This window comes from Rhinolophus ferrumequinum, chromosome X (assembly GCF_004115265.2).
Source record: "Rhinolophus ferrumequinum isolate MPI-CBG mRhiFer1 chromosome X, mRhiFer1_v1.p, whole genome shotgun sequence".
Taxonomy (NCBI): Eukaryota; Metazoa; Chordata; class Mammalia; order Chiroptera; family Rhinolophidae; genus Rhinolophus; species Rhinolophus ferrumequinum.
This window is the reverse complement of record NC_046284.1, coordinates 108,296,720-108,440,898: the sequence shown is the minus strand read 5'-3', so window position 1 is coordinate 108,440,898 and position 144,179 is coordinate 108,296,720. Positions and strand designations below refer to the sequence as shown.

The 144,179-nt window shown below is 41.8% G+C and overlaps 1 protein-coding gene and 1 pseudogene across 1 annotated transcript; both read left to right on the top strand.

Annotated features, from left to right (window-relative positions):
- Positions 1-55,496: 55,496 nt before the first annotated feature.
- On the top strand, positions 55,497-109,851 carry PTCHD1 (patched domain containing 1). The gene is made up of 3 exons (XM_033116627.1): positions 55,497-55,906; positions 92,909-93,569; positions 104,972-109,851. Exons 1-3 carry the CDS (start codon positions 55,556-55,558, stop codon positions 106,624-106,626), a joined length of 2,667 nt encoding a protein of 888 aa, XP_032972518.1. The 5' UTR covers positions 55,497-55,555; the 3' UTR covers positions 106,627-109,851.
- A 25,534-nt stretch (positions 109,852-135,385) lies between these two features.
- On the top strand, positions 135,386-136,877 carry LOC117028465 (ubiquitin-associated protein 1-like; annotated as a pseudogene).
- The last annotated feature ends 7,302 nt before the right edge of the window (positions 136,878-144,179 follow it).

The window sequence follows — 144,179 nt, the reverse complement described above, 5'->3', positions numbered from 1 at the left end:
TAATTTTAAAATTTTCTTCTCTGATCATCAGGAACTTCTATAATGAATATGATTTCCATAAGTAATAATAAAAATTAAAATTATTTAATTATTATTATGTTGGATAAAGAACCCAATGTTAAAAAATTGATATCATTCCACATACTTGTATATAGTATATGTATATGAGTATCTAAGAAAAAAACATGTAAAGTTATAATCAGAAGTAAAGATTTTAGAATAAGTGGTCATAACTGAAAATACTGTCCATCCTATGGCTCAAAGATTTGTAAAACCTACCTAAATGCTACTAAAAAGATGACCATCCATATTTGAGAGTATAATAGAATGTAAAGTTTCACAAAAACTCATAGACACAGACAATAGTTTAGTGGTTACCAGAGGGTAAGGGGGGTGGGGGGTGGGAGATGAGGGTAAGGGGGATCAAATATATGGTGATGGAAGGAGGACTGACTCTGGGTGGTGAATACACAATGGGATTTATAGATGATGTAATACAGAATTGTACACCTGAAATCTGCGTGATTTTACTAACAATTGTCATCCCAATAAATTAAAAAAAAACGAATTGCTACAGAAACAGGTAACGCAAAAAAAAAAAGAAAGAAATGTTTAATATTTCTAAAAAAAAAGTGTAAAGTTTCACATGTAAGCTCTCATATGCTGGAATCCCGTTTCAAAGCACTGAAATGGCTTCCTTAAGCATAGGAACTACCGTAGAAAATCAGACTAACAAAGACTAACAAAGCTGAGTTCAAAAATGAAAGAGAATGAAATAACAATGGTTATATAAACTCAGGTCCATCCATATAATAGAGTATTCCTCAGCAATACAAACTATTGACACATGCTCATACCCTAGACAGATCTAAAGGGCATTATGCTTCATGAAAACAAAATCACTCTCTAAAGGTTACATACCGTATACTTTCATTTACATAATATTCTCAATATGGTAAAAGTACAGCAATAAAGAGCAGATTAGCAGCTGCTAGGGCTAGGGTATATGAATGTAAAGGGTTAGCACAAGGTTGCTTGGTGGTGATGGGACAGTTCTGCACCTTCACTGTGATAGTGGTTACAGGAACCTACACGTGGAATAAAACTGAATTACATGCACACACGCACACACGCGCGCACACACACACACACACATACCCCCCTAACCCCCCCCCACACACACACAAATGAATGCATATAAAATGGGGAAAATTGAAGATCTGTAGTTTTGTTAACAGTACCAACGTCAGTTTCCTGGTTGGATATACTCCAGCTGTGACATCCCTGGGGGAACCTGGACGAAGGGCACACTGGTCTCTATGTACTATTTTTGCAACTTTCTGAGAATCTATTATTATTTCAAGGTAAAATTTTTATAAAACGTGTCGAAATAGGTATATGAATACCATGGAACATTTTCTCTTTCTACTTTAGCAAATGGGAAATTCCTCATAAAATATTTAATATTAAACTAATACAGTATAGGAATGACCACCACACTAAATTTAGGACTTATCACGTAAGAAAATGCTCCTTTAAGAATTGGTATATGAGAACAAAGATGAAAATATAGGAACCTGACACAAAATGCACACACTGGAGAAATGGCCAAACACAAATAAAACTAAGTTAACTGTATATTTTTTAAATGTTATATATACTCGTATATATATATTAAATTAATTGAATTTTAATTAATTTTATTGGGGTTTTAATTAAATTTATTGAGGTGTATAGTGCACCAATCATTCCTATTTTTCAAGCTGTCCATGCACAAAATCCTTATAGTTGTGGTTTTCTTTCTGCTACAGAAACAAAGTATACTGTATATATCACTCTTCCTAGGAGAGGGTGGGTAACAATAAATATACATTTTTTAAGAGGAGACTTGAGGATGTAAAGAGAACAAAAAATTCAAGTGAATGGCAGAGCAGGAGTGGAGGGCTATGTAGCGAAGCTGAGGACAGACAAGGGAAGCTGAGGGGAGGGAGACCTGGGCCTTCTGGTAGCATCTAGGAGGGAAGGAGCAGAGAGACACGCTTAGGGGCCTGCCCAAGAGCAGATGCCCAGGGCTGTGTCTGTGGGATCACAATGGAACCCTGAAAGAGTCAGACAAGCAGCAAGCATTTAGGTGAAGCATTTGCATATAAGCTGGCAATTTAGCAAAGTGGAAATACAGATGTCTTGTTGAAAATGAAATTCCACCTCAGAAGCAGTCCCCTACCCCAACTCTACACATAGTCTACAGGTGGTTCTCACCTTAGGCCTTCAGTCACCTCCTGGAAAGGGGAAAAGGAGCGGGTGTGGGCCGTGGTAGAAAGGTACATCTACCGTAAGAGATTGCTGAGCACCTCTGGGGAAGTGTTGGGGATCCAGTACGGGTGTTCTCTGGCCCACCATTTTGAAGCAGACTTTCACATGCCCTTGGTTGACAATAAGTTCTGTTCCTAAACTTTAATTCCCATTTTCTACACATTATACGTTTATAAGAAGTATTGGCAATAACCATTGTAGTGCAGGGGATCCTGCCGACTTCGCCATGTGTCATGCGGGGCGACCTGCAGGGTCTCAGCTCCCCACATAAGAACACAGGACATGGTGAGGCCAAAAAGGAACACCCACGGAGCCATAGGTAGGGCAGTCACACCACTATACTCTCACTGGCGGCTGGGTTGGAGACACAGGAAGCAGGAGCAACACAATTTTCAACCCTCACTGCGCCGCTTGCAGACTCAGCCACCATCTTCTTGCTACCCCCCATTTTTCTTCTAGCGTAGCCATGGCAGTTATATTAGTGCCCGATGGCTCACTGGTTACAGCTGACGGCCAACTAGCCACAGCCGATGGCCGTTTGATCACAGTCGATGGCCATTTACTACCTGAGCCAGCACCTTTCTATGTGAGGCCGAGAGCCTGGAAACTGCTTTTTGGGGCTCTGTCCCCACAACCATGAAGCTAGTTTAATTTCATTTTAGTCCTTTAGGAGGCCCCAATTCTTTTCAGAATAATCTTGACAGAACCCATTGGTCTTTAGCCTCAACATAATCCAGAAAGGAAACAAAAGGTACCCAAGGAGGAATGAGACATCTAAAAGGTATGATGAAAAAATAATAGCAGGAACATCTATTTAACACTTACTAGGTTCCGGTTCTAGTGCTTTTTGTTAGTTAATGTTAACTTAGTTAATTGTAGTGCAGGGGATCCTGCCGACTACGCCAAGTGTCACGCGGGGTGTCAGGAGGGGTCTCTGGTCCTGCTCCCCACACAAAAACGCAGGATATGGCTAGGCCAAAAAGGAACACCCATGGAGCCATAGGTAGGGGAGTCATATCTCTATACTCTCGCTGGCGGCTGGGTTGGAGAAACAGGAACCAGGAGCAACACAATTCTCAACCCTCACTGTGCCGCTTGCAGACTCAGCCACCATCTTCTTGCTAGCTCCCCCCTTTTTTCTGCTAGCGTAACCACAGCAGTTATATTCGTGGCCAATGGCTCACTGGTTACAGCTGACGGCCAACTAGCCACAGCTGCTGGCCATTTGATCGCAGTCATGGCCATTTACTACCTGAGCCAGCACCTTTCTATGTGAGGCCGAGAGCCTGGAAACTGCTTTTTGGGGCTCTGTCCCCACACTCCACCCCTACAGGGTCTCGCCTCACAATCTACGCGACAAGCGTCTTCCGAGAGGGGCCCTGTGCGAGGAGCCTGGAGGTGAATGCTATTTCCTGGACACAGCCAAGCTCTCTGGTCACAGCCAGGGTTTCTCAGGGCACCACCAGTACTTCTGGGCACAGCAAGACTTCCTGGACTTCTTAGGGTACCACTAGTCTCCCCGGACACAGCCAGGGTTTCTCAGGGCACCACCAGTACTTTTGGGCACAGCCAGACTTCCTGGACTTCTTAGGGTACCACTATTCTACCCGGGCACACGAGGGCCTCTCAGGGCACTGCCACTCTCTCTGGGCTCAGCCAGACTTCCTGGACACAGCCAGGGCTCTCAGGGCACTGCCACTCTCTCTGGGCCTCTCATGGCACTGTGCTGGAACAACAGCGGCTCACAGTCAAGGTGCTTACATATTCTCAATGGTGGCCGATCAAGACACAAAAGCAAATATCCGCCAGTTCCACTACATTGTGGTATGTTCCCAAACAGTCTAGCTGTCCATTAAATTAGGGATGGAAGGCAATTCCCCATAGTCCATAGTCATTCGCCAGGGCTGTCCTGGGGGTGAGGGACGACCTTGACCTCACCTTCAGCTCCCAAGGAGGACTCAGCAAGCGTTTCCTCCTGGGACTACAAGTCCTGCATCCGGGCTGTCTCAGCAAGCACTTCCCAGCCCACAGGGCCGCAACAACCTTTGCTTTCTCCGGCCTCTGCTGGTTGGGGAACCGTCCACGTCTTCCCACCCCTCCACGGGGTCCAGCTCTCAGGCAGCTGCTCCTCCTAGTCTTCCTGCAACTGAGTGTTCATAGGCACAAACTGCTCCACTGCCCTTCGGAGAGCTTTGGCCGACACTATACCCTGCTCGCTGCGCCATGTGTAGTGCAGGGGATCCTGCCGACTACGCCAAGTGTCACGCGGGGTGTCAGGCGGGGTCTCTGGTCCTGCTCCCCACACAAAAACGCAGGATATGGCTAGGCCAAAAAGGAACACCCATGGAGCCATAGGTAGGGGAGTCATATCTCTATACTCTCGCTGGCGGCTGGGTTGGAGAAACAGGAACCAGGAGCAACACAATTCTCAACCCTCACTGTGCCGCTTGCAGACTCAGCCACCATCTCCTTGCTAGCTCCCCCTTTTTCTGCTAGCCTAGCCACAGCAGTTATATTCATGGCCAATGGCTCACTGGTTACAGCTGACGGCCAACTAGCCACAGCTGCTGGCCATTTGATCGCAGTCGATGGCCATTTACTACCTGAGCCAGCACCTTTCTATGTGAGGCCGAGAGCCTGGAAACTGCTTTTTGGGGCTCTGTCCCCACATTAATCATCATCACCCGGTGAAGTAGGTATTATTACTATTACCATCCTCATTTTACAGTTGAGGAAACTGAAGCACAGGAAAAACTAAGCAACTTCCCCTGAGTCATGCAATCGTGAATGGAAAGCTTTGATTTAAACCCTGTCTCAAGTCAATGGAAATGGAAAAGCAAGAAAGAAATAGGAAATGGGGATTCTCCTCCAAAGGGATGTTGTCTTCAATCAAGTATTTGTCTCTCTGTTGATGCTGGTATTTCCTACTTAATCCCACATCTTGCATTCATAAGTGCACTTTTCAACAAAATGTTTGTGGCTCAGAAAGCAACTTCAAAGAAAATAAGTGCAATAAACCAAACACATAGGTCAGGGGCAAGGTAACCAACGTGAAAAGATATATAAAATTGTATTTTCCCACTTTGAGTAATTCAGCTTCAAACAACCCAAAGTCTCTTGAAATTAGATATCCTGTAGCAGGTCCTATTCCACATTCCAGAAAGAAAACATAAAATAACTGCCACACATGTCGGATTACAGCCAATGAAATGAAACAATGTAGTGTTTGGTCCATAGCAGTGATTCTCAGGCTTGTGTCAGAATTGCCTGGAGAGCTGATGAAGAGGCCGTTTCGTTCAAGTGAGGCAGGGCCTTGGCCTTGTTATTTTACCTGGTTCCTGGGTGATTCTTATATCCACCACAGTTTGGGAACCACTGGTCTGCAGGGCTCTGCGTCCTGGTAACTGATAGAAAAGAGTCAGGGACAGCAGAACTGCTCTTCCAGCAGACATAAGCTTCATGCATCACAGCTACACACATCCCACCACTTCAGTGTGTGTGTTTATCAGGACTCTCATCAGCCCCACGTAATTGCAGTTTACTTGTCTACACTTCCCAATGTAAGTTCTGCCTTGCCCGGGGTTGTGTCTCCAGAATAAAACCCAAAGTCTACACATAATAATTACAAAATAAATATACGTTGAATGAATGAATGAATGGAAATCTACCAGCATTGAAATTATAGAACAGGAGTGTTTAGGATAGTATTGATTTGTCTGTAAATCTAACTCCAAAGAGCATATAGTTCAAGTATTGAAATAGTTTTGTAACATATGCAACCGTTCCAGGCATTACTTCCTTTGAGTACCAGGGAACTGGTTGGATGACTCGTTAGCGATGCTGAATTCCGAGCCTGCGTTATCTCTTTCAGGGGGGAACCTGGGCACACATTAACCTCCTCGGGTCTCCTTCACTTCTGCATGTACAGATTATGCTATTACTCACCCACCACATAAGGGCTATTTGAACTAAACAATTAGTGATCTGGCCAATTTAAAAACTACCAAATGTTTTTCAAATGTTTATTATACGGTCCTGGGTCTAATAACACTGCTACAGGAATTTCTTTCATTTACTTATATGTTATTCAAATGTAAAAAAATGATACTTTAGTCATGAAACAAATGAATTGCTACCAATTGAACAAGAGTAATTTTTTCGCAACTTGAAATAATCCAGTCTAAATAACCAAATACAAGGAATACATACAAAAATGGTACCACGCTCATTCTGAATATGGTTTCTACTTAACAACAGAGCAGCTCCCAGCTCTCGTACCACACTGGCATTATTATCCAGCCATGGTGAGGCTGTGCAGGGGGTGGTTTAAGAGCATGGGACTAGAAACAAAAAGATCTGTGCTTGCTTCCAGCTTGGAAAGTCACTGAACTAAATGAAGCTTCAGTTTCTTCATCTCTAACATGGAGGAAATAACCCTTAATGGGTTATCATAAGAGATCATGTCTGAGAACTGTTCGGCTTAATGCCTTGCACAAAATAAGTGTTCAATAAATGTTACACTGTTGTTACCCTTGCTCTTTCCACATCAGTTGGTGACTAGGGTTTGGATAGAATAACCAGGCTCTCCCTCCACCTGTTAGCTCCTTCCCATCACATCACAGCCCCCCATCGGTTCTATCCTAATGGCCCAAACTGTGAGGGAAAGCTTTCTGTAAGAGATAACCCTTGAACTAGATCTTAAAAGATGAGGAAGATAGACTAAAGGGCCACAGCTCTCACACTCACCACCGTCTAGTCAACTGTGGCCAAGGAGGACATGGCCACCTCGGTGACTTTCCTTTGAGTGGGGTTAGTGTCCCTCAAGGTATATCTTTGTTGTAACACTTCTCCTGTCCAGAATACCCTGCTGAGGCCCCTGACATTCTTACCAGTCTTTAAACTTAGTTAGCTTTCCCTCGGCAAATCTGTGTGCCTGTGTGTAATGAACTAACAGAAAATTCTAGTAGCCAATCCCTTTATGCTTTACATAGACTCAACAACCTTTTTTGAATCTGTAGCAGCAGGAAACATTTCCATTTTCAATATGGGCCTGCCATTTGTCCAAAGGTGAGCTCCTAGAGCACCACCTTTTCTCCATTGCTCTTTCCTACGGCACGGGTATATTCTCAACAGGGTCTCTCGCAGCGCATGAGCAATAATGACTGCTATTTGCTGGGTGCCGATTGTGAACCAGGCAGTTTATACCCCATTTTACAGATGAAGAAATCAAAGGCTCTGAGAGGTTAGGTAACTTGCCCAAGGTCATACAGTCCATAAAGCTGAGCTACAGTTTGATCTAAGTTTCACACGGTAGCAAGGTCCTTTTCTCTCCCCAGTGCTTACGGTAGGGTAGTGAAAGGAAGTTTTGCTTTGAGGCATGTTTAAAGCCATTTTTCAGCCCGCCGTGTTGTGCTCTCGTCATTTTGTTTCACCATAGCTACATAAGCAGAAATTGCTTCAGAGCCTGCTGTCCCTGGGCTGGGCTTACATCCAGCTCCAAGCTACACTGGGGGGAGCGGTGCTTCTATTAAATTAATGTGCTCCAACACCAGTGCATCACTCCAGTCACCTGAGAATAGGAAAAGCCTTATCAAGAACTTGCTATTCATTTTAAGCCACTTTAATCCCCTTTGGTTTGATGCAAATTCGTTTCATTAATAATTAACAGCACTTGGCAATGCTTTCCCTCAGTCTCAGTTCTTGGTCGGCATTCCACTTTGCTGAACCTGAGAGAAATCAGGGTCAAACCAAGGGAGAAAAGAAAATGAGAGCCAGGATCTAGCATTAACCTACCCACCTCGACCCCCTACGGAAAAGGCAAACTAACTATTGAAGCAACAGATATTGGCATTATCTGTGACGCGGTTTTTGCATGATCCTTGTAGTTCATCTTCTTAATATTACATCTTTAATGAGCTCATCCATGCTTTGATAGTGTGGCTTTAAACCTTCCTTTTGGGTAGATATTATAGATCAGTGGTTCTCAGTTTTTGCCAGGATACAATCACCTCTAGAGTGTAAAAAATACACATAAAATCTAGTAAAGCCGAACATCCACATACCTTATGACCCAGCAATTCCACTCTGAGGCATTATGTCCAACAGAAATACACACACATATGTGCACTAAAAGATGTGTTAGGATGCTCATAGCAGCACACAGTAGCCTCATACTGGAAGCCACTCAAATGCCCACCAACAATAGAATGGGAAATACATTTTCACACAATGGAATAATATACAGCCTGTGAATGAATGATATACAATTACACATAACAATATGGAGGAATCTCACATATATAATATTGAGGATAAAAGCCAGACACAAAGAAGTATATACTGTATGATTTTACCTAAATAAAGAACAAAAACAGGAAACAGGCAACACTAATCTATGGTGTTAGACATCAGGATAGCGACTCATGGTGGGGGATTAGTGATTGAAAAGGGCTTCTGGGCTGCTGGTGATGTTGTTTCTTGATCTGAGTGTGGATTACTTGAAGGTCTTCACTCGTGAAAATTCAATCTGTACAGTTATGATGATGTGTATGTGCCTTTCTGTGTATATATTATCCTCCTGTACAACGTTTAAAACGTAAGAACATAAACATATTGCCTCCAACCCAGTAGCCTCCACACCACTCCTAATCCACACATACACACCTACTCACTTGCCCTGGGCAGCCTAATTCAGCAGCCTTGGGGCCCTCCCACACTGATTTTTAAAGTTTCTCAAAACAATTTGACACTGTCCGTGTCATCTCAATATCCTTAGTTTTCTCTGGCCTTCCAGCATTTGCAGTAAACTGGTGGGAAAACAATATTATTCCATTACCATCTGCATGATATGAAAATGTAGGAACTGAAAAAAAATCAAATCAATTTACTGGACAGAGGTATAAACTGAGAACATTGAAAGCTCCTCATTCTCAAAAAAAAAAAAAAGAAAGAAGTCACCCCCAATAAATTTAAAAAAGAAAAAGAAAGAAAGAAAAGAAAAGTAAAGAAAGGAAAGGAAAGAAAAGAAAAGAAACGGAAAAAAAAGAAAACAAAGAAGCCATGGAGGAACTTGACCGTCTTTGCTATACAGGCCTCATGAACATGGCATAGCCTGTCCTTTTTCCTAATAACAGTCACAAAGCAGTAACAGCTAACACCTAAGCAAGGCATCACTGTAAATGATTTACATAAACTTACTCATTTATATCTCATAACTTTGAGGTAGGAATCATTATCTTCGTTTTACAAATGAGGAAATTGAGGCAAGAGAGGTTAAATAACTTGCCCATAGCCATGCAGCTAGTAAACCCCAAAATCATGATTTGAATCCTAACAGTTTAGCTTGAAGGTCTGTGCTCTTCACCACTTTATTATATTCCTGTATATTCCATGTTGTTTAGTATCTTGTTTCCATTTTAAATGGACTGTGTTTAATATATTTATAGTAAGTGACAAGCTATAGCCAATTGAATATTAGCATCTCTGCTGAAAATTACATATGAGATGACTGAAGTCGATCATACAGATTTTACATCAGCTCTTTTTTTATAGCTTTGAGATATTTACACATAACATGTAGTTTATGGTGTACAACATCATGATTTGTTACACATATATTTTGCAAAATGTTTACCGCAGTAAGGTTACTTAGAACTTCCATTCCCTCATATAATTATCATTTTATTGTGGTGACAATATTTAAGATCTATTCTCTTAACAACTTTCAAATATATAAATAATACAGTATTGTTCATTGTAATCACCATATACTGTACATTGGATCCCCAGGACTTCTTCGTCTCATAACTGGGAGTTTATACCCTTTGACCAATACCTCCCCATTTCCCCCACTCCCAAGGCCCAGTAACTACCACACTACTCTCTGTTTTTATAAATTCAGCTTTTTTAGATTTTACATATAAACGCGAACATATAATATTTGTCTTTCTCTATCTGACTTATTTCACTTAGCACAATGAGCTCAAGGTCCATCCATGTTGCCCTAAAAGGCAGGATTTCCTTCTTTTTATGGCTGAATAATATTCCATTGTAAACATATACCACATTTTCTTTATCCATTCATCTGTTGATGGACATTTAGGTTGTCTGCATGTCTCGACTATTGTGAATAAGGCTGCAATGAACAGAGGTGTCCAGATAAATCTTCAAGACAATGATTTCACTTCCTTCGGATATATAGCCAGAAATAGGATTGCTAGATCATAGGGTAATTCCATTTTTAATTTTTGAGGAATCTTCATACTGTTTTCCATAGTGGCTGCACCAATTTACATCCCCCCCTAGAGTACACAAGGGTTTATTTTTATCCATACCCTCACCAACACTTGTTTTCTCTTGTTTTGTTTTGTTTTGTTTTTTATAATAGTGATTCTAACAGGTATGAAGTGATATATCATTGTGGTTTTGAATGGCATTTCCCTAATGATTAGTGATGCTGAGTATTTTTCATGTACCTGTTGGCCATTTGTATGTCTTCTTTAGGAAAATGTCTATTCAAATCCTTTGCCCATTTTTTAATCAGATTGTTTGGGTTTTTGCTATTGAGTTGTATGAGTTCCTTTTATAACTTGGATATTAATAGATGGTTTATGAATATTTTCTCCCATTCTTCAACTCTAGGATCCCTGTTTGGTTATGTTTGATGGTTTCTATTTCTTCGTTAAACTTTTCACTTTGTTCAGGCATTGTTTTCCTAATTTAATTTGGTTGTCTGTGTTTTCTTGTAGCTCACTGAATTTCTTTAAGAGGATAATTCTGAATTCTTTGTCAGACTGTTCACAGATCTCCACTTCTTTAGGATCAGTCATTGGCATTTTGTTAGTTTCCTTTGGTGGTGTCCTGTTGTCTTTATTATTCATGATTCTTGTGACCTTGCAATGGTGTCTGTACATGTGAGGAACTGAACAACTCTTCCAGTTTTTACAGACTGGCATGGTAGGCAAAGCCCTTTACCAGTCAACCTGTCCAGAGATTCTGGGTGGGCCATCTGGTGTGTTGGTGGGTGGGCTTGCTGCTGGAATCCTTGGGCAGGCAGGTCTAGTACCTGGGTCAGCAGGTGGGCAAGCCTGGTGCATTGTACACAAGGACCAGCCCAGTGACCGGGTCTGTGGGGTGGGCCTGGTGGTAGGCCTGCCGAGGAGCATGGGTTCACAGGTGCCCACCTGGATCCTGGGTTCAAGAGAACTGATGGGGAACCTGAATCCACAGGAATTGCCTAAGGCTACAGGGGCTGGCTGGAGCTGGGATATGCTAGGAGCCTGATGGTATGGGAACTGCCAGGAGCCACAGCAACTGGCTGGCACCAGGGTGAACTGCAAGCCTGAGTATTCAGGAATCTACCAGGAGCCTGGTGCCACAGGAACCCTCAGAAGCCTAAGTCTGCAAGAGCCCATCGGGAGCCTGTGGCCACTGGAGTCTATAGGCACTGCAGTTCATCGGAGTCTGCCAGAAGCTTGGTGCTAAGGACACCACTTGGGTCCATGAGAGCTACCTGGGGCCGCAGTAGTGGCCAGGAGCTGCTGAAACAAGCATGCACCAGGTTGAAATGGGGGCCTGGTATCCCGGGAATCTGCTGGAAGCCTACATCAATTTCTTAAATGTTAAGAGAAATAAGCAGGTCAACCATGAAAAGAATTCCCTGACCCCAAGGACATTCATGTAAGTGTAGTTATTCATTTATTAGCAAACACAAAGTGAATGCCTCCTCTGTGACAGGCATTATGCTGGTGCAGCCAACCCAATGGCGAGTACAGCCAAGGTTCACATCCAGGCCTCCAGCAATCTCCCCATCCCATCCAACAGGCAGACACTGGGAAACAGCACAGGAGTTAGTGTAAGTAATCACAGTGCCACAGAAGAATATAAGATAGGGAAGCATCCTAGTTAGGGAGGTGAGGGAAGGCGTCCCTAAAGAAGTGACCATGATGTGAAATCCGAAGGATGAGTGGGAGGTAAAAGGGAAGGTGGGTGGGGCTGTAGAAAGAGTTTAATGTGTGTATGTAAATAACTGTAATGCAAGTCAGAATAAACACCTACTATAATAGATACACAAAAAGGCACAATAGAAGCTCAGGATCGTTTTCCTTTTTCATTATTATAAATCATCGGAAATTATCATATGTCAAGCATGAACCCAGAAACCCTTGTATTAGATTTGTAGTTGGTCTCAAAAGCCTGGAACACAATAAGACAAAAACCCTGCAGGACAGGAATTTGAAATAGTACTTTCAATTCAGCATATGTTGAAGGAGTAAAGACATCAAAGTAAAAGAGGAAATAACGGTGTTTACCTTTTCTAGAGAAAACTAGCAACAAAGAAGGGAAAAGAAAAGACCCTAAGATGCTAAAATCATCAGTCCCAGAAGGTATTCCTGCAACACTGTAGGCTAGAAGCTCCCCCACTCCCCCACCCACCACGGCTGTGGTTAGCTCTATCATAAAAGTAAGGGCATCCATTAGACCAAAAGACTTCATGCAATATATGAAGAATATGTTTAAGTGCACGTTCTGAGACTGCCCAAAAGGCTCAGAATAAATCCAGGTGCAAAGAATGAATAGTTTTTGCAAATCTAAACCAGCTCCATACCACCTCCTGATATGACCACCTTCTATACTGTTCTCCACTTGCCACAATCAACCAATGTGGCCTTTTGAAAATGTAATTGTGTCATGGGCTGTACCGCCTCCCCCAAGAACCCTTCAATGGTACCGACTGCTTGTAAAGTGAAAATATAGTTCTTTAAAGTAGGCTGCAGGTGCTGCCTGGTCTAGCTTCTGCCAACCTCTCCAACCCTATCTTGCACCCCACTCATTTTCTCTCTGTGTGTTTCCCAACAGTAGCCTTCTTTCAGTCCCTCATGCTTACCATGCACCACGATACCTCAGGTCCTTTGTATATGCTGCTCCTTCTAAATAGAATGCTCTCGTCATCCCACCCTTTACTTAGTTGATCCCTAATCATCCTCTGGTTCTTGACCCCTATTTGAGATAAGCCATCCCTGGTCTCTCGGATTGCATCAACTCTCCGTGTTATAAGCTCAGGTATCCCTCTTCTGTGGCACCTGCTAGAGGTGCAATTGTACTTATAGTGTCTTGATTATATGATTAATGTCTGTCAGCTCCTTCAACATGAGGGCTGGAATCTTGTCTGGTTTTGCTGACTTTGTACACACAGTCCCAAGCACAGTTCTTGACTCACAGTGGGGGCTTCACAAATATCCATGGTATGAATAAAGGGGTTTTAAGAAGCTCCTCAATTCCTATGCATCTTTGGTTAGCATACCACTATGCTACCAGGTCACTCTCATAAAAACCATGTCTAAAGAAATACCATTTTAAAATAACAGCATATTTTATCCCTGCAAGAATCTTAAAGGAAGGCAAACAAAAGTTGAGGAGAGTTTGCTACTCTTGTCAAATAGCATATTCTAAATATCTTGGTTACTCAGAAGTACAGTCCAAAAATCTTAGAATGGGAATGAGAAGGAAATAAATATTTAGCTGTTTTAACCTAATGTTAATGAAACAATACTCTATGTTTAACTGGATCTAGTAGCTCTTTCATTTAATCTTAACATGTTTGAGGACTGTTTTTCCCTGACAGGAGAAAACACTAAGTTCTTGCTACAAAGGACAAAGAGTTGTTGTTTATTTCTTTGTCTTGTTCCTTTGTTCTTTTCAGTTTTATATCCCACATATGAGTGAAGTCATATGGTTCTCGACTTTTTCTGTCTGACTTATTTCACTGAGTATAATAAGTTCAAAAAGTCATACACACAGACAACAGTTTAGTGGTTACCAGAGGGTGGGGGGGAGGGCGGATGGTAAAGTAAAGGGTAAATGGGGTCAAATATATGGTGAGGGAATATATTTGACTCTGGGTGGTGAACACACAATGTGATATACAAATGATGTATTACAGAATTGTACCCTTTAAACCTATGTAATTTTCCTATCCCGTATCACCCCAATAGATTTAACTTAAAAAAAAGGACAAAGAAAGCAAAAGAAGACAACTGTGGGATTCCAGAAGGCCCTTCACTGCTAGTAATTTACATTTTAGACTAGTGTTTGTTTTCCTCTTTTATCAAATTAAACATAATTATATGCACTCCCTACCCGTCCCATTGGGAGTTTGGAGGAATTAATGAGATGCTGTTTGTGGAGTGCCTGGAGCCCCTTGGAAACGCTATTATTAGAACTGGTAAGTAAAACATTACTTCTGGTACCTTGGGGGTGACTTCCAGATGATCGAGGCTGACACCAGAAAAAAAATAGTAAACTGAAACAGGAAGAACGAAATTGCTATTCGGTGAATTTTCAGTAATGAAAATCATCCTTTCTTTCTGAACTTCTAACCGTACTCTCTAATCCAGCAGCCATTAGCCACATATGGCCATTTCCTTTAAACTGGGGAACCAAATTTTAAATGAAATTTAATTTTAATTTATTAAAATTTAAATCTCTTCGTGTGGCCAAGTGGCTTCCTCATTGAATAGCGCAGATATAGAACATTTCCATGATCAAAGAAAATTCTGCTGGACAGGGCTGTGAATCTAGGAGGGTCTTTTCCTTTCAACTCTTTGCATGTGAATCCTATTATTTGACACTTTTAAACCCTCGCCCAGAGTAGGGATTTGGAACTTGGTCATCTAAAAGAGAAATTACTCATAGAGCTAAAGAGAAATTGTTCTTAATAGGCAAATGGTTTCCTTTCAAACTCATTCATTTTGCCTTTTATAAAGCGCTGCCTTGGCTTGGTTAGCATTAAGAATATGTGCAGTGTACAATGGGTTAAATGTTTCTCATTTTTCCCTGTCTTATAGTTCTCAGTGTCCTATCTATATATACGCACTGAAGTATGGACAGAAAGTAGAGTAAACTATCTGACTGACCATGAAAACGGAGTTCCGTAGCTAAAAACTGCTATATTTGGTTGCTCATGAGATAAAACACAGGCCATTAATAAATACATCCTCATAGGCGACAAATCCCCTTTTGTATGAAATGCTGCTAAATCTCATTTTTCTCTTCATACTATTTTAATCTTGTTGGATTGGGGGTGGGGTAGGGAACAGAAATGAGCCCAATGCATTCTAACTTTGTGTGGGTGTCTCCCTGGCTTGGTTACCAAAGAAACCATTATGTTCCATACTATTCAAATAATGGCTCTACTAGTGCTCTAAATACTTTCTTCTTTTCTAACCTGACTACACTGCAGATTTAGAGCCACCATCTGTTGGCCAGCAAAAAAGGAGAGTTTCTGGAAATGCCATGGCCCTTTCCAGGGCCTCCGTCTCAAGATTCCAACCCAAGAAGTCTGCTTCCGAGGCCAATGTTGCCCAAGCAAACCCAGGATGCTGTGTCTATGCACCACTGCACTTCCGAACTGCAGAAGTGAAAGGTATTTGCAGACAGCCCATGCTAAGCCGCCTGCTGCCCGTGCTATGTCCTCTCTGGCTGCAGTTGCGAGGGCATTGCTTCTCCAGCCCTGTAGCATAGGGGATCTGGCTGCAATGACTGTTTGGCTGTCACCCTGGGCATTGAAGTCAGCCACGTCTCCCTCCGGTGGATGCCCACCACTGATCTCTAGAGCAATGAATACAACATATGAGACACCTGTTTCCATGGCTGCCAGGTTGTGCTGTGTCCTCCAGAGCCTTCCACTCCAAAGAAAACCCAGGAGCCCAGGATACTAATACCCCTACGAGAGATTTTCAGTTTTCACCCCCTACTGACATCTGTCCTTCCCCACCCACTTTTTTCCAGCTTTACTGAGATATAATTGACATATAACAAATGTAAGTTAAAGGTGTACAACATGATAATTTGATACATATATATATTGCAAAATGATTGCAATAAGGTTAGTTAACACCTCCATCACCTCACATAATTATCTTTTTCACAGTGAGAACATTTAAGATCTATTCTCTTGGCAACTTTCAAGTTCCTAATACAGTAATGTTAACTACAGTCACCATGCTGTACATTAGAGGACTTATTCATTTTATAACTGGACGTTTGCACCCTGTGACCAGCTCTTTGTGTGTACAGAGGCACAACGCACTTGCCAATTCCCTAAGAACCTGAGGCAGCCAGGAACTGAGGAAGGAGGTCTTCCTGTGAACCCCCATGTCTCTGTAACCAAGGCTTTTGAGCTACTCTCCCAAGCAGTGCAGCCACTCTTTTGGAGATTTCACATAGATGTCAAAGGGCTACCAAATTTCTCTCTTTTGTGCATCTAAGTATAAATCTGCTGAAACCTGGCAATCTGTTCAACCACAAGAATGTTACTGATTGCAACTTAAGAACAAGCAATTATTCTTAAAGCTAGTAGTTGCTTCCACTAAGACACACACACACACACACACACACACACACACACACACACACACCCTTTGGAAAACAATACTGTAATCCAGGGGTCTCCAAACTACTTGTCTCAAGCATCCTACCCATAAAAAAACTTTTTGCACACCCCAACATATATGTACCTTTATTTATTAAACACATATATGCTATATTACACTAACATCACATTATAAAGCATGCTCCCAAAATTGAAGTCTTAAAAACATTAAAAATGAAAATGCAATATTTTTCATTGTGTTTAATTTTGTTTCATTTATTAAAGGTACAAAAGTCACTCTTGCTCTCACTAGAAAAATATGACACTTTTTAGAGCAATTTGATCAAAGATGCTCTTTTTTTAATTTAATTTAGTTCATATGTCTTATGCTAAGTTCAGTTTATGTTCATACTTGGTTTTTAAAGCTATGACAGCGACAGAGAGACAGAGAGAGAGAGAGAGAGAGAGAGATTCCCACAAAGATACATAAATACAAATAGAAGAAGGGTAAATTTAAAACTTGATAATACCTGCTGTAAAAAATCTAATATCTTTATAACTTAATATCTATAATAATATGTTTTTTTTAAAAAAACAGATAAAATTTATAAGCCCCTTTACCGGGTACATGTAAACTTCAGTAAGTGGCAACTCCCTGAAAACACAAACATGAGTCTTGGGACCACTGTGAGCTCTTTTCCTTCAGGATATATGATAGATGACCAAGCAGCATACAGACGAGTATGGGCATCTGTGTCTATCTGGATGTTAAATACTAGTAGAGTTGCCATATTTTGAAAATAAAATTACTGGATGTCTCATTAAATTTGGATTTCAGATAAACAGCAAATACTATTTTAGTATAAGTACAAGTATGTCTAATTGTTTATCTGAAATTCAAATTTAATTGAGCATCCTGGGTCATAAGGTAATTCCATCTTCAATTTCTTGAGGAACCTCCATACTGTTTTCCATAGTGGCTGCACCAATCTGCAATCCCAATAGTGCACGAGGGTTCCCTTTTCTCCACATCCTCGCCAGCACTTGTTGTTTATTGGTTTATTGATGATAGCCATTCTGACCTGAGTGAGGTGGTATCTCATTGTGGTTTTTATTTGCATTTCTCTAATGATTAGTGATGCTGAGCATTTTTTCATATGTCTGTTTGCCATCTGTTTGTCCTCTTTGGAGAAATGTCTCTTCATGTCCTCTGCCCATTTTTTAATAGGGTTATTTGTTTTTTTGGTGTTGAGTTATATGAGTTTTTTATAAATTTTGGATATTAACCTCTTATCAGATGTATCATTGGCAAATATCTTCTCCCACTCGGTAGGATGACTTTTTGTTTTATTGATGGTTTCCTTTTGGAGAAAGGAAAGTCCAATTTCCTTTCTGTGAAAAAACTTTTTAGTTTGATGTTATCCCACATGTTTACTTTTTCTTTTGCTTCCCTTGCCCAAGGAGATAGTATAGCATAAGGAAGATAGTGGTATTGCAACAGCTATATAAGATGTCAGAGGGGTAGTAGATTGGGGGTAGGGGGTTATCACTTTGTGAGGGGTGTAAATGTCTAACTATTATGTTGCTTTGTACACTTGAAACTAATAAAATAATAATAAAATGAAAAAAACTGAGAATCCTGTATTTTATCTGGCAACACTTAAATACTAGAAAAGCTTAATTTGTTTCTCTTCTTTTTTCCTCTCGTTAAACAAAAGTAAATATAAATAGAAGTTCTAATATTTTTTTTTCTGCATGATCATCACTGGGGACCTCTTCTAAGAAGCTACGACCAGAATCCCTGAACAAACCAGTATGCTCCTCAAATAGATAATACAGCAAATGCTAATAAGAAAAACACCTCCCTTTCACTTAAGTTCCTGAAACTACTCCCTCCCAAACACCCTCACTACACTTTAGTAACATCCCCAGTCAATGCTATGACTGATTGATTCAGAACCTTCATTTTTCTGGCTATTAAGTTCATTCAAGGGGAGGGAGAAAATTAGGAGTGAAACAGAAAGAACTGAGCCACATGTGGGGGTATGTGTGTCAACTTACAAGCTCCTGTTCCCTCTATGGTTTACAGGGGTAGCAGCAGGCATAGTTCACCCTTCCCACCCCACCACTGGCACCCAGGATGCTGATCAGCATCAAAAGAGTTCACATTATAGGAATGTAGTCATTATGACCTAAAGAATTGAACAGAACACATGCTTGGAAGATGTATCTCTATGCATTTACACTATAAAATTCTGACAAGTAAATATAATATGACCAGAAAATGACTTATCATTCACACTTTCCTGCATACTTTCAATAAGACGGCCCATCATCAACAAAGCATGATAAAAACAACCTCTGAGAGAATCATTAGAAGCCAGTATTCATGGCAGCATGATGGCTGATGCTGTGTCATGGGATATGAAATAGCCAGCATTAAGTAAAGGGTTCTAGGGAACTGTAGCACAGGAAGGTCTATGTTGTTCCGATATAAACAGGTTCCAAAAAGCCGTGGCATCGTGGGTCTCTTCTCACGATGGGAGCAGGAGGCAAGGGGATATTATCCAGGAATGGTGTGTTGGACAATAAAGAACACCAATGGATGGCACCTAAACCTGAACAAAGACAAGATGATGGCTGGACACAACAAAGAATCTTCAAGTGTACTGATGTGACAATAAACAAATATGTAAATACTGCATCTCTACGCACTGTCCTAAATCTTCACCAGTAAAATGTTATACTCCATATGTGTGCATGAATTTTTGTAATAGAGCTTTCATTTCATTGCTTACATAGCTAGAGGACCCACACAAAATATGTGTTAGGGGCCCCACACACATCAGGGGCAGCTCTAGTACCAAGCAATCCCACGTTCCCCTGCGCTGCTCCAATATACTAGTACAATGTCAAAATGATACATAGCCTCGGGACATTGTCATGGGCAAGGTCATCCTCCACGTTATAAGGAATAACAGTTCTTAAATACCACCTCTGTGCCTGGCACTGTGCTCAGGGCTATACATACATTATCTCATCTTATACTCAAGTTCAACCGTGAGAAAGAATAAGTTGCTTTGTTTGAAGCCACTATGTCTGAAAACAATGTATTAAGCAGCAATATATCATGGAAAGAGGTTAATTTGCGTTTTTTGTTTTATTCATTTCCCCGAACTGCTGTGGAACAGGCAGATCTCAGACCTTTTCATCTCCCTTTACAACTGCAGAAATTGAGTTCTAGGAAAGAACAGGAGGGAGACTGGCAAGAGCGGACTAAGAGATTTCTCCTGAGGAGGTACAAAGACTGTAGAATAAGAACAAAAGGCCTTGACATCCCAGACTAGATCCAGGCCCTGTCTCCAGACGATTTTGCCTCACTAACAAATATGGAGAAGTTCTGAAGTGACCTGACCGCCCAGGGCTCTGCAACCCCTCAAATATCCGATGCCCAGACCAGGAAAGCATGTCTTCCTTTCCCTGGATCCAGAGACAGAGTGCCCTGCCTGGGATCATTTGTGATCTCTGAAATGCCCTTCTATGATCAAGCAAACCTTCATCCTTGTTGTTTCACTTATGCCATACAGAAGCAAGACAGTAACACAGAGTGTGAGCACTGAAAACGTATCTGGGCCAGCCAAAATGGGGTTGCGGGCAAGTGGCGTGAACAGCAAGATCCTTGCATGTTTCTCCATTCATTTCAGCCCAAGATCTCAGCACCACTTGCTGCCAGCTCCCTTCAGATAGAGAATGATGGACTGAGCCTTTCTCCTCTCATTCTTTGACCTCTACCAAGACAACCCATGAAGGTCATCATCAGTGCCTCGTGCAGGAAAACAGGGACCATTTCCCAACAAGTTCACATCACAGAAAAAGCTCCAGCATGACAAGAGACAGGGGAATATCAAGAACTTTGTCCTTTCTTCTCTTTGCCAATTAGTTTTTGACCTTTATTTCTAAGGTGTGTTTTAATCCAGTAAGACATGGGCCAAAGAGAATGGAAGCCAACTTATAGCGATATACATGTGTAGAGTGTGTGTGTGTGTGTGTGTGTGTGTGTGTGTGTGTGTGACAGTGAGAGAGAGAGAGAGAGAGAGAGAGAGAGAGAGAGAGAGAGAGAGAGAGAGAGAGAGAGAGAGAGGAGAATATACAGATTAAAAGAGGTATAGAAGTACCTGTCCATGACATGGCCACTCCCTGTCTCTTTGACTACTTCTTTGCCACTCTTCCTCTTTGCTCAGGCACTCCAGCCACACTGGCCTTTTAGTTACTTGAACACACCAAAGTAATTCCCATTGTAGCGCTTTTATCTGGAATGCTCTTGCCCACATAGCTGGATCCTTCCTATCATTCAGACCTCCACTAAAATATACCACCAGCTCAGAAAAACCTTTCCTGACTGACCCCATTTAATGGTATTCCATCCCCACTAGACACTCCCTAGCATATCACTCTATTTTCTTTAGGTATTTATAACTAGTTAAATCCAACATGCTCATACGTTTATTTCCTTGCTCGTTATTAGCATTACTAATTCCATGAAGGCAGAAACACTGCTTCTTTTGCTCTCCCTGTATCTCCAGCAGTACAGTGAATGGCACTTGCTAGGCCTTCAATACTGTAGAAATGCCCTCCCTCATCTAGTCACCCTTCTCTGTAAACCCCTCAGTCTGCTATAGCCCTCTTAAACAGGCTCCAAGAAATACAACTCAATTCTTACAATTGTATCGTTAGCAAAGAACAGCACGGTGCTATTTGGAGTTACACAATTTCCTCAGCCCTGGTTCAGTGACTGATTAGAAAATGAGTTTTTGCATATGGATTTATGGGTCTATTTTGAAAATTTTAAGGAGCAGGGGGTCCCTAGGTCAGAAATCACTGCCCCATATCACGCCATGTGATGCTATACAATCATGAGTCAAGACCTTCACAGCCCAGAAGCTGAAAGTGTCTCCCTAAAACCAGACTGAGATCTACAGGTATATACTGGGGACACCTTGTACCCCAAATGCTTACCACATAACCATTCTTCAGATGTTAATGGTGACTTTGTATTTTAAGAAATAATCTAGAAGATTTTAGACATTTTGTTGCATATTATTCCAATTTTTGAGGTGACAAAAACTTGTTTGCATTCACAAAACATCACTTCTTTTCCTTCTGGGCTGATAGCTGGATTACAGTTTAGGGGGGGCCGTGTGACTGAGTTCTGGCTAATGAAATGCAGATGGAAGTGATTTACACCATATGCTAGAAGGAGACTGGATCACTGAATGACTGAGTGGAATAGAGTCAGCTACACCCCCTACCCGAGTTGGAATGTGACACGAGTGAGAAGTAAACTCTCATTGTACTAAGCCACTGAGATTTTCTGAATGGTTTGTTATGACATTTATAGTACCCTGATTTATACAGAGGAATAAAATAAAGATCCTTTGATAATAATAATGTTAAATTTTCAAAGAGAAGGCAATTCAACTTTCTGCAATCTCAGCCATTTTGGGATGTTACAAATTATGTAGTTTTAGCTTCAGTGAGTGACGAGCAAAGAGCTAGCGGCTTCTTAGATGACATAAACATACTGTATTTGCTTTTAAAGTGCTGGAAATGTTTTTTAACTAAAACATGAAAGAAATATTTTAACAGGCTGAGTTGGGGGAAATGCTCAACACAAAGAGAACAAAATGTTTTCCAAAAAGGGAAACAACTCAATATGGTCACAAAGCCCTCCCCAGGCTTTAATAGAGAAACATCCTAAGTGAATTAACATTGCGGGACTTATTCAGAAATTTAAGAGAGATTTTCTCATGAGGTTAGGATGCTATTTAGTTTTCATTTAATTTAATATTTATTTTTCTAAAGTGATATTTTAAATTAAGGAAACTGTCCAAAGTCTTTATCCTGACCTCCGTGGGATCATAGGATCAAACCGAATCACTCTACTGTATGACCACCCTTCAAATATTTCTTGTTAACTCTATCTATTCAGGCCATTAGATCCTCCTAAAAATCAGGAGACATTTTTCAGTGTAATTTGGTTTCTCCTACATTGACTTCCTCTCAATGTATCTAGTGAGAATAATAGTAATTAATAGCAATAATAATAGCATCAGCAGTACACATTAAAACTGACAAAAAGCTTTCACATACATTATCAATTTATAATACTTGGTAATACTTTAAATAATGTTTCTTTCTGTGTTCTGTGTGGCATTTGTAAAACTGTAATTGCCCAGCTTCCTAATGTTTCCTGGACTAACACAGTTCTACTCACTAATTATATACAATAGTATGCATTACAATATATTTTGTTCATAAAATATGGATGTATTTTACCAGAAGAGCAAAAGTATCAATTATCTCTAACAAAAATTTAACTTGCAATATATTTTTAAATACACTCACCACATTTTCAGCTTCCTTTTTAGAATCCTTTGTTTCTCTTATCATTTTCAATATGCCCCATTCTCTTCTCCAGTAGTATCAAGTTTTCATGTTTCCAGCCTCTGGCTTGAAATGCATGACCTGCAAACGTTTTAAATAAAGCAGAACTATAGAAAAAATATTAAATGATACAGATGAGGTTATCTTTGGGTGGTATGATTACTATCTGACTTGTGTTCATTCGGGTTTTCCAAAATTTTTTAATGGAACATATAATTCATTTTGTAAGTAGAGGAAAGTAAAAAATAAATAATTAAACATAAAGCACTTCTTTTAGCCACTTAGCTTTTGGTATATAATTACATATAAGATTGGTCTGTGTTCATTTTGGTCTTAGCAGTTTCTTGTCCTCAACTTCATATTGAAAAGGAGTGATACAGCAAAATGCACTGCAGCGAGCAGAATTCTTTCTCCTCCAAAGAAGACTGTTTAGAAATGAACATCTTTCTGAGGCACCTGTTTCCTTTCAATGGGGATGACAGATAAAGTTTGATTGAGAGAAATGCCAATCTGGTCATGAGGTAGATTGATGAACTTTCTAATGTTTCTTTCCTGACAGTAAATCTCAAGTTTCACTCCTATGCTTAGCAAAATATTTTTAGAAATATCATTTGTTCAATAGAGATTATGCATTTTACTACTTCTTAGAGCAAACCATTGATCTCTATCACCGTGGCATTAGGTAGGCCTCACAAATCATCCAGGCATCTGCCCTCGGCCTCAAATAAATCACTGACAAAGCAGTAAAGAAAAGGGAAATGCCAATCAGAACTAGGGAGTCAAGAGGAAAAGATTTCGCAGTATCTCTATTTACAACATTTCCTTTCTCTTAAAGACTTCGGTATTTTAATTTATTTTGTAATTTCCTCCTGAGAACTTCTCTCATGAAATACGTTTCAGCATAGTACAAATTTCCCAGCAGGTATTTTTGAGTTCTTGAAAAATTCTATGCAAACTCATGCTAAATATCCAGAGTGAATTTTAAAATAATAGGTCAACCAATAATAAACAAAATGCATGAATTTTACATATATGTATATATACACATACATACATCAGTATTTATTGATTCAATTTTAAAGTTCCTATCTTAAAAAATTATCAATTCTCCAACCTATCAATTCTCATCTACTTTGTTTACATTCATTTTATTGTCAGGGAGGCCAAGGTGAAATCCTTTAAACACAGATTAACTCCTTTCAAGTTCCTTAGGTTTATCTCTCAATTGCTAGAGACTTCCCTTCTCGGCAAATTAAATGTCTCCCACCTTAATTCCACAAGGTTTTTCTCTCCTGAGACCAGAGAACACTACACTTCTGGGGTTTTCTCAGCACAAAAGGAAAAAAATAGGGAGAGATGCGGGCCCTCAAACCCAGAACCCATGCATGATTATGTCAAGGTTGGCCCAGCTTCTACAGTAGCTTCTGTTCCTAACAATGGAGATAACCGCTATCTTGCCTTAAAGAGTTTGGCTATAGGAAAATGAAGGATTTATGATCTGTTCAGAACCTAATTCTAATAATCTCACTTAAACACAGTTCTTTTCTTTTTATAATATCTCCACAGAATCCCACAGTAACTTTATTCCCAGCCACAAAAAGAAAGGCAGAAAAGAGAAAAAGGGAATCAAAACAAGTGATATCCACAAATCAGAAAAAAAACAAAATTCTGATTAGTGAAGGGAAAATTCCTATTGCAGTGGTATTTGAACTAGGGTAGCATAAACGGCTATAACAAATAGTCCCCAAAATATATAATGATTAAGACACAATAGAAGTTTATTTCTTGCTCACATAATAGTCCAAAGTGTGTTTCCTGATCAGTGGGTGGCTCCTCCCCCATATGGCAATTCAGGGATTCAGACTCCTCGTATCTTGTGGCCCTGGCATCCCGAGGGCTTTGTAGTTATCTGCATTCAGCTGACAAGGAAAAAGAATATAATGGAACTGCCTGCTGAGGCGAGGAATTAACAAGTATTTTCTACTCACAATCCATTGGTGAGAACTAACCACATGACCATACTTGACTGCAAGGGAAGTCAGGAAATGTAATCAAGTGGTGTTCTCTAAAGAAAAGGAAAAAGAATTTGTTACAGTCAGCAATATCTGCTGTAAGTGGTCTGCATCTACCTGTTTTATTCATTTTTGAACCCTAACATTTTTGCACAATACCTAACATGTTAGACATTTGATAAAATGCTGGATGAATGTTGCAAGTCAGAGAGTGAATCACTGTGATGTTTCATTAGATTTTTTGATATTTTTATATATAGTATATTGCTATGTTTCAATATAATTTTATATTTTTAATACTTAATTTAATATTTAGGCAGTCTAAAACTTAGTCTTCCCTATTTCAAAATTCCAATTTCATACATGATTCAGTCTTCCTCCCATCCAGGCTGACCAGTAGCTTCAGAGACTTGGAATGGGGGTCAGACCAAAGTGAGGAGTGCTGCTCTCTCACACACTGCCCTCTTCTCTCAGAGTTAAGGTGCAGGGAGAACAGAATGAATTTTTTTCATGCCTTCCCTCTGCTTTGTTGATTATAATTTACAGTTCCCTTATGTGGTGGTGGTGAGGCAACCATCCCTTTTCTATTGGTGTCCCTGTTGTCCTCTATAATACAGATTTCCGTGGCTTCCCTCTCTGAGGCAGGAATTTAAAATATTAGCTCTCTGAAGAGGGCGAGCACATTGGTTTTTCAGAGGACCAATGGGAGGTCTCCATTAAACAGTTCTCTGGAGTAGAAGACACCGCTAAATTTGGCCTCTTTGTCACCCCTCCTCAGCAACCTCCCTATGGTGACATGCTGATGGGACACCTTCCTCCATGGAGATGGCAGCCATCTTGGGGGATACAAACAAGAGAGTTTACATTCTTGCCACCTTCTGTGGTGTCCACTCAGGTACAGGAAAGTCCCACACTCTTGTCATGCCAAAGGGTCGGAATGCTGGCTGCACCTGGCACGCTGGCTGCACCCGGCACTCTGCCTCTCAGTTATGATTTCTCATCCCAGCCATTACCCCGTGCCCCAGAATCATCATCCCAGAGCATCAGGGATGTACTCTGCCGGCTGCTGGCTCAGCAATCTTGGTTCAGGAGATAATCTTACTTTCAGATTTGAGGTGGAGAGGTTGTGACAGTTCTGTCACCCTCAATCTTATAGAAGGAGTAGACAAGTTGAATGCCCCATAGGGAGGGGAGGGGGAAGAGATGGTTACCACTCCATGAATCTCTAATCCCTCCCCAAAGATGGCCCCATATCCTACAGCCACATTTTACCTGATGGAGGGGGAAGCAAGCAAATAGATGTGGGGCATTGGTGCCTATTCTGCTGAAATGGTGTCTCTCAGCGGGTAGACTCTAGAAGGAAATGACTGTTCCTACAGATTGGTAATTCTCTGAACTTAAAACACAGTGGACTTGGTGTTTTTTGTTCTCAGATGTGAGTTCTAGTCAAAATTCCGGGGGAAAAGCCTCCTTTGCACTTTACACCATGACTCTGAAATAATTTCTTTATCAACGGAAGCTTTGACATTTTGGAGCATTGAACTTGATTTCTGGCTCCCTAATCTGTGGGGTATCTCCAAGGGAAAGATATCAATCCCGTATCAAAAAATGTAACTATTCTGTACAGATAATTCTTACCATCCCATTCAGGAAGATTGCTGACCTTTAGACATACAGCCCTACAAACAGCAAAATCTAGAGTATTTTTACTCTTGATGTTTGTTTATTTTTAATCTAGAATAAACATAGAAATGGCTATGTGTAATCCATGTAGCATATACCTAGAAAATGTCATTGAACTGAGCTAAATTACTTGGAAAAATGCAACTTTTAATTGCTCTATATAATCTGACTATAAACACGTCCCCTCCAGCTCTTTGAGAAGATGTTTGCTAAAAAATGTGTGCTAATACTTTGCTCCAAAATCAGGTCTGGAAAACCACAAATGAGGTCCAGAATTTGAGGTTCTAATGAGAATTTCTTTGGGAAGTGCCCATGTTGTAGGGTAATGTGGAATGGGCTAGACAAACACACCCCTTCCACATACACATACACATAATATATAAATCTATATACTCGTATTAACAATAGTTCTCTTATGGTAGAATTCTGTTGTTTTTGAATTTTATTTTGTACTATGTTATATCTTATAAATTTCTACAGTGAATATATATTAGTAATACGATGAATGATGATCATATTTTTTTTAATTCTTACATCTGCCAGTCACTGTGATATACTTTCTTAACATACCTCATTTAAACCTCAAAACAGAACAATAAAATAGAAACTGTTATTAACTTCATATTATAGATGGGAAAACCAGAACTTAGAGCTTTTTCACTGCACAGCTGGAAAGATGAAAGAGGCAACAGGTGGCAAAGTCAAGATGAGTCCATGTTTATCTGAATCTACATCTGTATTCTTTCCACTTCACCATGTGACATAACTGATGTGGAAGAACCTTAGACTACAGATCAGAAGTGGCTCAACCATGATCAACATGTCCATGTTTAGTCTCATGAGGTAGGATGTAAAATGGTGCTCTCCATTTGAGGGTAAAATAGGAGATAGGCACAGGGGACACAAACCAGGTTTCTGAAAAGTTGGCTTTGTTTCCACTACAAAGCATACAAAACAATATGGAGTGAAGGGAGAGAAATGATTTGGGTATATACTCAAGACTGTACTAAAGTTCAGCTATGGATGGGAGGCCAACAATTCAGGAAAACCTCACCTACCCAGAGGTCTAACTTGCAGCAGCCACAACCACCTGTAACCCAGGGGACTTCAAAATTAGTTTAAAGGACTTCAGTGCAGCACAGTTGCCCCCAAAAGCTATAAATTTAATAATATTAGTAATGTATAGAGATACCACTGGTCTCCTCCAGATGACCATACATGTGAAAAACAGCAGTGGATTAGATACAGAACACACTAATAGCTACAGAAAGTCTACCAGGGTGAGGAACAAGAAAGAGATTAAGCAGAGCAGTTGGGTGACATTCCATGATTGGGGTCATCTGAATCCTCAATGTTTCAATAGCCCCTAAAAACATTACTGTGTGGCAGCACAATAAAGAAACATTAGAACAATAAAGGACATTAGAGGTCATTAGAGGTCACCTAGACTCCTCATTTTACAATTGAGTTGATGAAGTGCCAAAACTATTGCTGCTCATAATTACAATCCCGTGTCATTTAAATATAATGGCATTTATTGCTTTCAATAAACAAACAAACAAAACCTTATCGACACAGACAACAGTTTAGTGGTTACCAGAGGGTAAGGGGGGCAGAGGGGTGGTAGATGAGGGTAAAGGGGGTCAACTATATGGTGATGGAAGGAGAACTGACTCTGGGTGGTGAGCACACAATGTGATATATAGGTGATGTAATACAGAATTGTACACTTGATACCTATATAATTTTACTAACCAATGCCATCCCAATAGATGTAATAAAAATTAAAATATAAACTTATAAACACATAAACTTATATTTTCTGAAAAATGGTCTTTTGTGAAACATCTCTTTCTCTGATGAGGTCAGATATATCGGTCATTATGGTAAAAGCAGGTAATAATATTAGCAGAGGACATTCGGGTGTTTTTCAAAGTCTACCATCTCTTTTCATCTTCAAACTCTTCCTATGAAATTGTCAAGATATATATTTAGTACAATTATCCTCACTCTATAGAGTTATCTCAGTGAAGTCATGTAAGGTTGGCAGACCCACTGTTAAAACCTGAATCTCCTAACTCACAGCCCTAGGCACTTTCTTCTAGGTTTCATTGCCTAATAGTTTCTTCTGAGGAGTGATGCTAGAGAAAGCTAAAGGTAGCTAAGAACAGCTGGCATTTTGATACCATTTATGTATCCATTCTTTCAACAAATATTCATAAAGCATCTGAATCAGTTAGCCATGGCCACACCAATACTCCAAAACTACCCCAAACGAAGTGGCTTTACACACCAGTCATTACAGTCTCACACATCTGTGTTGGTTGAGGGGCAAATGAGCTCAGATGAGCTCTGCCAGGCAACTCTGCTGGTTTCAGCTGTGGACGGGCTGATCTGGCCCCGGCTTGGGTGAGGCACGCCGCCTCTGCTCCATATGTCTCTCTTCCTCCTCCTGGGGCTGAGAGGGAGCCCAGGCATGCACCTCTCATGGCAATAGCAGAGGTACAACAAGATGAGCCTCATTTTCAAGTGCTTTCCAAGCTTTCAATCTGCCCTCCAAGCCTTTTGACCTGCTAATATTCCACTGACCAAAGCAAGTCACATAGCTAAACTCAAAGCCAAGAAGCAGGAAAATAGAATCTGCCTCTTTAACGGGACAAACTGCAAAGTCAGATGGCAAAAAATGTGACTATGGGAAGAGTGAAGAATTGGACCCATTTATGCAGTCGACCACAGCACCTACCATATTCCAGGCACTGAAGAAACAATGCTGACCATGACAGAAGCTGGCCTCCTGGAGGTTACACTCAAAACCTGATGATTAAACATCCACCCACATGAACTCCTAGCAGCCTGCTAGAACTGTAATCAAAATCTAATGAAGGTAAATCTGCTACCTCATCATAGTTTTCTTTTCTGGCAGGAATAAGTGCCTTGAGGGATTATGCATTATTTTGAATTTTTTTCACCACTGCTCCCCTTGTATGGCCATGCATTATCAAGATGGTCTCCTATGATATATTCATCCCAGTGAATAATTGAATTTATTTAGAGAACCAATGAAATGACCCTTCTCCACTCTTTTGGCTGTGGGTCTGTGTGAGAATCCATGGGTAGGATGGAAAAATCCTGACTTTAAGAAACTGAAGATTTGCATTCCGGGGCTCCAGCCCTTACCATCATCCTGTTTGTCTCATGAAGTTATTATTTAATTCAAAAGCATTTACTGAGAGCCATCTATGGACCAGGCTCAGTGATGAGGATTTTTCCATCTAATGATTCATTTAATCCTTATGATAACATTGTAAATCTAGTACAAGATTTATCCCATATTCAACAAATGGCTATTAAGGCACTAATTATACGCCAGGTACTGGGCCAGCCAGGTGAGAGATATATCTATTTCTGGCCCTCTAGAAGCTCACTTTCCGTTAAGAGACACAGACCTGTAAACAATACAATTAAAATATAATGAGGTAAGAGCCTTTATAGGAGACAATGCACTTTAAAACATTATGCAAATATAAGGTATTATAATTAAGCATAGCTGTAGGTCTCAAACACTTCATCTGTTTTCAGAAATGCCTAATTTATCTACAAGAAAATCTATAGTACTGTGACAATCTGAAGCGGATGGAGGAATACCCTGACCTGAAACCACATGCCACTGTCTCCATCTTTCTGAGAAAATCTGATTAAAAGGACGGGGGGAAACATGATGTTTGCCAGCCCAGCGAATAAGTGGCAATCTTTGGGGATTCAAGAGAGGACTGAAGAAAAATATACATGCCCAGGACAGGGGATAAGAAAAGAGGAGTAAACATTTCAGAAAAATCCCCTAGATTGAGGGAACTCAGGGCATAAATCTAAAAAAATGAAAGTAGAGCATGGAGTGACCTTATCTGGCATTTGTTCTAATTTCCTTGCCGTGAAATCTACATCTGTGAATTCCAGACACAAAAGAACAGTTTGTTTATAAGCTCCAGAACCTCCCAAATAATTGTTTAAACAAATAACCAACATAAATATTTATCCTTCTCCCCATAAACTTTTTCTCTACTTCTTTCCTTCCTTTCCCAAATATTTCCTAAAGCAAAGCATGCTAATTGCTGGTAGGTACAGGATGACATCAGCCACTGAGTCAGCTTATCTTATCAAAAACTTTCACTGACAAATAGAAAATGTTTTTAATAAAGCTCATAACCTTAGACACAAAAGGAGCTATTTATCACAAATTTAAAACTCCTATAAAGCCAAATCACTGGTGATTAGAGATGTTACTTAGAATATCAGTGCCACAATCGCAGTACTGCTTTCATTAAAAGACTTTGCCAAAGTTATGAAACCTTCATAATTCCATGAAAAATGGGTGTCTCAAACAATACCATGTATAATTAAGCATACATTGCTGTGCGGTTGGAAAATTCCACTGTCACCTACATCAGCCTCCAAGATCAATTTGCATACATGGATCAAGGGGAAACTTACAGCTTTTAAAAGTGAACCAGGATGATTTTAAGACTTTATTAAATCCCTCAAATCAATCGGAATACGAATGTTTTGACTTGTAAACAGCAAAGTATTTTATAAGGGATTATGAGGGAGATGCATTCATCTATTGCTTGAGTTGAACTTTTCTGATGTGTTCATTTTCATTCCTTGTCTTTCTCAAGCCTCAGTATTCTTGATTCTTGTTTAAATGGTGGGGAAGGACCTAGGGAGGTTCCCTTTCCTCTGGAATGGAAATGGAGCTAAAAAAATTAATGATATTTTCTAAAGTCAAGTCAAAATTATAGTATTCTCTTCAACTGAACATGCAAAGCTGCATGTTCTCCAGAAATGCCGGAGTGAAGAAAATATTACTAACATCAAATGGAAACCCAAGCCCTCCCATCTTCATGTGGTGCAACATCCTTCCCCCATCAGTGGGGACAACTAAGGGACAGGCCAGCCTGGGGAGTTAGTTCTTCACAACCAGGATAGAGGAAAGGAATGGAAAGCACAGACCAGGATAAAGGACGAAGGCCCACTCCTGTTGGTGACAGAGGATCACTGTCACTGTCCTTTACCTCTTGTCTCTCAGCTCTAAGCCCTCTTGTCTGTGAACCTGAAGGTAGGACTCTGAAAGCTTCATTTCCCTGGTTCCCTTGCTAGCTGGCTTCCTGTCCAGTTCTGCCAGTGGGAGACTGAATGCAGAAGATCTCCTAGAGGAGACTGGAACATGGGAAGAAGGGAAAAGGGGCTTCCTACTTCTTTCCCAGTTTCTGTCAGTGTCACTCCAGAGGTGAGAGCAGTGGCTGGAGGACCAGTGCCCTGTGCCCCCTCCCTCACAGGGCCCTGCTATATAGGCCACAGATCCACTGGATCACCTCCTTCTTGGCCCCGCCCCAGCAGCAGGTTACCTGCTCCACAGAGGCCCAGGTCCAACAGGCTCCGTTTCCAAGCTCCTGGGTTCGAAAACACGGCTCACCTCTCCCTCTTGTCCTACCAGCCCTGGGTCATAACTGCTTCCTGCAACTTTTCGTCTCTGGCTTCTCCCTTTTGCTCTCTAGCCTCCCAACACCCATATAACCAATTCCTATATTAAATCCCTCATTTAAACTCCTAGTGTAGTTTCTCTTTTCTTAACTAGATCCTGTTAGTCTCAGCAAGGCAGTGACTGTCAATGAAGGGAGAAAGTGGATTTTTCCATTGCTGATGAGGGATTGGGGAAAGGATCAATATGTTATTTTTAGATGTTGTAGAGGTGATTCTGATAATATCACCTTCCCCTCCCTTATTCTTTCTGCCTTTCTTCCTCCTTCAACTGTAATGTGGTTTCGGGGGGATCGTACAAGGACATACAAATACATCTAAAGATGTCCCCAGTGGAAGAGATCTATGAGAGTCCTCAAGGAGTCCCTTTACACATTAACCCCATAGGTAAATCCACCTATTGCACATGTGTCGATAGTGGTGATTTGTAATGACACTAGACCATGTACGACCATACATCCTTCACTATTCCTTTCAAAGGCTGCCCTCACCTGCCAGTCATCGGAGGGGAATACGAGATACCAACCCTCCTAGGAACGAGAGGTCACGCAAGCAATCATGCCTATACCCTGGCATGAGGACACAGCCAAACCCACAGAGACGCAAAGTAAACAGGACCTTAGCCAGGGCTTAGGAAAAGGTTCCCAACCCTTGATATTTAACAACCCCATCATCAACTGCACTTCCCAAACCAAACTGAATACCTTCCAGCCCAGCGTAGATCATAACCCAGAAACGAATTCAAGCTAAAAGAGTCATTTAGAAAACTGGAAACTCTTTAATATTCGTTTTTACACATGAATGTCAGAATTATATTGTTATATCTGTAGGGTGTCTTTATTTCTCTAGTTTTGGGGTGTGCGATATTTTGATTAAATATTAACCAACGAATATTTCAAGAAATGTAGGAAGATGATTCCCTCACGGAATAACTTTAGTTTTAAAAAAGATCACTTCTAAAAATTATTAGCACAATGACTCGAGGTGAGCGCTTTAAGCTTGGGCAGATGTTGACTGCAGCATTCAGTCCACCTCCTTTTGGAGCATCACTGAGCCCCTCATGCCCAAAGCTACTACGAACTCGAAAAAATGAAGCCAGTCTTTGGCTCAGTGATTTAGAGGCAGAGGGGGGAGTTAGGAATAAATGCTAATGGTTTTCAGTCAAACCCAAAACAAAGACAAGCCCACCAAAGTAACGTGTTTTTTTTCTTACACTTCCAGTTGACATTTGTGTGACAGGATAAGGCCTGACTCTGATAAATAACTGTTTGAGTCACCAGCCCCTGCTCCAGTTTACCTTTCAGTGGGGGGTAAAAAACACATAAAAAAGGAAATGGAATCACAAGACAAATGTTTCACAATGGTTCTATTTTACTTACCAATTCCTCAGGCTAGCTGCTGGCTCATCTTACATTCTAGTCTTTACACCCATCTAGTCTCCAACGCACATGGTATACATCCCCTTCACATATCTAGAACTCTGCACACCAGTATTTCCCTCCGTTATTTACCATTATTCTTCTCAACTCTTCTTCATTATGTGCCTTTCAAGTAGGGCGCATAATGTGTAGGGCAACTTGCATTCAGTGTGACAGCTTTTAAAGTTGTATCAAACAGGCAGAAAAAAACATTTTTGGATAAATTTGTCAGCTTAAATCTGTTCACATTTTTCCTGTCAATTGTTGGAAAGTTGTATATAACTTTCATATATTACATATAAATGTAATTATGCACATTTTTCTGACACTCGTTTTGTGATGTCTTTGATATTTCTTAAATATGCCCCTCAAATCCTGCAAGTTTATCTACAGAAAGGGAAGGGAGCTAGTGTTGACTGATGTAAGTACCAGTGTGCATACAGGGTACATTCGTTCCTAAGTTGCCTACTTGTTTGTATTTGCTGAAGCTATACATATATCCTGAGCATTTAGTGTACATTGCGTGTCCTGTATATCTGTCTGAATTATCACCAATTTGAACTTATACGCCTTCAGCAAAATATTTAACACTTTTTTTTGCCACTCCTAGCCATGTGGTCCACACACAGAGATCCTCAGTATAACAGATAGAGCAGAAGCTGTGCATACCCGGTCCACGTCCTCCTGACTGTCATTCCTCCGAAAGCCCTCTCTAGCCACAGGAGCATGCTCTGTCCACATGTGGGGCAGGCTAGAAGGGCCAGGAGCTAACACCCTCCCCAGTGGCTACCAACCAATGAAGAATGGGAGTAGGTGGATCCACACCTCAGCTTCCTCCTCCCTTAGGTGGAACAACTCTGAGGCACGTTGTGCACAATTTCCCAGAGGCTTTCAGCAGGACTGAGAGGCAGCCACCCACAACAGTAACGTTATCGTTACCGTGTGTCCATATTGGCTTCCTTCCCTCCACTGTCTCACTTCACCCCTCCCCTCTCAGTGCTTCCTGGGATCACTCTTAAATAAACTTCTTGCATCCATATCTCACCTCAAGGTCTGCTTATGAGGGAACCCGTGCTAAACCACTCAGCAAACGTGTTCAGTGATATGCATGAATCTTTCTGCCCTACAAACTTGAAAAAATGAAAGGCCTCATATTTGGACATGGGGGAATACAAATGACCTTGGATCTTTGTTTTCTAAATAAATCACTCATCCCCCACCCCTAGGAAACGTAGGCAGGCACTGAAATCATACTATATATTACTATTAATATAATCTCACTTTTGACTCATAGGCCAGTGAAACATCTTGATAATGAAACAGCTTGACTAATCGGGGTCTGAGCAAATGGAGTTGAGTCAGGCCCCCCAACACAGACGTTGGTAATAGTGCCTGGACAAATGGTCCCAGCTCCTCGGCCCATGTATCAATTCATAGCCAGGATACAGAAGCAGAGGAGTCTCTCACAAAGAACAGTCCGAGATCCCAACCCTTTCTGTGTGGGGTTCAGCATCATTAAAGCCACCTCGTGGCCCTGACCAAGGCGAAAGAACAGAAAAGTGCATTGAGGCCATGAGGGTGGCTGAGACTGACCACTTGACTGGATTCAGCACCAAGGACCCAGGTTGGAAAAAGACAGTCACTTGGAGTCCTCTGGAAAGCTGGCGCTGGAATCTGGTCCATTCCTGATCGAGGCTAACATAGAGGGAACAAGTGTTTGCCATTGCACTCATTTAACAAATATCGCCGTGCTGGGCTAGGCACTCAGGGTTCAATGGTGAACAAAACACACCTGTCCCTGCCTCTGTGGAACTTACAGTAGAATGTGGAAGACAGATACTCAACAGGCAGGAGAGCAGGTAGATAGCTACCAACGGTGTATTGAACAATACCACGAGTCAAGTTCAGAGCAAAGGGGATGAGAGGGGGCACAAACTGGAAGAAATACCATGTGTGAAGGCCCTGAGGGGGCAGGGAAAGTGGGATTTTCAGGGAACAGAATGAAGAAGGCCAATGTGTCCACGATCAGAGAGAGAAAGAGCGAGAATTGAGAATATTGTCTGACACACTGACACATCCTAAGTGTGTAGTAAGTATCAGCTATTGAGGGACTCTTTTCTTTCTAATAGAAAAGTCCTTACTTCCTCAAGTGAAAACTCCACCTTGGGATAAATCTTTATAACCCCTAACATTTTTCTAGAAATGCTAATGCCTACTTGATGGTCATTAATTAAATTATAACTATCCACTAATTCAACAGGGGTTCTCAAACTTACCTGCTCATTAGAACTACCTGACGTTATCCCATTACCCAACCAATCAAATCAGAAACTCTAGAGGTGGGGCCTGGGCCTGAGTATTTTTTAAAGCTCCCCAGTTGCTTTTATGTATGGCCAGCTTCAAGAACCAAAGGAATATTTTAACATGATTTAGTAGTGAGCAGCCATCCAGCCTGCCACCAAGCCAGGGCCCAAATGAGATACAAGAGAGGTAAACTGAAATTGAAGTTAGGACGAGTTTGCTGAGAGCCTGTTCTGGGCTGGGCACTTTTCATTTCACTGTGTTATTCAGTCTCCAAAAAACTCTATAACTCTTTTCATCCCATTTTACAGATGACAAACAACTGCTAATCAAAGAAGCAAGTTGCCCAGGTCACACAAGTAAATGGGAGGGGAACATGAATTAAGCTCTAGTCCTTTGTGTTCTAACCCCTACCTTGTATCTACTACCCTCATACTGCTTTCTAAGAAAGAGGTATATAGTTGCAACCCTTGAGAAGCCAAAAACGGAAAGTAGAGCCTGAGAAGGTGATGGCATTGAAAAGGGTCACAGGGGGAAGTATCAGAGGACACAACACAAACTGTCCATAACTCACCATTTTTCCCATGGGCAGTGCTGTCAATTAGGGCAGACCTCTAGGTAACTTTCCCTCGCTCAGAAACTTCTCCTCACCTTCCTGAGGAGCCATTCCTGATGCCACTTTTCCTCTCAGACCCTTATCTAATTCATCAGGAAGGCCAATGGCCCATGTCTCTGAAATATCGCCAGAATCTGGCCACTTCTCATTATCTGCACTGCTGCAACCCTCATCCAAGTCACCACGACTCCACAACAGGAGACTGCATCTGCCTCCTTCACACTCTTGCCCTCAACAGGCCATCCTCACCCAGCAGCCTCAGCTACGGTGGGACACAGAAGTCAGAGCGTGCTGAACAAGCAGGCTGCTTTGCTTAAAACCCTCTGTTTCAACCAGACCACGATCCCGCCACCTCGCTGGCATCTCCAGGGCACTCCAAGCCCTGGGCCCACCTGCCTCTCTGGCTCCATCTCTTGCAACGCTCCCTCTCACTCACACCGGCCTTCCACCTGCCCCTCAACATTTGCCGCTCTCTGGGGCATCCTACACGGCATCCCTTCTCTCTGCAGTGCTTTTACCCAGATCTTTGCATGGCTGCCTGCTTCTCCTCATTTAGCTCTCAACTCCAATGGCACCTCCTCAGAGAGGCCTTGCCGGACCATTGCAGCTGAAGAGGCCTCCATCCTTACCTTGTTGGTTATGTGCAAGGCATTCGATACCTACTTGCGTATTGGTGGACACGCTTTTGACAGTGTAACTAACTGTGTCCATGGCCAGAAGGCGTGTGATGCTTTGGTAGGAAATTCTATTCATCACACTCTGTTTGACATGCTCTTCAGCCTTGAACTCATCGCTAGTCCTTGTTCTCTGTTTGCAAAATGAGAATAATGATTAACAGCAGTCTTGAGGCAACCTTCTGACTGAAGGCTCAATGTATGTCAGCAATTAGACTCCCAGTACCATATTCAGAAAGAAGGAGGACCCAAAGCCAAATCTTTTTGCTTGTACCTTTCCCTTTCTGGTTGATGTTGGCTTTTCATTTGCATTTAGCACATTCAGGGAGGAGGCAAATAAACATTGCACCAGCTAACACCATGTGAATGCTCATCAGATCCAGTCAGGGCAGGAAGGAAGGGAGCAAACCATCACCAGAAACTCTCAGGCTTGAATCAGACTCCAAGTCCATTAATCTCCTGCAAGATAACCAAGTCTACTGCGAATAAAAACATTAACAGCACCATTTCCTGGATTTGAAGTTATCTAAGAGTCCAAACAGACCCAGAAAATGGAGTGCAGTTTCTATTCCAGGCCCTGCACAAAATGATGGATAGTGCCCAGGACAAATGACAGAGCGAGCCGCTGCTGTGGTTAGTATATGGTCTTCTGTCTGCCCTCCTTAATTGTAACATTAACCTGCTACTGTGTAGCCCCTCGTTTCTCCTCTTTGTAGCTGGTTCTCAACCTGTACACCCCCATGAGGTCTATGGATAGAATTCAGGGGGTCCATAATTTGGATGGGAACAATTTACTTTTGAGCTTTCGATCTCTAGCTGCCATTTGGCATTGTCTGCAACTCAACATAGGCAGGGATGCCCGCAGTATCAGCAGGGGCTGTGACTTTGTCACCAATAAAATGCACAGTTGTTATCACATTTCAGTTGTTGCAGATATCTCAAAATACTGTTGACATTCATCATTACTTCAAAATTATAGCAGTTATTAGACCTCTTGCTAGATCTTGTTATTTCACACATTCATAAAGAAGCATATTCATCACTCTATCACAAATCTGGTTTTTTCGTAGTTTGAAATTCTATTGCAATATAATTGATTTCCTTTGTTATCCCCTGCATTTTATTTTATACATTTTAAAACCTTTCCTAAGAGGGAGTTCAGAGGCCTCACCAGATTTCCCCAGTCTAGTTCCCGCCTTAGGCCACACATGAAAGTGGCCAAATCCTCACACTGATGTTTCAGAGAAGTTTTTGTCTCGGGCAGTTCTGCAACATAGATCAGGTTTTTCTTACTTGTCTCCACAGGGCGCCTCATGCTGTCCTGTATCACTTTCCCTAGCAGTGTTTCTCAGCCTGTGTGGGCCATGCTACCTTTTAATAAACATTCCTGCCCACTTCTAATACTCTCTGAAATGCAAAATAAATTAAACATTGTAGTTGAAAACCCCTCAATGGGACAGAGTGCTGCTTTGTTTGAAACCGTCACATACCAACTTCATCAAAAATTCTGATTCCCCAATCACACCAGCAACCATGGTTGACAGCCTCTTCTAAATGAATGCCCTTTTGAGAGGACAGTAGAAATCACCTTTGTCCTTGGCTACCCTCTTCAAGGTATTTACCTCACTAACCACCCTAATTCTTCCCAGAATCACAGGACAAGTTGGCTTCTCCTATTCCTAGCCTGGGCAGTAAGGGAGAAGGTCTCTCTTGTGTGATGTGGGCAATTCTTTTCTTCCTTTTAGTTTTGAGATGACAAGGGTGGGGTTTCTGGAAATGTTTAGCAAGACACCAAAGAGGAAGGCAGAAACCAGGTAGAAAGAAAAAAAAACAGAATCAAACTTGTCTTCAGAAAACAGATGTCTTATCCCAGAGTAACTCTTGTCTGGCTTCACACTGACTGGCCTGGCACTGATCATTGGGCTCTCAAGCCCCTGTTATTTTCCTCCTGTCTGGCTGGGATGTGACACTTGGCAACTGTAAATCCTATCCAGGGGGAGCTCGTGGTTGGCATAGCTTCTAGGCCTGGCAGGAGTCTCAGGTCCTGCCAGTGTCTACTTCCTGACTTCTCTCCAGGTGTGGGCAGTTAGAAGAGAAGGGGGCCAATGACAGAATCGAAGAGAAAGCAAACACCTGAGGGGCAGGATGAGAACATGGGTCCAAGGGAGCAATAGAGAATTCATGATGGTGGAGAGGTACGACCCCAAAGAGTCATGAAAAGAGCACTGTGTGGGGCCCAGCTGCGTGGCCTTCTCTTTGGTTCCCCCTTGAGGCCGTTCCTGGTACTGCACCTAGTCCTGCATCCCTTCCCAGGCTTCAGGTAGACACACACACACACACACACACACACACACACACACACACACACACCTAGTTTCTGACAGGATGAAAACCCTAATCTCTTTCTCAACCTGTCTTGATTTTCAGTTGTGACCATGTGCTACAGGCCGGGCCATTAAGACATGAGGAGAACTCTGCAGGGATACTTCTGGAGAAAATATTGCTTTCCTTATTAAAGGAATAGATATGACTTTCCTCCTTCCTCCTGACTGAAATACATATCTGATGTCTAGAATTGTGACAGTCATATCTCAACCATAAAGCAAGAAACATTAAGTGAAGGTCATGAGGATGGCAGAGATGCCATCTCTGACGTGCTTGAGCCTCTGAACCAATGCCCCGGTGGCTACCTCCAGATTTTGGGTTATGCAAGAAAAATCAGTCTTTTTTTATTAAAGCCACTCTCAGTTGGGTTTTGTAATTGGCATACAAAACCATCCCTAACTCATACACCAGAATAGCCTCTTCCTTCCAACATCTATCCATCCACTCAAGGTAACCACACTGCTCCATTCCCAAACCCATAAGACGTGAGGTCCACCTCTCCCTTGCAAGCCCTTAGCCTACACAAACACTGCTGACACAGAAGACAATCCTTGGATAGCACTACTAGCTGGGTTCAGATTCAATGTCAAATCCTTCTTTTGTGATTAATTCTATCTAGCTCCAACCTATATTAGATCCCCGGCTTGTCTCATCACCGCAATTCCCTACAGAGTTTCCACAATGCACAGTTGTGGAATAGCAAGATATGTGCAGTATCTGACATCGCCTTTCACAGTTTATCACAAACCCCATGCTTCCACAAAGTCCCCCCTCATTCCAGCATGAAGTGACCTCCCCATCTTTAAATGCCACTTACACCTGCACCACTCATTTAGTGCTGAACACTTATGGCACTGTAATGCATTGGTCTAGGTTATCTTCCACTTCCAAGTCTCCCTAACCCCCTCCGTTTGAGTTAGGTGCCGCTAATACCAACTCTTGCAATGTGCTTTGCTTTCCTCTAGTAAAGTCCTCACCACACTTCTGCCACCTTCTGTCAACTTCTCGACATCCTCCAATAAACGATGACCTTCTTGAGATAGGGATGATCTCTTCCTTACAACATATATCAGTTCTCATAGTAGGCACATAGTAGGTGCTTAATGAGTTTTTGTTGAATGAGTAAAGAATCTTATCTCCCCACCAACATATCAAGCTTGCTGAAAAAAGGAATCTGGATTTTTGCCTTCTTGTGCATCACCTAATGATGCACACAGTAGGCTCATAATAGATATGGGGGCAGTGATTTGTATAGAGACACAAGCGTGTTTGGCTTCAGTAACTTCCACTTGACAACTAAGGCACATGACTTGGTTTGTATATGCCCACATATAAACATCAAATCATGAAATATGTATGTATAAATAGACATGCATATAACACTGGGCCAAGAGGTGCCCAGTGAGAACTTGGCATGGTGATGTTTCCCACCAAATTCCCCAGGGGTTTGACTCAATCTTCCAGGTGTTCCCGCACCATGCACGGCCTCGATTATTTGCTTACCAAAAGCTTTGCAACAAAAATCGTCAATAATGAAAAGGAGCCCCTTCTGAAAAAGTTCTCAAATAAAGTAGAGCAGGATGAGAGGGTTTATCAGAGGTAAGATCAAGGAGGCTTCTAAAGCCAACTGAACACTGATCCAAATACCCTGTGACATTACTCACCAAACTCGACTAGAGCATGTTCGCATGTTGCTAGTGATGTTCGCAACAAACGGCCTTGCAAAGCACAATCCACCGATCACAAGGGCTGACTACTCAGACACGATGGTTCTAACCTAGGTACTTAGGATATGTAAAAGGTGGGAAATTATAGCCAAGTGATTCCTCCAAATCGAAATAGAAAGCCACATAAGGGTGAAGATGGGGTGACGATAGCCATGGTGTTAGCTAAGGAAGGGGGTGTGGCAGGTTAGGTGGGCAACTAGACTACATTACTTACAAATAAAGGAGAAAATAAGACTCTGAAAGGGCATTTGTTAGGTTCAAAATATGAAAATTGGGGGGAGACTACCTTCTGTGAGTGAGAATAACTTTATAAAGGGTAAAAAAATAAAATGCCCATGAGTTATCTGACACAAAACTTCAAACTGGACTGAAAAATATATGAAACACCCAAAGCAGGAATAGTCTTGCGTTATAGTCTTCAAGCCTAGGGGAGACCTAAAGCACCTTCAAAAACTGTGAGAGATTCACCAAAGTTCAATTTTCTCTTATACCCTAAATGTTAAAGCAACTCTCAATCTTAATCCTCTCAACTGTAGAGAGGAGGCATCAGAAGGGCATTAAGTCCAAAAAAAAAAAAAAGGATTATATGTTCCTAGCATCTGGCTGACAGCAGATTTCTACTTTGTCCTTATCTTCACGCAAAAACATCCATTCAAAGATGCCTTTTGCCAGAGTTCACAGAGACTTCTGGGCCTCTGTTGAGGTGGTATTGATCTCTAATCGGATGTTATAGGCTGAATTGCATCCCCTCAAAATTCATATTTTGAAGTCCCAACCCTCAGTACCTTATTTGGAAATAAGGTAATTGCAGGTGTAATTAGTTAAGATGAAGTCCTATGGAGTAGAGTGCGCCCATAATTCAATATACTGATGTCCTTAAACAGGGGAAAATTGAATGGACACACACACACACACACACACACACACACACACGAAGTACATCATGTGAACATGATGAGTGTACACTAAGGAAAGCCAAAGATGGCCCGCAAACCAACAGAAGCCAGGAGAGGAGCCTGGAACAGATTCTCCTTCCCAGGTCTCCAAGGAACTAACCTTTGGACACCTTGATCTCAGACTTCTAGCCTTCAGTACTGTGAGACAAGAAATTTCCATTGTTGAAACCACCCAGGTTTTGGTAGTTTGTTATGGCAGCCCTAGGAAACTAATACACTGGATGAATAATTGCAGCCTCCAATGTTTGAATTTCCACCTACTGTCTCTGCCACAGATTATTTTACCACCACTAAAGAATTACCACTGCCTCAGTTTTCAGCGTCATCTTTAACTTGCTTTCTGCTTCTGGCCCCTTCTTATGTATTTACTTCTTTTCCACAGTCAGAAAAATCTGTGTTTACTAATTTCTAAGACGGGATTGATGCAAAGCCATCTGTTAAATGAGAAAAATCCCTATATATGAGATAATCAACAAACATGATTCCAATTAATGACTTTTGAAATTACTATTTAAATGTTGACTTGAACGGTGCCCATATGATGTCAAAATAATTGATTTGCATGTGAATATTTTAGTCAAACAATTAGCCTACATAATGCCAAATAATATGGTTGATTGTTGTTTTATCATCAAAGTGACTAGATTGACCAGTGTTTTTTAGGCATCATAAAGCATAGCCTAGTTTCCTTTATGAGTACCAGGAGGCCAAGCCAGAGAAATAAAAAGGTATTTCTTTTCTTTAAACCCCCAAGGACTATCAATAAGGAAATATTACAGTGGAAGGAATTTTCACTAAGAAAATATCACTTAATAATATTAGTTAATAGTCTTTCCTGTGGGATTTCGTCACCACCTATTTCACCTTTATTGTTCTATAGGGGACCAAAGAGTTATGCTTCAAGTGAGGCAAATTTAACAGAATGCCTACCAGACTAATAATAAATAGGGTGGAGAACAAGTGGTGGAAGGGTCGTGAACACATATGTTCTCATTTTTCTCTTTTTCCCATTTCCTACTGTGCCTCACCACCCACTGGCCTGAGTAATGGGTACTAGATGGATAAACATAGGGTGGAACTTGAAGGAGTAAACTAGGGAGAGTAGTTTGAATTGGAAAAAGGGAAAGAAGTGAACTGGGCAAGCTTCCAAGTGGGTCCAAACCAGACCCACTATTGTAGCTCAGGCACTAGCCTTCTGGCAAAGTTATAAATAACGGTCAGCACATTATGTCTTTGTGGCCTTCCCACACCACCCTCTCTGAGACTTTCACTTCCTTTGGACCTCCCCCCGCCTTTCCCGTTCTGAGTGAAAAAAGAGAGAGCACCACAGTGGTCCCCACATTCTATCTTTTGCTGGTCTATGGTTTAAAAGAATCCCCCCCAGAGGGTAAGGGGGGACGGGGGTGGTAGATGAGGGTAAAGGGGAGCAAATATACGGTGATGGAAGGAGAACTGACTCTGGTTGGTGAACACACAATGTAATTTATAGATGATGTGATACAGAATTGTACACCTGAAATCTAGTAATTTTACTAACAATTGTCACCCCAATAAACTTTAATTAAAAAAAAAGAATCCCCTCAAATTGCAGATTAATTCTGTGGAAGGTTTGGGCTTCCACAGCAAGATGTGGACATCACAATCCGAAATTCAGAATCCGCAAACAATGAGCTTCCCACATCTATCTAAGTGATACAATAGTCCTATCTGGTACATTTTCTAGACAGTCTCACTATCCTAATTTTTATTAGGATACTATGGGGATTTTCAAATAACATTTTAAGATATTAAAAAAAATATTTCACCAAAAAGGAGAATTTAAAAAATAAATCAAGTAAAAGATTGCAAAGGTTTTGTGAAGTTAACATCTAATACTAAGTAGAGAAAAAACTAGAATATATATTAGGATTAAAACAAACAAGCAAACAAAAAAACGTATTGCTGCTGGGAATGGAAAATCGTTCGGGCCCTTTGGAAAACAGCTCATTTAGTAGTTCCTCAAAATGTTAAGCATAGAGTTACCATACGACCCAGCGATTCCACTGCTAGGTATGTACCCAAGAGGAATGAAAACATTTATATATATATATCCATACAAAAATTCCTATGTGAATGTTCATAGCAGCATAAGTCATAACAGGACTAAAATATTGTATTGAAATGGTCTCATATCTACAGTGCCTTTACATAGGTGTCAATGAAAGAATAAGTTTCTAATATTGTAAAATGTTGGTGCCTGCTTCATTCGGTGTTATTTCTAACGGTAAATTATAGCAAGTGCATGGTGTGTGTGTGTGTGTGTGTGTGTGTGTGTGTGTGTGTGTGTTTCTTAACAGAAGTATAAGCTGCTACCAGGGAATGGAGGCTGTATATAGAGAGGGTGTGGCTTTTGGTCATCAGAAGGGAAATCCCCAGGTGTACATTATAAAGAGAATGAAAATGAACCGGAGGGAGGTTTCCTGGGGATCTCACTGAAGGCCATACATTTCATTTTCCCCTCCCCCCACCTCCTTATTTATCTCCTTTCCTTCTCCTCCAAATAAAGATGTCTCATTTAAGCAACCGGCCCTAAGATATAACTCTCTTCCCTTGGGAACAAGGACATTTATAAATCCACATGAGTCACCATATTATGGATTTAACCTAATGGATTTTTAGTCTCCACCTTGTGGATTCCTTCAGGCCACCAACCTCTCTCATCCAGCTCTCATGTCCAAACCATGACATTCAACCCCCGTTTGTTGTAACTTAGGGCTTAGCACAGTCCACCTTTTCTTCCTCTTCACCCTGACAAGAAGCTCTGTGGAATACGGTAAAAATAAACAAATATCTCTAAGGTTGGACACAGTCTAGCACAGCTCTTTGGAATGATACTGTGTTTTCTGAAGGCATGATGCAGTATCTTAGCTCCATTCTGCAACCATCTCAGTCCTGCCAATTCTATCTCCCTAAAAATGTATCAATCCTGCCCTTTCTCTCATCCCACTGGTCCACAATGCTTCAGGCCCTAATCTCCTCTTGTCCTAATATTTATCATGACCTGCTAACTCATCTCTTTGCCTCTAGTCTGGCCCTCTTTTTATCCACCATCCGTGTGGCCACCTGGCCATAAACTCCCATATAAAGCCCTGAAATGGCTTCTTTCAGGGCTTTAGAATAAACATTTTCAGCTCTTTATCTGGGCTTATAAGTCCCTTTTTAATCCAGCTCCTATCTGCTTTTCCAAACTAGCATCCTGAACTATTTTGTAGTTTCCCAAACAAGCTAAACTCTCTATCCCATCCTTATAATTTCAAATGTTATTCCCTCTGCCAGGAAGATTCTTTCTTTTCCTCCATGGTGGGTTGGCTAATTTAAAAAAAAAAAAAAAAAAAAAACAGCTTTACTGAGGTATAATTTACATACCATTAAATTCGCTAGGCTCCACTAATGGCTAACCTTTGAGACTCCATCTGGATGTCATCTGTTTTCAGTTGAGTTCCCCCAAAGACAGATCCTGGGGGATAAAAAAGACGTGGGTGTAAATGGTTTATTTGGGAAGGGGTTCCCAGAAAACAGACAGGGGGAGCAGAGAAGGTAGATAGAGAAGGGAGAAAAGCCAATAAAGGATGTGATCCTGAGTGGTTTACTGCAGTGGGCAACTGGAGGTCAACTCTGCTGGAAAGCCTTTGAGAGCCTGTGTGAAATACTCTTGAGTTGTCCCACAAGGAGGCAAAGGAGGTTGGGTGTTTATTTTTCCTGTCCCTCATTAATTGAGGGTCACTCCTAAGTGTGTTAGCGCCCTGGCACTTCCTGTCTGCACAACGCCAGAGAGAATATATCAGACAGAAATAAGCAGGACACCATCAACGTATGTGGGAACTACCTAGAGTGAACTCCTAAAGTCAGCCAAGAGGATAAGGATGGAGAACCAGATAGCATCTCTATAAATCCTCTTTAAAGCTCTTCTCTTATTATTATTTTTTTTCAATTACAGTTGGCATTCAATATTATTTTATCTCAGTTTCAGGTGTACAGCATAGTGGTTAGACACTTATATAATTTAGGAAGTGATCCCCCCGATAAGTCTAGTACCCACATGGCACCATAAATAGTCATTACAACACTACTGACTACATTCCCTTGCTGTACTCTACATCCCCATGACTATTCTGCAACAACCAATTTATACGTCTTAATCCCTTCACCTTTTTCACCCAGTCCCTGAACCTCCCTCCCATCCGGCAACCATCAGTTTAAAAGCTTTTCCAAATCCTGTCTCTGCCTTTCCGGCTGGGTTAGGAGAACCTTCTCACTGGCCCCACAGCACAAATGTCATTGCCATATTACACAATGTTGTTGTTTCACTTGTTGGCCTCAGTCCACTGCACTGTGGACACCTCAAAGGCAAGGTATTCATGCTCTACATTTAGCAAAGTGCCTTGGAACTGTTAGGCCCAATAACATGAGTGGTTGTTTCAATGCACTTTCCATTCATCACCATGTTTTGCACCTGAAACTCTCCTTACCAGGGAGATACCATCATCTTTATTATTCTGATTTTATGAACAGAAATCTGAAATACAGTGATAAGACAGAGCCGGATGGAAGACCTTATTTGCTAGTGGCCCAGCCAGTAACCAAACTACTTTAGTTTCTGTTGCTTGGCACACTACAGGAGGTAATGGCATTAACCTGAGGCTAAACCTTTCTACCCATGGCAGAACAGACTTTTCCATATGTAAAACAATCCCTTTTAGAAGATGCCTGAAGGTGGAAGCAAAGCAGCCCTAGAAATGCCAAGTCCTGTGCTTTGTCTGAAAAGGGAACCTTTGATTTTTTTCTTCTTCTCTCATTTAACCTCTCCTATGAGCCGCCTCCTGATGTACCTTTCCTGCAATTCTAATATTTGTGAAGATGTAAATTAGGTTTTACTATTAATTAATTCACCAACATAATGCCATTCACTAGAAGGGAGTGATCAGCCATGGGGAACAGAATGCCTTGTAGCTCTGTCATTTTTAAAAGTCAAAGCAAGAAGTACACAGTTCTAATAACAGAAGGGATGAAGTGCTTTGTTCTTAGGTTATGCTCTGAAGTACAATTTTTAAAGAGATTAAATATATAAACATCAAAGAAAGACTGCCCTGAAGCTAATAATTGTAAAAGGAAACCCCCCTGCTATCTTATGTCCCCCATGTTTATACATAAGACAATGAATCTGGTAATTATAATGGTCTCTGTTCACTTTACACAGTAAAAATAAAAGAGAATTAAAGAATCCTTCCCTTTGCAGTATAATGACTACTGTTGAACCACTGAAAAAAAAAATGGAAGAATTTCAACAGGCATAAGGTCAAAATCTATTTGGTTGCTTTTTCTGTTATATTTTGGAACCACTTGACAGTTTTCCATTTTAACATTTTGAGGGATTTTTTTTCATGGTTGAATCCAGGCAAGGACTACACAAGTTTTGCCATCTGCAAAAAGAGTGGGTTGGAGTAAACCAGCAAACACTTTAGGTTCCATAACAATATTTGTGTTGCTCCAACAGAACTACTCTAAGGAATACCAACATCAGAAATGAATCCAAATACTGGAAAGCTGATTAATGGATAGGCTACAGTATTGCCAGGTTACAACACTATTAAATGAATAGCAAATACAGAAATAGCATTAAATTGTTTACAATATTCATGGCATATTATGTTATATGATGAAGATGTTTTTGACACATTCATTATGATATACAGTCAAGGCATTTTTGAAAAGAGATCAAGCAATTTTCTGCTTAAAAGAAGAATGACTGACAGAAAAATATGGATTTTGATATTGGATAGGCCTGGGTTCTATTTATACTTCCATTACAGGTAACTCTATTGAACATATTTAATCTCTTTAATCCTCAGTTTCTGCTCTTTAAAATGGGTTTGACAATAGCCTACAGAGTGATTTTGCAAATTACGTAGGCGAAGGTATGTAATTTCTTAGGCTAAGAAAGCGCCTAGGGCTTAACTTAGCACACGAAATACATAAAAATGTTCTTTCCCCCTTTTCTGTCATTCCTGTAAGTCTTTAGCACAATTACTCCTAGAATTCAAGAGACTATATTTTAGAGTCAGTTCTAACATTTACCTTTAAATGTCCCCCTCCCCATACAAACATACCACAAGGGCATAAAAGGATTGGGCACAATTTTAAATTATTATCATGGATTTAGTGATCCACTATATAAATTGATCTCCATTTTAATTGGCCTGCATTAGATAAAGATTACCAACCCCCTGGATTATATTAGTTTGAATAACCTCTTTAGCTCTCAAATGTCTCTAAAATCAACGTAGAAGTGATGGGGGCGGAAGGGGAGGAATAACGAGGTTTCCGTGGCTCTGTCCCTGGTGCTGAAACTGAATAATGTCTGTAAACTGTCCTTGTTTAGATGCAGTGGAAGGAAAGCTAGTTTAACTTAATGAAAAACCTCAGTTGCACTTAATTTAATGTCAAGAAACTCATTACTCAGGAATTCCGAGAATGAGGAGTGGTCATCTTCTTTGGCCAAGCTCAAAACTTTAGGACTATCCTAAGGGAAGAGGGAAGGGGACCTCCACCAACCCAACCCAGTGATCAAAAGGCTATCAAAATCCGATATGTAATATTTACATATCATATTTTTATAGATATAGATATTTATATATCACACATATATAATATTAGATAACAAAGAAGCTCAAAACAGCAAGATGCTGACTCTAGGCTAAAGGTATTCTGAGATTAGAGACAAACCAGATATCATCTATGCCTTTTTTTTTTTTTTTTTTTTGGAGCATTCACACATTGTTGTGACCTCTCCTCTGGCATTTCCTTTTATTTGGGTTTATATTTTCATCCTCAGTATATTCATTCCACCCTATTAGACTACAAATTCCTTAAGAGCAGGTAATCCCTTGCTCAATTTCTCCTAGTTGTCATCCACAGTAGGAACTTGCTCACCGAAACAAATGAAATAAAACTGCTCACTAAAATTAATCCATGTTGGTATGGCCATCAAAGAAAGCATATTAGATATGTGAGCTAAGATTTTAAGAGAACCTTGAATGATTGAAGGATTTTGAAAGATGGAGAGAAGGCAAAGCCATGCTTTCTATTTAGAGAAAACAGCAAAGCAAAGATATGGACCTGGCCACCTCGACCTCCTACTGGCACGATGAGTACAGACACCAAGACAGTGCATTCTAAAATGTTTCCTGCTAAATCAATGCATGAAATATCCCTCTCTTATCCCTGAGTCCTATGTTTACTCAGGAAACTGATTTTAATTACTTTTTTCCGTATGTCATGATGGATCATTCTTCTAAAAGACTCGTGATGATACTGAGAGCAGAATATCCTGAAAAACTCAGATATCCAATCAGCTGGGATCATCCACACATAACAGTGTGTCTCTTTATCTTAAGCAAGTCTTACTAGGACTTGTCACACATGTGTTCTCTCTTCGACTGCAAGTTTAAACTATCTTCAGTAATCTCCCTTTGGGTAAAATTTCAGGACTAGAGTGTTGTTCTGCAGAAAACAGCTTCTTGGTCAAAACAGGGCTGAATCCCAGTAGATATTTCATGGAGATATCCCCGCTCAAGGTAATGCTGTTGTTTGCCAGGGAGCTTCCACACACTAAAAGGATAAACCTTTTTATACTTTGGCCTTCCCTGCATGTGTTTCCATGCTCCAAGGAAACTTATCCAGATCTTTCACAATGGCAGAAACATCCAGCACTTAGACATATTTCAGTGTTATTAAAATCAGGAGAATATAAAGTAATGATAAACATGCTATACTAAGTGCCGCCTTCAATTCCAGCCGCCCAAATATCTTTTGCATGATTCTGCTATGCATAGTAAGTTCACGATTGACATAGACCTGTTTAGATTTAAGATATATGCCTGAAAATAGTTTGCTGTTTCTCACGCAGAAAACGGGGATATGATTATCGAAAGCTAATGCTTGACACACTTGCTTGACAAAAGTAGACCCTTGTTTCTAACCTTATCAAACCAAATAACCTTTTCTTTAAGTCCCCACTCCCTCGAAACCATGATCAATCTCTCTGGTATCTCTGAGCAAAACTGAGCCAAGAGACTGATCCACATATAACAGATGATAGAAATGCCCCCAAGTGGGAATACTTCATTTATTTTATCAACAAATTTAAGCTCTGTGAAGGAATGCCCTTGTCCCTTAAAATTGAACAATAAGTAGAAAGGCATCTGTTAGGAGCAAACTATTTAAAATGTAGTGGTTATTTGACCCTAAGAAAATAGAGATACAGTCAGAGATTTATGTATAAGATGTTCATGTCAGCATTATTTATAATAGTAATATGTTTTTAAAAATCTAAATATCCAACAATATGGTATAAGTTAAATACATTTTCAGCCATATGATGGAATTCTATGCAGCTATTAAAATGTTTTCTGGCGATATTAATTAACATGAAAAAATGTTCATGATCTATTTAATGGGAAAAAATGGTTATCAAACAGAATGTTTATTGTGACCCTTGACTTTAGGGAAAAAAGTGTATAAACATTTGACATACATTGTCAAAGCCTTCCTGCCAAAGACCACCAGGAACACAGCAGTAGTTGAATAAGCTGGGTTTATTTCTCATTGCAGTGAGGGAGAACATGCACCATAGAGAACTGAGGGGCATCTCAGTAAGACAGTGTTAGAAAGAACTTATCACAGGATTTGGGCTTGGGTTAAGTGATTCGGAGGAAGGTTGAAGACAGTGGGGCTTTCTCTGGATTGGCTGCTGTCAGGAAGCAGGGAAAGTTTTATGATTGGGTGTCTTAATAAATCTTTAACTAGAGGGAGAAAAGAGTAGACCAAGGCTAAAGCTGTAATTTGTGGGGGGTTTTTAAATCACAATAGTTACTCACATTAGCCAGGATAGAGCCATGTTTGGTCATTTTTGTGATTTGGAGAAGGTTCATGTTTTGTCTGTGTTCAGACATGATTATGCAGTGGTCTTGATTTTGTCTGGATCCATCAGTGACAGAATGACCTTATCTGACATTAGTGTTGTAGGGAATGGCTTTTGTTCAACAGGAGAACACCAAAGCTTAGCTGTGAGTATGAGGGCAGCTCCTAGGAATGCCAAGTCCCAGATGAAAATACCAGGCCAACCTCTGGATGGCAGGGACTGATTTTCTTTATCACACACACACACACACACACACACACACACACACACACATCAGAAAAGACTAGAATTATAATAAATATCATTTACTAGGTGTTTGCGATATTCCAGACCATGTTGTAAGGGCCTTACATCTTTTAACCTATTTAATCCTCACTGCAAATCTATGGGGTTGGTACCAGTATTACTGCCATCTTCCAGAAGAGAAGAGTTAGCATAAGGAGGTTAAGTCACTCATCCAACGCATCAGAGTAAGTAGTGGAGCAAAGGTTCAACTTAATGCCTATAGAACCAACAGCCTAATCTCTATATTATGTTGTCTGTGTGTAGAGTAAATTATCAACAGAGGTTACCTTTGAAAGGTGGTGGGAATACAGGGATACAAGTGTCCTCTTGTTTCCTTCTTTTTCGTTCTTTTCTAAATTTTCTACAATTAATATGTATTATTGTTAATCAGAAAAAAAAGAAATAATTTACGAATGTACCCATGGAAGCTCTGTTCCCAAGGTCATTGCCCCGAATGCAAACCCAAGTCTTTGGGGGTAGCAATGCTACCCTGAAGGACTGAATCAAAAGGGAAGAAAAATCATCATCCTAAGGAGTCCATGTCTTCCTCTCTGCTCTCTCTCTTGCTCCAGCTCAATTTAGACCATACTAACTGGATTGCCCACAATAAAACGTGGCAGGAAGATCAACTCTCCGGCCGTGCTGTCTCTCTGAATTAGAAGTGTGGAAGTTCCCCAAATATACATAAGGACAATTGGGAAGAGTTGGGAGTACTGGAGGCAAATGCCTAGGTCTCAAAGGAAAGGCCCTGTCCGTGTGGGAGGACAACACTCCCACCCCAGCCAGCTGAGCAGTGCCGGGTTTCTCCCGCTCTAAGATTCAGCCCAGGAGCAGAGAGAGGCCTGTGCTCCGCCTGCGTGAGGGCTTACATTAAATAAAGGGCCAGAAATTCTAGGGGTGAGAGAGAACCAAGGTTAGGAGGGAACCATGTGGAGGGACAAAGACTTCAGAATGGAAAGCTTCGCCGAAATGTTAAAGGCTCCCAAAGAGACCTGTCGGATGATTTCCGTTTGCTTACTTCTGCCGCTCAGTGCTGGCATCAGGGCACGTGAAACATCTCTGTTCAGTCCCCGCACAGAGACTGACTTTAGCCCTCCTGAGAAGTGCCCACCCACCAGCTGCCACCCCCTCAGCCGCAAAGAACTGGGTTCACAGTATTTCCCACTGCCACGGCACCCCCACCACCACCACCACCGTGGGTCTTTCTGTCTGCCTCGCGGAGAGCCAAGGAGGACATCCACGCTGCCATTTAGCACCTTGACTGCGTCGTGGTGGGTGGTTTCCCAAAGCGTGTGCCCTCGCAGCCGCTCGCGCTCGCCTCGCGGCTTGCAAGGCCACAAGTCAATGAGGCTTTTCCCTCCGCGATCATGGTGAATCAGCAAAGCGCTGCAGAGCGGCGGCGTCTCCGCAAGCAGAAATTAAGATGCTGGGGGAAGGGCACAAGTGGAGTGTTGCAGGGGAATTTCTAGCCCCTCCCAACATGTACCTCCTGGGGCAGGCAATATGGAGTGTGCGTGTGGGGGGGAGGTGTCGGGTGGAAGCTGCTGGTGCACCTAGGCGCCCAGGGGGAGCCTTTGGAAGCAGTGAGCAGTATGGGGAACAGCGAGGGTGAGCAGAGAAAGTGAACGAGAGTAGAGATGGATAGAAGGACCTAGGGAGCGCAGGCAGAGCAGAACGGGTGCACCCCGGGGCTAGGCAGCACAGCAGTTGCAGGTGTTGCTGAGGGAACATAGGAAGAAAGGTCTGGTGTGGGGGAAGGGAGGAGAGAAACCAAAAAAGGAGGATTTCCCATCCCACGACTTCCTATTTCCAACGTGCAAGTTCCCAAGTTCAGTTTGAGAAGTGCAGGGCTGCTTGGCATTGGGGAATCTGGGATAGGAACATTAGGGAAATACCTCCCTGAGTCGCGTTCTCCCACCCATTTCCCTCTCCCTCCCTTTTTCCCCTCTTTTCTTCCTCCCCCTCCTTCTTCTCTTCCTCCTCGCCCCATTCCAGCTTCCTTCAGCTTTGATTAATCTGCTTGCCCATCCTCAATAGTTCGGGCCACACTCCAGGGACCGCGCCTCCATTCGCGGCCGCCTCTCGCTTGACCCTGTCACTAGGAGGCTAAACAAGAGTGACGGGAGGCGTGGGAAGGGAAGGCCGAGGGCACGAAGCCTGGGGACCCCTCACCACGCCCCGGGCCCCACCCCCATGGTCCCACAGAGCGCCTCAGTGGCCCAGACTACAATATCCGGCTCGTTCTGCTTTGCAATGAATGGACCCCCGAGGTTTGGAGCGCGCAACGAAACGCACTAAATTGTACCTGTGCGTGGCCGTTCCCGCCGCCGCCGCAGGTCTATCCCGGGCCCCAAGCCGGCGCCCGCCTTCTCGGGGAATTCTCTGGAGGGGGAGTGCCAGGGGAACCACAGTGGATGCCTGATCTCTCAAGGCTGGCGCGCACACGTACACGCCCAACTTTGCTGAGCAGTCGGCGCCCCCCGGGCTCCCCCGCGCCCCCTGCGGCTCCGCACGCTCAGAGACCAGTATCTCTCCAGGTCTGAGATAAGGTGTTCCCCACTCCCATGCATTTGAGGAGGAGAGGGCGAGGTGCAGGAGAGAAAGGGAGTAACGCTACTGACTCCCTGACCAGCTGTTCACAAACACTCCACACCCGCAGGGGCGCCCGCTCCAGCCCCGCCGCACCAGGTCCCCCAGACCCGCCTATGACGACAGAGGGGGGAGGAGGAAGAGGAGGAGGAGGAGGCACCCGCGAAGAACCCGGAGTCTGGGAACAGCGGAGCCCTGGCGACTGGCTGCTCCACGGACTGACCACCATTATCAGCACTTTTAGTTCTGGGGGACGGGGTGAAGAGGTTGAGGGGCACGCAGAACTGTCCAACCCCAATGCACTCTGGAGCGACCCTAAATGAGGGCCAGAAGAAAGCTTCTCCACAGGCGCCTTTGGGGAGGGACGTGCCCCAGACGCACACCCGGACTCCACGGTCCCGCGGAAGCTGCAGTGTTGGGGATATTTTAAATGGCTCTTACTTGAGAGGAGGCGTGATTTCCACGTTCGAGCGTCTTCGCTCCCCACCCCCTCTCCGCACCAGCCAGTGCGCGCCACCACCTGAGCCTGGCGAAAGCCGGGGCGCACGCAGTCTTCAGCCTCCTCCTTTCTGCCTCTGGGGGGGACTCGACCCTGAGCGGGTCCGCCCGACGCCCCCTGGGAGAACTCTTTACTTTTTGTTTGGAAAATCGGGGCCATTTCTTTATTCATCTCTGGGTCTCCCCGAGGAGGACAGGGGAAGGGAGGGTGTGAGCGGCGGGCCGGGGGAGGGGAGCGTGGGGAGGGGAGGGGACTGGTTGTAGCCTGGAATTCTTCGTCCTCGTGTTCCTAGGCTGGCGCGCAGAGTCTCCCCGCGAAAGCGCCGCCGCCTCTCCCCGCGCCACCCCGTCGTTGGCCTTGGGGGTCGGGTGAGTGGGGTCATGACGCGCCGCGGGGGCTGCCCCGGGCCCCTCCCGCGCTGAGCCGGGACGCGGCCCTGCCACGCGGAGCCCCTTGGGCGGGGAGGCAGCGGAGGGTGGGGAGGGCGCACGGGGTAGGGCGGGGTGGGGGCGGCGCAGAGGCCGCCAGGCTGGGGGGCTCTCCAGGTCGGCGCGGCCGAGGGCAGGAGGGCGTGTCTCCAGCCGGAGGGGACCCTCCCGAGGCGCGGCGCGGGACTCCCCGATGGTGGTGCCGCGGCTCCGGGAGAGCTCCGGGTCTCGCCTCCGCCGCCGCCGCCGCCGCCGCCGTCGCCACCGCGGGCGCCACCACCGCCGCCGCCGCCGCCGCCGCCGCCCGAGCCCGCGCCGAGCGTGCGCCTCGCCCTCCTCCCGCGCCCGCTCTGCTCTAGGATGCTGCGGCAGGTTCTGCACAGGGGCTTGAGGACGTGTTTCTCCCGGCTCGGCCACTTCATTGCCAGTCATCCAGTCTTCTTCGCCTCGGCGCCCGTGCTCATCTCCATCCTCCTCGGCGCCAGCTTCAGCCGCTACCAGGTCGAGGAGAGCGTGGAGCACCTGCTGGCGCCTCAGCACAGCCTCGCCAAGATCGAGCGCAACCTCGTCAACAGCCTCTTCCCGGTCAACCGCTCCAAGCACCGGCTCTACTCGGACCTGCAGACCCCCGGGCGCTACGGCCGGGTCATCGTCACCTCCTTCCAGAAAGCCAACATGCTGGACCAGCATCACACCGACCTGATCTTAAAGGTGAGAGGGGGGCGGACGCGGGCAGCCTCCGCCGGCGCCGCTGCCGCGGCTGGGCTGGCTGTACGCGGGGTCCGGGCTGAGAGCGCCGCCTCTCTCATCCCAGGCGGCTGCCGCAGGGGCTCCCCTGCACCGCGCGCCCCTCGAAGGCCGCCCGGAGCCTCACAGACTCCTTGGCGGGGAGCGTCCGGGTCCGGGCCCTGCCCTGCTCTCGCCGCCGTCGCTGCCACCCGGGAAGCTGCTGCAACAGTTGGGGCGGCGGCAGCCACGGTGCTGTAGTCAGTGCGCTTGTTTTGGTTACAGTGGTCTCGGGGACGGGGAGGCTTTGGGGTTAACTGTGCCAAGAAGGAGCAGCAGAAGAAAAGACGGTCTGGAAAGTCGTGCTAGTTGAAAACAAAATACTAAGCTTGGGGAGATTCAAAGACCCCTCTCCACTCCCTCCCCGTTTTTCTCCCTTGCTCTGGCCCCCGAAGTGTTTGGGGGAAGGCTGCTCGAAGGGGCTGGGAGGGAGCAGAGGAATGTGAGGTGGGATGGTGAGGAAAACACCCCTCAGCCACCCAGAAAGAAGTGTGGTCCCTGGCGAGGACAGGGGCTGCCCTGCTGCCCTCTTTCCCCAGAGCCAGGAAGCCATCTCAGCCTTAAAGGGTAGGAAATGATGTTCGTAATTCGCAGTTATTTCATCTTTCACAGTAGCTCCTCTCCTCTGAAATGCAGAAACTTCTTTGGGAAAAGAGGGATTCGACTGATCCTCTTTTATGTGGGTACATTTGGGCGTGAGGGTGAGGGGCAGAGCCAGAAGGGTTAGGGCTGAAGCCGGGTTGTGTGGCCCTGAGAAGAGCACAGGAAACCAAGCAGCTGGTTAGAGGGTGACACTGGCAGAGACAGGTTGTGTCCTCAGCCTGAGCTGGGAATTTGATGTGAAAAGTGAGGAACTTTCAGGAAGTTCTAAGAAAAGTAGAGGAGTGAGGACTAGAAATGGAAAAGTGGAGACCTCGGGCGAGTAAAGCAAAAATAAGTGAGACCGTTCCATCCAAGTCCCTGGTGGGAATTATGTGGCTTGTTTACTTAGGATGCTTCTCTGGGGAGGGCAGAGAGGAACCAGTCCCAGCTGGAGCCCTGGGGCAGAGGGCCTGAAAGTGCTGCTTTGTGTGCGTCTCTGGTCTGGAGCTGGGATTAGGGGCTCCTTCGATTTCTAGTCTTCTTATCCCAAGGGGAGTCAGCCGGTGAACCTGGGGGACTCTTTCCTTCTCTTTTTCTCTATAGGTAACTTTGTATCCCTAGAGACAAGCTAAGTTTTCTATATTTCCATCCCTCTATTTGTTCACGTTATCAATCAGCAATTAGTGATGAGGAGAATCTGACTAGGGACTCACTGGAATCAGGGCTGTCCCACATTGGGTGGCTTGTGATATTTGTAATGGCACGCACATATCACACATACTCATCACAGAACCCTAGTAACATTAATCCCGAGATGTTTGCTTTGCTCATGAAAATACTTCAAACATCCAGTGTTTTCTTTCCTCCAGTAATTCAGTGAACATATTTTGACACACAGATAAATGCTGCTCCGAATGCTTTCTCAAGAAAACACATAGTAGTTTCATCATAGACTTAAGGAAACCATAATTTAGCCACTTCTGACCGTTGGAAAGCTGCCCCAGGTTTTGATAGATGAGCTACTAAACCATGTTTCTCTTTGTATCCGCCCCCTCCCCACCAGGTGATGTTTCCACTGGCTTTTTTCCCCCACAAGCCCTCACGCCACTGATGGCAGTCACCAGTTACATTCACTCTCAAGGTTAATGAGACATCAACAGGCACATCAGACCTCTTCCCAACTGGATTGTTTCTCCTGTTTGATTTTGGTTTGTTCAAGACAGAAAATCGTATTTTAAAAGAAAGTGGGAGAGAGAGGGCAGGCCAGGTGGCTTTGCGTCCATGTCTAAAGGGCAACTTGAAAGGACAGCGGACTTATCAATTAATTGTTTTAAGAAATGGGATGGTTTTTCATGTTTGAGGTGTCTAGGGAAGATCGAAACCAATTCGAATAGTGGTCAGAATTCATTTCTAGCTGATGGCTCTCTAGTCAAATAAATTCAAAGAGCTTATAAATACCCAGACTTAGGAAACTGAAGGGATTGCTTTCGATTTTATATATCCATTTTTTTTTCTACATCCAACCCCTATATTTGGCAGGTATCAGCCGGGGGGGGGGGGGGGGGACAGAAAAATGGCCCTTCAGTAGTCATGGTAATGTAAAGTGTGGGAACCAGCACTTCTCTTTTTTTTCCTTTAGAGGTTGATGAAGACTTGTTCTTTACAAAAGGTACTAGGAGTGAGAGTCTGTTTCTGCCCTTACTAGTGTTATTCTAATACTTTGTTGCTGGCATCAGGAAGAGCACTGACAGTTAACACTGTACACAACACCAGCCAGCCCCTGCCTGTTTTATAGCATCACAGTCAAAGTAAAGTGGACACAGCATAAGCAGGGTTTGAGGCTTTCTCAGGCCCCACTACGAAACTGGAGAAAGTAAGTTGCAGGGCTATGTTGTCTACTCTTCATAGTACTCTTGTTTGTACCTATTCAGTGAAGGCGACCCTTCTTGGTATATTAGTCCAGCTACTTTCTGATCAAAACTAGACTGGGAAAGGATGATGACAAAAAATAAAAACCCATGTTGATTTTTTTTGAAGATAATTGAGAGTATCACAGAAAAAAATAATCCACATTTGAAAATCCAGCTGATCTGGTTTGGAGGAGTTTCCTCAAATTTGTGCAAGGGACATTATTGCCTTACTCTGACTCTGCAGCATAGAATTTGACCCCAAACTATGAGACGGGTGACTCTGCCTCTCAACGGATCCTCTGAAGGCTGTGTGGATGAAAGTAGGTGGGGCCTGATGGTCCTGCTAAGGAATCAACCATTAATTTCTGAACCTCTTTAAATAAATGTTGATCTTCAAAAGTCTTCATTTCACTAGAATATTAAATTCAGCTCATTATCATATTTTAACAGAAAATCTACGATGTTTCTCTCAGAGCAAATTTCCGGGTAGTGTCTCACAAGCTTTTATAGATATGTTTCTTCCTCATCACTTAAAATGAAGTGTAAGAAGGTGATGTTGATAATTGATCTGGGCTGTGACCAAAACGATACTTGATTTATTCCAGAATCATCCACGTAGAGTGAAGAACCAGTTTAGCCCAGTCCTTAAATAATGCTATCACCTTTATAGCACTTTATAAGGTATAAACATATAGCATGTTTAAATATAGTAAAGGCCTGAGGGTAGGCAGGAAAGTGCTGCATGCCCATTTTACAGATGAGAAAACTGCTATTTAGAAATTAACTGACTTGTCCATGGAAAAAAGACAAGGACAAAATGAGGACTGGGACCCAGGGTTTTTGACTCCCAGCACAGTGCTCCTTTCATTATAATTTACTGCCTCCCGTATGCTAACCTACTTGAATGACTTAAAATGTACATATTTGTTATCCAAATGAACTATATTTGACCATCGCATACTATTGTTCTAACAGTGGTAAATGGATTATAAGAACATTCTCTTGAGTGATTCTTCCTGGTGTCAATGAAAATCCACATACAGAAACTCTAACTGCCCAAAGGAAAGCATAAAATATTTACAATTAGCAATATTCAAAGACAGACAGATCGAATATTTTACTGGAAAAAAATCTGGATTAAACGTGGCTATTTCGTGTTTGAGCTGGGTTCGGCTTATACTGTCCCTGACACCCTCAATAAATACTTGTGGAGTGGACCTGCCCTGCTTTTTGCAGACATGTATGTGATGGGTAAAGACAATTCCATAGAAACCACTTTCAAATATATTTTCAAAATGGCATTTTTATTTTTACAACTTTACAGATAGTTTCTAGGCCTTCTTGTTTTTCCAAAATGCCGTTTTTTCTTCCGTGTTAACCTCTGTGGTCACATCAAAACATACTTCAAGTTTGAAATGGGGCAGGGGTACTTCCTTTGCACAATGTCCTCTTCTTAAGAGGAACGTCATAGGATATTTTATTCCAAACCAAGGGAAGGACACATCCTTACGACACAATCTTCCACTTTCTGGGGAATCTCATTTTGTTGAAATACTGAGTTTCTATTTTATTTAAACGTTTTATGTTAAAATACATTAAATAGAATTAAAGTTGCAAAATAGGATTAATAGATTTTAACTTGGAATTATGTCATTCAGGTTTTCTAAGAAGGGCAGCATAACGCTAGCTCAGGGTTACAAAGACCTGGTGGCTGGATCAAGACCCCCATTTTTCCAAATACTGTCTCAGCACATTCAATCATTAAAGCAATCACCCATCATTTCCTTCTCCACAATATAAGGATCAGCAAATTCCAGCCTATTTTCAAGCTTAGAAGGAGTTTTTACATTTTTTCAAAAATTGTAACAAAACAAGAACAGAAGAATATGAGGCAGAGATGGCATGTGGCTCTCAAAGCAAGAAATATTTAGTTTTTAGTCCTTCACATGAAGAAGTTCCTATGCTATATTCCAAACCTTGTTTCCTGGAGCAATTTCAAGGAGTTAATACTGTTAACTTCTAAGGCAGTGGTTCTCAACCAGGGGCGATTGTGCCCCCCAGGGTACATTTGGCAATGGTTGGAGACGTTTCTGATTGGATAACTGGTGGTGGGTTGCTACTGGCATCTAGTGGGTGGAGATCATGGATGCTGTTAAGCATCCTGTGTGCCCAGGACAGCCCCCCACAGCAAAGATTGACCTGGCCCCAAACCCTGTTTCAAGGTGTTCATTTGTTTGTTTCTTCTGTTTTATTAGGATCTTTTTTTTTTCAGCTGCATTGATCATGTAAAATGGAAAAAAAAAACGCCAAAATCTTATAGAACTTTGGGGACAAATACTGTGACCTCTGAGGAAATGCTCTTTGGGGCAATTGAACAGAGACCAGATTTTCTAGTGTAACCTTCCCCGGGGTGCAGTTATCTCACTCCGTCTATAGTTCTGTCCTTTATGGTATAAATCCGTCTGTAGGGGAACCCAGGAAACGGGATGCAGTCTAACTGTGAGAATGGCAAAGCTGCTAAATTGACCCTGGCCTTGACACTCATCAGAGTGCCCATTATTGGCAGGCCTGCCCCTCAACCTGTAGCAGCCACCCGCTAGGGTAGGCCGAGCTTCTCCTGACAGGGTGTAAGCCCGCACTGTGAGTGGTGGCCTGCTGCTTCGCGTCCGGAACAGAAAGTGACAAAAGAAGAACTTGCAACCAAGGAACAGGGGATCAAAGACCCTTGGGTTCGGAAGGCACCTTAAAGGTCATCTCCACAGATGCTGACACTGGAATCTGCTCTTAGCAGCTCAGGGTGCTTTGGCTGGTGACAGGTCCTGTGACACCTTGGGCAGTCCTGTCCCTCCTATGAGTTTTCTGAGTGGCAGATAAACTTAGAAAAGATTGAGCCCAGGCCTGAAAGGGCAGCATTTGTGCGACTGCTGGGCCAGCCAATTGCCTTTTGCACTTTATTTTTGCACTAGGGGGAAACTAAAAAGATATCAAGATTGCTTTTCCTTTTTCTTTCATTTCATAGGAGGTATATCCTAATAATCCAAGTATAATATTGTTCTAGGGTTCTCTGACTTCTGAGCACTTTTCATTGGTGTGACTAGTAACCTCAAAGGCCCACCCTGCTTCTCTCATGTAGATTTGGGGAGCAACCTTGCTGTGCAGATCAGCATCTGGGACAAACTTTGGGCAAACTGCTAATTTAAACGGAAATTTAAATATAAAGCTGTAGTGTGACTCATGGGTATCCTGATAGATGCTATATTAGAGTTAGAGAAAGACGATTTTTTTAAATTAACACAAAAACTGAACCTGTCAGGATTCACCAGATTCAAAAACCTCACAGAACAACTGAGCATTTCACTGGCAACTCCTTAGGATAATTAAGAGGAGGAGAAGTAAGCTAAAAGAAATTATTTGTTTCCTGCCTGAGAGGGTGCAGATCCCTTGGCACAGGAGCTAGGGAGATGCAAGGTGCTGGGGATCTGATCAGTTTTGACTTTGTGGAATGTGCCATCTGGTACCTGACTTTGGGGCTCAGTATGAGCCCCCAGTAACACTTGAGATATGCTTGAAGCAGACCTTTGAAGTCACCTGCTTGGTAGCATATCACAGCAAGCAGGCTTGTCTGCAGCACTGCCTGTGTTGCCACCACATGCCTGGAAGGCCACAGAACTTCCGAGGAATCCTGCCAGACTGATTTAATGACCAGCAGGGGAGGTGAGTAATCTCTAACCTTTAAAAGACAAAAAAAAAAAAAAAAAAAGGAAATCAACACCAGTTGTTATTTCATATGGGAAGCCCTGGATAATATGTCGTGCCTTCAACTTTCAACTTCAGAATCCATATTTTGAACAAAAGGAGGCAATGAGGGAATTGTGAAGCTATTTTTGTCTTCTTGCTCTCTAAGAAATCCTCTTGAGAATATTGTTTCTGGGGTTTTGAAAGCCCTCCATTATTAGGTCTTACACTTTAGGTTTAATTTGTGGGCTCCGTGTACAGTCGAGATGAGGATTTTAGCGCAGTTACCTCGGGAGGTAACATCCGAAAACACTGGGAAGGAAGTGGGGACATGAAAGAGGGAGCAGCAGGAAGCCAGTCAAGGGAGTATTCTAAGCAAGTGTCCACTGTGGGCAGCCAAGACTCAGTTTCACCGAGGAACTAAGGGAGACACTGTACAACTTGTGTCTAGGCTATCCCAACTGTAGGTGAAGAGGCGGATATTTATTCCCCAACTCTCCAGCCGTCAATAGTTAATCCCGCTGCATCCAGGGGCATGAAATAAATCTCTGGCAATTCCAGATGCTATATGTATCCTTATAATCAGAATGGTGGTTGTTCCTGTTTTATAAAAAGCCTCAGGCAAAGAGCTGCAGCGGTTTGCAATAACTGGCCTTAGCATGTACCATGTTTCTCGGAAAATAAGCCCTAGCATGATTTTTCAGGATGACATCCACTGAACATAAGCCCTAATGCATCTTTTGGAGCAAAAATTAATGTAAGACCCGGTCTTATTTTCGGGGAAACACAGTAGAGGTAAATGTGAGCTGAGAGAATACGGTGGGACCCTGAGCAGGTCCGACACCCATCTGGAGTTATAGATCTAGGAGTTGAAGGCCCAGATTCCTAGGGGATGGTCATCCCTTCACAAAAAGATGGCCATGGCCTCATCTCCATGAAGCTTACAGGCAGGAATGATCCAGCATAGCTGTTTATCCTTGAATTTGATAAGCAACTGCCATTTTCGGTTTTGTCACTGGATGGTGGTAAAGATGATTGCAAACGGTATGGCAGGACTTGTGGTTTTATATGCCGAGCCGCGGCATTTTAGTATCCAGCCCCTCTTCCCTTTATGAATACAAGAAGTCTGCAGGCCCCCATCTGCACACATCTACTTTTGTTACTCTCCTCCCTAGAAATGCACTCCCTCCGTACTTCAAGGTCAAATTCACATGCCTCCTATTTTATCAGGCCTTCCCAGATTCATGGCTCCCTTAAATTCCCTCCCTTAAATCTATCTGGCTTTTAGATCTTTAATGCTTAACTATACACTATTATATAATTTGCTGTGTTGTCACATGGCAGTTTCTCTTGAGCAAGATCATAAGCTCTTCAAGTACAGGAACAATGTCTCATGCTCCTGAATCTCCTAGAAACCAGCATAATGTGGAGTATGCAGCAGGTCCTTAATAAATTGTTGTTGGTCGATGGCTTATAGGATGGAAAATGTGCACTCCCTTCCCTATTGATTTATTTTGATCAAATAGACTTTTGCCTGGTAGCACGACCATGTGATTTCTTTAGGATCTGTCTTCATTTTTCATCCTTGATAAATCTTGGTTCCAAACTTGATGATAAGCAATAAGTATCCATTCTGTTTCAGAATCATCTGACATTGATATGAGGAGAAATTCTTAGAAAACCAAATGCCTGACCACCTCCTCTGGTCCAAATACAGTTTGGAAAGGCGTAAACTTGACCTCAGTCTCCAGGGGTCCATTCCCATGTGAGAGGGCAGAGCACTCTGATTCCCAGGGAACACCCTCAAAGTGAACTCTCCACTACACATGTCCTTATTTACATGAAGTAAAGTCTCAAAACATTGGCCACAACCATACTCAAATGTAAACATGAAACATTTTTTTAATCAAGGACAAGTGGTTTTCCCAACTATCACTATTCAAGAGATCACCATCCTGATGTTACCTAGCCCCCCTCTTGTTAAAAGGGAGACCGTGTCAACAGAAAGATTTGTTCTAAGCGGTGAACTTAAAAGATGGTACTAGCACAAAATCAGTGTTTCTTAGTAAGTTTAATGGAAACACTAGAACTACTAATTCCTCATGATTGAAGGTGAGATTCCATTGCCCATTCTTCCATGGACTCCATGAATCTGTCAAATACCACAGCTTTGTCAATCCTTCTCATTGTCTCAAGAAAAAGGGCATATCTGCTATAGAACTATCATTATAAGTGCTCAAAAAATCTGTGTGACATTCATTACCTTAAGTTTGTGAGGTTTGCTTTGTTGCCTTTTGTTGTTGTTCCTGTTTTGGTATAGCATCTAGGCAAGTGATCATACTGAGTAAAGACGGGTTGCTCTTAGGCTCTTTAAGGTACCCACATATTACCTGGGCATCTTGTAAAACTACAGACTGATTCAGCCTGAGATGGAACCCGCGATTCTGAATTTCTAGCAAGCTCTCACGTGATGCTGACGCTGCCAGTCAGTGGAGCACATTAAGTAGCAAGGCTCCAATTTAGCTGTTGTGAACAGCACACTGGATTTGGAGTCAGGAAAGCTAAGCTCAAGTCCCAGTTCTCCTAAGTATGTGACTTTGGGTAAGTCACCTAACCTCCCTGAGAAACAGGTTCCTCGTCTGCACTGAGCGCGGTAGCATCCCCCACCACCCCTTATGGTAAGGACGCAATGAGATCGGTATGTGAAGACACTGTGTAACCATATCCGTCGGTATTCTGTCAGGGGTGTTACCATTATTGCTATTTGCTTTGAAAATGAATGTTACTTCCTCATATGTGCCAGCTCTTTCAGCCATTATTGCCTGTTGAGTAAATACACATGTAGGCATTTTTTAAATTTGATCCAACAGGCAATAATGGGTGCTCAATCTGCATTCTCAGTAATCAGACTGGCAATTTGTTGGTCTTTAATGACTCCATCTGACTCATTACAGATGACTGGATTCATCCTACTGCCGAGCATGCAGCTCCTAAGGCAGGAGTGTCCAAACTGCGGCCCGTGGGCCAACTGTGGCCCGCAATCCATTGTTAATTGGCCCGCAGCAAATTCCAAAAATATATTTAGTTTTCTTAAATAAACCAGGTGAGGCAAGACGTACTTCACCTCGAGTGAGTGGCCCGGCTGTTTGTGTATTTTATCACATATGGCCCTTGGTGAAAAACGTTGAAGAAAGTTTGGACACCCCTGTCCTAAGTTCTTCGGCAGGCAGAGCTCTCAGTGGGGATAGGTGGATTGTGTTCCAGCTCATCAAGGTGGCTTCTCAGGGCTTAAAACCTCATCTTCATGCTTGACAGTGCACACAAAAGAAGCGTTCACTTCCTGCCCAGGGAAGCGTCTAGAATTAAAAACTCAGGGAGACTCTGGGCTCCTGTTTCAAGGTTCTCTTCACCACTCCTCACAGCGGTCATGCAAGAAAGGGATTCTCCAGCAGTTTAGGTGAGAGAGTTGATAACTCTCCTTTCTCACTTAATTTGCATGACTACAGTGTTTCCCTGGGAAATCTTGCCAACATAGGTAGATCTGCAAGCACTTCAAGGGGAAGAGTGTCCCTTAGAATTCCCAGAGATCAAGAGGACCAGGCAAAGTGATAATTGTAAAGCCCCTGGAAACTGTGAAATGTAAAACTTTGCTTAATTGGGGTTTTAATCATTTAAGCCACTGCATTTCCCTTCTCCTTTCTAAAATTTCTTTTTATAAGGTATAAAGGAAATCTATAATTATTTAGGATCAAAATCAAATCCACCAAAGAAAATTTCTCTGCCTACCCGGTTCTTTATGCCTAAGCTCTTCAAACAAAACTAACCTCAGTGTAAGTGAGGATTAGCAGTTCTTCTCAAATTTGAATGTGCTTTTGAATTCTCTGGGAATTTTATTAACATGTATATTCTGATTCAGTAGGTCTGGCACAACAGGCCTGAGATTCGCATTTCTAATAGGCTCCCAAGACTGCTGCTTCTGGTGGTCTGAGGGCCACACTGACTAGAGCAGTGGATTGGTGGACCTAAAGGACATTTGTGTACCCTGACTAATAAATTACTCAGTGCCCTTCAATTGCCTCCATACTCTAATAAAACAGTGGCTCCCCAACATGAGCAGATATCCCCTGGAGGGCTCGTCCAAACACAGGTTTTGGGTCTCACAGAAGAGTTTCTGATTCTATAGGTCTGAGGTGGGGGCTGAGAATTTGCATTTCTACCAGGTTCCAAGGTACTGCTATTCCTGCTGATCCAGGGAGCACACTTTGAGAGGCACTGCTGTCCAGCATGCTAGTAAATGCCGGCTAGGACTAATGCCCAAAATGCTGTCTCTCTCTCTCTGTAGAATCTGGCCAACAGATACAAGCAGGGTGCAAAAGTGATTCGTTCAGCAGTTCATTGTGAGTGATGCTGTAATAATTATTGTGCAAAGGGTACTACAGAAGTCTGAACCTTTTAAGTTTGCAGTTTAAGGCAAGCGTTACTGGACAGAGGAGCCTGCGCCGCTGCCTGTGTCCAGGTGTTGGAGTTTAGGAAAAAGGGGCTGATAGAAGAAAGCACACTCTGAGGTGGAGGGGAGAGAGCTAAGCCCCCCACTCACACACACACAAACTGTGGTGGTTGTCGCTTCTATCACTGTGATTGCCAAAGCTTCCTTTCTTCCAAAGACTTCCCACACAGGGTCACCCGCCATTCGCCTTTGTAGAAACTGTCTTTACATCAAACCAGAAGGTGCAGCAGGTACAAACAGGAGCTACATGTTGCGATTCTGACGAGAACCCAGCTCTGTGCATGCCAGAGGTGAGGTATCCATGGAGAGAGTCCTGGCAGCTAATGTTCAGTTTCAACTACTGTCTGCTGTCAGTGTTGTTAGAGAGAGATGAAGTAGAACTGGAGTGAAGTTCAGTAAGTACTGGTTTGGGCACAGTGGAATAAGCATTGTTTCAGAGGCTCAGAGTTCTGTGTTTGAGGCTGTCAACCATTAATATGTCCTTGATCAAGTCACTTAACCTCTCTGGGGTCTTTATTTCCTCACCCATAAAATGGGATCAATAATACCATCACCATGGAGTTGGAAAATAAAAGGAGATATGGTGTGAACAAACTTTATAAAGGGAAATATGCCTAAAGCCACACAAACCTCACAGTATCTGCACTGAACAGACACATGTTTGTCTGGGGCAAGGATTCCAAGCGGAGAAGAATAAACACCTTAGTCACCTACTTGACATGTTTCACATTGCCATCTCCTTTTGTGAAAAAGTGCCTGTAGAGTCAAGGACTACCTTTCACTAATCAGAAGCTTTGCTGACGAGGCCTTATACCTCCAGATGATGTACTATTACATCAGTCTGTAGTTTTACTTTGAATGACCAAAGGAGAATAAAAAAAATAGCATATCGGATCATCCACTATCTACACTTCAAAAGCCTTAGACCCACACTGTCCAATTCAGAAGCCACTAGCCACATGTAGCTATTTGATTTAAATTTAATTAAAATTAGAAATTCATTTCCTCAGTTCCATTAGCCACTTTTAAGTGCTTAATAACCACATGTGTCTATAATGGACAGAACATATAAAGAATATTTTCGTCATCAGAGAAAGTTCTATTTGACAATGCTGCTTTTCACAGATAAAATAACTGAGTCATCATATAGGTTAACTAATTAGCAGTGGGATCAAGGTCCAAACACAGGTATGGCTTCCAAAGCATCATTTAAAAAATAACTAGACCAGATTGCCTTCATGAAATACAGCAATAGATAAGCCATGGCCCCTGTGTCTGATGGCATTTAAGTAGTAACAGAGTGAGGGGGAACTTTCAGTTTCAGCTTCTATATTGTGATAGAGCTTAGAAGTTACCATCCCCATCCTTACCAAAAGAGAAATCTAGACGAACTGAAAACCAACGACTTCTCTTGCACACATCAAAGGACTGAGGTCACAGGGCAAACTGCCATCCCAAAATCTGTAGAGGCAAGGACATCCATAGAGACATAGACACAATCTGCTTACTTGAAGCAGAAGCCTCGGGTAGAAACACTTAAATGGTAATTTTGACAACTTGCTGGAGGCTAAGTGTGGAGAAGCATGAGTGTGTGCAAGACTCCTGGGGGCTTCAATCACTATCTTTGTAGGAGGAGGGGTTGGAGGGCTCACTTTCTTAGACTTCCCCTCCAGAAACCCCACCAGAGTCCCAAGGTGAAAAATCGAGCAGGGAGAAGTAAAAGAGTAATCATTATGAAATCTATCCAGTCTTCTCCATAACAAAGGGAAGAAAACTTTGTCAGAGCACCATTCGGAAACTTTATCCTACATTCCTCCCCCACTGAAGCCCCCTTCAGCCTTTCTGTCTCATCTAAGGAGTGTGGGAGGGAAGAGTCAACAGGTGTCAGGGCTTCAAGGAAATAGGTTAGGAGTCCTGTGGCTAGGGAAGGGATTGGGGGCGGGGGAGGAACTATATCACTGGATAAATATTTGTGGCCATAGCCTCAAGGCACAGGCACACTTAAAGACTGAGATTTCCTTAGAAAGTTATACAGCATTTCCCCTCCCTACACCTTACCACCACATCAACAGGGCTCCAGTATAATAATAGTGATTATAGCTGAAAGAGCTGCAAAACACATAACTCTCACTTAGGAGAACTTAGAGAAGTCCAAAGTCAAGAGGAGAGACAAAAACAATGACAGGAGAGAAATTTGAAGCTTCTAGTTCCTATAAGCCTCAACAAACATTAAATAATCCCAACTCCTAGGTTAACGTAAGTCCTCGCTATAAGGCCTATTTACCTCAGTTCCTATTCATTAATACAACATGTTCAGTTTTGGGGGAAAATTTACAAAGCATGCCAAAAGAAAAAAATACAGACTGGAGAGACAAAGGAAGCATCAGAACCATATTCAGATATGACACAGATGGTAGAATTATCAGACAGGAAACTTAAAATAGCTAATTAATATGTTATGGGCTTTAATGGAAGAAATAGACAACATTAATAACACAAATAATGTAAGTAGAGAGATAGAAACTCTCAGGATGAATCCAAAGGAAATGCTAGAAATAAAAACCGTAGCATAAATGAAGAATGGCTTTAATGGACTCATCTGTAGACTTAACACAGCCCAGGAAACAAATCAGTGATCTTAAATACAGGGTAATAGAAAACTTCAAACTGAAACACAGAGATAAAAGAGAGAAAACACCCTAGAACAACCAAGAATTGTGGGACTATATCAAAAGGTATAGCATACACATAATTATAATGCCAGGAGGAGAAGAGAGAATGAAACAGAAGAAATATTTGAAGTAATAATGGCCAAGAACTTTCCAAAATCAGTGACAGACACCAAACTACAGATCCAGGTAGCTCACAGAACACCAAGGAGGATAAGTACCATAAAACCACACTTAACCATATCATATTTAAACTACAGAAAACCAAAGACAAAGAGCAAATCTTGAAAGAAGCCAGGGGTTTGGGGAGGGGAGACACCTTACATATAGAGAAACAAGGATAAGAATTATATCAGACTTCTCATCAGAAACAACACAATTAAGAAGAGAGTAGAGTGAAATATTTCGAGTTAAAAGGAAAAACCCACCAACCTAAAAATTCTATACCCAGCAAAATTATGCTTCAAAGTGAAGGAGATATAAAAACTTTCTCAGACAAACAAAAAATGAGAGAATTCATTGCCATCAGACTATTTCTGCAAGAAATGTTCTTCAGGCAGAAGAAAAATCACATAGGTCAAAAATTCAGAGCTACACAAAGAAAAGAAGCATGTTAGAGAAGGAATAAATGAAGGTAAAATAAAATGTTTTTGGTTTTCTTATTCTTTTTTTCAATTACAGTTGACATTCAATATTATTTTATATTAGTTCCAGGTATACAGCATAGTGGTTAAACAGTTATATAATTTATGAAGTTTTATTCTTAATCTAAAATATAACTGTTTAAAGCAATAATATTATGTTGGTGCAAAAGTAATTGTGGCTTTTGTAATTATATTTAACCTTTTAAACCGCAATTACTTTTGCACCAACCTAGTAGTAACAATGTTTGAGTGACTATAACATATGGATAAGTGGAATGAATGTCAGCCATGTCACCAGAGACAAGAAGGAGGAATTGGGAATAGTCAATTATAACAATTGTACTACACATGAAGCATTACAGTATTATTTGAAAGTGAACTTAGATTAGGTATAAATTTATACATTCTAGGGCAACCACTAAAAAAATGTTTTAAAGCTGAATTGATATACCAAGAGATAAAATAGAATAATATAAAATTCGCAATTAAAATCAGACAAGGCAGAAAAAGGGGGGGAGAACAAATACAGCAAATACACAACAGTTACAATGATGGTAGATATTAAATCAACTATATCAATAAGTACTTTAAATGTAAATGATGTAAATATCTAATTAAAACACAGTGACTGTCAGAGTAGATTAAGAAAAATCAAGACCCAACTCTGTTGTCTACCAGAAACCCACTTTAAAGACGCAGATAGGTTAAAAATAATGGGATAGAGAAAGATATACCATGCTAACACAAAAGAAAGCTGGAGTAGCTATATTAATTTCAGATATGGCTGACTTCAGAACAGGAAAATTATCAATAATAAAGAGAGGCTAAAGGGATCGTTTCTCCAAGAAGACAACAATCATAAACATGTATGCACCTAACAACAGATCATGAAAATACATGAGGCAAGAACTGATAGAACTGAAAGGAAAAATACACAAACCCACTATCATAGTTGGATAGCTCAGCATCCCTTTGTCAGTAATTGATAGGATGAGCAGTCAGAAAATCAGTAAGGATACAGATGACTTGGACAGAGGTTAAGGGTCAAGATGTCTAATACTCTGGGCAGAGTCATAACTTAACTTTTATAAGGATAGGTCTTACAGAAATCTAGAGGTTAAGTTAAGAGGCATTACATTGGAGATAGGGAGATTCCCTCCTTCACCCAGGAAACTGATGTAAGTCTGCAAGCAAGAGGCTTTGAATAGGATAGCTGCAGGAGAAGAAAAAAGAGATAGATTAGACCACCATTTTCTAAAATGTGCTCTAGGAATGTCTCCTTTGATGCTGCAAAATATTTGGTTTCTGTGACCAAATAACTGTGGGAAAAAATGCATGTGATATCCCCATACGAGATTCCCCTATTGAAGGTATATTAGTATATTACAAGCTTTACAAAGTTCCCCTGTAAAGAAATCTATTTAACTGTTCAGTTCAGCATTTCTTAAATTTATTTGATCATGGATACTTTTTAATTTTTGGTGACTCCTACTATTCATATCCCAAAGAACCAATGTGCTTCAGAACACACAATGAAAATACTATCTCAAAAATAGGGAAATGGAATCCAGAGGATTTGAGGTTTATTGGATTGGGAGTAAACAAAGGAAAAGGGGTGATACTGGCTTAGAAATTTCCCACATGGGTAAGTGGAAAGACGATGGTGCTGTTAATCATAACAGGAAAGAGGGGGAAGAACAAATTTGGAGGGAAAGATTCAGCTGCTGGATAGACACCATTTGAAATATTGCCATAATATATATTTGCAAATCTTCAGGAGGCAGATGGAAATTCAGATCTGGAGTTGGGAAGAGAGATGAGGTATTGATGTGAATTGGAGATTGGTCAGCATAAAGATAACAAGCCAAACCATGGAGATGGAGTTCATTGCCCAAGAAGAGTTTATTTGAATATGACAAGACCAGAAGTGCCAGAGACAGAATCTTAAGTGATACCAAATTTACAAGGTAGGCAAAGGTGGAGGAGTCAGTTAGGCAGACACTGGAAAGCTAGGTTGAGAGGTAGGAGAAGAGAAAGTCATGTCATGGAATTCATCATGAGAGAGAGTGAGGGTTTCAGTCAAACCACACATATTTATTGAGTACCTTTGTTTGCCAAGCACATAGTAGAGGATACAGCAGTAAAGAAACCACACCCATGTTTTAATGGAGCCTACTGGATTCCCATAAAAATCTCAACATCCTTAACCATCTTACATATTTTTACAGTACTACTACTTTGATCTCACATGATTGACTTAACTGTATCTGCTGAGAGTTTAAGAAAATGAGAACTAGAAACTAGCCGTTGGATTTACCTGCTTAGAAGTCATTGTTGAGTTTTGGCTGATGCTGGGATAGAAACTACACTGGAGTGGTTTGAAAAATGAGTGGGAGGTGAAGAAATGAAGTTAGCAAACATGAATCTCTCTTTGAAGTATAGCTGGAGACAGCTAATGTAAAGAGCTCCTTAAAGAAGGGGAGTTGTGGCAGAACTTGGAAGGGAAGTGGGGTCAATGAGGCCTTTTTTAATATGGGAGAGACATAAGCATATTTCAAGGCTCATGGGAAGAAATTATTAGGAAAAGTTAGAGGACCTGGGAGAAGAGGGGATAAAGAATACTAGGAAGAAGGAAAGGAAAGCCAGAACCCAATGAAAGAAATTGATCTTCGAGAGAAGGTGGGTCATGGCCTTGATTTTCACAGGAGGGGAGGATGAAAAGATAGATATGGGTATTTTTATGGATATAGTGGCAGCAAGTTGAGAATGATTTCCATCTGATGGCTTGGGGTTTTGACTGCAAGATAAAAAACAAGGTCAGTAGCTGAAAAGAGAACCTTGTCAAGTGCTAAACCAAGTGATCATTTGTGTAATATCTATGGGCTTGGAGTCCAATTGACAAGGGAATGAAAAGAGACAAGGTAGTAAATCTGAAGCAATCTCTTTTGCACAATTTGGGTATGAAAACAAAGAAACAACCTCCCCTTCCCTTTTGTCTCCAGATAGGCAAAAGATTAAAGAAGAAATTGAAGTGGAAGTGGGAGACAAGTTGAGAGGGTTATATATTTAAATATATCTCCTGGATATATTTAAATTTCAGGAGAAGAATATGGATTATATAGAAGAAAGGATTTCTTAACTCCAGGACTTGTTTGGCATTTGAGTGGCTCATCAAAGGAGACTGAAATAACCTAGAATGGTTCAAAGAGAGGTTGGGATGGTGTGACCTCCAAGGGTGACACAGACTTCAAATTCTGTCACCTATCTCAGTGGTTCTCAACCCTAGTTACATGTAGAATCACTGGAGAAATTTGGGTCTCATACCCATGGATTCTCATTCCATTGGTCTGAAAACAGGGTGGCCTCCTCCAAATGTGGCCCACAGACTGGCAGCAGCAGCATCCCCTGAGAACTTACTAGAACTGCAGAATCCCAGGCTCCACCCAAACCTACTAGATCAGAATCTGTATTGTTACAAGATCCCCAGTTGATTTGTGTACACATTCAAAATCTGAGACATGCTGGACTAAAGCATGGTCTAGAGTCGGACCAGACATGGACACTTTTTTGAAGCTCCCCCAGAAAATTCTAATGTGCAACCAGAGTTGAAAACCACCCTACACAGAAAAAGAGATACTTTTAAAACTGTATCAAGTTCATGTGATAAAATGTGATAGTATCAGATGTGTGCGTACACACACACACACACACACACACACACTGAGTGCATGCCAAAACTGTTGAAATCCAAATAAGGCCCGTAGTTGAGTTTCATGGTTTTGATCACGTACTATGGTTATGTAAGATGCTATCATTAGGGGAAGCCTGAACTATATTTACAACTTCTTGTGAGTCTTAAATTATTTTAAAATAAAAAATTACAAAGGAAACATGTTAAACTAAGAGAGATTCTGCCTAGGATGAGGAGCAGCTATTCTCCAGCATCTAAGAAGTAAACAGGCTCCATCATTCATTCGGAGGGGAGCCATTGGAGGATTTAAAGCAGAGAGGCGACAGGTTTGGATTTGTATTTTAGAAAAATAAATCTGGTGGCAGTTTGGAGGATTGACTAAAAACAAACAAACAAACCCCAGTGAGGAGCAATGGAAATGGAGCACACGAGGATGGATTTAAGAGATTCTGGAGGTAAAATCAACAGAATTAGATGAATGATTCACAGATTGTCAACCTTGGCTGTGTGTATTGGTCCCTGGAAAGCTTTTAAAAACAAAAATGCCCGTACCCTCACCTACAGAGTGTGAGGGTGGGCCCAGGCAACTGCTTGTGTGGAGTTCCGCAGGTGGTTCACTGGGCAGGGTTCAAAGCAGCTGGCTCAGGCTGAGGAGGCGGAAGTGCAGGGTAAACCTCACACGTTTCCCATCCAGTCATGCTGGGAACCAGCAGAGGAGGAGGAGGAGGCAGCAAAGAGATAGCCAGGATAAATTAGGGAGGTAGCCCTTCCTCTTCCACTTGTGTTATGTTGAGTAAATTTGTAAAACTTTGGAATTAAAATGTGTAAATCCGTAACACTTGCAGCCTAGCTATCTTCCCATGGCTTATCTAACAAATATATTTTAAAATGAAAATAAAACAGTTCATTTGTTTGTGCCATCTAAACATAACCTCAGCTTATTAAAACAACTTTCTGCTAGCCCCAAATTTTGAAAGAATTTATACAAACAAAGAAGTCTTCAGAAGGCTGGACTGAATGCTTTGGGAACAAGGTGAAATTGTTTTTACTGCTGTTAGCCCCTTTGCATATTATGGAAAGCCCCTCCCAACCTTTCTCCTAAATCCACCCACAGTTTCCATCTTCCTCCGTGCAAGTCTTTCATTTGGGGTTGGTTGGTTTTTGCTCCTGGGAGGCTGTTGTCTGGAATCCATCCAAATGCTACAACCGGTTGCAGAGTGTGGTCGCTCGTGCACCTGCTCTCCTGGGTCAGCAGGGCAGCAGGAGTGGTCAAGCCTCCATAGTCAGCACTCACTGCTAATAAACCCCAAGATTCCATGGAAGGTGTTCTGGAAGCATGCACCATGCTCCCATACCCTGGAGCGGGAAGCAGCCAATGGCTAATGGATTGATTTGTCTTTTAGGGGTAACCTGCCAAAGCCACCAGTCTCTGCCTCATAAGAACAATAGGGCCCACCGACAGTTCATCGCTATCTATTAGAATCTCTCTTTATATAATGGAATCTCTCTTTATAGAATCTCTCTATATAATGGAAAATGTTTCCATTTCAAAATGGTCGGCTCATTAGCATTTCAATTTTCCCCTTTAAGGCCATTTTTGCCCCTTTTTTAACTTAAAGTAAGTTACAAAGCTCACTAGTACCCATTATAATAATGCATAAGCACCTCGTAACATAATAAGCACATTACAGAGTTTAACAATTATTTATAAATGGTTCGTGTGAGATAGAAAACATTAAGATGACATTTACAGGGATACTTCCATGTCCCAGGTTCTTCTATTACATTATGTGTCAGCTTTCTACTAGCTGTTATTTACAAGGTAACAGGGTAACACCTATGCTCATCCATTTCTTAAATGAACCCAACGTTAGTTTGAGATCGGCAGGCTGGTTTATATTGATTCTGATAAAGCTACTTCACCTTGGAAAAAGAGAGAGGAAATGATAGACTGAGAATTTTATAACCTCTTTATTCCTAATTCCAAGCCCTATTTCTATAACTGCATATATTAGTATCTGTCTGTGTATTCCCTTGAGAGCTGGGCTGGAAAAGCATCGCTGTGCTGTTCTCTTTTGTATTTAAATTGCCACAACATCTTTACTTTTAGACATAAAAGTACATATACTCATTGTAACATCATCTTATCCCACATGTTCTGGTTCCTCTTGTTTGTTTTGCTTTTTCCCCCTGAACTAGCTCGTACTTTTGTTTGCTCGCTCTCAATATTTAACTAGGTTTCAGGACATGCAGGTAGAAACTGTTTAATGCATGCTGGTGATGCCAACACGATTACCCTGTTTCCCCAAAAATAAGACCTAGCCGGACAATCAGCTCTAATGCATCTTTTAGAGCAAAAATTAATACAAGACCCAGTATTATGTTATATTTATTATATTATTGATATTATATTATGTATTATATTTTATATTATATTATATATTATAAGTAAGTCTTATAGTAAAATAAGACTGGGTCTTATATTAACTTTTACTCCAAAGGACCCATTAGAGCTGATTGTCCAGCTAGGTCTTATTTTCGGGGAAACACAGTAGACAAGAGTGTGTCAGCTTGTCCACGTCATTTCTGTCTTGTGGGTGTGCACTCTGCTGGGAGTGGAGATATAACAAAGAATAAGAATCAATGAGCTACAATATGTCCTATAATATGGAAGCCATAAGACAGATGTGTTCACATACAGGGGACCGGAGAGGACCTCATCTGCATTTCCAGGGCACGCTTCCCGGAGGAGGTGATGTCGGAGCTGAGCCCATCAATCCTCACAAGTCCAAACTCCTAGAAAGGAGGGCTGTGGACTGCCACTTGGCAGCTCCCTCTGCAGACCTGTCACAAGCAGCCCCACTTTCTTACCACTGCTGATGTGCAGCAGCTTCTTCCCCACCACATAGAGGCCAGGGCTCCAAAACGTGCCCTCCAGATCCTGCCTGCCTCACATCAAATAAGGCGCTGCACAATGTCATGTTGAGGAAACCTTGCTACCGTGCCTCCCACAAAAAGAGAAATGCTGCTTCTCACAGAAACTAAAACCCTCCTATCGTGAGACATGCAGTTGCTCTCGGATATGAACACCAGCAGACAGCCAAGAAGAACAGAGCATTTCTAGGCATTAGATGGAAACCATCATGTGCCTCATGAATAGAAACTCATCGGCAAAGTTGCCAGCCACACTTTCTGACTGAAATGGACGAGAGGTTCTAATATTTGCTAAGAACCTGTGACGTGCTTCTCTGCCAGGCACTGTATCTCCATTGTCTCATTCAGAAATCAACAATACTTCTAGACAGCAGTCCCATTTTGATGATGAAGAGACTGAGGCACAAGATAGGGAATTTGCTCAAGGTAATCAGGCGGTCGCTACCTTAATTTGCTATAAACACATATCTGTATGACCCTAATGTCAGGCTCTTTCTAGCATGGCAGGATGCCTCTGGAGCTCTTCTTTCTTACAGTCTTCACAGCCAGTCCCACCTGTCTTGAATTTAGATATTTTCCCACAAACCAATAAAGACAAAGCAGCCCAGTAATCAAAGGGCCAAAAGGTTTGTATAGGCCCTTTGGAAAAGAGAACAGTCACATGGCTAATGAGCACATGCAAAGCTGATTAGCATCAGGCATCATGGAAATGCATGTTAAAACCAAAATGATACCAGCACACACCCAACACAGTGGTCAAAATGTAAAAGATTAATATAGGGCAAGTGTTGCTAAGGATATGGGGCAACTGGAACTGCCATACACTGCTGGTGGGAACGTAAAATGGCGCAGTCACTTTGGGAACCTTAACCTAAATGTATGCCTCTTCTCTGATCCCGAAATTGTACTGCTGGGTCTCTATGGTATGCTCAGGCTGGCTCCACTGGCTCCTGAGCGCTGACTGGGCACATGTCTTCCTAACGCACATCCTCCTGGTCGTTTGAAATAGGCCATGGTTGGAATATTTACAAATGCTTACAAATCAGAGTTATTTTTGTAAGAGAACTTGTTAAACATTTACCAACATGTCACTGTATATACCTGAGAGAAATGAGTGCACATGTCCACCAAAAGAGTTGTACAAAGAATACCAATAGCAGTTTTATTTATAAAAGCCCCAAAATGGAAACACCCTAAAAGGTCCACCAACAGGAGAATGGAAAAAATCAATTGTGATATCTTCATGCAATGAAATACTACACAGCAAAAATAAATAACAAGGAAATACTGATACATACAACATTTATGAATGTCAAAGGCCATGGGTTGAGTAAAAGAAGGCAGGCACGAAAGAGTACATACTGCATGGTTCCATTTATCGGAAGCTCAAGAATAAGCAAACTAATCAATGGTGACAGAAGTCAGAATAATTTTTTTGGGGGGGTTGTGGGGCCATTGACTGGGAAGGGACATGAGGGGTCTCCCCGCTGCTCTAGCTGTTGTGTGTCTTGATCTGAGAAACATTTATATGTGTATGTACATATGAAAGCCCCTGAGCGGTACACGTAAGGTTTGTGCACTCTGCTGTATGTTACACATCAGTAATGAAGAGTGTACACACACACTCTAGTCGATGACCCTTTTAATAAGGTGGAAGTCAGACTACCCTCCAGCAGTGCGCCGCATCCGGCAATGGTTAGTACCGACGTGAAGAAGGGCAGCCTGCATCCTGGCAGGCAAATCAGTGTTACTGACATCTGACACACCGTCATCCTGGAGACTTTCAACACCTGGACTGGCAGCAGTGTCACTGCGTGAAGACTTTGCCTCCACTGGCACGTCACCGGCTGGGAAGGAATCCAGTGAACACATCAGTTGTCTCCCGCACACCTACCACCATGACAGCAGAAACCCAGAAATGTAAAGGTAGGGACTCTCATCCAATTTGGGCAATATTCTAGCATTTGCTGTCAACAGAGAACACTGAAGCCTGAGACCTTACCTGCTGAGATGTTCCAGAAGGACGCAAAGAGACTGCTAACTGTCTCTAAGCATTTGTTGTTGTTTTTTTTTTCAAACACAGTAAAAGCCAAAGAAATGCCTGCTTCCTTTATCATCAGCAAGAAGAAAGATGAGAGATCATGTCATCTCGCAGTTCTCCCTCCATTCCTGGCAGTAGGCAGGCCTCAGCCCTTCTTGAGGTGTTAGAGTGCATTCCTGTCATCAGTAAACCCTGGACCCAACGTGTGATGAGATTTAAGCCTTAAGGAAAAGACTGGCCTGTGCCTCAAAGGAGGGAGGAGTACAGCTGATAGCATCTGGCCATTCTATTCATGAACTTATCAGAACCACGTGAGAAATATTTGTTGTATACCTACTGTATGCAAATTGACCTCATCAAAAGAAAAAATGTGTCTACCATCAGAACACTGAGTATGAAGAGAAGCTCAAAAGATCCTAACTTTAATCCCTAAAGGTTGAGTTTTGTTGTATTTTGACACCTATGGTAATATTTGAAAACAGAAGAAATTGGGAGTTGGTTTGCGAATGGTTGAGTGTTTTGAGGACACTAGGAAACTCGAATTCCAGAGGCTTTGAGGATTATTAGACATCGTAGTGTAGGTTCCCCCAGAAGCAGACTTTGAAACAAGAAATCAAGTAAAGATAGTTTATTTGGCAAGTGACGGGCAACCAAAAGCAGAGCAGGCCAGTGAGACAGAAAGGGCAAAGATCCTAAAAGAGTATGTGATCCAGCAGGCCACGGCTGTGGGCGATTGGAGCACAGCCCACTATGGAAGCTCCGGGAACCAGTTTAAAACATACTCACCCATGAGTAACCCCACCCTGGGAAGGGAGCTGGGTATTATATGCCAACTCCCATCTGTCAGTGGTTGAGGTCCGCTTGCAGGGGATGTTAATACCCCAGAACTTCTGGCCTGCCAAGCAGATGGCAAAGTGGGCTCTCTGACAAAGAAGTGTGGGTGCTGGCATTTGATGGCAGGCAGGTGTGCTCTCAAGAGGTAAGGGCTAGAGGATATGAGCGGGGTACTAACTGCATCTGCTACAGAGGAACTTGAACCCTCTGTCCTTGTATGGCCCATGACTGCGTACGTACAGAAAAGTGAAAGGCCACACATTGGTTAGATCTGCACATCTAGAAATCTACAACTAATAGACGACACATGAAGACCCAAACCTGGGAAATGCAGTTCAAATGTTTAATCGGTACCACGGATCTAAAAGTTTTCATCAAATTCTACTCCCTGGATTACTCCCTGGGCTAAGCTGTCCAGATCTGTTAAAAGGTAGAGAGGTCACCTTCCTGCCTCCTTCAATGCAGTATGGCCACCGTGGTTCAGATCTTCACTTCACCGATGAACTAGTTATTGGATTAGTGTTTCAATCCATCTCCCTCCTCTGATCTCCAGCCTTCCCAATCCAGCGACCACACTGCAGACACAGTGCGCTTCCCTAGAAACAGTTCTGATCATCTCGTCCCCCGTTTGAAACCCTTCATTGGCTCCCAGTTGCCCACAGGACAAAGTCTGTCTTCTAAGTTCCACAGACACGGCCTTGTGTGATGTGGACCTTGCGTGCCTCTTTAGCTTTCCTCTCAGTTCTCCCACTAGCCTGCATCACTTCCGTTTCCTCTGACATCTGTTTTGTGCCTCTGGGACTCTGCCTGTGCTGTAGACTCCGCCTGATATACTCTCTCCACCAGTTCTATCAGTTCTATGCCCCCATGCGAGGCCTCTGCCCGTGCTTCATTTCTCCTCATTCTTCAGGTGCTAATTTAGAAGTCACTTCCTCCAAGAAGTCTTCCCTGGTGCCCGCGAGGTTGGCAGAGGTGCCCTTTCTTTAATATCCAGTACATCTCCCATCCTAGAATTCCATGCAGATTTTGTAATTGCCACGTTGCTTGCATCTTCCAAAGTTTGCACTGGAGGACACAGCCATATCTGTCTAGTTCACATGGCTGGATGTAAGATTCAACAGTTACTAATAAATAGTCATTGAATGGCTGAATGAGAAGATCCTCCTTCATCTGGCCCATCTCCTCTCCAATTTTGTATTTTATTGCATTCCCTCCACTGCTACACACACACTTGCATGCATGCATACACACATGCACCCCAACATACCAGACTCCCTGTACTCCTGTTATACCCTTTCGCTACTCCTATCATAGGACTGCAACCCTTTAGTTCACTTCATATTTCGTCTGTGCTAACCAATTCTGAGAATCTACCTAAAGTCCACTAGACTCTTAATTTTTCTGAGGGTAAAACTATGTCATAATGTTTTTTATCTCCCCAGGGCTTATAGTAATGTCCAGCCTAGTGTAGACACTTAATACATGTTGAGTAAATGATTCGCTGCTATAATTGGTGATGAAATGCATGACTTCTAACTCCCAATAAAGCGAAAATGCTCTAGCCTCCCACCTGCCACCTGTCTGAGACCCATTACAGATTTCACATCTACAAACCTTGAAAAATTTCATCAGCCAAGTCTGTGAGCCACTGTCAGCATTAAAGCAAGATAGAATCACCCAGAGTGACATCTTCGGATATGAAAGCAATCTCTGTTCCTGGCAGGGCAAAGCCACATGTCAGTGAGACAACCAAGTGGAAGCCATCTGCCAATTCCAGAAGGGCCAGTGTGTTCAGGGCAGGTAGATGGAATGTTCTAAAGGGTGCGCTGGAGGCACTCCACCTCTGCAGTAGTGAACAGAACTGGGCAACATGAGAGCTAAATCCTGCAAAGCATTAGAGCCTTGACATGGAAGGAAGTTGCAATGGCAGGAAGGTAGGTGTGGTTAGCAATAGTTAGAGATGGAAGGAATTTTTCCAGATTCCTTTACTGGAGGCTTATCTGATGACAGGATATCATCACCTGTGATAGTCAAGGTCCCATCAGCAGGGATGGGTCTGCAAACCCAAGGATTGCCATCTCATGCCCACTGTGAGGGATAAATGGATGAAGTCACATCAGTGTCCCCATCCCGAGACACCCATAAATAGGGAGACACCCATCCTGCTTTGCTTGTGATGGTCCCATGTTATGCCTGATGTTCCAATGAAATTAATAGTGCCCTCTTGCACTCTTCTAAAGTATTCCAGTTTGGATAAATTATACAGTCATCCTACCCACCAACAGCATTAACAGCAGGGGCAAATTTTTCAAATAGACATGATTAGATATAGGTACATGGGAGTTTTTACTTTTCTGTATTTTTTAACTTTTCTGTATTTTTAAACTTTTCCCCTCAAAAAAACACAAACAAATCCAACAAATACACAAGAAAAATCAAACTATAATTAAGTGTAACACATAATTATTTCAGTATGCAGCCTTCTACCTAAATTGTTTTTCTGCTCTTATATTTTTTAGATTGTAGTCTAACCATATCCATTTGTCTAATGAGATTAGCCATTTGTCTGCAGTGTGTAAATGACAGGACTAAGTTCAATGTCATCTGTTTATTTAAGATGGAAATGATATGCATGTAGCACAGTAGCCTTTGGGTACAAATGAAGTATCATTCAATGTCACTAGAGAAAATATAAATCAGCAAGAAGGAAGGTTGTCAGCACATCTTTGTTGGGCTTCCTCGATGTGCCAGGGATACAGGATGGAGTGAAACTGCGCCCCTGCCCTCATGGAGTGTCTATATCCTAGTGTTAAACTGCCTTTGCAGAGGGGTAATGCCAAACTTCAATCTGATATTTTACCATAAATCCCCAAATCGCCAGCCCTTTTCACTAATATGTTCTACAAAGTTTTTTTTCTTTTCAGTATGTGTGTCTGCGCACATGTAGTGGGTAGGAGGGAGTCACATAGGAAACGTACAAGACGCAAAGGATGCTATTTGAACTGATGAAAGTCTTGTCTCTTCGCACATCTGTTTTCCTCATCTCCAGCTGGTTGCATATGCTTGTCATCAGTAACAAGGTTGTGCCTTGCTCTGAGTCTCTGTCACAGCTCTCTGGCGTTTGCTGGGCCTCACTACTCAGTGTAGGTCAGGCTTGCTGCTTCTCCTAGGCATCTTTGTCATGTTTGACCCCGTGACTTTGTGCTCCTACATCATCACCACTTTTAATTAATAACTGCTGCTGACCATCTCATACTGTGGCCTAACCGTGCTTAAGCCTAATACCCAAAACCAAGTTTATCAATATCCAGATGGCCAAAGCAGAGAGATTAGGAGGTAAAATCTTTATTTTGCCAAAGGAACGCCCATTAGGGGACAGTCTTCTGAGCCCAGGATTTAAATCTGAGCTGATCCGCTTATGAAATCTGTGACTGTGGACAAGTTATTTAAGCTCCCTGAGGTTTAGCTTCCTCACCTGTAAATGCAGTGTAACATCCATCTCCCTGAGTTGCTGTGAGGATTAAATGAGATGATAGATGCAGCCATTCTTTGCACAAAGCCCAACACTTTGTAGGTACTTAATACCTTTTAGTTTCCTTCTTTCGCCCCCACCATAGTTCCCTACCTAGTCTGATGTGCGTGGTAATCTAACTAGGCAACGAACCTGAAAAACATGTGATGGCTTCAGGCTGGGAGCGTATCTTGGAATTAGGGAATGCCAACTTTTAAACACATACTAGCCAGATGTTCTCTTCAAATACTTGTATTGATGGATACTGTTAACCCCATTTACTCTCCAGTCTCTCAGTAAATACGTGAACAAAACTCTGTCACCTTTACATTTCATCGAATATACTTTTCAAAAACAACTGAGGCAGTTCTATCAGTTAGAGAAAAAAAAAGTGAAGGGAAACCAGGCAAAACAGAGGATAGAAATGGAAATTTGTTTTTGCTAACAAACCTTTACTCGGTACCACGTGTGTGTCAGAAACTGTACTGAGCAATTGACATTCAATTTCTCATTTATCCTCCAACAATTCTAGTGAGATAAGAACTATTATTTCCCTTTACAGATGAGGAAACTGAGGCACAGAGAGAGCTGTTAAGTAACAGCTTAGTGTCCAGGATCACTCATCTACTAACTGCCAAAGCTGGCAGTTGAGTCCAGGCGGTCTGTCTTCTCCATGCCATGCTATGCCATCAACATTAGCACCTTCCAGAAGGTTCGAATTCCTAGCATGGTCAATCACAGAAGCTATCATAGCCTTCACCGTTTGCTCTATGAGACCTCTTTTCAGATCTGGAGGGCAGCAGCTAGGACACTCCTGTGATTTTTAAGGCCAATAATTTTGTGCGAAAACCTTGGGAACAGAAAAAAATTACTTCCTGGGGAAAAATGCACTACCAGGTAATACTCTTTTATGAATTACATCAAGTGCTTGCTCTTGTAAAGCTGGTGGTCCATCATTCACGAGTGCCGTTACCATGTCATTAGGTGGAACTTCTTGTTTCTTCCATCAGCCTTCATTTTCATTGTTCTCATGCTCAGTGCCCATTAGAAACTTAGTAAACCCGCTGAAGGAAAAATAATTGCCAAAGAGCTCTTCTGATGGAGACATTTGTTCATAATTTTGTAGATTTAACATTATTATTCATTCTTTGCCGTTTCAAATATTTCAGGGATGTGGGTTACATGGCTCTTCTCTTTTTCTCTTAGGATGAAGTTGCTAAAAGTGTGAATTTGAGTTGCATGCAGGGGCTCGTGCCCACAGTAGCTGCAGTCTTATTTTTGCTTGTGGAAAAGGGAATGTGTATATCTGTGAGATCTTTCCTAGCCCCACACCATTGTCTTTTCCCTAAAAGCCTGTCCTGGTTCCTCCAGACTGTCCCTTGGAAACCAAATAATATTGTCTGATACTCGCCTAGGGAAGCTCCAGTTCTGACTGGACTCTCAGCAGGAAGGAGGGGCGAGGAGGGGAAAAGAACAGACACTGACTGAAGGTCAATTAGATGAACCACATAAAATTGCCAGTATTGAAGCATTTTTTTTACCTTTACAAGTGGCAATTTCATATGGTTTAACCCAATACTAAATGCCAGGCCAGACCCCCTTTTTTATTTTTTTGTTGGGGACTATTGGGGAACAGTGTGTTTCTCCAGCGCCCATCAGCTCCAAGTCGTCCTTCAATCTAGTTGTGGAGGGCGCAGCTCAGCTCCAAGTCCAGTCGCCGTTTTCAGTCTTAGTTGCAGGGGGCACAGCCCACCATCCCATGTGGGAATTGAACCGGCAACCTTGTTGTTGAGAGCTCACGCTCTAACCAACTGAGCCATCCGGCCGCCCCTCTGGCAGCTTGTTGTCTTCAATCTGGTTGTGGAGGGCTAGCTCACTGGCCCATGTGGGAATCGAACCGGTGACCCTATTGTTGAGAGCTCGTGCTCTAATCAAGTGAGCCATCAGCCGCCCCCACAGACGCCTTTTATATGTTATTACACTTGATCCTCATAATGACCCTATGAGGTCACGTTTATCCCCATTTTACAGATAATGAAACTGAATTCAATGCCTAACGTCATTGCCTTAGTTTGGGTTTCCCCAAAAGTTGACCGGGAGGCAAGGACTCAACGTGAGTAATATGTTTGGAAGATACCCCAGAAAGCACTGGTAAGTGAATGGCAACATGAGACAGGGAAGGGAAGCAGTAAGTTGCAGGAACATTGTCAAGCCAGTTACTGTGCGGGCAACTGGAGCCTAATGCCTCTGGGAAATTCTGGAAAACAGTGAGGAACACAAGCCGAAGCGTCATCCCACCTTGGGGACAAGGGTGATGAGCTATTTATACACGAACTGTTTTTAGTCATGAGTCCAGGCCACTTGGGAATGAGGTAGTATGTTAATGCCACGGTATTTCCACATTAGGCTAGAAGATGTCGAGCAGACAAGTGGCATGGTGTATGTTTGCTGGCGTGCTCTGAAGTGGTGAGGAGACAGGGCCCAGCTGTGTCTGCTACAGTCCCACAGACAGAACTAACAGAGGCAGGGTCTGAACTTGTGGCATTCTGACCTCAGAACCCATGCCCTGCCCACTAAAGCACAGCATGTTGTCAAATCCCAGGAAAGATCAGGGGCTCCAGGGGAATTGGAAATCAGTTCTAGGGCTGTATCTGGACAGCTGTAAGGTACTAACCAGAGGAGAAACCATTCCATACTGCCCTACTCTATAGTGCAGTTGTATAACCCTCTAATGTACAAAAGACATGCACATCCATCAGCTCATTTGGCCCTCGTCATGCCCCTAAGACAGACTAAAATCCATTCACTTACAAGATGGTTATAGTCACGTGTTTACTCTGTAACGATTGTGTATACATTCCAGGAACTGTCCTAGGTAATGGAGATGACACACACGCCAGCATGGTAAAACTCATATTTTAGTGGGGGCAGCAGAATAAAGAAACACAGAGATATATAATATAATATTATAATTGGTGCCATGAAGACTTAAAACAAGCAAATATGATAGTGATGTTGAAGGATGCTTTTTTTTTAATTGGGGGTAGGGTCACGAAAGATGATGACATTTGAGCAGGAAAGTAAAGGAAGTGAGGCTATCAGGGGGAAGGACGTTCCAGGAAGAATCGAGAAAGACGGGCAGTGTAATTAGGGCACGGTGAGACCTGAGTCCGGAGAGGTCAGCAAGGGCAAGGTACCGTCTTATTGGCTACAGTCAGGGCGTTTAGGGTTTTGCTCTCGGTGCAGTGAGGAACCACTGGAGGATTTAGATCAGGGAAGTGGCATGGTACATGTTTTCAATGGTTCATTTTTTATTTATCTCTAACTCGTGATCAGCAAGGCCCAGGAGCAATACTCACGTTGAAGTCTTCTGACACCTGACGCAGTGCTCTTCCCACTCAAGTCCACGGTTGTTCTCCAGACCTGGGTAGGCTTAGTATCCTGCTTTTTTCTGTATCTCGCATAAGTTTGGGGGCTGTTACCTGTTCCCAGGCACTTGGCTCCTTGGGACTTCTCTTTGCCAATCAGCTTTAACATTCTCCCATTTCTAAGAGCATACTCTCCTTGTTACCCACAAACGTGCTCAACCACAGTTTAAGCGTGACCGTGAAAATCAAGTGAGGGTAGCAGAATTAAAAATAACCACTCTAATCAGAAAGTTTAACTTTACAGATTTCCAGGGGTCTTCAAGGTATCAAGGAATTTTTTTTTTTTTCTAATCAAGACCAAGTGAAATTTTCTCCCAGGCTGGGAAAAAAAAAAGAGTATTGCACCTCTGGTTCGCTGCTTTTTTTATCTCATCCAGACCAACGTGGAAGCGGGCAAAAGTTCCACTCAGTACTGTAGTTGCCTTTTCCTTCATCCTTACTATTTTTTGTTTCTAAAATCTCAGATTTATTTGCTTCAAATCCAAAGTTGCTTTGTTGTTCTTTTTTTCAGCCAAGGCTGCAAAGACAGCCTGTTTGGGGAATTACAATGTGGGGCTCTCTTGGCTGCTTTTTAGTGTCCGCAACCACAAAGAGTGTTTACCCCCTGACAAAGCAAGGAGAAAAATAAATATTCCATGCTCCCAGCCCTGCACTGGCTCTACAGTATTGACAGAGGTAATCATTTGTCTTTTGTCACTGCAGCAGATTGGCATGACCCAGGCATACAGGGATAGAGGAAGTATGTGGATTGATAGATAGTCACTTGTTTGGCTACATCCACAGCTTAAATTTGGTGTCCTCCAAACATGTAATGTTTCAAAGGCAGAATGATATTTCTGTTCACTTATTAAGGGATGACTAACTTGCTTTTGGCTGCACTACAAATGAATCACGGTAACAATCCCCAACTTGCAACTTCTGGTGTTCTGATGTAATGCATTTCTATTAAAAGAAGAGGAAAGAGAGTGGGTGAGAGTGAGATCATGCAAAGACAGAACATAACGCTGAGGGAGCTAGCGTAATTGATGAACTTCAGAGACCAGACCCATCTACTTCAAGGTGTTTTCCTGTGTCCTGGACGAGGTTACCTTGCCAGGCAGTTCCTACACGTTTACAGTTGCAGAATATAGACCCAGTTCAAGACGTGGAATGTGGAGGCATTCAGTGAAGAAAATGTTTCATTCGGGGGTGTAAACTAGATATTCCTTGAAAGCATTTTTTCAGCAATTTTGATTTAGAGTCACTTTGAAGGTAATGTTTGGGGGCATACGATATAGGTTAGAAAGGCAAACGAACAACCTCCCTTTTTACATTGTTTCAATACCGCAGCTTATTTAGGAGTGGCGAGTGGCAGCAAAAGGGCGTGGGGAGGTGAGCTAAGGAAGGGAAGGCAGCCTATGAAGGTGGTATCATCAGACTGACTCCCCCTTGGGGAACTGGGGAACCCCCACCTCCTCTGAATCTCTCCTGGCAGGGTGCTGGGGGATAGCGTGAGGTGTTAATTACCCTGCCTGGTAGAGTGGCCGCCCTGCCTTCACTCTCCCCCTTTTCAACAAGAGACAAATACAAAAAGAGCTGAAAGGTATTGTAAAAGATCCTGAACCCCCAGGTATTTTTCCTATGTTAATCACCGTGCAGGAGCAGACACTTCCTTCCTCCCGGATCCCTTCTGGAGCTCTCCTCTACAAGGTGCCCCTGCTGTCTTCTGAGGAAGGTCTGAGTGTGCCAGGGAGAGGCAGAGAGGAAATTAGACTCTGGCCCATCGTGACCGGCAGGCAGCCCACACTGGCTTTGTCCCAGGCTCTGGCAGAAGGGGATTAGAAGAGCCAGTGCCTCCCTACAATGGGAAATCACTCAGAAGAGAATCTTTTCTTCTTTTTTCAGTAAATCTCTTTTCCCTACCCTGTGGTTTTCTTTCTGGGTTTCATCTACTATCAGATCTGTCAGTGAGCTAAAAAGAACTTCAGTGTGTTGTAAAAGCATATTGGAATCAGCTGTAATAAGTCTCAAGTTGATATTTATAAAGTTAACTTTCTTACACCCAGAATCTGATTGTATAGTTTGTGGATGTCACTCAGCTTAAAATTATGCTGTGTTAGAACTGAAAGGTTCTGTCTATAAGATTAGCTACATCAACCTTCTTTTTCATTGAAAAATCTGAGACCTGAAGACGTAGAGTGACATTCCTGGGGTCTAGGACACTCCTACCTAAGCAGCAGAAGCCAGACTTGAAGCCAAAACTTCTTATTCCTGGATTCCATTATGCCCACGACCTTTTTTCTTGGTAAGCCTGTCTTGGAAAACTTTTATGGGGCAACTACAGAGGCTGGATGGAGAATAAGAAAAGTCAGTGAGCTCAAAACCCACCCCCTTCATTACCCGCTAATAACCACGTAACATTCCTGCCTGAAGAGGAGGTTTGGCGGTTTGGATTATTTCTGGCCTCTCTTAACGGGCCCCAGATCCCCAAGTGTGGCCGTTCCCCAGCTGCTCACATGAACCAGGAAGGCTGACAGCTCTTCATTCTTGCGCAGGCCCTCCTCACCCTCACTAAAGTTCTAAAGTTGTGCTGGCCTAGGGCCGAGGATCCCACTGTGGAGTAAAGCCTAACTTAGAATCCTGCATTTGCCCTTTCCTTACGAGGTCACCTTAGGTGAGTTACTGACATTCTCTAGGCCTCAAGTTCTCCAGCTATAAAATGGGAATAACGATTGAACCATCTCCTTAGAGAGACGGTTATTAGGTAAATTCTTAAAACTGCATAGAAAGTCCTTAGAGGACCAGTTACAACTACCATCGTTCTTAACCCAATGGGTGATAAACCCAAAGAAGCTAACAATTTAAACAGTATGTTCAGAGCCTTAGAATGAATTTCAATTTAACATTCACTTCCAGCCTCTGGCAGCAAATGCAATACTAATTTTAAAAAATACTGTGATTGGGATTGACACTGGACCAGGTTTTACGAGTACAGAGCACTTGGTGTTGTCTGCTGTTAGGATCTTCCCATTGTTTCGGACATTGGATCTCTTATGTGATTTTCCACGTGTGAGTGTCGGCACCCTAGACTCAGGGAAATGATCCTATGATTGCCAACACAGAACTGATGATTATTTATTGAATGTGTATTGAGTGAGTAATCCAAAATCTATACATAGTTATAGAAACATGGATCATATGTTGATTCACATGACAGAGTGAGGCTATATTAAGGGTCAGGACTATTACTTTGTGTCGTTTTCCCCTCGTTTCCTTTTTTGAGACGAGGGTCTCTTACCTCGCCCAGTAATAAGCTTGTGTGTATTGAAGCTGTCCCTGCTGTGGACCGAGTGTCTTGGTCACCATTTCACTATCATGCTTTGAAGTTTCCCTGTCTTTCTTTCCCTTTCTGCCCCCAAGAGCAAAGGTTCATTTACAGGCAAAGATGAAGTCACTATAAGCTAATTTGTCATTTTTTACCTACTTTTTCTTCTTCAGTGCAGAAATTAAACGTATTAAGTGAACATATCTAAGAACACCTAAGAATGTGTCTACTGTCCTGAGTGGGACTCCTTTCGGAAAGTAAATCGGGCATTCTAAACCCTCTACAGGTATATGTGCAGGTAGCACGTGCAGTGTGTCTGCCCATGGCTGTGTGGCAGCCAAGAGTGGGTTATGTGTGTACTTGATGTGTAGTCACAGGAACCAAAGATCAGAACTGAGTCATTTCAGAAGCCACAGAAGGGAGTCTCAATTCTCCGTTCCCATGACTCTTGTTATCCTCTCACTCTCATTCCACAGTAGAATCCCACAGACTCCCCCTGCCAGGTGGGCGGCCTCAGCCAACACCCCCTCTCTGGCTGCTTTGTCACTTAGCATCTCCATGCCACTCAGAAGCAAAAGTGACACATGTTCTACCCACCTCTCCATCGGAAATTCAAAGCAGCTGCATCTCACAGTAGCTCTGGTACTAAGAGTTAAGAAACCTTCCCTCTCAAACTTCAGTAAGGTTCTCATTTTCCAAGCCTCCCTCCTAGGATCTGGTGGTACAGGGGTTAACATAGTGTCTGCTTTCTTTGGTCAGGGGCCCCAGGGGTCATAGAGTTAGATCTGCAGAGCTGGCAGATCACTAAATAGTTTACCACTCCCCACCCAGTAGGGTATGGCCTTAGAGAATGGATGGAAAATATCCCCTTACTATAATTGGGTTCAGCCCTGTGGCTTAACACCATCTTATTTGGCAATCTTTTTCTCTTGACGTATTTAGTAATCACTCTAAGGGAGATTTATTAGACGGTTCATGGGAACAAACAATGCACTAAATATTACACATGTGCATGCTTTCAATACCACTCCTTTTCTAGGCTATTTGAATCTTTCCCCAAAGTCTATCTTTTAACTCTTATCAAACTCTCTCGTCATTAAATTCCTCTTGGTTCGTCTCTCCTCCAAAATAACCTTTTATATTTTGGAATGTTTTTGTAGTTAGGAGTTCTTTTAATCAAAATTCACTGGGCCATCCTTAGAGAAGTATGGATGAGAACACATTCTCACAGTTTAAAATACTGAAGATATTTTTCTCATCATTAATCTCAAAGCACCAAAACAAAAATTTAGCATATGGTTAGAGTTTTGTGAAAATAGTCTCCTGGGTATCTCTGGGAGATTTTGTGTGTGTGTGTGTGTGTGTGTGTGTGTGTGTGTGTAAAGGAAAACAATTTAGAATATTTCAGCCAAACATAATGCAGTGAATTGTTTCCTGAACCTGAGGGTTAGTGCGCATGAGGAGATGTGGGGGAGGGGCACTGAGCATTAGGATTAACAGCTCTGTGCTAACATGCTATGTGCTAACTGAAGGACTTTGACAGCTGGTGTCCCTCAGACATTTTCAAAAAGTGCAATAAATATCCCACCCACCTTGGCACAAGCACAGCAAAATGTCTTAGCAAACAATCCATCTAGAGCAGATTTAAGAGAAAATAGATCAGGGTCATAGAGATGCTCAGAAAGTTATGAGTTATAAAGGCGCAGACATAGTATGGCAACTCTGGATGTTAAGCTTTCTTCCCTTTACGTGTGAAATGTTCTTCATTCATCAGATATACAATACTGGCTATTTCTGCTCTTGGGAGAGCCCACTCAGGGCTAGGCACCGTTCCAGATGCACTCATTCATTTAACACTCAACTACATGTCTAACCACTGGCCTCATTTTGAAGGCTGGCCACAATTCACAGAGAGAAGACCTTATTTTCTCCCCTTAGACTATAGATTACATATACTCCTACATACCTGAACTTGAGCACTTGTGATTTTTTAGGGGTGGGGCAGTGAAAACACAAATTCAGAAATGAGTTGCTAGCAAGAACCTTCATTCAGCTGCTGGCATCGCCAACATAGAGATGTATGGTGAGGGGCCAGGAACACAGGTTCTGGAGCCAGACTGCCTGGTATGGCCCAGCTATCCCTCTTACCGTGCATGTGACTTTGGGCAAGTGACTTGCCTTCTCTGGGTCTCAGTTTTCTTGTCTGGAAAATGAGGCTAATACTTCATAGGTTTTGGTAATGATTAAATGTATTCATCTGTACGAAGGACCTAGAACTGTGCTTGGCGTGTCGGAGGGGCTCTTACTGAGTGCTTGTATGCCCATGTGCACTGTGATCCCAGGCATACAGACCTGGGCGTGGCAAATCTGACTGAGAGTGAGGTGTAGAGAATAAATCCCACTGTGCCCCTTTAGCACGATCCCCATGTATCCCTGCCAGGCTCCTGGAGTTATGCCTCCCTTCCCATATAAGCAGACAAGGGAACTCAGAGAATATGGTGACCCTCTTGTCTTTTGTGGCACAGTGACTGAATTGGATGGGGAAGTCATTTAGCTGTCCTATGAAGCAACAGCAAGGGATGGTCCTGCAGAGGAACTCTGCACTTAGAACAGCAGCTAAGTTCACTTTTGACATTACATTTGCACGAGGGAGAATGAACAATGGACCTATATAAAATTTTCAGACATTTATAGACCAGTTGAGTTACAAATAAGGAACACAACTTGTGGAAATAATGCTGGTACTTCAGCCCAATACTTCTCAAGCTGGAGCTAATCAGAATCTTCTGGAAGGCTTGGGAAAACACAGATTTCTAGGCCCCACCCCAGGGATTCGGATTGACCAGGTCTGAGGCAAGGCTTGAGAATTTCCATTTCTGACGGGCTCCCAGGCTGTGCTGATGCCGGTGCAGGGGCCACACAGTGAGGTCCACTAGTCAACAGCGTGCTTTGCGACCTTACTACTACCTATTTCTCATGTAAGGTTGTCACGTTTCATTTGAACTCTTTAGCTTAGAGATGGCATGAGTGAGTTCACCCACCCACCCAACATACAGATACTTGAATCCACAGAGTTAACAGCACTTACTAACGTCTTATTCTTGGTAATAAACACTGACTTTCATTTTCTCCTCTAGTTGCATGCTGCTGTGACCAGGATCCAGGTTCCGAGGCCTGGTTTCAATTACACATTTGCCCACATATGCATCCTGAATAATGATAAGACTTGCATCGTGGATGACATAGTGCATGTTCTGGAGGAGCTAAAGAATGCCCGGGCCACCAACCGGACCAATTTTGCCATCACGTACCCGATCACTCACTTAAAGGATGGGAGGGCGGTGTACAACGGGCACCAGCTGGGAGGCGTCACCGTGCACAGCAAGGACCGCGTGAAATCCGCAGAGGCCGTCCAGCTCACCTACTACCTGCAGTCCATCAACAGTCTCAATGACATGGTGGCCGAGAAATGGGAGGCCAGCTTCTGCGACACTGTCCGACTGTTCCAGAAATCCAACAGCAAAGTCAAAATGTACCCTTACACGTCCTCCTCCCTGAGGGAAGATTTCCAGAAGACCAGCCGCGTAGCGGAACGTTACCTGGTTACCAGCCTGATCCTGGTGGTCACCATGGCCATCCTCTGCTGCTCTATGCAGGACTGCGTCCGCAGCAAACCCTGGCTAGGCCTGCTGGGGTTGGTGACCATAAGCCTGGCCACTCTCACTGCGGCTGGGATCATCAATCTGACTGGTGGGAAATACAATTCCACCTTCCTGGGAGTCCCTTTCGTCATGCTAGGTAATTACTGCTCTTCCTTTATTCTGTTTCCTCCTGCTGTTTGGAGTGACTAAGTTACTAAAAGGCAAGGAGTAGCCATTTAACAACTTCGTTTCCTTTAGAATGTCTTCCTTTTGCCCGGGAGTAATAGGACCAACACTACAAAGTGCTGTGGTGGATGTGCCGGAAGCCCAAAGTCCACTTCCAGCTCTGGTTCTCCATTAAGTTGCTGTGTGGTATTTAGCAGATAATCTTCTTTGTGCCCCAAGGTCTTAGGTTGGGCATCCCTGAAGCAGACCCCGAGACAAGGATTTAGAGACAAGTAATTTCTTTGGGAAGTGAGCCCGGGAAGCCTGAGTGTGGGAATGAGGCCACGAGACAGGGAAGGAAGACAATTCAGGGCGTTAACAAGCGGGTTACTGCTGTGGGCCCCCGGGGCTCGATCCCTCTGGGAATCTTTGGGAGACCACACAGAACTCTCCTCAGAGAGTTCCTCCTTCAACAGTGAGGAAGCTGGAGGCTGGGCTTTGTACCCAGAGCCCTGTGTATGATTCATGGAGGGCTCTCCCCAGGTTCATTCATTACTACCCGGGCCCTTCCCAGGCAGGACTGAGCACATTCCTGCAGCTGGAGCAATCCCTCCACTTACCGGGATTGGTAGTAGGAAGTGACCTCCAGAATGGTGAATGGGAGGGCACATGGGTTGGGTGCTGACAATGTCTGCTGCCCTCAGTTTCCCCACCCTATGGGTAGAGTGGATGTGAACAATCACACAAAAGGATAAAATACATGTACAAGAACTTTGAAAGCAACAGTGAGACATAAATAGGAATTTCCCCTGTCCTTTCTATGAACTCAGGAGAATGTTTTAAAATGATGATGTGAGAATTCACCACTATATTCTCTCTCAGGGGCTGCAGGAATTTCCCTGATAGAGATCATGCTCAAAATAAAGCCACAGTGGTCATCGTATATTATCAGTTACTCTGTCCATCTGCTATTGAAGATGGCAGCCCAGCAAGCCTGATGGTTCTTACAGGCCAAGGATTCACACGGTTAGCTTTCCCCCCTTTCTGTGGCAATGTCTCATCAATTCCTTTAGCGAAATTAAAATGTCATTTGGAATCAGATACTGACATGACAAATGAAGTGGCACTTTTCGTTGACTGAGAAATAACTATGGTTGAGTTCATGAGTATGCCTTATTGCCCTGTTTGGGGGGCGGGTGGCAGCAGAGAAGAATTTACTTGGGAAATCTCAGCTGCATTATGGTTAAACGACAAGCAGGGCTGGCGTGACTGCGAGGCCACAGAATTGAGTGCTGCTTGCGGTACTCTGTGGCCTGCGGGCATTCAGAGCTGGCGATGAATATAGACTAGTAGCTTTTGTGAAAAAGTGGGGCACTGTGGAGGGACGAGCCAGCTGCGGATTTCCCAGGTCGCTTTCCGCGTCACTGCTGAACACCACAGAAAAAGAGGTTGCTGCCCTTCCTCCTGATTCGGTCTGTGAAGAAGGCAGCATAATTTGCCTCTTTAAAATAAGCCCAAGACCTGGGCGTCAATTATGGAATACGGGGCTGTTCCTTGAAGAGGAAGGACGGGGGGACTGGGTATTAGTAGCTTCCACAAAGGCTTGAGTCAAGATTTAAATTAAGATGTTTTGCTCACGATTAGTCACAGGGCTTGGTTTTAGTTTTTTGTTTATTTTTTTTTTAGCTTTTCATTTTAAAAATACAGTGTTTTCTGTTGTTGTTGTCGTGATTGTTCTTACAGAGAAGGGGGAAGAGAAACAGGAATAAGAAAAGGGTGGTGAACTGAAGGGAAACAGTAAAGTTCTTAAGGTGAGGAAGAAAAGGGTGTCAGGATTTGTAAAAGGACTGTTGTTCCTGGTTTTATGATACCCTAGGTAGTAACCAGTGAGCTCAAAGTATGATACAATATTTAAAATTCCCTGAAAACGAATTGCACTAAGTAAAATAACATTACCATATTTAGAGGTTTTAAATACTAATTTTAAGGAATATAAAACAGTAATATTCAAAAACTTCTTAAAAGTCATTTCACTAAAAAATCAATTTCACTAAGTAGAATGAAATTAAATGTTCAAAACATCTTTCAATTAATTGTATTAAGTAAAATAAATTACAATATTTAAAATTCCTTAAAACTGGTTTTTGTACTTTTTAGGGAAGCTTTAAATATCGTAAGTAAAAGTCACCATAAAGAGGAGGATACTAGATAGTACTGGTGCAGGGACTGAAATAAGAGATGGAAAGATGCTGTTAGCAGGGGAATGTCTTTTAAAAAAAAAAAAAAAAAAGAACAAATCCAGAAATAGTAGTGCCACAACTCTGCAGAGACTATCACTGAACTTGACGTCAGAGTTCAATTCAGAAAAATCTGGCATTTGTGATGAAAGAGACCACGCACTGCAGGTGCCCGATACTCCCTTGTTTGCAATTTGTGAGGAATGTTACAGGCATTGATTTGATGGCAGTTTTCCCTGCTGATAGTCAGTGTGCAACCTTTCTGTACATTTTCAGCCCAAAGAGATCTCAAATTACTTAGTCACAACATGAAAGGAAGCTATGTGTTAGTAGCTAGGGCCCATTTGCAATAAATACTTTGCACCATGTAATGGGTGCTTAATAGGCTCATAAAGCCAACAGTGCCTGGATTTAGGATGGTTGTTGCCCTTCTGTATTTCTCAGATAAACTCTTCGTTCTCAGAGTTTGGTCGTAAAATAAAATAGAAGCAAGAGCACGTTTGTAAATGTTGCGTTCAGGGCCAATGTTTAATTCTGGTTTTTTTGATGACCAGTCCTAAAATACCAATAAATATTTCAAATGACCAAGAAGAAATACAGTGCTAAGGGTTTTGCACTATGAGTCAATAAACTGTCCAGTTTTTACATTTGTCTGTAACACAAAATGGCTTCGCTTAAATGGAGCAAATTTAATCAAAACTTCTTGATTTTCTATGTTATATAAATACAATATCGAATAAAACATTTTAAATGTATGGCCTCAGTCAGAAGGAAACGTATCTCAGAAAAAGTCTCTAATACAGACATTTCCTGAGCTGGCAATAGGTCTATAATGCGATAAACATTATAGACTTTAAATTCAACAAACAACATTCTCAGTGTGATGCCGGTCACGTAAGGCCAGATCCAGCCAAATGCCAAGATGGCAGTGGATTTAGAATGGAAAAATTTAAGACCACATGTGTCAAGCAGTATTAACCTGACAAAATTCCAGAATAGGAAAGAATTTGGATAAACTCTGAGACTTCGCCATAATGGGATGTGACTGTGTTTCTAGCCAAGATGATACATGACATCTCTGGCAATAAGAATATATCCTACACAGCTGAATCATTTTGGCAATGATGTAAGCATAGATACATCATGATTTAGAATGGTTTTAATCAGTGTCATGCATATTAGACAATCCCATTTCTGCCAAAACCCCTGTCCATATGAGTCAGATAAGTTTATTTAGAGCTGAAATCCTTAAAGGTCTACATTATAAATGCTCATTGGCATTTTTTAGTTACTATAATTTGGAGAGGAGTTTATTTCATCCATACCCCTTATGCATAAAGTAATAGCCTTTATTTCCAAACTATATTGATATCAGGTATTAAGATTCTTGAACTGCCATTCGTAAACATATGATCCTCATCACTTTAATCCATTATGGAATTTCCTTTATTTAAAAGATGAGGATTTACAACATTGTCCTACAATTGGGTATGATTTAATAAATTAGCATAGGTTTTGTACATGCAAACTTTCCTTACAGGCTTAATATTTCCACAGCTCTGCTGATCAGACACAGATCAGGAAAGGAATGGAATTTTGGAGAATATAGAAGGGAACAGAAGGAAGGTTTTCTTCCTTCTTCATCTGGAAGGTTTGTTGCTTCATGTATATTCTGACCAGTTAAAAGGGGAGAATTGACGTTGTGGTGAAAGATAGTTAAGATATTAGTTTATATATGGTAATCTAATTTACAAGGGTTGCTTTGCACTTATCAAGATACAGGAGTCATGGAGCTCAGATGAGACAAAAAAAAAATATTCTTTAGAAAAAAATATTCTTCAAGCCCTTTCAAATGTTTGGGATTTTTCAGAAGGTCAAATGCCAGATCCAGCATGCTGTCTTCCTTCTGAATTATCCAGACAGGTCTCTCATATTCAAAGATGGGAAAGGAAGAAAGGATGTGATTAAGTGCTAAGAGGAAAATCATAGCAGGGATGTTTGGCTTCTTTCAGATATATATTCTAAGATTATCTGTATTTAGCAGAAACCAGAAGATCAGATTCAGTTCTCCAAGAATTTGTTCTCGTTTGATACCACCTGGAATACCATGCTACTAGTAATATGGAGCTCAGCCTTATAAAGGGCTAAAAGTTCTTGCACAAGGAATGTATTCTAACTGAAAAATTGGAACACAGTTATTTTTGCTCTAAACTTAAATAAACCTGAAAGTATTCTGGTATATTTCCAAAGTCATGAGAAACATGGGGCAGGAAGGGGGGGCCAGCCAGATAATAATAAAGTTCAAACCATATGAAATTGCCAGTATTCAACCCTTTTTGACCTACAAAATTGGTACCAATATCAGACTATTTTTGAACTACAAAAGCGGTCATTTCTTATGGTTCAACCTAATACATTCTTGTAGAAGTCCATTGTTTGCAACAACACGATAATCTGCATGATAACAGTAGAAGTATATGAGTATTAGAGTGTTGTGGAAATACTCTTCTTAGATATAAATCACTAACAGGTTCAGTAGGTTCTAGGGGAAAAAACTGGTCCATAGGTGTTTTGTTGTTCCCATTTTGGTTTACATCTGATTTAAAATAAGGGATAATTCCATACAATATTTTCAAAGTTGTTTTCCTGAAAATCTTATTTGTAAGGGGACTAATTTCCAAGGAGTGTGTGTAATCTAGTTTTGTGAATAGTTCTCAGCCTTTTATTCTTATGCTCTGCCAATCATATTACATACAGTAAGGGGGTGGGTGGGGAGAAATAGGTTTGGGGAGATGAAACGAAACATGTTTGGTTGTTCTGTTCTTCACCATAAAGGAAGACCAGGACTAGAGGTGCAGGTCCAGGAAGGCAGAGCTCAGTTAAGGAGAGGAACGCGAGGATGCCTCCTCTTTGCCCCAGGCCTCCAGGGTATACACTGGGTGGCCTAGCCACCCAGTTTAGGCAACGGGAGAGTGGCATATTCCACAAAGGTCAGGCGGTAGGAGGCAACATCAGGACACTGAGCTGGTAAAATTAAACACTGAGGAGAAACACCTGGCTTGGTGTGGCCTTTGGTCAAGCATCTCAGAAAGGCACTGCTAGGGCTGGGTAGTCTTGACCAGATGGGTCTACAGGAGTTCACAACACTGGTAGATTCCTAGTCATTGTCAAGGACACCCTGTGTTTCACCTAGGCTACTTCACCAGCCCAGAACCAAAATGTAGCAGGACCTAAGAGAGGGAGTCTCGCCCCTTCTCTATACTGACTGGTATAGTGGCACTGGCATTTCTTTTCCTCACCAATGAAATAAATTTCACATCAGCCTGCTAGTCATCATGTCGGGGTTTGTGTGTGTGTGTGTGTGTGTGTGTGTGTGCACGTGTATGTGTGTAAGTAATCTGGGTGCCCAGTATATCATATATCACATTAGGTATGTCATACATCATATGCAATATGATACATTATGCAATAAGTGCATGTGTACACATATATTTTATGTGTTTATAATATATTATGTAGCGTATATTGTTTAAATGTTTGAATATAAATACTATATATGTATATATTATATAGTATATATTCACACATTTTACATGGAAATATATAAAATGTTTGAATAGGATATGCCATATGTACATATATTTATATATTACATGTCTTCTATATGAAAAGATATTACACAATGGCCATGGCATATATTATGGGCCACATTTGTACATACTGATTTTATACAGAGCATACACACACACGCACAGTATTTAAATGCCTTATTTTCAAACAAGAAAGAGCAATTAGCAAATTCATTTCTTGGACTCTTATTTGTAGCCCTCTAGTGAAAGAAAATCATCTCTCAGATTAAAACCCAGTGCTGCGATTAGAATGACCAAAATGTGACAAGTCTCCGGTAGAAAGAATAAGATGTGTGTATTCACCCTGATGTGAACATCTGTCTTAACTTAAGCAGAGTCCATCTTTACTCTCACTCGTAACTGTGAGACAAAACAGGCTGTGATAAACCAAACAATTCAGCACAGAAAGTAAATATTTATAACTGGCAAAGTGTAAATGTAACCCAATTAATGAACTTCTCCCTGAAAATAGATGTTCTTAACACAGACATACATACACTTTAAATTTCTTCTCAAAAAAGTCATAAATTTATGTGGATGTCAAAGAAAAGCATTTTATAAACAAGAGCTACTTAGTAAAGCTCGTCTAAGAATAAAATATGTTTTAAGCAGGTTTTGCTCATGCATTCATTATACTCTATGAATTTTCTAGAAGAATGTAGTCATTTTACTCCCACATATGACATTTGGCACTGCCCAAGCTTCACGGTCTGTCAATATTACATTTTTTCTCATTGAAACTGAAAATCATCCACCACCAAACCCTCCCTATTCCTTCCTTTTAGGAACTCAGGATGAGGAAATCTTGCTAGTAGAAAGGATTAAAATGTGAGGTATGCCCACACACATGAGCCTCTGAGCTGTGGCTGCGAGTGCTGAGGAAGGCGGGAGAATCTGGGACTGAAGAAAAATCTGTCTTACAAAATCCAGATGTACAAAGTAGATCAATTTCCCTGTGATTGTTCATTGACCAAAAAATCAACAAATCACCCAGACTGCCTCTGATAGTAAAACCATTAAATACATTTCAAATATGATTCACTTTATGAACAACTTTCCAGAAGTATATCTACCGGGTAAAGTTAGGTTAATTCTCAACTATTTGTTAGCAGATTCCTACGTTAGTGTATTATAAACAACCCTGAAGGCTTTGGTCAGGCCCCAGAAAAGGGCCTGGTTAAGAGTGAGAATTAATCTGTGAGTGTTCCTGAGACTCACCCTAAATGACTGGAGGACTAACCAGTTGAAACTTTTCCACCATGAGTGTTATTTATCATCTGTGCTGCGTTTTCTCTTCATTGGCTCCAAAGTCTGAAAGTTAACTGCACATAAAGATATAAAAGTCTTTGGAAAAGAAGAAAAATTATTAGCCTAAATCCTTTTGTATTTGATTTTACTGGATGACGGTCCCAAAGTCTACTGCTAATAAAATTGAAATTGCACTCCTGGTACAAACTGTGTCTGAACATTGGTGAAGAGCTCTACTGTCCTTATCCCAGGACCTGGATAAAAGCCCGCATTGCCTCAAAGCATTCACTCATGAATAATCAGAACTCGGACCTGTGTGTGTGTCCTACACATACTGACATGCATGTAACTATACAGGCATGCAATGAATCAAAATAGAAACAAACATCATGAATGTGCTTTTAACAGACAAGTGAATATTTTAAAAGCTACTTTCTCTGCAGAACTTGACAGAATCAGTGTGTGTTGTGTAACGGTCCCCTTTGGCTGTAAGCGAGGGAACAACCTGGGATACTACTGGTCAGTTCCTGGCATGCTCACTATGATATGGTCTTTTACTTCCAGGTCGTGAGCTGTGAACCTGCCCATCTGATGATGAGCCCTGGCTTCCATTGCCACCACAGGGTCTCTGATCACCAAGGGCTAAATCTGTTTGGAACGTCCTGTTTAGGTAGCTTCCCGCATGAGCGCAGCTACCAGGGTGTCCTAGTGAACAGGCTTAGAACAATGGAGATGGAAAATGGTCCCTTGCCAGAGTGATGCTTTGTGCCAATGCCACAGGCCCTTTGGTCAGATTTCACAGGGAAGCTTACAGAGCTCTGACTTCATAGAGAATGCTTAATAACTAAGAATGCAAAACAAACAGCAATACTTTTGCTTTTAAGCACCTTTTAAACATGGGGGAAACATTAGCCAATCCTCTGAAATGTACCTTCAGTCCACCTGCAGTATCTGCCTACATCTATAAGATTTGCCTCTGAGTCCTGCTTGCTGGGTCTCAGCCCCAAAGTTAAAGGAGCGATGGATGATGGTGATGCTGAGGAAGGAAAGCAACTGCCGAGAGAGGAAAGCGGAGAGGAACAGAACCTACCTAAATGTTTCTTCCCTGCCCTTCCTTGATTTCCACTGGCCCATTTTCTGAAGTGGCTGTAAAAAACAAGGCCCGGGCTGGCTGGAGGGAAAATTGTGAAAGAGCCTGGCCCTGGGAAATCCACCTATCTAGGATTCCTTCCTCACCGCCTCCTCATCTCTACTGTCTGTGCCATGCCCGAGACCTAAGGGAAGCTGCTTCAGAAGACATGTCCCAGAGGCATTTGCATTTAAAACGATACCCTTGAAGGCCAAATCCAAAGGGAATTCACCTATCATTGTGGACAGGGAAGGCATCCCAAGGTGGAGGGCATTCCTCATGTGCCTCAAGCCCAGACCAGGAAACGGGGGCCCTGCTGTTTAGCTTTCCTTTATGGTAACAGACCGACCTCTTCAACATACATACCCTGCTGTGAATCAGGTCTAGTGTCCGCTAGGCACTCCAGGCTATTAATCCCTGGGAGGCACCCACTTGGCATCCATCCCTCCCTTGATAACCTGAGCTTCAGGAAGGAGGCCCCGTTATGGTGTAGGCAGTTGTCCCTGAAATCCAAAGAGCTCTTTGAAAACGCTACACAACTCCAATTTGGGGTATAGGGTAGGCATCTGTTATTGAGGGGTCGCTTGACAAACCACAATCCTGGCCTATCAGGATTGAGGGGAGGGGCTTTGAAGGCAAGGTCAATGATGGCTAGCAACAAATGCTAACTGAACAGTAGAACAGATTCTCCCTCGGGGCCTCCTCCTCTTCTGGCCTCTGAGTGTCTGTACACACATCCCTGTAATGAGGCGAATGAAGGAAAGGCACCGTTTCCAACAGCCCCTAAAAATAAAATCAGAATTCTCTCTGGAACTACCCCCAAAACCAAGCGCATATGTGAAAAGAGCCAGGACTCAATAAAAATAATCAAACTATAGGACATGGCATTTAAAACGCAGCAACAGAACTCAAGAGATAAGTAAACAGCCTACTTCCACCTTTCCTTGAGTTTGATTATTTTTTCATTCTGGATCCTCAAGCCTCACTCTTTTCACCTAATAGCTCTGTTAATTCAAATTCCTTTTCTCAATTAGCTTCTAAGGTTATTCAACAGCAAGATAAGAAATGGATTCTTACTGTTTTCCAACTAGAGTCAGGGTCAGATCATGTAAAACATTATACCGATGTAAAAACAGGACTGCAAAACAGATTTATTTTAAATTCTACTGTATGACTAATTCTAATCCTGTCAGATGCATCCTTATTTTCTTACCATATTTAATGATTCAGTACTAAAGCCCTGTTTTAAAACTGTTGTTTCTAACAAGTAAATACTGTTAAAAAAAAAATCCATTTGCCATTTTCAGTGAAACTCTAAATTGTGTTTTGCCCATCAGAACTTATTCTACATGATTCCAGATGAAATAAATGGTCAATATTGTTTCCCCAGGGTGCAGGCGCTTCAGAGATATTAATCCTCCTTTTACCCTCATTGTCAAGGGATCGGTTACTTTTAACCAAAGGTCGGTTGGTCCTTCGTGAAAACACAGCGGAAACAGATTTAATAGTTCCCCCTCCTGAGACTAGACATTAGCTATCTAAAACATAATTAACAATAGGATGCCAGTCAGCGAGTGTACTTTTTACTTCATATCTGAGGAGTTTAGGTACCTCCAATTTAATAGAGGCCACAGTGCTAGTTATCAAATTGACAGTCTTGACCTGACCTCTGAAAGTGGCTATAAAATGATGCCTAGTAAATTAAGATAAATGCCAAATCCCTCGAAGTAAACAGGCCTATATAATAACTATCAAATGGGCATTCAGGTGGGAGGCCAAGATTTCACAATAAGGATATAAATACCAGCCTGGACACGAGGGAAGATGAGGGCTCAGTTATTGTATACACAAGATAACAGTGACTCACTTCACTCAGCATTATGCTTGGCTGGAGATTTTTAAATTCCTTTTTAAAAACAAGACTATTGTACCACAGGGTAAAGATTTTATTACCCTCAGTAATGGGACTGCCTATGCCAAGGCATAGAAGCAGAAAATGAGATCTGCTGATCCCAGGGCCAACTCAGGGGTTATTGAAAGCCACAGTTGGTCACTTTGGTGGGCTTTTCAATGTTGCAGTGGCCTGGAAACCCAGGGAGGGAGGCCCATCAGGGAAGTGTCTGGCTCCAACCAGGAGAGGGGAGAGAAGTCATGCTAGATCTGGTCTCAGGCAGGAGAATGGAGTCAAAAAATGTCCTGTACCTCTGCGATTCCAGTGTTACTGGAATACTAACCCAGGAGGCAAAGGCACTAAGTAGTTAAGGAAAGAGGTGACTGATCTGGCTCTCGCCTTCAGAGGCCATTGCCAAACAGTGCAGGGAAGCCAGCAGAATCGCCGCCTGCTTGCTACATCTATGAACAACCAAAATTGGTCAAAGATCCCTGAAGACAAAATACAAGCCCTAAACCTTCAACCTGAATTTGAATTTTTATCAATTGCAGGGAGAGTTTATCTGAATCTTGTTACTGCGTTGAACTTTTCTGTTTACTCAAACTTGTTCCTACTTATTTTGCTTCTGTCTATTTCTCAGATTTACTGCTTCCTGCACTGATACTTAAGGAAGAAAAGCAAAGAGGCTGTGATTTAGGTTCCTGTCAAGGCTCAAATTAAATACAGTGCCTCTTTCTCCCTAAAGCCCTCCACTTGACCAGACTTAAATGAGGTGATGAGATGTAACTCAGAACCCTCTGTCCACTGCCTTTCTCTGTGCTGACCTGCAGCCACATTCGTGCAAATGATGAGTGGCCAGACATGTTCTCTGAACTGTTCCACCAACCAAGGGAAACAGATACTCTGCAAACTGTACCAACAACCCTAAGCTATTGATGTATATAAACCCCAAGAGACATAGGCACAAGTCTACTCGGCTTTCTATAGGCAAAAGTCCACCCAGCTTTCTTAAGCCAGAAAGGACCATGAAGATCTTAGCTCCTCTAGCTGCCCTTTCGCTATCCATTAACATGTATAATCCACCAAAACACAGGCTTCTCTCTCTACAGGAGAAATCGTTGGCATTTAACTGTCACCTGTCACCACTAGGGCTGGTTATATTTCCCTTGATCCAGTAAGTTTCCCATGACCAAGGTAATTCCTCTCTTTAAAGAGATTAGTCTTTTAAACTTTTGATTTGGTCTTTTTCTGCCCCCTCAGGTCATGGATTATATGGGACTTTTGAAATGTTATCCTCCTGGAGGAAAACTAGAGAAGACCAACATGTTAAAGAGAGAACTGCAGCAGTCTATGCAGACTCCATGCTCTCCTTTTCTCTCACCACTGCCATGTACCTGGTCACCTTTGGCATAGGTGCCAGCCCTTTCACGAACATTGAGGCAGCCAGGATTTTCTGCTGCAATTCCTGTATTGCAATCTTCTTCAACTACCTCTATGTACTCTCGTTTTATGGTTCCAGCCTGGTATTCACTGGCTACATAGAAAACAATTACCAGCATAGTATCTTCTGTAGAAAAGTCCCAAAGCCCGAGGCATTGCAGGAGAAGCCGGCATGGTACAGGTTTCTCCTGACAGCCAGATTCAGCGAGGACACAACCGACGGGGAGGAAGCAAACACTTACGAGAGTCACCTATTGGTATGTTTCCTCAAACGCTATTACTGTGACTGGATAACCAACACCTATGTCAAGCCTTTTGTAGTTCTCTTTTACCTTATTTATATTTCCTTTGCCTTAATGGGCTATCTGCAGGTCAGTGAAGGGTCAGACCTTAGTAACATCGTAGCGACAGCGACACAAACTATTGAGTACACTACTGCCCAGCAAAAGTACTTTAGCAACTATAGTCCGGTGATTGGGTTTTATATATATGAGTCCATAGAATACTGGAACACTAGTGTCCAAGAAGACGTGCTAGAATACACCAAGGGGTTTGTGCGGATATCCTGGTTCGAGAGCTATTTAAATTACCTTCGGAAACTCAATGTGTCCACTGGCTTGCCTAAGAAAAATTTCACAGACATGTTGAGGAATTCCTTCCTGAAAGCCCCCCAATTTTCGCATTTTCAAGAGGACATCATCTTCTCTAAAAAGTACAATGATGAGGTCGATGTAGTGGCCTCCAGAATGTTTCTGGTGGCCAAGACCATGGAAACGAACAGAGAAGAACTCTATGGTCTCCTAGAGACCCTGAGGAGACTTTCTGTCACCTCCAAGGTGAAGTTCATTGTCTTCAACCCATCCTTCGTGTACATGGATCGATATGCCTCCTCTCTGGGAGCCCCCCTGCACAACTCCTGCATCAGTGCTTTGTTCCTGCTCTTCTTCTCGGCATTCCTGGTGGCAGATTCTCTGATTAATGTCTGGCTCACTCTAACGGTTGTGTCCGTGGAGTTTGGAGTTATCGGTTTCATGACATTATGGAAAGTAGAACTGGACTGCATTTCTGTGCTATGCTTAATTTATGGCATTAACTACACCATTGACAATTGTGCTCCACTGTTATCCACATTTGTTCTGGGCAAGGACTTCACCAGAACTAAATGGGTAAAAAATGCCCTGGAAGTGCACGGGGTAGCTATTTTACAGAGTTACCTCTGCTATACTGTTGGTCTGATTCCTCTCGCAGCTGTGCCTTCAAATCTGACCTGTACACTGTTCAGGTGCTTGTTTTTAATAGCATTTGTCACCTTCTTTCACTGCTTTGCCATTTTACCTGTGATACTGACTTTCCTGCCACCCTCTAAGAAAAAAAGGAAAGAGAAGAAAAATCCCGAAAACCGGGAGGAAATTGAGTGCGTAGAAATGGTGGACATTGACAGTACCCGGGTGGTGGACCAAATCACAACAGTGTGATTGATCATGTCTGCGCGTTATATTTTCACCCTAGGTCTTATCAAAAGCAAAGAGATTATGTTCATGAAAGAAATTTAAAGATTTTCTTTCTCTTTTAAGGATAAGAAACAGGCATTGCCAAAACAAAGAGTAAAGGATAAGGGGGGAATGGGCATTGCATATTTTCAATCTTTAAAACAAAAGGTTATCAGAAAGAATTCACACACACACACACACACACACACACACACGAGACGTAGAGTCTCTTAAACTAAGATCACATAGGAGAAGCTTATGAGCGAGCAGAATCCTATTGTATCCACACTGCAGATGTTGCTGGTATTGTGACAAAAACCTACTGATTGAAAGGTCAGCTGCCAAGTCAGAAATAGCTTTAAGCATTGTTCAAACAGGAAGGCTTCCAGAACTTCTGCAAAGCAGTAGCTTCAGGCAGGGTCTATGGTTTGAGGTTTCAGCCATCTCATCTAGCTCCCCAATACCCCAAGGAGATGCTTGTGAAAGTTCTGGCCAGCAAAAGCAAGCCAGAATGTCAGACACAGACACATGGAGTGGCCATCAACCCTGGACTAAAACTGAGTCACCCCTTCCTTCACCCAGGTGAGGCAGTTTTTGCTGTCTGGAATAAGTTTATCATATCCCCCCATTAATACACTTTTCACATTTGTACAGTTTGGTTAATATACCTTTAAACCAATGACAGCTCCAGATTTGCAGAGTTGGGCAATGCTATTTTGGAGTATCTTACTGCTTGTCACCAAATGGATCTGCTTTATTAGTTACAGCTCTTGGCAGGAGGCTCTGAGTACCGAAATCCACAGAGCTAAACCCAAATACCTGGCACCATGGAGGAAAAGCAGGTGTCTACTTGAAACCGGAGACAGTGTTTCCATTTTAACAAAAAAATAGCCAGCTGGTACAGCGGTTTGTGGTTTGGCCCTAAATGCATTTTCTGCGTGGATGCCCAGAAAGAAAATCTGCCCATGCCTAGCTGAGGAAGGAGAAATGAACACTGAAATGGTTATTTGCCGTAGCTTCCAATTTGTAGTGCCAATCTGCCTTCGCTATGAAACATGCCTGCTCAGAGACACAGAGGAGAAAAGAAAGTTCTTTGGTGGGCTCAAGTCCTGAAACGGAGAAATTTTGTAAAAGTGCAGGCAGGGGGATAAAGGGCTGAAAGGGTGATAGATGGAATGGCTGGAAGATGTAATCACCAATACAAATCAGTGATGACAGTCACACTTTCCTGCTAAGCTGGCTGCACTCTCATCTTCCTGCACCGCCCTGCCCCCTCCCACACACACACACCTTTGTTGGTGCCCCTCTACTTCACTGCACGGCCCTTCTGCACGTCAGTGAGCCTTGATGTTTATACTGTTGACTTGCAGAATCGAAACAGAAATGGTTTGATCTGAAGAGGCTATGTATGGTGTCCCAGACCCCTGCATTTCTTTAAGTCTATAAAAATGAAGCTAACAGCTGGTCACATTTGAAGCAAATGTCTGCAGCACTTTTCCCTTTTAGAGATGTAGCTTATTTAGACATCTAGTGGTAAGCATTTCCCAAAAGCACCTTACCTTTCTGGACCTTAGCGGATGTACTGTGCACTTCCCCATCCTCCACAGAGGAGGACACCGAGACCTAGGAGAATACAGCAACTCACACAGGGTCACACCACTAGAAGGTTTCCATCATTTTAGCATGCCTAAGACAGGGCAGGCCAATTTTAGACTTTCTCATAAGAGGGCTATTACTCCCTTCAAAGTACATTTCCAAGGAAGGAACATAGGACTTTATTGGCCACCAGGCAGACTTTGTTTTTTAATGTCTGAGTAACTGTTTGGGATTTAGGTTTGCCATTGTCTTTCCAAACAGCAAAAATGCCCAAATGATTCAGATGTAACCACACCAAGTGCAAACCTGTGCTTTCTATTTCATGTACTGTTGTTCACACAGTTCTAAATACATGTGCAGGGGATCATAGCTTGTGCGTTATACACTTGTTCAAACTCTCCTGCAGACACACTAAGTGATCATACCAATGCGTTATGCACTCAACTAGAAGATAATGAGCTTTAATCTGAGGACAAGTACAGTCCTCGAAAAAGGGCAAATTCACATAATAGATCTGCGATCAATTCTCTCTCCAAGGGGCCTGCAACTAGGCTACTATTTATAAAACACAGCTGAAGAGAGGATTGGTTTTATTCTTAAATCATATGTTGCTAAATCATTTTCTGAACAGTGTGTTCTACATCAGCCATTGATTTAGTGTCGGTCCTGTGGGGCACCTCGGGTTTAAGTGACTCCACAAAACTGATACAACGTGCACACCAATTAAATGGATTTTGTTGAGAATTTAATCATTCGATTTGGTCAACCAGAATGACTTACTGTGGAACTTTGTTTTATGAGAGATAGTAGTTTTCCAACTTGACTGAGTCTCTGTATTCCTTGGGATATTGTATTTTCAATGAAGGGCATTTTCAACCTTGTCAACTTCTCTTTTCAACACTTGAAATCAAGGCTTATGGAATTCTGACTGTGGAATGAATTTTTTTTTTTACTGGGGGACTCTGCATGCCAAGATTTCTTACTTATCATTTATTATTAGATCATTATTATTTGTTAATACTGATTACTGATTATTGCTCTGACAGCGCTGGTTTAGCCCGTTGAGCCCCACCATGGAGAAGACTTTTGAAGTAACTCAGAATCACATCCCTATAAAATTTGTCTTTACTTCATAAAGTTTTACTTTTTCAATTGCTACACAGAGGGAAGGAACGATCCTAGCAAACACTTGCAAAAGTTTTATTTTTCAATTAATTCCAACCAAGACATTAATGTTCACTTTACCAAAGAAACTTATTTGGTTGGTCTTGAGTTGGTGTTTCTTCTTTGTTTACCAAAGAAAACCTGCCATTCATCAAAAACATTTCTCCTGGTCAACTTAAAAAAAAAAAAAAAACTGTGATACTTGGGCTTTCTTGACCATTCATAAGGAAAAAAATAAAAGTCAGGGTAAGGGTGATTTTCTCTCATAGAGGGGAATTCAGCAGAAGATATAAATTCACAAGAAAGAAAATGATACTTGAAATGGGGAATTATTGTTTAGTCCTACAGTAATGGTCTAATAAGCAGCATAAGGGCTCCTCAAGCTAAAAGGAGTAAGTACATTTGTTCCACAAAAAAATTAAATAAATAAGACAAACTCTCATGAAACTCCCTCTCCATTGTTCCAACTCATAACTTCTGGTTTGGGTTGGTGTTTTGGCTTTTGTTTTGCTATCGTTTGGTTTGTGGGGTTTGCTTCCTTTGCTCCCGCCTTTCCTACCATTGTTACCCCTTCAATTTTCAGTCAAAAGTGAGAGAACCCAATGCCATCCTCCATGGCTACAGTTATTTATGCAATATACTGCTCTAAACAAGGCCCTTGATAACTCTCGTATTTTAACTAACCACCACCCAATTGTTCTGAGTGGTATTCTGCGATCATAACACCACTTTGCTCCAGCCCCAGCAGTGGAGCTTGGTTGTGCCTATCTCAAGAACAGGTTGGCTGGGCAGCCGCCTTGGGGGTGTGGCACGAGGCAGAGCCTTTTGGACACAAATGGAATCCTCCTCATAATGGCTTTATTCCTTTGGATCTTATTAAAGTAGCCCTGCAGCTTGTCGTAGTGTTTGACCTCTGTGAATCTGTTTTCTCATCTGTAAAATGGGGATAATAGTAACCATCTTTAAATTCAGCAAATACTTACTGAGTGCCTAATATCACCCGGATACTGTTCTAGAGACTGGGGACAGCAGTGAACAAACCAGATAAAAAGTATGTGCCCTTGGAGAGCCTACACTTGAGTGACACTGCAGATTTATTGTAAGGTTTACGTGAGATGGTGTTTCGAAAGCACTCATAGCAAGGCCTGGCGTAGAAAAGGAACTCAAGACATTATTATTTGTAATTTGTCTATCTCACAGTAGGGTTCAGGGTGTAACCTATAGAGAAGTCGATTATTGCAGATTTGGGCCAAAGATTAGGGCTATATAAAGATGCCATATTGTCCTGGCCATTTTAGGAGATTCAAAATTTGGCTAGATCATCACTTAGTAGGGCAATTATAAAGGGGGCATGAGCCCTGTTGGTGTTGGATTGTAATCCTTGAAAGAATGGGATACAGGCCCTTGGGGATGGGAGACGGGAGAGGAGGGAAGGGCACTTACTATTTAATTACTATGCCTGGCTTGTCTGAAGACATTTGAACATTCCTTTTGGATACTTTGCTTTTAAGTTTGTGCTACATAAAAAGCACCAGGTATTTGAAAACAAAGTTCTTATTTTTGAAAAGCACAGGAAAGCTGCAACAGAATGGAAAGAATTGAATTACTACTACTGGAATCTCTGGCAAATAATTGGGAATGGCTTCAGCCAGCACATTGCAGAGTTCCTCCCCATGGTGGTTAAAACTCTTTATTTCTGTGTCATGCCAGTCCAGGAGAAAGCAAGGAGGAAAGTGAATGAACTAAAATCCATTCATCTGAATAGGTAGCATCAGGATGTCCTCCCCAGCCTGCCTCTCACCTGCCCCCCTTCTGCCCAGGTAATCTGTTTGAAGTCTTCCTCTTTGACATCTATGAGGGCGCCATGCAAGGAAGAGGGAGTGAGGTGACCCTAGAGAGCTATGGCCTCTGTGCAGATTTTCAAGTTAGAGTAACATTAGCACCCCAAGAGTCGGAAGAGCCTACCTACTGGGGAAAGAAGGCTTCTTTTCCAAGTATGAAGAAAAATGAGTACCAAGCAGGCAACCCACAGAGGAACCTCGGTGGAAGGAATGCTGTGCTGGTGAAATGTGCCAGCCTCTTCTCCTTCCAGAATGCTGACACCAGATGAATCTTTGGATAGAATTAAGCTTACCTCCCTCCCCCGTTTTTCACGTTAGAAAACTGAAAACCGGAGAAGGGAATTACATGCACAGAGGTAGTTAGAAGTAGAAACAGAACAATAATTGAAGTCTCCTAGTTCCTAGCCTCAGTCCTTTCTCCATTCTGCCACTTTACTGCCAAATTCTATATATCTAAATAATAGGGTCTTAATCTGGGGGCCATGAATAAGTCGGTGGACGGGCAGGACTCTGAACTCCCTAAAATTAAACTATATGCAAAAACGTGTATATATGTTCAATATGTGCATTTTCCTAAAGAGAGAGTTCATAGTTGTCATCAGATTCCAAAAGAGGTCTGTGACCTAAAAAGGGTGAAGAACCACTGTCCTAACATAATAAAGACCTCATTGGGAATGTGATCCTGGTGTCCTCATTTTGGCTAATGGGCAATCAACAATTTCTCCACCATCTTTTCTCTAAGGAGCCCAAACTTCATGCCCAGCCAAGTGCCTATTTCCATTCCTTTATTCCTTATTCATTTATTTATTCGGCAAAAATATTTTCATTGTCCACTTTATGTTCCAGCGCAAGCTAAACACAGTCTCCAGGACAGGACTGCGGAAAGGACCCCTCTGTACTGTGCTCTTGATAGCAGAAAGAATACCAGGTTGCTACCACATTCTCATTGTTGCAACAAAGTGTACATAGCTTCAAAATTACAGTAACCGCGTGGGGGGTGTCTCATTCAGCAAAGCCAACATAAGGAAGTGGACCCTGTTAAAGAACCAGAAGCAGAGCAGCCTGTTTCCAAGTGAGACAGGCATATGCTGTGTGGCAGCAGCATACCACGTCCTTGGAAGGGCTGCTCCCAGGTAAGCCCTATTCTGAGATGTCTATACTAGGCATGCGCGCGCACACAGCAGCTGAGTCTCCAACACACAGAGAGAGAAGGTGTCTCATTCATCTTGATAATATTTGTGGTGGGCAAATAGGAAATCCTGGCCATGGACATATGGTGACATTTAAGGACAGGTGTGTCTTGGACACAGATATGCACATAGAAGCCCAGTTACCTTGACTCCTAGCCATAAGCTCGATACAGTGTACATTGATGGGGGAAGTTGGAGAATAAATGACTCTGTTTGTACATGTTGGTTATGCTTTTTCTGGTATAACTTTAGGTGCCATGGAATGCACCTGGGTTTTCCTAAAGGTAAGGCTGGGGGAACCACTGCTTGGCTTTCCATGAAGCATAAGGAGGCACTGGCTGCTCAACACTGCCATTTACATCCCCCTCTGCCCAGACCTGACAAGGGAAGCCTTCTACTGAGATGAGCAAAGTTAGTCCCACTTTGTAGCATCTGATGGGAAGTTTGAAGACTTTGTTCACTGAGATCTATGAAGTACTTTGCTTAATTCCTACGAAATGGCAAAGGCTTGGCCCATTTCCATTACCCATTCCAGGCTCCTCCTTGGGAAAACCCATACGATTCTCTCTGGCAAAACAATGTACTTAATTTCCAGGGTGAACCTTCAACACGTTTGCCTCAGACTTTCAGATCTTTATTCTTTAAATGAATATCCTGCCAAAATCGCCTTTGCCCTGTCTAGTCACCAAGGCAGGTCCCATGATGTCTTCCAGGACCATGGATGACTGGTCAAAACAAGTAATGATGCATCAGCTCTGCGTCACACACGTACACACACGTGTGTGCACACACAATGCATGTACACTCAACACACCTATAACACATGTACACATAAACGCATACATGCATGCACATAACACACACACGCACGCACACTACCGTTTACAACAGACCTCACACATTTGACACACATTCAAAATGTCTTAGCACGCCCAGCCCTGTGGTTCTACAGCGTTTTGCAGCAGCTATCTGCAGAAAATCGTAACAAATACCATCTTCTCTTCCTATATGATCCCTATGAGCATGTCTGAGACTAGACAAACAGCACACTTTTTCAGTTTAATAGACATTTGTTCCTTCAGTTGAACAACCTCTACATACAAAATAAGTGGTTTAAGATTTCTGAGTGGGAAGGAATTTAGGTCTCAAGAGGCTTTATGAGTCCGCTACATGTTTTCCGGAAATCATTTAACTGAGCCTTTTAAGACTCCTGAAGAAAATAGAAAAATTGGTTCATGGAAACCAGCAATTAGATTTTAGAATCAAGCTACCTACTCTTAAGTCAGAAAACCCAGAATTGGAAATTGGGGCAATTCCTCTTCTGTATTTCCTACACACTCTAATTCATCCTAGGAGTCCAAAGCCTAGTCTACGGGAAAACATGAGGCAAAGAGACTGTGGTGGTGAGCCTGACATTAAGGTGGGCACAGTGGACGGCGTGGGAAGTTGGTGGGATGGTAAGGATTTGGAGGGTAGTCTGAGTAGAGATGAAACCAAACAGTACACTTTTAAGAAAAACCTGGGGAAGTGAATGTTTCTTGGAATTTACAAATTGCTAACTACCAGTTTTATAGTGGGAAACTGCATCTGAGGGAATTTTCCAAGACAAAGTAAAAATAGCAAAGACCCAAAACCACAGAGATCTGTCCCAAGGTCTGGAATTGTGGAAATTTATCAAGAATTTTTGCTCTGTGATCCCGACAAGGGGAAAAGGAGTGGGGAGGAAGAAAGAAGGACACAGCAGATGGTCACTCCATCTTGCCAACCTCCAGTCTTAAGAAGGAGCGGGCATTGTCTATTTGTCTCTAGCATGAGTTTGGTGGGAAAGCCAGTGCCTTTCATCCACCTCAAGGAAAGAAGGTACCATCCAAGGAAGCATGGTGACAGGAAACATCAGTTTGGGAGAAAAGTCACTCAAGTAACACAACTACCCAAGACCAGAAACTTACACACACACACACACACATACACACACACACACCCCACACACACGGAGTGGACATTAAGAAGAGTTGGGGAGAGGGGCCCTAGCACAGTTCCTAAAATCTAGACAGAGTGTGGCAGGGGAAAAGTAATTAATGGGAAAGTGCAACTGTGTGGAATGACTGAAATTATGAGTTGAGAATAATGGAGTTGCTCAGGAATCTCTATAAGATAAAGATATGGAGCCTGAATCTGTACTGTTTTGAATAAGGTAAAAGGACTCCACATTTTCTTTTCAATTCTCAACCCATAATTCCATCTTAGTAACTTGGTGAAAACACACTCAAGTTCTATTTGTATTATCTGTGATCCCGTAACTCAACCACCTACTCTTGGCTGTGTATTTACTCCAGCTTAGAAGCTGTGAGCACAATTATTGAACACTAGGCCCTAATAAGAAAAGTTTCACCTTGGGTTTAAGAATTCCTTGGTCAAATTTCCCTCATTCTTCTAAATGTACAAATGTTTCAAAGCTGTAAAAAGTGTGTCTAGATAGCCAGTGCAGTTAGTTTTTTTTTTTAACATCAAAGACAACCCTTGCCAACAATTATTAACAAAAAAATAGTCATAACCGTTAAATGTTCCTTTAGTAGTCAAATTTTTGTGGGTGACAAAAGGGAAGAGAGTCCAAATATTTAGTGATGTTGGAAGACATCCTCACCCTAGACAGAAAATAGTTTAAATAAGCAAAATGTGGTCCCTCTCTTATTGTCATCACCAGTGAAAGACATTCCTGAAATTGCATATTATTTTGTAAAGTTTGGGGCTAAATCACAATGAATTTTTAAGTTGTATCCATAGCAATTGATCATAAGATCACATCTTGTCAATCAGATTAATCACTAATGCAGTATTCAGAAATCTTATCTATTTCTCCAAAAAGGACCCCAACATTATGTCGTGTTTCCTAGTATTTCAGTTGGGTTTCTTCATACCATGTTTCCCCAAAAATAAGACCTAGCCAGACAATGAGCTCTAATGCATCTTTTGGAGCAAAAATTAATATAAGACCCTGTCTTAATTTACTATAAGACCGGGTCTTATATAATAAAATATAGTATAATATATAGTGTAATATAATACCAGGTCTTATATTAATTTTTGCTCCAAAAGACATATTAGAGCTGATTGTCTGGCTAGGTCTTATTTTCAGGGAAATACAGTACTAGCTAATAGGTGAGTCTGGGAATTAGAAATTATTTCTAAATTAAGAAGGAACATCCAAATCCTAGAGCACATAATTAGTTCAGCTTGGTCAGTTTTGAGACAGATAAGCATGAAACCATACCGGGAAAGATACTGCAGTTGCACCCAGAGCTTGACACCACTTTTATCCACGACAGGCAGCACCTGCTCAGGTGGACTTAACCAAAAACTTGCCCAGAAAAATTTCCCACAAAGAGTTAAAACACTTGTCCATCAAGGAGCATTGGTAAAACTATACCTTTTACCAAAAGTCAAGACATTTTAAAGATGTTTTAAGGAAAATGTAATTTTAAAAATGTCGAACTCTTTCAGGAAAAAAAAAATGATGTCCTATATTTTGTACCACTTGAGTTTCTCTGACACCTAAAATATGTATTTACGTCATCCCACACCCACACAAAAACAAAATCAGCAGGGAAAACTATCCCACTGATGATTGGCAATCCCACAGTTACTCTCCATCTGACCAGCTTTCAGCAGAGGGCAATATTTCAGGCTTACACATGGAATTTATAGACTGTAGAAGCCCCCAAGCCACTTAAGCACGCTAAACCTGGGAAATGGCTCATGTCAAATATAGCAAATCCTTAGTTAACTATCCTTTCATATTAAATTCCCATCTTCCAATAAAGCATCCTATTTTCAAACTAGATATCAAATTTCAAGTGTAAAGAAGATTTCGTGCTTATTGCCTTCACTTTTTCATAGTTTTCTAATCTTCTGATAGACACACACCAAAGAGTGAAATGGAAGTGGGCCAGGGGAGTATCTTCAGTTTTACTATTTTTTCCTTTTTCCTTTTTTACATCCAGCTATCTCAGTGTTCTTTAACAGGAATTATTATGTGTTCATTTTGTTGTTTTACTTTTTTCCAGATGAGCAATCAAAAAAGTGTATATGAGTTCATGTCTTACAGATAGAGGTTTGGGTGTTTTGTTTGGCAGATGTCTTTTTATAAAACCTTGCATATGGTGCCTTCTCTGGCTTAATGGTCACAATGTTACATCCCCATCTCTGAAGAAAGAAAAGAAAACCCAGTTTCCTGGCTTTAGTTTAATATATAATCACAAACGGGAATAAAATTGTAGCAGGAAGCACCCTATGAACCTACATGCCTAGGCTTAAAGGAAGCCAGCAGAAGCCTAACAAAAATATGTTTGACCTCTCTTTTCTCTAGAGTTCTGGTCTTCCACAGGCATTTAGGGCTGAGGACAGAGGAGATGCTGGGTGTATTAGTTATAGGTCAATACCTATATGGAGAGAGAGGAGAAAAGCTTGAGAGAAGAATAACAAAGCAGTATATACATGCATGTGCTGTCAAATCAATTGTTGGGTGGTGGTGGGTGGGTTTTCATTTTTAGTTGATTTCAGAGGGTTAACTGAATGGATGCATGATTATCACCACAACAAAGAAAGTTTGAATCCAAAATTATATGTCACAGGTACCAAATTACAATACTGATCTCGTAATGTAAAGGACTGGAATGATTTCAGATTTTGTCTCAATAGTTCTGAGCTGGGAATAGCAAAGAAGTTGCACTCATACTGCTGTCTGTTAAAGTCCTTATTTAGCCCATTTCCATGGAAACTGAAATCAGATATATTTCTCTCTCTCTCTCTCTCTCTCTCTCTCTCTCTCTCTCTCTCTCTCTCTCTCTCTCTCTCTCACACACACACACACACACACACACACACGAAAAAACTGTCTAGAGTTTGGTGTGTGTGTGTCTGCATGCACACACGTGCACACACGCATATGCATGTGCACACACATCCACAGTGTAATTTCTGCATGGACAATCTCTCATCAGTGATAACTCTCCAAGAAATGGAAGAAAGGCCAGCAATGGATTAAAGGCCAGGCTGACTTCATTTCGCTGAAGCCAACCTATAGTGTAAATGAAAAACCCAGGTCAGAAAAGTAAGCATAACACACCTTTGCTACCAATTCCTTGGAGAATTCCACTTCGTAACTGCATGTTCAATTAATTTAGTTAACTAACTTGGAAATATTTTATGGTAGGAAGACATCCACAGGGACTAAATTTAATCCATTGGATCTTTGCCCACTTTGCTTTACTCTCAAGCATTGACATTTCCCTAAATAGCCCAGAAAATAAGAGCCAAGGAAAAAGAGAAAATGAATGAGTTCATTTCAATATTTCAATATACACTTAGTTAAGTTTCCATCCTAATGCCAAAATAATATAAGCACATTCCAGATTTATGGAGCTATTTAGTAAATGATTCTTAGGCTACGTCTCCCTCGAAGATAGACCAATACTCAACTTGCTGCCTACAAAAGGGCATTGCTGAAACCTACAGTAAGTTTGGAAAAAGAATGAATACTGCCCTTCTCCTTATTCCTTCAATGATATCATCAGACAACCTGGATACCTTCTATACGTAGACAATTTTTGATAGGGGGCAATATCTTACCAATTCTGTTCCCCTTTTCCATAAGAAAAGATAAAGATGGGATTTCTTTGAAAAGAATTTCCTTTTAAAATGGATTATAGATGATGATTTGGGATCTTAAATTAGATTCTCTTACTCCACCCCTCAGTAAAGTTGATGAGTTTTACAACTCATGAAGTGTTTAGCTTTCTCTGGAATCCAAGATGGATGAAGAGCTGTATGTTTCAGCTGGCAAAGATCAACAGAGCAACGAGACAAAACTCATGTTTGATCATATTCTCATTTGTGCTTCATACTTGAATGTGTACTCTTATGTAGGGAGGAGGGTGCTGACAGTCTGTATTCAAAACCTGGGGGTGGGTGGACAATGATTTTACTTTATAAAATGGAAAAGTCACTTCTTAGTATTAAAACTTTCATCAAGAGGGAAGAGTTCGGGTGGAAAAATGGAAATTTCTCATCACCAAGGCACGGCTCACGATGCCAGGCCCCTCCCTCTCGGGGGCAAGTGTTACCTTCCCCAGGGTATTACACTGAGATGACATTTCATCATCTACCTGAAAATCTTCATCTCTTCAGAGAGCATCATTGGTTCACAAGAATATAAAAAACAAAAAATTCCCTTGAGTCATCTCACTTACATCACCAAATTCAAAAACATCCATTGAGAGTGAGCCCTAAAAGAATGTGCAGTAAATACCCATCACAACAGCTTGAACAGAAATCCAGATGTTGAATCTGTAAGAATGTTGAGTCCCATTAACTGAAAGCCATCCAACAAAAGATCTCAGGCTGTTATATTTGTCTGTATTTATATGAATTAAGAAATTTAAGGTTGTTAGCAAAGGGGCCCACTTAATTTTTCACTCCAGTTTACCTGGTATTGAAAAAATGACAAGAAAAAAAAAACCCTGGAAGTGGTACTGAATGTTGTTCACAGGACTTAGCAATTGACTTTCCACGGTTAAAAAGTGAATTTTAGAAAGAATCAGTACTACTCAATAATTTTTATAAATATGCATACTGAGTCCAATGCTTCAACTTCAAATAACTATAGTTGTGGTATTCTAGATTTATACCCTGCATGCGTTTTATGAACGCGAAAAGAAAATCCTCTCCATCCCTTATTCTCTTACTGTTTTTGATGTTTCCAAAAATATCCCAAGACTTCAGCCAGTGTGGCTCAAATGCTCCCCAAACAAACTTTTGCAAGTGTAAGTACTCCGGGGTTTTGCTAAAGGGTGGATGATACAGCTTGAAGATGAATTGTATCCTAAAAGTTGTAGAATTATGCACCAACAGAACACGATTACAGGCTGAAATATTATGACACACTGTGTAACGTCATACAACCAAGCGCAATGTTTAGTAAACATACACCTGTTTGTCATTTTGTGTTTATTTACACAGTATTAAAAATAAAGCACAGGACTGAAAACAAATACGTGTGTGTCCCTTTTGCATTATTTGGATGATGGGAAAGAGAAAGCACAAGAAGCACCACTGCAAATTTGGCCATCACACAGCTTTAAAAAATAAAGCAGATGCCAAGTTGAACATTTATTAATATGTGATCTTCCAACCAAGAGTCATCTTATTCAGGTATTATAACTAGAGCATTTTTCAGAATGTGGTTCATAAGTACCTTCCAGTCTGCTATTAGCATAAACATGAGGGTCCATGAGTGTCTTAGGCTGGGTCTCCCCCAGAATCAGACCTGGCGAAAAGGATGTGTGTGCAAGCAGTGTATTTAGGAGGTAGACCCAGGAGCACCTGCAGGGGAGAGGAGACGTGATATAGGGACGGGAAGGAAGACAGCCGGGATGTATTAATGAACAGGTTACCTCTGTGGGCAACTGGAGCCTAATCCCACTGGAGACGTCTGGGAAATTGTTGTGGAAAATGCATCAGAACTGTTTATCTCAGGAATGAGGGAGCTGGGGTACTGAACCTCCAACTGCCATCAGATATGTGATAAGGGCTCCTTATGGGGTGTGAATTTCCAGCACCTTTAACCCACCCCATCTGAGACCTAAAGAAGAGCCCTCGGGGAGACTGCAGGTGTTCTGTAGATGCTGTTAGCACAGACCAAAATGGTGAGTGCCAAAGGATATGGACAGCGTGCCAGCAGCGTCTGTGACAATGAGGGCAATTCCTCAACATACACTATACAGATAATAAAGAGAATCTTGTTTAATTCTCTGACACACCATAGGTGTCGGGACTTCAGGGCCATAAATCAGGGCTGAAGGCAGGTAAACTGAGGTCTAGTTCAGATCTCCAGCAGAGTAACACCACCAAGGGAAAACTAAAACTGGTTAAGGATATTGGAAAACTAAGGCTATCGGCATGGTCAACACAAATAAAGATCATGGCCCGCCAGGTGTTCTGGAAGCTAGGTCACTGAGGTATAAACAGAATTCAGAAACCGGATGATTCCAGAAAAACCAGGTCTTTAGTTTTAGGACCAAGAAGAGCTCCAATTCGAGCTTTATCTTTGTATATACAAGAAGCTTCGTATCCAGTGGTATGCTGACAAACTTTGGCAACTAGCTTTTTGGGGAAGAAGGGGTATAGCCAACTCCAAGCTACTCACAGTTCCTTGTCTGGCTCACAAAATTCCTAAAAATTTAACAACTGTCGCTCACAAACTGGCATAAGCCGGCTCCAGTGCACCACTGCCTGTAGTTCTCCACCCAACAGCCAGCCACTTGGTGAGGTTTGAAAGGCTACTGGCTAACCACTAAAACATATCCAGTTCCCGATGTTGGAGGTTATGCCTGGATCTCCCTCAGCAGCTGTGTGGGTGGACGACACTAGCGATCTGGGTCTTGAGGATACTCAGCGGAGGCTGACCTCTTGGCACCCTCGGATTCCCCTTCACTGTTCGCGTCCTCAGAGCCTTTGAAGCCCTTTGTGTCTGGAATTAAGATTCTGGCAGAAGTGCCTCTGGGCCAGACATCGGCAGCGCTTTACTCCCACCTGCACGTTGGCATCTCTCATGTGTCTATTCCATTCCATGTCTATTCCAATAGTGTATTCACTACACCATGTATTTATAAGTAAAATCAAACTAGACTCATACCCAAAAGCAGAAGAACCTGGAACTGTCACGAGTACTCAAGTGAATGAACGCTTATGGCACCACAGCCCTGTACTCAACCCTTTTCTGGATATTTTAGTTCATGCAGATTTTGCCTGCCCCAAACCATGAGCAAAATGGAATTCAACAGAGAGGCATGTTTGGTTCACACAACATCTAGCTTCCCTCACCCAGAGGGCAGGGATCCCTGTCTCTCCCCCATCACATCCTAACAGAGGTCACTGTCAACCACAACTATAAGCAGCCACCACTTTTCTGTCGGCAATGGTACACACAGCTGCACACCACTAACTGCACTTCACATAACCTTCGCATTTTAAAATACTATTGCCTTCCAAGTGATTCATATCACCTAAAACCTGTATTGCTTTAAGTTCGACATTTTTATAAACTCCCTGACAGCTACACAAGTTGTACTCCAGATTCATGCCGATTGTGCTCCCATTTCTTGGTTATTTCTTCCATATTCCAAAAGAAAGACAGACCTATTTTCAAAGTAAAATATTCCCCTCTCCTGTCTTTCTCTGGTCTTACATAAGTTTAAAGTTACTAAGACACCTCTCACATACTGTTCAGATTTCTTCGCACCTCAACAAATTCTCCCCACACTTCTTCACTGCTAAGGTGGCAATCTGGAGTTGAATTCTTCTGTTCTCATGTTTTATGACAAAGAACTTCTTAATCGTGTCTATTGGACTATTAGAGGAGGATAAAAGTATAAAGTTCCGATTATTTGTACATGGCTGCTATGGAACTTGCAGCATTCAGCAGGCATCCCGAGGAAGACCTGGAAAAGAAGGAACTGTCCAGAAGCTCGCAATTTTTTTCTCTTTCTAGGGCTTCTCTTTACAGTAGCTACCGCTTTGTGCTGATCAAAGCTATGATTTTAAACTCTCTTGTATAATTTTCTAGTCTCATCTGAAGCAGAAAATAGCAATGTAAATAACAAGAATTTTTCACTATAGTTCCAAACATTTCCTCAAGAGGTATTCAAATAGAAGCATTTTCTTACTATTCCCTGGCAGATTTTCCTTTGGAGAAATTGTGATCTGCAAAACATTTCATTTTCTACTACGTCTCTCCCATCCTTTTGTCCAGCAGCCAGATGGTACTTCTTATTAGCAAAAGAAATAATCAGACAAGAACAACTGGCTGTTGAACAGTTAGGAATACTGCCTAATATATTTTTCCCACATACTCACTCTTGGTTCCAGGTAGCAAGAATATGTCAGCTTTAACAATTCCCAGCATCTTAAGTCCTGACGCAACATTTCTAACCCTCACCGTGATCACAAAACTAAACTGAGCTCCAGGGACAGTGATAAAATTTAAGATGCAAGTTGTCACTTAGGAATCACCACGGATTAGAGTATCTGGATAAGCGAAAAAAAGATGAGGTAGAAGGTGGAGCGGGGAAGAGGAAGAATGGAGTGTGCCTAATCTGTATTTTTTTTTAAGCTTCATTTCCTTACACAGTATTTTTTACAGTATTTGTTCTCATTAGGTGTTTAGCTATTTGGAACTGTCATTTCTAGCTATCCTACAACTTGTAAATGGTGGAAATATATACCTTTTTAAAAACTACATCATATTGAAAGATCCCTAAATGGATTTTTTTCTTGTTGAAACCCTACTGATTTCAATTGTCATTCCAGAAGGTTTTCTGTAAATTTCAAATTAATTTTCAATTAAGTTACTCCTGGGTTTAAATTGTTCTGCCCACCAGTCTTTCAAATAGTTATTTCCAAACAAATTCCTTAATGAACTAGGGAACCTGTTATTTCAAAGAACTTCTTGGTTAAATGGAATCACCACATATATCACTAAAAAAGAGAGGTTCTTTTTTTTTAATTATTAGTTTCAGGTGTACAAAACAATGTAATACTTAGACATTTATACCCCTCACAAAGTGATAACCCCCTCCCCCAATCTGTTGCCCCTCTGACATCGTATATATCTATTACAATTCCATTGACTCTATTCTCTATGCTGTACTTCACATCCCATGATGATATACATACATATATATATATATGTATATATATATATATACACATACATACATATATGAGTTATAGTTGACATTCATTATTATTCAGCTTCAGCTCAGGTGTGCAGCACAGTGGTCAGGCATCTACACCATCCATGAAGTGGTCTCCCTAATAAGACATGTTCCCATCTGACACCCTACAAAATATTTACAACATGATTGATTGTATTCCCCAAACTGTATTTCATATCCCAGTGGTTTATATATACCCTGTTTCCCCGAAAATAAGACCTAGTTGGACAATCAGCTCTAATGTGTCTTTTGGAGCAAAAATTAATATAAGACCCAATATTATATTATATTACATTATATTATATTATATTATATGACCCAGTCTTATAGTAAAATAAAGCCAGGTCTTATATTAATTTTTGCTCCAAAAGACGCATTAGAGCTGATTGTCTAGCCAGGTCTTATTTTCGGGTAAACATGGTAAAAGAGAGGATCTATTCCCCCCAACGGACAAGGAAATTTTTTAAAAAATGAAACACTTTGTTGATCTGATTACAAATGTTGTATTTAATTGGTCCATGTGAAAAAATAACAACTTTGACAAAGTGGTCCTCTGTATGGAATGAACTTGATTATTAGCTGTTGCACCTAAGTCATAATTTCCTGCTACTATTAACAATTCCTCTTAAACTCCTTGCAACCACTCACGTATCAAACTTCCAACCTCCTACACAAAAGACATTTAAATGGCCCTCAAATCATCCACCAAAGAAAACACAGATGATACTCAGAATCCATGACACAAGTAGGGAAATGCAGTGGGAAAATGGGTGGGATTTAATATTTCTTCTGTCAATGCTAACTTCTAATTCACTACTAAGATAGTAAGTTGCTTCAGAGGATGAAAAGTGAGAAACAATTCTCTGAAATAAAAAAAATTTTTGCTATTTCATGGAAAAGGATATTTTAAATTTTTGCCACTGCTAGAAAACTCCAGATTTAGCTCATTTAATTGCTGTAATGTTAGCTTTCATGTCTGCCATCATTTTTCATATATTTGTATATAGCTATAACTATAACACAAGAAATCAAAATAAATTTTAGAACAAATGAATCATTAACAATTTTATTTAAATCTTATATGAATGCTTTCTCTGTTGCATTTTGTATATGGTTTACCTTATATAGAAGTTAATTTATTAAAAATTCAAACTATACAGGGATGTTTTGTATACTCCATATATTAAAAGTCTTAAAATGGTTGCTTACCTCTATCCTGGTGATTCTATAAAATAGATGATATTCATTACAGCATTAACTTGGAGGCCTACTCTAGCATCTGTTTTGGAAACAGATACTAAGCAAATTATTGTTAAAGGCAAGTCTACTCACATCAACTGTTGACCCTACATTGTGGTGGGCATGCATTGTGATGCAACCCATGGTAAAGACAAGAGGATGTGAAGGGTAACATGGTACCCCCTTCCCCAAGAGAAACGTATCTCAGTAATCTTACTGGCAATCAGTATGTGCTGTCAGCATCCTATAGGAGTGAACAGTATGTTATCTGTTCTTGACTGGTTTTACAGAAGTGGAAGTTCCCTGACACACACTCATTCAAGAATGAGTATATAACACAAGTGACACTAAAAGATGTGGCGGTCAATTAAAAAGAATTAAAGGGGGAAAGGAATGACAACACATTTTGGAGGCAACTGCAGCAAGAATAAAGGCTTACTTTGTGCTGCCTGCCCTTCCTCTGCTCTATGGCAGTATCTGTTTTCAATGTCCTGCCAAGAGTCATCACCCATTCTCCCAGAGGTCCACTCTTCACTAAAAAGCCCAAATGACTCGGGATCTGATGGACCGTATATATTTGACCCCTTTGTGACACTATTAAATTAACCAACAAGTGACTCAAGGAGGTGTACATGCTTTCTCAGTAGCAGAGCATTGGTTTCATTTAATTACATATGGTAGTCATTGAGTATCTGCTCAATAATAGGCAGTTCTGAGAGAAACTCAGCCTACAGGGGAACCCATATCAAGACAGAAAAAGAAGATATGCACATTAATACTAGCATCTAAGAGACTCACTCATGTCTGCAATGCCTTCTACCCACCTCTGAATTCCACCACTCCCAAGACATATACTCTATAATTTGGAAGCATGGTGGAAATTTGTCGTAATTTAACCACACCCCTCAAATCCCATTTCCACTCATTGCATTAGGATGAATTAGATTGTAAGTAACCGAAAAGCCAATTCAAAATAGCTTAAACAATTCTTATTTGTTTATGTAATTGGCTTGTGTAATTTGAAAGTCCAGTGTTAGAGCTTGCAGCTTTTAGGGTAGGTTTGATTCAGCAGTTCAACAGTGAAATTGAAGTCCTAGGTTGTTTCCTCCATGTGTCGACTTTATCCTGAGGCTATTTCCCCTTTCTGTTCTCAAAATAGCTGTAATGACTCCCAGAGCTACATCCTCTTCAAGATAGGGAGAGTCAATCTAGCTCTAAAGAGCCTGCATGCTTCTCACCCAGGAATACCTACCGTGTTTCCCCAAAAATAAGACCTAGCCCAGGGGTGTCCAAACTGCGGCCCGCGGGCCAACTGTGGCCCATGATCCATTGTTAATTGGCCTGCAGCAAATTCCAAAAATATATTTAGTTGACTTAAATAAACCAGGTGAGGCAATCCGTACTTCACCTCGAGTGAGTGGCCCGGCTGTTTGTGTATTTTACCGCGTATGGCCCTTGGTGAAAACAGTTGGAAAAACTTTGGACACCCCTGACCTAACCGGACCATCAGCTCTAATGTGTCTTTTGGAGCAAAAATTAATATAAGACCCGGTCTTTATAGTAAAATAAAACCGGGTATAATACAATATAATATAATACCGGGTCTTATATTAATTTTTGCTCCAAAAGACGCATTAGAGCTGATGGTCCGGCTAGGTCTTATTTTCAGGGAAACACGGTAGTACTGTGTCACAAAGCCCTCCATGAACCAGTAGCTATGCCAAGGAATGGGATTACTCTGAGGAGCTCAGGCCTAATGACAGATCTTACCCCTAGTGCCAAGGGTAGAGTCAGTTTCCCCCCAAACAATTGGGGGAATGGAACCAAAACTCTCAGGGGTGAGGAAAAGCTATGCAAAAATACACTTGTGGTTACTAGGCTGGAGAAGGAAGACCACAGAGGAGCACTCTTCCCCTATAAGGAGAAACCACCATCCACACTCCATTCTTCCTTATTGCTCTCCTCATACCGTAAACATCAAGGGAGCCCAGACTAGGTGTTTCATGTTTTGAAAGATAAGAAATAGGTGAGGGCATGGCACATACAGACGTGAGTTCAGAAATATTCCTTTCCTGGTTAACAAAATGAGCCACTTTCTAAAGCTGGATGATTTTAGCCAATACTGGGCCACAGGCTAGACAACGTCAGCCGGGGCTGTGGCTGCAACAGGACTATGATTGACACATCCAGCGCACCTGAAAATGTGGGGAACATGAGCACAAAGAAAGGAGCTGCCCAGTAGAATGGCTGTCAAAGGACTCAAGAACATAGGACAGCTCTATACCATAGTCAAGGATAGAAGAGAGCACCCTTGAGAAGCAACTGCCCAAACATACTGCTTGTCTGGGAGCCCACCCCTTCGCCCGTGGTCATCATGTATTCTCCACTCCCCTGCCATGCTCACCTCTTCCTGCTCCTTTGGCTGCACCTCTCAGCAGCGAGGAGAACAAGAGCACCCACATCATCCTACTGCTCCTCTGCTTTCTCATCAGGCACGGCCCGCTTTAGATAGTTTAATCCTTGTACTTATTTTTCAAGCAAACACTGGAGGACCGACATGTGTCCCTTTCCATCAATAGATGAAGTGACTGGGGATCAAGAAGCTATAAAACCAGTCATTGGAGTATCTTATTGGCAAGAAGGGTAAAGCCAGCCCCTCTAGTGGTATCTGCCCCCTGACTGTCATTTCTCCAATGACCACAATGCATACCAGGCTTGGCTTCTGAAATACTTCCCTCTGAAAGGAGTTCTGCCATAATTTATCACTGTGACGCTATGCCCTGGCACTGGAAAAACTACTCCAATAGTCTGTCCTAGAGCAGTGAGTGGATCACCAAGAGTATCTCTCTATATGGAAGCCAACATGTAACAAGGCCATAAAAGATTACTCCCCTTAGGGGATTTTTGTTCTATGTTCTCTTGTCTGTGTCACTGCAGATCCTTGCTTGCCTTTCAAGCTTGATAAATGGAGGGGCTCGTGGTCAGAACAGTGATTCGCTATCAGCAAAATTTAATAGCATTCAGTTAATTTATGGGAAACAACAAGCTTCATTAAATGCTGAAGTCGGCCTGAATCATTCACCTCTGCAACAGAGGTGTGCTTGGCAGCTAATGAGTTCTTTTTGTTTGGGCTGCCCTGACATTACGTATTTCACCAAAGGAGTGAAAGCTAATTCAAGAAGGATCTGCACCATGGAAGTCTCGCATGCTGGGTATTTATTAGATCCCACAAAGACTTATCATTTCTGGTGTTTGAGGAAACACTTTTACATTAAGAACTATAACTCTACAGATTACAATTGAGCATGTGTAAAGAGACAACAACAGCACAAGTCATGTTTATGTGTACAATAAGTGATACAATCATAAAACATATCTGGCCAATATTGAGGACAGTAAGCCTCAAACTTAAAAAGCTATGGCAAGGGCAGCCGGTTAGCTCAGTTGGTTAGAGCGTGGTGCTAATAACACCAAGGTTGCCGGTTCGATCCCCATATGGGCCACTGTGACTGCGCCCTCCTTTGAAAAAAAAAAAAGCCAAGGCACTCTTTTGTTTGTTTACTTTCCAGTGGCTCCATATTCTGCCCCAGAAAGGCTTCTTTTTTTCTTTTTCTTTAATTATCTCAAAATTTCTTTTGTTTTGAGGGTTTCATTTGTTTTAGAATTCCGTGACTATATGCAAGGTCACTGAAAGACAGCTCCAGGATTGTATTAGGTTGATGCAAAAGTGGTTGCGGTTTAAAAAGTTAAAAATAACTGCAAAAACCACAATTACACCAGGCTAATAATAATAAAATCTGAAGTGGAGAAACAATGATTTAGAGTTTCAAGAATTAAACAATACAAATTTAGGATGTTCTCTGATTAAAATTGAGAAATAAATAAGAAAAAACAAATACAAATTTAAACTATGCCAACATTCTTTAGGTTTCCATGGCTAAAAATAGAGTTTGCCTCTTTTTAAAGGCATTTTTGTTACAAGTCTCCCAGGTTCAGCAAGAATCAGGATTGTGGGGCTTCACAAACTTTGGCACAAGAATCACCTGTAGGCTGTGTTAAAACACAGATGAGTAGGCCTCACTCCCAGAGATTCTTCAGTAGGTCTGGGGTGCAGCACAAGAATTTGCGCCTCTAATAGGCTTCCATTTGCTGCTGATGCCGCATAGATCACAGACTCAAAAGGATTTTTCACAAACCTGAGGTCTATATTATGGGGCAAGACAAAGCCCCAAGCTCCTTACCTTTATTCATGGTGTATAATAAGGACCAAAATGCAACCACAATAGTTGGTCTCATTGTCATCCCTGTCATGAGAACTATAGGGATGTATTTAGATACAATGACCATCTCCACTGGGGATGTGGAAACAATGGCAAAACTAAAATCAGGTTCCAGAATCAGCCATTTAAGGTTAATGCCACAGCCCCAGGGATCAGTTGACCATTTGGTTCTGATTCATTTTGACTACCTACTTCCTGCCTCCAATTCACAAACACCTATACTTTAAATTAAGACAGGAAATTCTGTGGACACAAGAATATTACCTGGGACAAGCGTCCATCGGATACCCTACAAAATCTTTACAACATTATTGATTACATTCCCCAAACTGACGTTCATGAAGCTGAAGCTCAACAACAATGAATGTCAACTACAATTTTATATATATATATATATATACACATATATATGTGTATATATATGTATATATAGTTATAAGAAGCGGAGTACAGCATTAGGAGTAGAGGCAGTGGAAATGTAATGGCTGTATGTGATGTCAGAGGGGTAGTAGATGGGGGGAGGTGGGTTCACACAGTGTGAGGGATAGAAATGATAAATGTTTAACTATTACATTGTTTTGTACACCTAAAACTAATTTAAAAAATGTTTTAAAAAAAGGAATATTACCTGGGAATGTGAATAGTCCTTAGGAAGAAGTAAACAAACCTAGACAATAATACAAGTAACGTGAAGCCACCTGGTTGCAGAGTGAAAAATTCCACCAGCTGTGTGTTCATTCTCCAGGATGCTGAATACACGGATTGATTGATTTGTTTCTTTACCAAAGTTCCACTAAATTAACTGATTAGCAGGGGTGGGGAGGTAATGAGGACGAAAGATATTAGCTTGATTAAAACAAGCAGTTGTTGAGTTTTTGTTGACAAGTTAGGAGGAAGGAAATAAATGTTTGTCAGCACCTCTAAGTTACCAGCCCGGCCTTCATTCCATAAGCAGTTTAGCCCAGAAATTGGTATATTTATTACATTTTCCCCATTTACTATAAGGAAATTAAGGTCCAGAAAGCTTAAGTAACATGCTCAAGGTCATTATGCAACGAAGTTGCAAATCTGGGTTTCAACAAAATCATACCTTTTTCTTTACACACACTAGTCTTCCTGATGCAGCTTCTCTTACTACTAACAACTAACACTTACTGAGTGCTTTCTGAACATTTGATACATATTGTCTTCCAATGCTCATAACAACCCCTTAAGATAGGCCCTGATATTATTCTTATTTTACAGATGAGAAAACTGAGATGCTGAAAAGTTAAGTAACTTGCCCAAAGTCACACAGATAATGAGTGGTAGAGATGGGATTTGTTCCTCTGCATTAGAATCTAGGCCCATGGGTTCAACTACTACAATGCCACACTGGACAACAGACATGGCACAACTTGGGAATTACTAAAAACAACCAATTATCAATAATATAACACCAGGGCCGGCCGGGTGGCTCAGGCAGTTGGAGCTCCGTGCTCCTAACTCCGAAGGCTGCCGGTTCAATTCCCACATGGGCCAGTAGGCTCTCAACCACAAGGTTGCCAGTTCAACTCCTCAAGTCCCACAAGGGATGGTGGGCTCCGCCCCCTGCAACTAAAATTGAACACGGCACCTTGAGCTGAGCTGCCACTGAGCTCCCGGATGGCTCAGTTTGTTGGAGCCTGTCCTCTCAACCACAAGGCTGCCAGTTCGACTCCCGCAAGGGATGGCTGCGCCCCCTGCAACTAGCAATGGCAACTGGACGTGGAGCTGAGCTGCGCCCTCCACAACTAAGACTGAAAGGACAACAACTTGACTTGGAAAAAAGTCCTAGAAGTACACACTGTTCCCCAATAAAAGTCCTGTTCCCCTTCCCCAATAAAATCTTTAAAAATAATAATAATAATATAACATCAAATAAAGACTTGAGCATTAGGACTCTTAACAGTGATGGAAGAGAGAGGGGATTCATCTTGGAAGCGTCTTTCAAGAGGTAAATTTTTGGCCAGGTTATCAGATAATTCAAAGACCTGGTGGGATGTGGCAAGTCCCAAAGACAGAGGAGGGAGTTCGTCATCTTTGGAGGAATATTGAGAAGGTAAGGAAACCATGGTTATAGAGGAGAGACAATTCTGCAAAACATCTTGGCTTCATCAGAAGGGTACAAAGTGGACTAGAATACATTATTTCAGCACCTGAGTAGGAAATATTTTAAGACTATCAACTCTCTAGAGAAACAAAACATTTTGCATCCATTCCACTGAGGTGTGGCCAGTTTCTATACTCCAAAGTTACTTTTCAATACAAACAATAGCTCATTGGGAAAGACATCATTCAATTTGTCTTTCTAAAGTCTCTTTTCCTAGGGGGCCACTTAGATGAGTCTGCATATGTTAAGATTATGTTATATTCTGTGTATGATTTGACAAAAGCAGACACACTAATTGTTCAAAGGTGCAAAGCCATTTATCAGAAAGAGCATCAGGCGTCACTGTCTATCTTTGGGCCTTGTGCTTTGACTGTTGAGGAGCAATGACTTCTGATTCCCCTAAGTCATTGTACTCCATTGTTTGCCATCAGTTCCCAGTTTACACCTCAGAAGCGTGGTCTCTAATTCATTTGGGTCCTCATGAGGCAATTATCTTTTTCCTTCACCTGCGATATTTGCATCTCCTGGTCTGAAATGTCCAACTTTGGGAAGCTGGAGACTTGATTATCATAGTCCCAAGTGTTTGGAGCACAAAATCAGCACTTAATATGGCAGAAGAAAGCATGAAAACTTTATGCAATACATACATATGAAATAGACATAGGATGGATATGGCAGGTCAAACACATTGGGGAGATATCTTGTTTAATGAGAAACCATTAACACCAGAATTTTGCCCTACTTCCACAGGCCTTCCCCCATGACAATTAACTCAACTTGTTTTCTCCTGCACAACGTAATTTGGCTTGCCCTGAAATTAGCCTCTGACATTAAGAAAGCGCATATAGACTTTTGGCTGGGGCAAAATTTGCCTTCGTTCCAGGATCCCCTACCATAGTCTAATCTGCTATCTTGACACCTTGCCTCCATCTCTGCATTCTGTCCATTCCCATTCCTTGACTGCTACCCTAAGTCATTTTCTAAATTTTCCTTACTTTTTTGGTAAGAACCCTTTATACCGTGTTTCCCCAAAAATAAGACCTAACCGGAAAATAAGCCCTAGCATGAATTTTCAGGATGACAACCCCTGAACATAAGCCCTAATGTGTCTTTTGGAGCAAAAATTAATATAAGATCCGGTCTTATTTTCAGGGAAACACAGTATTTTAAAGTCCTGTGTTTCAATTATTTTGCCTTCTTAGTCATGTTTTTGATTCTCTTTTCAAAGACCTCTTATGTGGTTGGTTATTGGTCTATTCATGTTTTCTTTTCTTTGACCTTTCTATGCTATTTTTCTAACCCAATTTTGACCATATTATATAAGTTATTCTGAATTTGACTTTTTTCACTCAGAATTACAACCTAAACATTTTGCCATCATGATGGTTTTAAAATATTAGGTTGCTGCAAAAGTAATTGCAGTTTTTGCAATTATTTTAACCTTTTAAACCGCAATTACTTTTGCACCAATCTAATATGTCCACACATTCTTTGCTACTCTTTCGTTCAAAGTGTAGAGCCTAACCACGCCTCTCTCTAGACTGTTGGCTGTGTGTAACGACTTGCTTCCAAGGTATAGACTTTGGTAAGAAAAGGTATAAGACTTCTGAGACTAGGTCATAAAAGACACTGCGCCTTTATCTTTGCTCATTCTTTCACATCACTCGCTCTGGAGGATGCCATGTCCTGAGGACAATGAAGAAGTTTCCTGACAACAACCAGTACTAACTTGCCAGGTATGCAAGTGAGCTATCTGGGAAGTGTATCTCCCTGCACCTTTCCAGTCTTCAGATGACTGTAGCCTAAGCCAACATCTTGACTTCAAGATAGACCCCAAGTCAGAACCACCCAGCTAAGCTGCTGCCAGATTGGACCCACAGAAACTGGGTTCAATAACCACCCAGCTAAGGTGCTGCCGGATTTGACCCACGAAACTGGGTTCAATAATAAGTGTGTACTGTTTTAAGCCATTAAGTTTTGGAGCCATCTGTTATACAGCAGTAGATAATGATCACAGCTACATTATACATTTTTCACAAACATTATTTTAGTCCCTGTGGTTTATATGTTTTATATGTACATGTATGTATACATATCTATTTTGACAGGAAGTTATCTATTTTGACACGTGTAATGTCAACAACACGAAAAAGTTAAAGTCTCAGTTTTTTCCTAACACCTTTAGTTTCTTCAAATCAAAATACTGAGAGGGTAGTTTCCTAGCTATTTATAAAATGCTGGCTTAGATCTTCAAAAGTCTCTTTCTTCCCATGCTACACTTAAAATGCAAAGAAAATTACAGTCTTCGCGTCTGCAAGGAGGAAGAATTAAAACAAAATGAAAAATAATTTCTCCTTTAAAATATTTTTGTCATGTTATGATCAGAGAAATGATCTATTATTTCTATTCTCTTTCAAGAGCTGAGGACATATATGGCTTTTTGATAACTACATTGTAATTTTGACTCCTTCAATTTATCCTAAAGAAGAGAAAGTATGAACCATGTACATAAGCCACTTCTAGAATTACTATAGAAACATATCTAACACAAGAATTACTGGGGGAAAAATCATTATTCATTCATACAATCATTAAATATCTTTGAATACTTACTTATATCACAGGCACGGGATACAGTTGTGGATGTGGCAGACATCTTACTGCCATCACAAAGCTTACAACCCAGCATGATATGCAAACATGTGAACGGGTTATTAAAATACAGAGTGTTGAGTATTATAATGTGGATGGAGCAGGATGCTATGAGAAGTTCACAGGTAAATGCAGTGATTTTGTTGGTAAAACAGCTTTCTGGAACAAAAACAAAAGCCCTAATTTGTACTGTTTGCCAATTCTTATAGTATAAATATTCCCATGATGGCCAATTTTAATGCAAACCCACTGATCATGGAGTTGGGAAGAGAGGTACACAATCATCTCTCACACATGGTACAAGCCAGCTCCAGCAAACCACTGGAAATGCTTCATGAATCATTTTATCCTCTCTCTCTTATCCCTCCCCCACAGCCTGTGTTTAGGCCTGTCTCATACTTTATCTAGGTTACTGTGATAAACCCTAATTGATCAACCATGGCTGACTCCTGGCTCTTCTCCTAACCTCCTCCCAGGTGTGCTGCCATCCTGCCTCTTCTGGGCATCAAACCTGAAATGACTCTCCATCTTCATCTGCTTGGCCTGCCATAACAAAATACCATAGATTGGCTGGCTTACAAACAACAGAAATTGATTTCTCACAGTCCTGGACGCTGGAAGTCTGAGATCAGGGTGCCTGCAGGGTTAGGTCTTGTGTAGATCCTGCTCCAGTTTTCAGACTGCTGACTTCTCACTGTGTCCTCAAGTCATCAGAAGGGATCTCTCAGGGGTCTCTTTATAAAGGAACTAACCTTATTCATGAGGGCTCTGCCCTCATTACCTAATTGCCTCCCATAGGCTCTACCTCCTAATAGCGGCACCTTGAGCACTAGGTCCTCAGCATATGAATTTTGTGGGGACACAAAACATTCAGACCATAGCACTCACCACTGTGTATAAAATAAACACTTCTCGACATTGCATATAAGATTCTTCATGGTCTGGCCTTGCCTGCCTAGTCAACCTCAACTCCCATCGCCTCTTCCTATGTCTGCTATGTACTAGCCATGCTGAACAGTCACCACTGACCCATTAGTCCTAGAACACGCCATCTGTTCTCCCCCTCCATCAAGGATAATAATATAAACTAATATTATTGAGTACTAACTAAATGCCAGGGAAGGTGCTAAGCACTAGAAACACAAATATAAATAAGACACAATCTCTGAACTCAGTAATAGTGGGATGGGCAAACAGACATGTAAATTCCTTATTATAATGGTTTGAGATGAACACAGTACTTACAGGGATGGATACAATATACAATCAGGAGCAGTAAATACTAACCAAACCCTACAATACAGCCTGGAATGTGGCAGGTGTTTTATCTGTTAAATATATAAATCAGTGACCTAATGCCAGAGCAGGGTACCATTTGATTAACATAGTACATACAAGAATTATTATAAGCTTTCAGAGAAGGGAGAGTTCACTGCTTACTGGAGAAAAGACCAAAAACATATTTTTATAAGATGATTATATTATGAAGAAATGAGTCCTAAAAGACATCTCTGAGCCTACTGAGCCTCCGGGTCTTCAGAGCTTTGTAGATTTCTGCAATGAGTTATGGCTTCCAATGGTTGCCAACACTGGCTGACCATGAGAATCACCCTTAATGTTTAAAATGACAGATTCAGAGATACCTAAAGGGGCGGGGCAGTGAGGGGAAGGAAGGGGAAAGTAGGACTTGAAAATGACAGCTGTGGTACTGGCAGTGGCTACAGTGATGGCCTGGCCCAGGGACGGCAGAGTAGAAGGCGGTAGCATTTTCTCTCCCTAGGGACCATCAGGAGCTCAGCAAGGACCAAGCCTGGGAGGTCACCAGCACCAGCACTTTTTGGCTTTTGGGACGGCGATGGCAGCAGCATTCAGGTTCTAAATGGCTTCTAAGAAGTTGGGTGCAGATTTTCATGGGATTTTCAAGGGGATGATGTACCATTTCAGACAGGAAACAAATTCAAAATACCAGCTAAAGTTGGTCTACCTATTGGTTTCTCCTTGCCTGATTGTTTGCAGGTCATCAGAGAAGTACAGTATGACTTCTCCTTGGAAAAGAAAACCATTGAGTGGGCTGAAGATATTAGGAAAATCCAAGAAGCCCAGCGGGAAGCAGAGCATAAGGCTGAAGAAACAGAAGCTAAAGTGAATTCTAAGCGTGATCGAGAGGGTGATAGCAACATGAGCTCCTGCAGGCCTCACAGTCCGGCCGCAATGCCACCTCCAATTAACCCCATCCTGGCCAGCTTACAGCACAACAGCAGCCTCACCCCCACTCGGGTCAGCAGCAGTGCCACAACACAGAAAGTTCTCAGCCCACCTCACACAAAGGCAGTTTTCAATCCTGCTGACTTTGAGTGTAAAGAAGACCTATTTGATAATCTGGAGTTAAAAACTACTGATGAGAAGGATGAGCTGAGCAACATTCTGGTAGGAACCACTGGACCCATCAAGGGTCAGTTATTGGACAATAACTTGCCTAGAGGCGGCTCTGGGTCTGTGTTACAGGATGAAGAGGTCCTGGCATCCCTGGAGCAGGCAGCACTAGATTACAAGCCTCTTCACAAACCCAATGGCTTTATAACCTTACCACAGTTGGGCAACTGTGAAAAGATGCCACTGGCTTCCAAAGTGGCCCTTCCCACCCATGCCTGCAGTAAGCAATATCAAATCCCTGTCCTTCCCCAAACTGGACTCTGATGACAGCCAGCAGAAGACAGCCAAGTTGGCAAGGACTTCTCACAGCATCCTGCCTCTGCAATGCTAGGATTCCCTAAAGCCTTCTACCCAAAGCAGTGCCAGTAAGCTCAATGGGCATCATACTTTGGGGCTTTCAGCTTTGAACTTGGACAGTGGCACAGAGGTGCCACGCCTGACCCTTCTGATATGATCTCCCAGATGCCTTCCCTCTCTGTGTTGTCTATGGAAGAATCATCACCTTCCACATACAGGTCCCACGGTCACAGTTCTTAATTTCTCAATGTCACAAGTGCCCAACACTCCCAGCTGTCCCCAGGCTTACTCTGAACTGCAGATGCTGTCCCCTCATGGGCGGCAGTGTGTGGAGACAGAGGTCAACATAGGCTACTCATATGAGTGTGTCCGAGCCATGAGGAAGGAGAGAATACTGAGTACATTCTCGACTATCTCTGCACATGGACAGCTCCGTGAGAAGGGCTTCCACTCTTTTAGTGGAAGAGGCTCTGGAAATGCACCAGTGTTCAGAGGAAACAGTAATGGAGTTCCTTAAGTCAATGAGCACATTTAAGGCAATGGGCTTTGAAGTGAAAGACCGTAAAGAAGTTGTGCTATTATAACACAATGACGAGGACAACGCTTTGGAAGACTTCATGGCTCCGGCAGGAGCCAGCTGAGACAGGGCCCTGCCTAAGCCCTGCCGTGGAACCACCCCTGCAGGAGGCCCTGAGGAGCCCCCCGTGGGGAAGGAGGAGGGGCACACTTCCGGGTTTTCTTTTGGGGGTGGAAGGTCAGGTGTGGAGACTGCACTTGCCAGTTTCTATGAGCCTAGGCCCATAGAGCCTCTCCCCAACTGGGGAGAAAATGAGGAAGGTTCGGGCATGTGAACACCCTCAGAACTATCCTGGCTCCTTCCATATCAAGTGCATTTGTATTTTGAGAAGTGTCCTTCCCACCTTGGCCCTCCAGACACTTCTCTGGTTTTTCTGGGGTCTGTATATCCTCAGCCCAAACATGGCCCAACTGCCCAAAGGAGTCGGGGAGAAGGAGGGAGGGCCAGGCTAGTGCTGCTCTGGGGCGAGCTGCTTCCCTCCCCTGCACCAGTGGACTGAGCTCTAATCCAGGTTGAGTGCAGTTGAAAAGTTCTTCCAGGGTTTTGTTTTTTCCGCCCTTTTAACAAAGTCTTAGTGTTAGGACACTGGCTCTGCAATGTCTCTGAGGTACAAAGAATGCCCTTTCCCATGGGGCCCTGAGCTTGCGTCTTCTGCTAGACAATTACCATGCTTCCCTGCCCCAGCCCGTTTCTCTTGGCTTGGTTTGGACCACAATCCGCTGGTACCAGGATTTTAGAGCCCCCTGCTCTAGGAAACAGTTGTCGGATTAAGAAATCATCAGCACATCAAGTTGGGCAGAAACAGTGGGTGATTTAGTTGCCCAGCACTAACTCCACCTCAGCTCTCCTTGCAAAACAGGCTCTCCCTCCCACCCCTTGCTCTGCGTAAGATGACACAATGAATAACACCTAGTCACAGAAACCAGTCTCTTTGGTTTCTTTTGTATTATATTGTACATCATTAAAGGTCGAATTACAAAGGATATATAGTCTTGATGAATCTAAATTTGCTAACTATTTTGACTCTTCAGAGAGAACTACTAATAAAAATCTGAAAGGTAAATAAAATGACGTCCATTCAGCAACCCAGCCACCTCTCTTAGAGGTACTGCCCAGGCATCTTCATTTCTAAAAATCTTCCCAAACTTCTGATATGCATCCCTGATTTAGAACCACTGCCGAGACCTTACACCCTCCAAGCAAAAAGCAGCACTGTGATTATTTATTGAGAGGAGAAGGTAGGGAGACAGAGGGACTTGGCAAAGTCAAACCTTTTGGTGACCTCCTTTCTCTAATGGCAGCTACTCACATATCTTCCCTGCAGCAGAGGCTAACCTGCTGCAGGCCTGTGCCCATCTATATTTCGGGTGAGGCTTGCTATCATTACAGCTGCCTTAAATTGAAGTTGGTGTGGGGTTTTCATTCATTTTGGTCCTCTGAATACACAAAACAAGGTGTTGACCAGAGGTCTTTGAGAGGAAAGTCTCAATTATCTGTTCTTGTTATCATACTATAATACTGTTTAACAGGGTACAAAAAAGAAGTGCAAAAATGGAGAAAGGGAGTGGGAAAGGAAGAGATTAATTACAACCCAGCCAAAAAAAGCCATTGTCAAGGTGTGTGTACAACTGTCCAATCTGATATGGACAAAGCTATGAGTGTCTTTCAAAAGGGCTAAAATTACACAGGTTTTTATCCTCCCCATTTTTCCTCTCTGAGAAGACTCTTCAGTCCAAGGATTTCTTATCTACCTCAGTTATTTACAGAATTAAAACAAAGCCCAAGGGATCCAAGGTGACTGTAAATTCTGGAACTTCGTGGAAAACAGTTAATTTCAATTTTCGATTTTATTCAAAATGCAAACCTTCGATGTCTCTCCACAGTTCAAAGTAATACACATTCACGGTAAAATACTTAAAAACATAAAAATTTAAAAATTTAAAAAGTTAAAGTCCCACCCCCTCCCAGAGAAACCTCTCTGCTAGCTATCTGGTGTTCGTCTTGCTAACTTTTATATGCATGTAAACTAAATGTGCTTATTCCATACACACTATTCTGTAGCCTTTTTAAAAAGTACTTAGCAGATTGTGGTATTATTCCCATGTCAGTGCCTATAATATAGCCTGTCCTTCGTTTCATAACCTTTCATTTTTAATAAAAATGGTATATATTTAAGGTATACAACATTATGATTTGATATAAATATACATAGTGAAGTGATAACACCAGTCAAGGTAATTAACATATCTCCTCACAGTTACCCTTTTTTGTATGTGGTGAGAGCACATGAAATCTATTCTCTCAGCAAATATCCACCTTTAATACAGTATTATTAACTATAGTCATCACGCCGTCCATTCGATCTCTAGACTTACTCATCCTACGTCACTGCAACTTTGTGCCCTTTGACCAACTTCTCCCCTTTTCCCCAACCTCCCAACCCCTGGTAAACACCCCTCTGCTCTCTAGTTCTATATATTCGATTTGTTCTAGATTCCAAATATCAGTGAGATCATGCAGTTGTTTCTATCTGTATCGGGCCTATTTCGCTTAGCATAATATCCTGTACGTTCACCCACATGTCGCAAATGGCAGGATCTCCTTTTCTAACACTGAATAATACTGCATTGTATTTATATATCATGATTTCTTTATCCATTCATCCCTCAGTGGACACTTAACCTGTCTTGAAAATAAACACTTATTTTTCTATTGCATGAATGAACATTTGGGTTCATGCCAGTTTTGCTATTATGTACAACACTAAAATAAAACACCCTTTGGATACTCATTATTCCTTTAGACTAATTACATAGCAGTGAATTCTTGGGTCAAAAATGGTAAATGTATTTTAATGCAAGCATGCCTTCCAGAAAGGTTAGTCAATTTAGACTGCCTCCACACTGCAGGAAATTGCCTATTTCCTCACATCTTCACCCACTCTGGCTATTAGCAACCTTTCTCATCTTTGACAGCATGCTGGCTGAAAAAAAATCACCATATTGTGATTTTAATTTATACTTTTCTAATTATTGTAACATTAAGCATCTTCTTTTGTGTATTGGCCTCTATGTGAATTTCTTATTTTGAAAATTGCCTATTTAAATCTTCACTCATTTTTCTATCTAACTGTTTATGTGTTATTAATTTGTAAAATATCTTTACCTAATAAGGATATGTTCCTACCCTGTGGCATCTTTGTTACTTGTTTTTTAAATTTGTTTTAGTGTTGTCATATTATTATTATTATTATTATTATTATTATTATTATTATTTCTGTCTAGTCAAACCAATTCAGTTTTTCTTTAATGTGGTAAAACCTGGCCAAACTAAGAAAATCCTTCACTCTCTCCAAAAATCCAAAATGATTTTTCTACTGTTCATCTAATTTTTCTATGGTATTATTTTCCACATTTAAATATTTAATCCTTCTAGAACTTACTTTTCTAATAGTATGAGGAAGAAACCAACGTTTCCTTCTAAATGGATAGCCAAATGTCCCAACACTATTTTATGAACTATCCTTCTTTCATTTTCAGATAGTTTCATGTGTTTAGCTACATTCATCTTCTAGGTAAGTGTTCGACATCAGCGGATTTAGTCTCAGTTATTGCTTTTTTTTTTTTTTTTGGTAGTTTTAAGCTTACATCCTTTGGGTTATAGGAGGCCAGGAGTAAATTTAGTAGATCTATCTATTGCCCGCTGAATTCCACAGAGGTAAATGGTCTTATTATATAATCCATTTGTACCAGGTAATGCTCAGTAGAAAGAACACTTACATAGTCTATTCAATTGCTTTTCAAACTGCTCCGAAAATATACCGGACACATGACACCGAGTAATGTAAAATAAATTACACTGATACCGGATACAACTACGACACTGAACTAGCTTAAAATCAGACATTCTACCTTAAAAAAAAAAAAAAAAAAACCTAGTATTTTCCTTTACTTACTTTTCTAGAGAAGGCTTCCCATTCTCTAGTATGAAACATTTTAAAGCAAGATTTGATCAAAGCAAATGGCAGGATCCCACCTTTGTTCCATTTGTGACAACATGGATGGAGATTGAGAGTATTATACTAAATGAAATATGTCAGATGGAAAAAGACAAATACCTCTCATATGTGGCATATTAAAAACAAAACAAACAAGAAGAACAAACTCATAGAGGCAGACAACATATTGGTGGTTATCAACAGGGAAGAAGTTCGGTGGTGAGCGTGATATAGTACATACGGATGTTGAATTACAATGTTGCACACCTGAAACTTATAAAGGGATAAAGCAATATTACCTCAATAAAAAAAGAATTTCAACATTTGATCAAAGCAAGTGTCAAACATCAGATTTGTTAATAAATTTTACTTAAAAATGAGTTTCACCCTTTGAAAGTCTGGGACATACTATTTCAGTCCACTATTTTTTTTTTATCTATTGCTCTATAACAAATTACCCCAAAATTTAGCAGTCTAAAAGTCTAAAACAGAAACCTTTTTTTTTTTTTTAATGTGTCAGATTTTTGTGGGTCAGAAATTCAAGCAGGGCTCAGCTGGGTGAGTCTTTTGCTCCATGTGGTGTCCAACTAGGTCATATGGCAATAATTCAATTGGCAAACCGGCTGATCTGGAGATTCCAAGATACCTTCACTCACATATCTGGTACCCTGGCAGAGATGCCCTGAATACTGGGTTCAGCTGGAACTGTCAACCAGAGTGCCCACATGCGGCCTTTCCAGCCTGGTGGTCTCGGGGTAGTTGGATTTCATACATGGTGGCTCAGAGCTCAACAAGAGACTGTTCCCAAAGGTAGAAAGTGGAAATGGCCATGCTCCTAAAACCTGGGACTGAAACTGGCACAGCATCACTGCTACCATATTCTCTTGGTTAATCAGTTATAGACCTGCCCAGATTCAAGGGTCACAGACCTCAACTCTTGAATGGAAAGGGTTCAAATAATTTAGAGACATCTTGAATATACCACGTATACTTCCTTCTGGATGGGAGCTGGCATATATATATATATATATATATATATATATATATATATATATATATATCTTGATTTCAAAAAGATGTTAAACTCTTAATAAATAATCTTACTTTACCTACCCTATTCCTACCTCATCTATCTCCCCCCCACATAAATTTAAGTCAGCCATACTGAAGCAATAAAAGTCTCAATTACAAAAGCCATAGATCTACCCAGTACTGATGGTTGTACTCATTTGCAGAGGAGCATGCGTCCTGATTTAAAACTCTATTACAAAGCTATAATAATCAAAAAAGTATGGTACTGACATAAAAATAGGCATATACACCAATGAAACAGAATAGAGAGCCCACAAATAAACCCACACATATATGGTCAACTAATTTGACAAGTACACCAAGAACACACAACGGAAAAAAAACTAGTCTCTTCAATAAATGGTGTTAGGCAAACTGGATATTTACATACAAAAGAATGACATTGGACCCCTATCTTGCACCACTCACAAAACTTAATCCAAAATGGATTAAAGACATAATACAAGACCTGAAATCATACAACTCGGAGAAGAAAACATAGGGGGAAAGCTCCTTGACATTGGTCTTGGCAATGATTTCTTGGCTAACACATCTTAACCATAAGCAACAAAAACTAAAATAAACAAGTGAGGCTACATCAAACTAAAAAGCTTCTGCACAGAAAACAATCTATAAATTGAAAAGGCAACCTATTAAATAGGAGAAAATATTTGCAAACCATATATCTCATAAGGGGTTAATATCCAAAATATATAAAGAATTTATACAATTCAATAGCGAAAAAGCAAATAATCCAATTTTTAAATGGGCAAAGACCCAAATAGACATTTTTCCAAAAGAAGACATACAGATGGCCAACAGGTACATGAAAAGGTGCTCAACATCACTAATCATCAGGGAAATTCAAATCAAAAGCACAATGAGTTGTTACCTCACACCTGTCAGAATGGCTATTATCTAAAAGAGGTAACAAATGTTGGCTAGGATGTGGAGAAAAGGGAACCCTCATACACTATAGGTGGGAATGTTATAGGTATAACCACTATGGAAAACAGTACAGAGGTTCCTCAAAAAATTAAAAACAGAACTAACATGATCCCACAATCCCACTCCCGAGTATACATCCAAAGGAAATGAAATCAGTAGCTCAAAAAGATACCTGCACCACCATGTTCACGCAGCATTATTCACAACAGCCAAGATATAGAAACAACCTACATGTCCTTCGACTGGTGGGTGGATAAAGAAAATGTGGTATGTAATGACACAAAGGAATATTATTTAGCCATACAAAAGAAGGAAATTCTGCCATTTGCAACAACATAGATGTTCCTGGAGGGCATTATGCTGAGTGCAATAGGCCAGACAGAGAAAGGAAAAGACTGGATGCTATCACTGATGCCTGGAATCAGCTTTTTAAGTTGATTTCATAGAAACAATAGAATGGTGATTTCCAGGGGCTGAGGAGAGAGAGAGAAGTGGGGAGATATAAGTCAAAGGGTACAAGCTTTCAGTTACAAGGAGAATAAATTCTGAGATCTAATGCACAGCATGGTGACTGTAGTTAATAATACTGTACACTTGAAAGTTGCTGAGAATAGATCTTAAGCTTTCTCACCACAAGAAAAGGAAAAAAAAGACTAACTATGTGAGGTGATGGATATGTTATCCTGGTCTTGGTAATCGTTCCACAATGTCTATGCATATCAAATCATCACATTGTACACTTTAAATGTATGTAATTATATTTGTCAATTTTTCCCAATAACTTGGAAAAATTATGATAGCAATATATAGTTACTTATATGAAAATAAGTAAAAAAAATAGCAAAGTGGGGATAATCCCATTAAAAAAAATAGGCAGGCAGTTAGCCAGATATGAGAAAAAGAGAGAAGGATTTTCTCTTGGTAGTGAATAACGTATCTCCGCCATCTCTTTATTCACAAGTTCTTTCTACACATAGTATAAGCAACAGTCAAGTTTCCTCCTTTTTTAAAATTATCCTCATTCAAATTCATGATAGTCCCCAAAGGGTGATCATTCTGTCTCGTTCCTTTTCCAAAAAAAAAAAAAAGAAGAAGCTTCTAAAAAGAGTAGTATACATTCACTTTCAGCACCGCATCACATTCACTTTTTGGTGATATAGTTTCCATGCCTGCCACCCTACAGAAACAACTGTTGTCTCAACTCCCCTGAGGTCTTACCTGGTTTTCCTTCCTTCTTCTTTAGTCACACGATTTTAGTTGCCTTTCAAAGTGTGCTCTTGACATGCCCCTACCCTGAATGTTGGTATGTCTCAGGGCCCTATCCTTGACCCTTGAGAGGACAGTTGTCAT

Coding starts and splice junctions, on each gene's coding strand:
- PTCHD1 (XM_033116627.1), top strand. CDS start 55,556: ATGCTGCGGCAGGTTCTGCACAGGGGCTTGAGGACGTGTTTCTCCCGG. Junction 55,907..92,908: donor ACACCGACCTGATCTTAAAG/GTGAGAGGGGGG, acceptor TTTCTCCTCTAG/TTGCATGCTGCTGTGACCAG. Junction 93,570..104,971: donor AGTCCCTTTCGTCATGCTAG/GTAATTACTGCT, acceptor CTGCCCCCTCAG/GTCATGGATTATATGGGACT.